This window comes from Cervus elaphus, chromosome 11, assembly GCF_910594005.1.
Source record: "Cervus elaphus chromosome 11, mCerEla1.1, whole genome shotgun sequence".
In the NCBI taxonomy this organism is placed as follows: domain Eukaryota; kingdom Metazoa; phylum Chordata; class Mammalia; order Artiodactyla; family Cervidae; genus Cervus; species Cervus elaphus.
In genome coordinates, this window is record NC_057825.1 from 95,378,749 (window position 1) to 95,522,927 (window position 144,179).

The 144,179-nt window shown below is 43.6% G+C and overlaps 3 protein-coding genes and 1 non-coding gene across 6 annotated transcripts; 1 reads left to right on the forward strand and 3 right to left on the reverse strand.

Moving 5' to 3' along the window:
* Positions 1–1,288: 1,288 nt before the first annotated feature.
* On the reverse strand, positions 1,289–55,513 carry SLC9A4 (solute carrier family 9 member A4). Its single transcript, XM_043918498.1, has 12 exons — positions 54,779–55,513; positions 48,540–49,003; positions 32,606–32,865; positions 30,054–30,271; positions 26,442–26,644; positions 25,786–25,872; positions 23,446–23,516; positions 20,449–20,610; positions 10,575–10,671; positions 6,951–7,082; positions 5,615–5,702; positions 1,289–2,013 (listed from the first exon to the last, which is right to left on the reverse strand). Exons 1-12 carry the CDS (start codon positions 55,032–55,034, stop codon positions 1,658–1,660), a joined length of 2,394 nt encoding a protein of 797 aa, XP_043774433.1. The 5' UTR covers positions 55,035–55,513; the 3' UTR covers positions 1,289–1,657.
* LOC122704124 lies at positions 32,926–33,030 on the forward strand. Its single transcript, XR_006343751.1, has one exon. It is a non-coding gene; the product is annotated as a U6 spliceosomal RNA (small nuclear RNA).
* Positions 55,514–62,553: 7,040 nt separating the features above from the next.
* On the reverse strand, positions 62,554–94,975 carry LOC122703930 (interleukin 18 receptor accessory protein). Of its 2 annotated transcripts, none has more exons than XM_043918500.1 (11): positions 94,676–94,975; positions 88,952–89,122; positions 87,836–88,157; positions 87,225–87,408; positions 78,786–78,936; positions 73,452–73,517; positions 71,068–71,191; positions 67,426–67,577; positions 66,214–66,351; positions 64,079–64,252; positions 62,554–63,343 (listed from the first exon to the last, which is right to left on the reverse strand). In XM_043918500.1, exons 2-11 carry the CDS (start codon positions 89,082–89,084, stop codon positions 62,937–62,939), a joined length of 1,851 nt encoding a protein of 616 aa, XP_043774435.1. In that variant the 5' UTR covers positions 89,085–89,122; positions 94,676–94,975; the 3' UTR covers positions 62,554–62,936. The 2 variants fall into 2 exon arrangements, with proteins under 2 accessions (XP_043774435.1, XP_043774436.1); XM_043918501.1 differs by having other exon boundaries at positions 63,179–63,343; positions 64,024–64,252; positions 94,676–94,917.
* Positions 94,976–105,216: 10,241 nt separating this feature from the next.
* Positions 105,217–139,822, reverse strand: IL18R1 (interleukin 18 receptor 1). Of its 2 annotated transcripts, XM_043918502.1 has the most exons (11): positions 139,255–139,822; positions 133,032–133,116; positions 130,957–131,200; positions 128,936–129,101; positions 127,430–127,577; positions 122,598–122,660; positions 121,266–121,386; positions 116,980–117,119; positions 113,534–113,695; positions 109,609–109,767; positions 105,217–105,889 (listed from the first exon to the last, which is right to left on the reverse strand). In XM_043918502.1, exons 2-11 carry the CDS (start codon positions 133,087–133,089, stop codon positions 105,534–105,536), a joined length of 1,617 nt encoding a protein of 538 aa, XP_043774437.1. In that variant the 5' UTR covers positions 133,090–133,116; positions 139,255–139,822; the 3' UTR covers positions 105,217–105,533. The 2 variants fall into 2 exon arrangements, with proteins under 2 accessions (XP_043774437.1, XP_043774438.1); XM_043918503.1 differs by lacking the exon at positions 127,430–127,577 and having other exon boundaries at positions 128,986–129,101.
* Between the last annotated feature and the right edge of the window lie 4,357 nt (positions 139,823–144,179).

Here is a 144,179-nt window from a genome sequence, read left to right on the forward strand (position 1 = left end):
CCCTTCATTCATTTTACAACATTTCCAGTCTCTCTGCTGAGTAAAATGTCTGGGAGTTGGGTAGGAATTGTGACTTCTTACCTGTCATACTTCCTCAGCATCCTTGGCTTGAAAGCTGGTTAGAGTCTCAGAAAGAAAAAGAATTTATTAAATCAAATCCTGTGGGCAGATGAAACAACATATCACTTGCTAATTAGAGGAGTGGCCCGCACTGAGGCGGTTGTCTCTTTTATTCCCAGTGGCTTATGGCCCAATTAACAATTAACACCGACTGATGTTCTAAGAAAGAGCTTTCTGTCTGTGTGGCTGGGTTTTCTCAGGAGGAGTTAGAAATAAGATACTTGACAGAGTTGAGTTTGGAAAAAACAATTAAAAACTCCAAGAAACAACCTGCATTATTTGTGGATAAAACATACTTGCAAAATCTTTAGACAACAACAACATATCTGCTGATTTTACTTATATTAAAAAATGACTTTTCCTAATTTAGAAAGTGGTCAAGCATACTAGGCTTCCCAGGCGGCGCAGTGGTAAAGAATCCGCCTGTCAATGCAGGAGACACAAGAGACATGAATTTGATCCCTGGGTCAGGAAGATCCCCTGGAGGAGAAAATGGAAACCCACTCCAGTATTCTTGCCTAGAAAATTCCATGGACAGACGAGCCTGGCAGGCTACAGTCCCTGGGGTCACAAAAGAATCAGACCTGACTGAGCTACACAGCGCAAACGTATTAGAAGCAGTCTTACAGCTCAGGTTGGGAAGAAGAGAGACAGAAGGCTGCTCTGATGTCACCTCCACCATGGCTGCAGAACCCTGAGCCGACACCATTTACAAAACGGAAATCCAGGACAGTAAGATAGCCCTTGTCCGCCCCTGGTGTCCATGTTTGTCCTAGAGAGAACCCAAGCCCTCCGAGGGAAGCAGACCCTGAAGAGGCACCAGCCAGCTTCTCAAGGCCTCACTTTTGTCCCCTGGAAGATAAGAATGTCTGATACCACCTCCTCTATAGTCCCTCCAGCTCTGAGATGTCTTATAGGCCATCAACGCTGTACAAGGGCCTTCCCTGGTGGCTCAGTGGTTAAGGACCCCTCTGCCAGTGCAGGAGACGTGAGTTCAATCCCTGGGTCAGGAAGATTCCCTGGAGAAGGAAATGACAACCCACTCCAGTATTCTTGCCTGGAGAATTCCATGGACAGAGGAGCCTGGCAGGCTATAGCCCAAAGGGTCGCAAAGAGTCAGACATGACTGAGAGTGTACGCACACACAGACATGAGTAGAGTCAAGGGGGATTACTGACCAGTCTTTATCTCAGTAAATGACATGAAGGGCACACTCAGTGAATAGTTCCTGGGGTGATGGATGTCTGTCCTTCACAGAGACTGCAGCTATGAAGCACAGCTGAGAACACGGCCGAACCAGCAAGTGTGTTCCTGGTCCTCTGAAAAATCTCCCTGATAGAGTCTTACAGAATCATGTCTAAGAGAGTCTTACAGAATCATGTCTTATAGAATACAGAGTCTTGGTGTCTAATAGCTTCCAAAGACCCAAACTCAATAACTCTCTCCAGACCTCTGAACATCCTGCTTTCAGCATAATCAGAAGGCGGTGGACTCTGGAAAAACCCAGAAACAATCCCATGGACGTGATACCACGATACTACTTCCTCTGGAGCAAAGGGCTGTGGGACAAGTTGCAGTCCCCGCCGGGTCTGAGCTCCGATGACAGTAAGGACCCAAATGCTGGGGCCTCTTCCTCACCCTCCTCCTCGGATTCGAACTCCTCATCCACAGCGTGAAAGAGCGGTTTGGGCCTCAAAATCGCCCTTCTGCCCCTGCCCAGGCGCTCTTCTCTGCTCGCGCTTCTTTGATAACCAAAGCACGGTGGCGTCCCTGCTCCGTCTAAGCTCTTCATCGGGATGACTTCAGCTGTCCATCGTCTTTCCTGTATCGACTCCGCTGGAGAGTGTGTGTTGAACGTGATGGGAGGGAGTTCTGAGTCACTGCCGTCGTGATCTGGGAAAGTATGATGAAAGGAAGAAAGAACAGGACTTAAGATCCGAGATGCAGGAGCTAAGAGGGTGGCATAGTCCTGCTGGTGTTTCAGCTCCTCCGCTCACCTGTGGCATCAGGTAAAGTCACATGGCTGGGCACCCGCTGCCATGGTCCAATCACAGAGCTTGCTCCCTCTGTCCCAGTCTTCCTGGGCTTTAGGAAGGGTGTCCAGGCAGGACCTCTCTATTTTTACCACCAAGTGAGCCCCAAAGGCAAAAGAGCTTTGAAAGTTATATGTAGGCCTCAATCCAGCAGGAAGTTCCCACACATCTAGGGAAGGGGTGTCCTAACCCAGGAGGACAAGGGCTGAGCAAGGAGGGACAGTGATCCCCACATCACAGCCCAGTGAGCTGTGGGGACTATCTGCTGAATGCCCTACCTCCCTCCACGCCCTACCCTAGAGCCCTGATGGGCATTTGCTGACCTTGTCTTGTGGGATAACGACTTCAGATTTGGGCAGAAGGTGGGTGCAAACAATTGTGCCCAGATACAGGTGGAGCATTATCTCAAATATCAATTATCTGACATTCGATTACAATTCTCTAAAAATTATGAAAAACTGATAAAATTAAGGCCCACTTCACTACTTTTCCTTCTCGGATTTCTGGGTTACCCACTCTTTTTGCTCACCTAACAAAATTTAGAGGCACTTCTCTGGTGGCTCAGACAGTAAAGAACGTGCCTGTCAGTGCAGGAGACCTGGTTCAATCCCTGGGTTGGGAAGATCCCCTGAAGGAGGGCATGGCAACCCACTCCAGTATTCTTGCCTGGAGAATACCACAGACAGAGAAGCCTGGCAGGTTACAGTTCATTGGGTCTCAAAGAGTCGGACATGACTCAGCAGAAGCATGGATATTTCTTGCACACTTACTTGGTTGCATGCATTGTTCTAAGAGTTTTATCTGTGCTAAATGGCTTCGCTCAGGGCAACACTTTTCTCTGTGGGGGGGGGTACCAACATTCTCCTTTTTACAAAGAAGTAATGAAGCATGGAAAAGTAGAGTTTTATGCTTCTTCATATAAGTCCTATATATATTTTCCTAGGACTTTGTCATTTTTATTGAAAGCATATGTGAGATGTCTTTTGGGGCATCTATTGAAAGGGCCGTTAGACCTCTTTACCTGGTGAATAATGCAAACGCATTTCCAAATGTTAAACAAACCCCACCTCTGGGATAAGTTCTATTTTGTAAGGTATGCTGCTGCTGCTGCTAAGTCACTTCAGTCGTGTCCGACTCTGTGTGACCCCATAGACGGCAGCCCACCAGGCTCCCCCGTCCCTGAAATTCTCCAGGCAAGAATACTGGAGTGGGTTAGTAAGCCTTCAATATTCTGCTGTTATTTTATTTATAAGATTATTTAAGATTTGTACGTTAGTAGTTGAAACTGCTACCATAGCTTGTGATATTGACATTCATCTCAAGAAATGACTGGAGACTGTCAGGCTGTCTATCACTCAAGCAACCTAACAGCACCAGCTGTTTGTACCTGGAAGAGTTTTAAAAAGTAAACTATTATACACCCTATAGCTGGTGTTGTTTTGTTTTGCTTGTTTGCTTTTGTGTGATAGCTCTTTTTATCATAAAATACTACTACTTACAAGAGTGTGACCTGGGAATAGATGACTAGATCAATGAACCAGAATTAAGAGTCCAAAACTCTCTTCAGGCATGCTCAGTTGCTTAGTCCTATCTGAGTATTTGTGAGCCTGTGAGCCTAGCCCACCAGGCTCCTCTGTCCATGGGATTTCCCAGGCAAGAATACTAGAGTGGGTTGCCATTTCCTCCTCCAAGGGATCTTCCTAATCCAGGGATCCCACTTGCATTGGCAGGTAGATTCCTTAGCACAGTGCCATCTGGGAAGCCCATGGGGCTCTCATATAATTGACTATCATTAAATCATTAAATGATTACTAGGTTCCTATCTATTGACATCAAAATGTTTCCACAATATAGCGGAGTGAACTGGACAATTTATAAAAGTTCCCAAACAATGACTATACTGTGACAATGTATCACGTAGTGCTCTGTGTGATTTTTTTAAAAAGCAGGTTCTGGTAGGATAAGGATCAGAGTGATGTAGAGAATTATAGCAGGATGCTTACCAAAGTACTCTACAGTGGATATCTCCGGGGGGTGGAGTTTCAAATGCTTTCAACTTTTTTTATGCTTTTCACTGCTGGTTGATTTTGATTTTATATCAAACACGCTTTTATATCAGAAAAAGTTTCATTGTAAGGAATAATTATATTCATTCTTCAAATGTTTAATTCTCAAATCCTGTGTGTTTAATTTATTTAAATTTCCAATGTGGTTTTTAGTCTTAAAAATTTTGTAATATTGAAACACAGAACATGGCATATCATATGTCACTTTATGCTAATAGAAAATATTTATATACATTTAAAAATAACTTAGCTTTTATGAGCACAATAGGCAGTTTCAATAATTCTAAAATTCTATATAAGTATTAGATATTAAGGGCTTCCTCAGTGGCTTGGTGGCTCGGTGGTAAAGAATCCGCCTGCAATGCAAGAGATGCATGAAACACTGGTTCGATCCCAGGGTTGGGAAGATCCCTTGGAGGTGGTCATGGCAACCCACTCCAGTATCCTTCCCTGGAGAATCCCATGGACAGAAGAGCCTGGCGGCTACAGCCCATAGCGTCACAAAGAGTCAGATACGACTGAGCATGCATTAGATATTAAATGGGAAACATTCAATTTAGTGAAAGTATTTCAGTAAAATTTGGCCAACTTTGGAGAATTCTTCTAATTTATAAACCATAGGTGACTCCCATAACTTCAAAAAAGTGCCCATTTTATGCTTCTCTAAGTCAGAGGTCGGCAATTGATGACTCCCAGGTATATCACCCTGCTATATTTTTTGGTACGGCTCCTGAGCTAAGATTGGTTGTTACATTTCTAAATGGCTGAAAAAAAATTTAAGAATATTTCTCGATAAGTAAAAATTACACAAATTTCACTGTTTATCACTAAAGTTATTAATTCAATTAATAAAGCTATGACTTTTCCAGTAGTCATGTATGGATATGAGAGTTGGAACATAAAGAAGGCTGAGTGCTGGAGAACTGATGCTTTCGAACTGTGGTACTAGAGAAAACTCTTGAGAGTCCCTTAGACTGAAAGGAGATAAACCAGTCAAACCTAAAGGAAATCAACTCTGAATATTCATTGGAAAGATTAATGCTGAAGCTGAAGCTTCAATACTTTCATCACCTGCTGCTAATAGCCAACTCATTGGAAAAGACCCTGATGCTGGGAAAGATTGAGGACAGGAGGAGAAGGGGACAACAAAGGATGCGATGGTTGGATAGCAGCACCGACTCGATGGACATGAGTTTGAGGAAACCCCTGGAGATGGTGAACACAGGAAGCCTGGAGTGCTGCAGGCCATGGGCAGAGTCATGACTTAGCTACTGAACAACAACAACAATTGCATTCTCTTCTGCTTGTCAAATGTGCACTTATGTAATATTCTTGATTTTGCCTTTTGACCTACAAGGCTGAAAATAATGAGAAGCAGCCATGGATGCAAGTTACCTGTGAATTCAGCCACCTTCATGTCTCTGCCTGCTGGCAGAGGGCTGCTATAGGGGAAGGAGAGGTAGCGGATGTTCTTGGTACCAGCCTGCAGGCAATAAGGAGAAATAAAAAGAAGAGTTAGCCCCTGTAACTGAGGGCGTCACATGGCAAACAAGGACAGAGTCACAATGGAGCATCCTGTTTGCATCACTGCCTTTCAGTTACTTTGGTTTAAGGAAAACAATGCTTCCACCTTCAATATTTTTCCCTTCCCTCTCCTGATGAAACAGACCATGATAAACCTCTCCAAGTTCCTCCTGTGGCCCCACTGGGATTAGGGTAGAGATTAGGGGCTACTCCAGACTCAACGTCCATCCATCCAGCATCTCCTTATAAGATTGCCTGGTGTGTGCTCAGTTGTGTCCAACTCTTTGTGACCCCATGGACTGTAGCCCACCAGGCTCCTCTGTCCATGGGATTTCTCAGGCAAGAATACTGGAGCGGGTTGCCCTGCCCTTCTCCAGGGTGTCTTCCTGATCCAGGGATCAAACCCGCATCTCCTGTGTCTCTTGCATTCCAGGCAAATTCTTTACCGATGAGCCACCTGGGAAGCCCAAGATGTGGCCTCAAAAGGAGCAGTTGAGACACACAGCTGGTGCCATGAAGAAAAGGTCCAAGAATCTTGGCAAGAACTAATTCCTCCCTGTATCTCCCTGGTAGAGAAGCAAGCTTCCCAGAGCAGCCAGGGACCCCGTCCATGGGGGTCCCCTGGAGTCCAGTCTCCGGCCACCATGGGAGTCTAGCCTCACAGTCCAGGGATTATGTCCCAGTCACTGGTCCATCCTGAGCAGGTGCAGTTTGCTGCCACGTACCCCATGGACTTCCAGGTGGCTCAGTGGTAAGGAAGCCACCTGTCAGTGCAGGAGACCTGGGTTTGATCTCTAGGTCGGGAAGATCCCCTGGAGAAGGAAATGGCAACCCACTCCAGTATTCTTCCCTAGGAAATCCATGGAGAGAGGAGCCTGGTGGGCTACAGTTCATAGGGTTGCAGAGTTGGACACAACTGACCGACCAAACAACAACCACCCTGGGGACAGTTCAGGCCCCAAAGGCCCCCTAGGAACCTGATTAAAAACAGACAATGGACAGTTAGCCTCACGTTAGTGTGAGTTGGAGCTTGGGCCCAAAAGCCCTGGGCTCAGAGAAGGGGGTTCTGCTGTCCCGTCCCCCCTTCGCTTTGTCTTACCCTGCCACCAAGGGAGTGGTTGTTTGTTTAAACAGTGAAAGGAGTCACCTGAGGAGGCCCCGGTCGGGGACTGGCCCAGCTCGGGGTGAGTTGGCATCTGCCCCTTACCGGCTTTCCCCAGGGCAGGCTGTGCCCCTTCTTCATGCTCTCCCTGAAGGTGTTCCGACGGCGGATCAGAATCTCCTTCGCCTGCTTCTCGCTTGTCTGGGGCTGGAGGTTGTATTTGTTGTAGGACAAGGTCTGCAGAAAGAAGGGGACATCAGGCATGTACTAACATCTCCGCATGTCTTCCAGCCTCTGGAGACCACGAGAAAGTCACAAACAAAAACTAGTAGAGGGACTCCACTGGTGGTGCAGAAGCTAAGGCTCCAGGCTGCCAATGCAGGGGACCCAGGTTCCATCCCTGGTCAGGGAACCAGATATCACATGAGGCAACTAAGAGTCCACTTGCTGCCACTAAAGATCCTGCAAGATGGAAGTGATGAAGACAGAAGATCCTGTGTGCCACAACTAAGATCTGGTGCACCCAAATAAATAAATATTTTAAAAAAATGATTAGTAGAAGGGGAAGGTGACACCCACGCCCTCTGAGCCTTTGTCTCCATTAAGAGATGCAATCTGCGACTCTGGAGGAAAGGTCTGCGATCTGAGCCAGCCCACCAGGACAGAGCTGTGGTTGGAGCCCATGCCTCTGGCTCACAGGGGCAGTGGCATCCGCTGTGCTGTCATCCTGCGACCCTCATAGTGGTCCTCCCGGAGGTACAGATGCCCAACTACAGATGCCACCTTTGTGACCATCCTCAGCACTGGGGAATGGTCAATGTTGCTAATGGTCTTCCACAAGCAATGAAGTAGACAGACAGTTGTCCTGAACTGCATCCTTGAATTTTCCTCCAAGAGAACAGGAGAACCATGGTGGAGGAAGGAGTCACATGACCTATGTCAAGACAGGATGATAACCAACCGGGACCTCCTGTATAGCTCTTGGAACTCTGCTCAGTATTCTGTCAAAAGCTAAAGGGGAAAAGAATCTGAAAAAGAATTGACACATATAGATGTATAACTGAATCACCGTGCTGTACACCTAAAACTAACACATCATTAATCACTGACACAAATAAAAAGCAAGATTTTTTTTAAAGTAAGAAAAAAATAAAAGAGACTTTAAGGAAAAAAATGTGGCTAATTCCAACTGCAATGTACTGTATTAGTGACATACTGATTCTGAAGACATTAATTTTTTTTAAAGAGTAGAAAATATCTTATTGGTAATTTTTATATTTATGACACATTGAAATATTTTTGATGTGTGCCCATGCGTGCATGCTAAGTCACTTTAGTCGTGTCTGACTCTGCAACCCCATGGACTATAGCCTTCCAGGTTCATGTGATTCTCCAGGCAAAAATACTGGAGTGGGTTGCCATGCCCTCCTCCAGGGGGTCTGTCCAACTCAGGGGTAGAACCCATGTCTCTTATATCTCCTGCATTGGCAGGCAGGTTCTTTTACCATTAGCTCATAAAGTGGGTTAAATAAAATATATTATGAAATTTAAAAAAAAAAAAAAAGATGGGATGAGAAAGGAAAGACAGAAAGTGCAGGACAGGTGAGTCTCATTCTCTCATGTAACAAAAGTGGAAGCAAAAGTCATCTCTGGTAGAGCCCCTGTTTACCACGTATGTTCTCCCCACAGGACTCTCTATCACCTATCCACTCATCTTGGGCAACAAGGAAGGGAGATCCTACAAAGCTTAGAAGGGAGAAACTTGGAGGCAGACTGAATAGGTGCTGATAAAAGAAGAAAGATGACTATCTAGGAACCTGATAAGAAAAGAGACAATGGACAGTTAGCCTCATTTTACAGTGGGTTGGAGTTCCAGTATCTCTCTTATTTCTGAGTGAGTGAGTGAAAGTCACTCAGTTGTGTCCGACTCTTTGCGACCCCATAGACTATACAGTCCATGGAATTCTCCAGACCGGAAAACTGGAATGGGTAGCCTTTCTCTTCCTCGGGGTATCTTCCCAACCCAAGGATCAAACCCAGGTCTCCTGCATTGCAGGCAGATTCTTTACCAGCTGAGCCACAAGAGAAGCCCAAGAATACTGGAGTGGGTAACCATTCCCTTCTCCAACGGATCTTCCCAACCCAGGAATTGAACTGGGGTCTCCTGCATTGCAGGCAGATTCTTTACCAACTGAGGGCTTTCCCTAACCTCGCTCTCCACCTCCATGGGGAAAGTCTCAGTACCAGGCACCCTTGGGCTGTGACCCTCCCTAAGCAGGATGGTGTTCTTTCAACCAGGAAGTTCTTACCTACTTATCTAAGGCAGAAAGTGATAGTCTTGCTGAAATGGTTTAACTTGGAAAGATTTGAAAGTTGCTGGGTTTACTAGACGTGTGTTATTTGCTGCTGACCCATGTTCCTCCAGCAGGTGCAGGGCCTTTTGTTGACACATTCCCTTTGATCACTGACCTTCTCAAAACAGCAGCCAGAAGACATTCACCTACCCTGGATCATATAATTCTGAAGTCATGGAAAGAGCCGTGGCTAGGCAGTTGGAAGACCTGGGTTCTTAACTCAAATTTGTTTTGTGACCTTAAACAAGTGAGATAACTCTCCTAGGGCTTCCTGGGTAGTTCAGTGGTAAAGAACCTGCCAGCCAATGCAGAAGATTTGGGTTTGAGCCCTGGGTTGGGAAGACCCCCTGGAGAGGAAAATGGTAACCCACTCCAGTAGTCTAGCCTGGAAAATCCCATGGACAGAGGAGCCTGGTAGGCTAGAGTCCATGGGGTCACAAAGAGTCAGACATGATGATAACAGAAAAAAAAAAATGCAACTCTTCTAACCTCAGTATCTTCTACTTGCAAATGAGTAACTGTGACTGAATGATTTTGGGGGATCCCATGACATAGTCACAAAAACCAAGGGCCTAGCAGTAAACACACTTATAACCCTACTCAATAATTGGGATGTTCCACTGAATACTCAACCTTAAATAGCTCTTAACTAGAAGACGTTAATATAAATGTCATTTGATTAAATCAAAATTTCAAAAGAACTCACCTGAATAGCCTCTATACCTTTTCCAAAACTGATAAATAGTATGCTTGATCGGTCTCTTTTTTTGTGGAGGAAAAAAAAAATACATATATATATATATTGGCCAAGTGGCATGTGGATCTTAGTTCCCAGACCAGGGATTGAACCCATGCCTTAGAAACTTGGTGTCTTAAAAAAAAAAAAGAAACTTGGTGTCTTAACCACTGCCAGGGAAGTCCCTGATATGTCTCCCTTTTTTTCCTCAGGCTTTCAGCACTGTGGTTTTGATATTCTAATCTAAACCATTCCAGTTTTCTAAGCTCTATTACAACCAATCATGCTGAGACAGCTCCGTCCCCACTGGCATCCTGGGGTCATATTTCTTCCCTGGTGGACAAGCTCCATCATTAGTCTGACTCTGAAGGGGGAGGGAGCCCTGCTGATTCTGGAAAGCCAGGTCTGCAGGGCTGGGGCAGCCTGACCCCTAGGGCCAGCAACGAGATCTGCATTTCTCTTTCCACCATGGGGGCCAATTTTGCTGCAGAAACACAACAGTTAACTTTCTGTTTTCCTAACTAAGCAGAGAGAAATTGCTCAGCAGGATGGCTGCTTGGGAAGGGTAACCTGAACAAGAACTGATGTCTGGAGGACCAGCTCCAAGAACAGCAGCAGGGACAAGTCTTATATACACACCCTTTGTCGAACTTGGTACATGTTGCGTGTCAGAATGTCCCTCATGGACTCCACGTCTTCAGGGGAAAGCCTTTTGGTTTCTTGTGTCTTCTGGGCCCTGGAAACATTATTGGAGGGAAGCCAAGCATTATTCTTTCATCTTGGCAAGACAACCACAAAACCAACAATTTACTTTTAGGAGTTCCAATACCCAGAACTCCTGTTTTTCCATAAGCTTTCCTACTGTTTTAGGAAATTCATAGAAAATATTGGCACGTGTGTCTTGTCTTGCATTTTGAACATATGGCTTCTTTGTCTATAACTTTTATATGAGAATTATATGAGAAAATTTTAATAGGCTTGTTTTTATTTCAATGTACATTAGGAAAAATTACTACCAGCATATCAAACCACTTATTTACATTAACAATATAAATTTCCTATTTTAAAGTCTTACGAAATATTTTTGCCCATAAAAAATATCTACTATATGTAAGGTGTAAAGAACAATATAATAATAAAGTATGCACACATCCATCATACAGCATAAAAACAGAACATTATGAATAATTAGTTTTTCCTCCTCTTTGTCTCTCCCTGAACATTTCAGAAGTAATCAAGTCTGAGAATTTTGTAGTTGTCCCTTCACTGTCTAATGCATTTTTAAAAAGTTGTGGTGAATCACCCTAATACCAAAACCAGACAAGGATGCCACAAAAAAAGAAAACTACAGGCCAATATCACTGATGAGCATAGATGCAAAAATCCTTAACAAAATTCTAGCAAATAGAATCCAACAACATATTAAAAAGATCATACATCATGACCAAGTGGGCTTTACCCCAGGAATACAAGGATTCTTTAATATCCACAAATCAATCAATGTAATACACCACATTAACAAATTGAAAGATAAAAACCATATGATTATCACAATAGATGCAGAAAAAGCCTTTGAAAAAATTCAACATCCATTTATGATTAAAATTCTCCAGAAAGCAGGAATAGAAGGAACATACCTCAACATAATAAAAGCTATATATGACAAACCCACAGCAAATATTATCCTCAATGGTGAAAAATTGAAAGCATTTCCCTTAAAGTCAGGAACAAGACAAGGGTGCCCACTCTCACCACTACTATTCAACATAGTTTTGGAAGTTTTGGCCACAGCAATCAGAGCAGAAAAAGAAATAAAAGGAATCCAGATAGAAAATGAAGAAGTAAAACTCTCACTGTTTGCAGACGACATGATCCTCTACATAGAAAACCCTAAAGACTCTACCAGAAAATTATTAAAGCTAATCAATGAATACAGTAATGTTGCAGGATATAAAATTAACACACAGAAATCCCTTGCATTCTTATACACTAACAATGAGAAAACAGAAAGAGAAATTAAGGAACCAATACCATTCACCATTGCAACAAAAAGAATAAAATACTTAGGAGTACATCTATCTAAAGAAATGAAAGACCTATATATAGAAAACTATAAAACACTGATGAAAGAAATCAAAGAGGACACAAATAGATGGAGAAATATACTGTTTATGGATTGGAAGAATCAACATTGTGAAAATGAGTATACTATCCAAAGCAATCTATAGATTAAATGCAATCCCTATCAAGCTACCAACAGTATTCTTCACAGAACTAGAACAAATAATTTCACAATTTGTATGGAAATACAAAAAAACTCAAATAGCCAAAGCAATCTTGAGAAAGAAGAATGGAACTGGAGGAATCAACCTGCCTGACTTCAGACTATACTACCAAGCCACAGTCATCAAGACAGTATGGTACTGGCACAAAGACAGAAATATGGATCAATGGAACAAAATAGAAAGCCCAGAGATAAATCCACGTACCTACAGACACCTTATCTTCGACAAAGAAGGCAAGAATATACAATGGAAAAAAGACAACCTCCTTAACAAGTGGTGCTGGGAAAACTAGTCAACCACTTGTAAAAGAATGAAACTAGAACACTTTCTAACACCATACACAAAAATAAACTCAAAATGGATTAAAGATCTAAATGTAAGACCAGAAACTATAAAACTCCTAGAGGAGAACATAGGCAAAACACTCTCTGACATTAACCACAGCAAGATCCTCTATGACCCACCTCTCAGAATATTGGAAATAAAAGCAAAACTAAACAAATGGGACCTAATGAAACTTAAAAGCTCTTGCACAACAAAGGAAACTATAAGCAAGGTGAAAAGACAGTCCTCAGAATGGGAGAAAATAATAGCAAATGAAGCAACAGACAAAGGATTAATCTCAAAAATATACAAGCAACTCCTGCAGCTCATTTCCAGAAAAATAAATGACCCAATCAAAAAATGGGTCAAAGAACTAAACAGACATTTCTCCAAAGAAGACATACAGATGGCTAACAAACACATGAAAAGATGCTCAACATCACTCATTATCAGAGAAATGCAAATCAAAACCACAACGAGGTACCATTACACACCAGTCAGGATGGCTGCTATCCAAAAGTTTATGAGCAATAAATGCTGGAGAGGGTGTGGAGAAAAGGGAACCCTCTTGCACTGTTGGTGGGAATGCAAACTAGTACAGCCACTATGGAGAACAGTGTGGAGATTCCTTAAAAAACTGGAAATAGAACTGCCATATGACCCAGCAATCCCACTCCTGGGCATACACACTGAGGAAACCAGATCTGAAAGAGACATGTGCACCAGATCTGAAAGAGACATGTGCACCCCAGTGTTCATCGCAGCACTGTTTATAATAGCCAGGACATGGAAGCAACCTAGATGCCCATCAGCAGACGAATGGATAAGGAAGCTGTGGTACATATACACCATGGAATGTTACTCAACCATTAAAAAGAATTCATTTGAATCAGTTCTAATGAGATGGATGAAACTGGAGCCCATTATACAGAGTGAAGTAAGCCAGAAAGATAAAGACCAATACAGTATACTAACACATATATATGGAATTTAAAAAGACAGTAACGATAACCTTATATGCAAAACAGAAAAAGAGACACAGATGTACAGAACAGACTTTTGGACTCTGTGGGAGAAGGTGAGGGTGGGATGTTCTGAGAGAATAGCATTGAAACAAGTAAACTATCAAGGGTGAAACAGATCACCGGCCCAGGTTGGATGCATGAGACAAGTGCTCAGGGCTGGTGCACTGGGAAGACCCAGAGGGATGGGATGGAGAGGAAGGTGGGAGGGGGGATCGGGATGGGGAACACATGTAAATCCATGGCTGATTCATGTCAATGTATGGCAAAAACCACTACAATACTGTAAAGCAATTAGCCTCCAACTAATAAAAAATAAATGAAAAAAAAAAAAATTTGGAACTGAAAAAAAATAAAAAGTAAAAAGTGGTGGTGACAAACCAGTAATTTTTTCCTCCATATCTATTATGAACAGACATGTTTATAAAAAAAAATAAAAATCAATGATTAGAAAATACATTCTTAGAAAGGATACCACAACATGTAAATCAAATAATTCACTGTTAGAGTCAACACAAATAAGCTTATTCCTTGAAGGCTCACAGATACCACCATGTAGTCACCACACTTGGAATAGCACTAGTTTATGCTTCCCAGGTAGTTCAGTGGTAGAGACTCTGCCTGCCAATGCAGAAGACACAGGTTCGAACCCGGGGTTGGAAAGATCCCCTAGAGAAGGGAATGGCAACCCACTCCAGTATTCTTGCCTGGGTAATTCCATGGACAAAGAAGCCTGAAAGGCCCCAAGTTGCAAAGAGTTGGACATGACTTAGCAACTAAGCAACAACAGCCTATCCAGTATTAAAACTTTGAGTACATTTATCTTGGAATTCTCTCTTTGGGGATTTTATCTCTGGTTGAAGAATAATGGGAAGAAACTAAAATCATATTTTACAAAGAGAGTTAAACTATCTCCACCTCCACCAGGAAAACCAGCCCAGCTTAGCGACACTGGACCCTCTGAGATTCTAGAAGCAGTTGACTTCTTCTGGCCTTCTTGACCATGAGCACCTCCACCCCCGACTCCCTCCTAAATGGGCTCAAAAGCCAAGTCAGGGCCAGGTTAGCCAACAATGCACAATTGTCCTCAGAGGTTCTCAGTCATGACATCGCTATGTGCAGAATTCTCATGTGACATACATATTCAATTTCAATCACTTGGGTCTAGTGGTTGTAATTCCTGAAAACTTACTGTATGAATAATATATGCTCACTGTAGAACATATGAATAAAAAAAGAGAGAACTAAGGAAAATTAAACCTATCTTTTAATATTGTCACCTCCCTTGACATCTTGGTATAAACCCTTAAGGAGTTGTGTTTTTTTTCTTTTCTAGCTGCAGTTTTTTGTAATGCACACGTGTGCTGATTGACTATTTTCCACGTGTGTCCAGTTGTGTCTGACTCTGAGGCCTCATGGACTGCAGCCCGCCAGGCTCCTCTGTCCATGGAATTTCCCAGGCAAGACTATTGGAGTGGGTTGTCATTTCCTTCTCCAGGGGATCTTCCCAACCCGGGGATCAAACCTGCATCCCTTGCATGGGCAGGTGGATTCTTTATTACCTGCTTCTAAAGGTTTTAGGATAATTGATTGTAAAGACGAGTAGTTACTGGTTTCAACACAGGCCACTTTTTAAGTCTTTTTCCCCCCAAACAGTAGCGTCATTGCCAATAAATAGCAAAGATATTTTGTAAGTAATGTACAACCGGTTAAAGAATTTCAAGCATTTGAATCCTGAAAAATCACAGGACTTACTTAGCAATACAATCTGCCATGGCTAATACCCTTTCTACAAAATCAGTGAAATCAGTTTCTATATCTCAGAGTTGAAAATGTAAACAGTATTGATATTCAGTTACCACCCTCAGTGATTTAAACAATATTATCAGGCTATTTCAACCTAACTATTTAAATGGCCTTCAAACAAAATTCATTCTGGTGTAGCTACGCCCACGAGTTCCCGCAATCCACATCTGCATGCATTCCTTTATTATGGTGGAAGGCCTCTATCGCTAAACAGAAACTACAGCTAATCAAACAGTTCCACTTTCTGTGTTCATAATAAACTGACCAAAGAGGGGAAAACCATGGGTAAAGGAAATGATAAAGTTAAACCCGAGACAGCAGATCTAATTCGGCATTCTCCCCAGTTTATAATTAACCGTTTGGGAAGGACCAGGTTGAGTTAAAGCCCATTTAGGTTGCTGGCTGGATATGTAATGCAGGGGTCCCAGAGGCACTGCCTCGTATTAATCCACACTGAGAAGCTGTAGCTATAAAATTATAAGGAAGAATTACTGACCCAAGCAAGGTGATGCAAACATTTTCCTACCTGCTACTTCATTAGCAAAATCACCCCTGAAATGATCATATTGTGAGTACTGAAGATAAAAACCATAGAAAAACTGAATGTTAGTAATCTCTAAGTCAAAAAAGTAAAATTATAAACTAAAAGACTCTTGTCACTGGAACAAGACGTAAAGGAAGTCTTGAACACCTTAAAGTAAAGGTCATTGGTAATTTCCTGGCCATTAAGATCAAATTGGGAACATTAGGATGTAAAAGTATTTAAATAAAAGATCCAGATTTCTCTTAATCTTTTTTAAAAAATCAGAGGCTCTAATAATGTAAAAAAGAATTTTCAGGACTTCCCTGGTGATTCAGTGTTTAAGAATCTGCCTGCTAATGCAGGGGACACGGGTTCAATCCCTGGTCCTGGAAGATCTCACATGCCACGGAGCAGCTAAGTCCGTGTGCCACAAGTTCTGAAGCCTGCATGCATGAGAGCCAGTGCTCCACAGCAAGAGAAGCCAGTGCAATGAGGAGCACCACAGCTGGGGAGTAGCCCCTGGGCTCCACAACTAGAGAGAAGCCCTCACAGCAAGGAAGACCCAGAGTGGTCAAAAGCAACAATAAATAAATAGTTATTTTTAAAAGGAGGTCTCAATTTTAAACACAGCAATATAGGTATGAAATCTAGTAGAAGTTATATTCCTGCCATAATCTGAAGTTGCAAAAGATCAAATATACCTGGAATTATCTGGAAGAATCCATGCTCCTTTAGTAGCTTTATACATGAAATCCTGGAACGTATGTTGACTAAAGGATGTGCCCACTGAGTGAACAATGGTACTAACAGCTCTGCTCTTTGTGTGGCTGCCTTGTTTCTTCTTAGAAAGGTCACCCAAGTGACCATCACTGAGGATGAGTGAAGACTGCAGAATTGTGGCCCCGGCCCCCCACAAGACAATATTCCAGCACAGAACGGAACACAGCATGAGAATCTTCATTCTAGAGTCTCTGGTGTCAGCATGCATGACTGTAAACCTATACCTGGCAATATGTGATCAATTGAAAAATTCTTTAGCTATAAGCAACCAATATGTGCGTTTTTATAAATGACCTTATAAGTATTGGGGAGTTTTTAAAGACAATATTCTGAAGTCATATAGCTATAGTGTGTTATGCCTATGCATATATTATAAATATTTTAATATCTCTTTGTGTGCTGAGTTGTTTCAGTCATGTCTGACTCTTTGTGACCCCATTGACTATAGCCCACCAGGCTCCTCTGTGTATGGGATTCTCCAGGCAAGAATACTGGAGTGGGTTGCCATGCCCTCCTCCAGGGGATCTTCCTGACCCCAAGATCGAACCAGTCTCTTATGTCTCCTGCACTGGCAAGAGGATTATTTACCACTAGCACTTTAATAGCAACCAAATATTTTTTAATCAGCTTGAACCTCCACCCACCGATGTTTCTGAAAGCTTACAGCTCATGGGTAAAGCAAGGTGCCTCATATTTAGAATAATAATCCAAATACATACTTTGTCTACTCCACAGAGTTGTTTTGAGAGTCAAAATAATGCATGTAAAAGTAACGGAATTCCCTAGAATCAGCGTCATCTATAGCGTGCCATAGACAACTTCTGGGGGTAGTGTTCTCCTGAAGGTCACCGAGTTTGGAAATCTTAACCTCTTGTAGAACAATTGCTTCAACTTCTAAAGAAAAAAAATATGTGCGCGTCTTGTTGTTATCCTCTCGTAGAGAATCACAAAAAGCGAGCTGAGTACACACTTCTTTTTCCTATTATTGTATGAAGGTTTGTTTTTTAAGAAATTAGCTGCTTTGATCTTAGAAGAGGAATTCCTCTTTGCTTGATGTCCTACAGATTTCTGATGAGATCAAATGAAGGCAATTTAAATACTAGACTTGTAGTAAATATCGATTTTAAAAAACCTCTCCCACCTCGGTTAACTAACTAGTTTGGGCTACAGGAGGGGTGTCTCTAAGCTATAAGGCTCTCTTACTAATCTCAAATGTCAGAAAAATAACTGACTCAATCCAAACACAGCCTCCAAATGAAACTGGATTAAAATTTGCCTTGAGGTTACCTGCTTGTGGGGAGTCCCAGGGATGGGGGAGCCTGGTGGGCTGCAGTCCATGGGGTTGCTAGGAGTTGGACACGACTGAGTGACTTCACTTTCACTTTTCACTTTCATGCATTGGAGAAGGCAATGGCAACCCACTCCAGTGTTCTTGCCTGGTGAATCCCAGGGATGGGGGAGCCTGGTGGGCTGCAGTCCATGGGGTTGCTAGGAGTCGGACACGACTGAGTGACTTCACTTTCACTTTTCACTTTCATGCATTGGAGAAGGCAATGGCAACCCACTCCAGTGTTCTTGCCTGGTGAATCCCAGGGACGGGGGAGCTTGGTGGGCTGCCGTCTATGGGGTCGCGCAGAGTTGGACACGACTGAAGCGACTTAGCAGCAGCAGCAGCAGGAGCAGCAGCACCTGCTTATGAGCCATACAAAATAATACAGAGATCCAAAATACGTTTTGGCACACAAGAGATTGGTCTCATTTGAGATAAGCACCCCTACATTCCCAGACAAGTCCTCACACCACTACTGAGTAGATGTTGAGGATGTTCCTGGTCTAAACTGTCTGCACCTCTCCTGCTGAGCATTAAAAGTGAAAAAAGTGAAAGTGTTAATTGCTCAGTTGTGTCCAACTCTTTGTGACCCCATGGACTATAGCCCACCAGACTCCTCTGTCCATGGGATTCTCCAGGCAAGAATACTGGAGTGAGTAGCCAGCCGTTCCCTTCTCCAAGGGATCCTCCCGATCCAGGGATCAAACTCAGGTCTCCTGCATTGCAGGTAGATTCTTTACTGTCTGAGCCACCAGGGAAACCTTGGGTAAGGGGATGCCCTAAAGTTCACGAATTAAGTGAAGTAGGATTTGAGTGCAATGCTGTAGAAAATAAAAGTAAATGCAAACTTATCAATGATGAATGAAATATTAATAGCAACATTTTAAACAAAGACAAGATCAATATCCCCCACGTTTCTTCCTGTCTCAGGCTCTCATATGGCTCATCACGGCACTGCCAATTAATACTTGTCAGCATCTTCTCATTTTAGGATCGGAACTTTCCTTAAAGCCATGTCAAACCAACCGACCGACCAACCACAAAAACAGTCTCACCAAGAAACAGGGCAGAAAGCTTTCTGTTTATACCAAGATGCCCTCAGGGATGCTCCTTTAGATCTTTTTCCCAGACTGGGATTTTTCCCACTTAAGAAAGGTGATGGTTTTTCTGATTCATTAGCAACTAAGGGTGAGAAATAACACTCCGGCATTGATGACAAATTGATTGCTGTCTATTCTTATCTCTTGTCTCAATCTGCTTTTCAAACGTGAGGAGGTTAGGAGAAGATGGATACTCATGATCTTCCAAAGATGCCAGGGTGGAGAGGCTGGAGTCACTTATGCTAAATACACATTGTGACTACTTCCCCCAATGTGTACACTGTTTCTGGGAAGAAAACTGGGTATCTTTGGTAGGGGGTGGAATAATTCTTATGACACTGAAGGGGTCCTTATTAAATTCAGATCAATGTCAGTGTGCTTAGTCATGCCCCACTTTTTTCGACCTGATGGACTGTAGCCTGCCAGGCTCCTCTGTCCATGAGATTTCCCAGGCAAGAATACTGCAGTGGGTTGCCATTTCCTTCTCTGGGGTATCTTCCCGACCCAGGGATTGAACCCATGTCTCTGGCATCAGCAGGCAAATTCTTTACCACTGCATCACTTGGGAAGCCTCCTTCAGAGGCTTAAAGCAGCTTTATAAAAATGTCTAGCCAACTCTTGGGACTATAGCTTTCCAGGTGCTCTGGCTGAAGCACCAGGCTTCAAGGGGGATCCTCTCATAATGATGGAGTATGTACCAGACTTACCCCTCCCTACACTGCCTCTTTACCAACTCCCCAAAGTCCCCTGGCTCCTCTATGCTCCTGCTCACAGCTGGTCTCACATAGATTCAAGCCATCTCCCAAATTCCCACAGATCGTTGCCTGAGACACAGTTACAAACACAGCCTTCTCTTTAAATATCCAACCAATTGCCACAGCTCTTGCTCCTACCCCCTCTTCCCCCAATCCCAGTTAGCATCCTAGGATGCAGACCTGGTCTTTCATAGAAGACAGGAAGAGACAACTCATGGGAGAAGACAACGTAAGACTAACAGAGGCACATCAGCAGGGCTTAAAGGGTGGACATGTCTAATCAGGAAGAGAAAGACTTCTAAAACACGCTAAAAATATTCTATAAACTCATTCACCCCTCCCTCTCAAAGAAAAATGTCAGAAAACTCTCTTTTTTTTGCTAGAAAGTACTTTTCAGAAATTAGGTGAAATAGATGGAACATGGACCAAGCTACAAGGTGCCAAGATGTAGATGTTATTCATCTCATTTTTCCTTTGTTATATCTCTGCCTCTTCACTCCTAGGGTTGGTTACCTTTAAATAGAACGGGAGCTACTGCTCTCTGTAATTCTGACACTGAAAGTCCATATCAAGGGCAATGTCACTTACTGATGGGGGATGGAAAAGGCTGTAGAACTTAGAACCCCCGACTCCACCATCTCAATCGCTTGCTTCATTTCCAGCTTCTTGTACAAAGAAACAAGGCTCGATTTTGGCAGATTCTTTCGGATGAGGATTTTCCGTAAATACTGATGATCAAACTTCTTAAACCTATAAACGAAAACCAATATTTTGGAAATCTTCAATCTCTGTACATGTTATGTAAGCATATATACTTTCCTTGAAATAAACTACCACTTAAGTCTATTCTCAAAAACACCAGGACAGTGCCTGAAACTCATGACTCTGAATGCATTTTTTTTAATCATAGAATTCATACAATTTTTTAAAATAAAGAAAGAATGTCCAGATGGCCTGAATACATTGAAAATCAACCTAACAAAAGGAAGGGACAAGCTATAATCAGCGCAAAAAGTAGGCATTAAATGGGAAGCGGGAGAGACCAGTTCAGTTCCAATTGTGGGAGAAGAAAGGAAGGGTTGATCGGGCCTTTGTTGGGCCATCCTAGTAACTGGTAACGGTGGCAGCTGCACTTACAGCGATGCTGGCCTATTCAACCAGAACCCATAAGTTTAAATAGCCTGGTAGTTACAGTAGTTTCACTCATTGTGCTGCAGATCATTTTGAATCCTGCCAATTAGGTGGGGGCTGGTGAGAGAGCCCACATATACCCTGAGTGATGGTGCGTCTGAATACGCCGGCTGCTGACGTCCGCCATCACTGTCTCAAAGCTCGGGCTGACCCATCAGACTGAGCCACACAGAGAAGGTGGTGACTTCAGTGTCAGCCAATCGTTTGGAGGGGGAATTTTCAACACCTCCAGTCATCTTCCATTCAAGGAGTAATGTGGCTGCTGCTTTATTTCCTGGGTTGCTGGAATGTCTTCTGGTGATTGGTCTCCTGATCTGTGGGGTGAATGGACTCTTAATCAGCCAAAGCTCCTCTGGGTTGAGCAGTCTCTGATTCATGGGCTCTGTGATCTGTGTTTGGTTCTTACCAGGCTCACTCTGGCTCCAACAGGGTCACCCCTCAGCCTTCTTCATGAGAAGCAATGGTTTCTGTTTATTCTTCAATCTATTGCCATTGGCCCCTCAACTACTAGGACTTGTCTGAGTTCCTCAACCTGGGCTCACCTTGACCTTGTACTGGTCAAGACCAGTGGTCGCCATTGCCCTTGTGCTATTTAGCCACTGGCTCCACCTGATGGACAACTTGGTGGCCACTTCCTATGAACCCTGCATGTCCTGTTTCCCTTCTAGCCTTTCTCATGACTTCTTCCCAGTCTCCTCTGTCCTTCCTCTCCCTTTTCTGCCTCAGAGGAAAGGAAAAAGGAAAACAAGGAAAGCTTCTCCGAGTCCTGTCCTCAGGGAGCTTCCCCTCTTCCCAGGATCCCAGTCATCTCAGCCACATCCACAGCTTTGGGTACCAAATACTGACAATTCACAATCTCTATCACCAGTCACGATTTCCTCCTGAACTTGAAACTCAGTTCCAAAAGGGGTTGAGTGAGTATGAGACACTTAAGCAGAATCTGCTATTAACTCTAAACATTCTTCTACAGTGTATAAACTTAACCATGACATTGTTACCTCCCTCTGCTCGCTATCTGCAGACCAGATGGCCATTCTCATTTTCCCTTGCTTCGTCTTCCTTTTCTGATGTCATAGCCAGCCTATGGACATAGGACATAGGACAGTCTCTCCTAGAAGTATTTCAATATCCCTTCTGCTAATTGCTGACCTTCACTAATCTGGAAGCTCTGTGGCTCATTGAAAACAAGAGACCTAAACGCACACCCAGGTTCCACTGTACGGCAGGTTAACTGACTTCTCAAAGTTGGTTTTCTCATCTTTAAAATGAGAATAACACAGGACAGTTAAGGAGATCATGTGAGAGATAACTGGTATGAGAGGTAATTCCTCTCTTTCTTTTTATTGGAGTATAGTTGCTTTAAAATATTGCGTTAATATACCCATGATTTATATAGTAAAATATGTTCCCTCTCTCTGGAGCCTCCCTCCCACCCCTGCATCCCACCCTCTAGGTCATCACAGAGCACCAAGCCAAGCTCTCTATTCTGTACAGCAGCTTCCCACTAGCTGTCTGTTTTACACAGGTAGTGTATATACGCCAGTGCTGTGTGTCTCCCCATTTAATGTTTCTCTTTCTAATCCAGCTTCCACATCGTTGTGTAGTTTGCTTTCCGAAGTCCAAGTATGGCTATGCTCCTATTTAATAGCCTTTTGATATGAGTTTTAACAGTCAAATTGAACTTTGTAGCATCAATGGCTGTACAGAGATGCTGGACTCTGCACTGTAAAAGTGCGTCCTTGTCTTTCCAATCTTTCACCTTGTCTCATCTCTCTGACCATATCCAAACCAGGACATGCTCTCCCTTGCCTTTGCAAATGGAAATACACTGCTATTACTGATGCTTGGCAAGCTTGCATTCTTCTCTGCGTTCTCTGCCTCATTTATTTTCCAAACCCACTCCCACATTATCATACAGTTTATGCATTTGCCTCTGTTATAACATGCCCCATGCAGGCTCAGTCACTCAGTCTTGTCCAACTCTTTGTACACCATGGACTGTAGCCCGCCAGGCTCCTCTGTCCATGGGATTCTCCAGGCAAGGATACTGGAGTGGGTTGACATTTCCTTCTCCAGGGGGATCTTCCTGAGCCAGGGATCGAACCTGCATCTCCTGCATTGGCAGGTGGATTCTTTACCGCTGAGCCCCCTGGGAAGCAAGCTGTACTAGTTATCTCTAAAGCACTCAGTTCCAAGTTCACTGCCTCCACGCCCTGGGAGTCCATTTCCCAGGACTTCTTCCTGCTTCCTATATGGCATGACTCCTGGGCCCTTTGTCTTCCTGCTTCCCTGTCTCGGGACTCTTTCAAGCTTCATGCTCAGCTTCCAGGGGGAACTTCCGAGGCTCCCCACGTCGCATCTACCCCTCCGCGGTGCTGAAAGCGCAGTCCTTACTTGTCTCTGACTTGGTAGTGGCTCCACTGCCCACACACATCTTCGATTCCAGCTTTCAGGTGGTCCATCAGCTGGCAACAGACACAGAAAAATGACTGCTAGTGACACATTAGCCCTACAGGACACCCAAGGAAAGCTACCACACCCTGAAAAACAAAGGAGGCTTTACTTTCCTAGCTCATATCCTCTTTTCTATCACTCTGTTGATAGAACTGAAGCTTACAATGCCTTTCCCAGTAATGCCACCAATGCCTTTCATAATTCAAAGGCTCTGTAGATAAGTTCTTCAATAAAGCACATAACTTCCAAGGAAAACAAGGTACTTGCTTTGCTATGAATACTACCTTTCTACAATGATCAAGAAAGTTTCTCATGACTGAAATGACATGGATATAAAGTCTAATAACTAACTATCACTCTAATTTCATTGCAAAAAGAAAAGAAAATGCCAGTCCCTTTTTATACAGTCCATTTTATACTATATTCTAAAAATATAGTTTTATGGATATTCTATTATAATATCTCCTGGAGAAGGAAATGGCAGCCTACTCCAGTATTCTTGCCTGGGAAATCCCATGGACAGAGGAGCCTGGTGGGCTACAGTCCGTGGGGTCACATGACTAAGCAACAAAATTATAAGGACAGAATTACATCTGTTTTTATCTGATCTTTTTGTCTCAGTATTTACATTTCACCATCCATGCCAGTTATACTACATTTGCTTCATCCCAACTATTTATAAGAATTTAGGGAAAAACACAATCTCTATATAATTTGTTAATTTACAAATAATCTAAGTTTGTAATCAGTGCAGTTTATCATGGCTTCTAAATTCTGGGGAGAAAGTAGATGAAAATAATTAATTCTGAAACAATTATGTACTCTCTACCAATAATTATATCTTTTGTGATAAAAAGAGATAAATAAGAAAGGGGTGAAACATCCAGGTTCTATTATTTTAGGTATACTATCTAATTTCTTAATATAATGAATAGAGGGGATAAAGATAGAGACAAAAATCTTCAATCAGGTTAAAGCACAATTTTTTTTAAAGTTCTATTTATTTATTATTTATTGTTGGCTATGCTGGGTTTTGGTTGCTACCTGGACTTTTCTCTAGCTGAGGCAATTGGGGGCCACTCTTTTTAGTAGCAGTGTGTGTTCTTCTCATTGTGGGGGCTTCTCTTGTTGCAGAGCACGGGCTCTAGGGCATGCAGGCTTTAGTAGTTGCGGCTCCCAGCTCTAGAGCACGGGCTTGGTTACTCTGAGGCAGGTGGGGTCTTCCAGGACCAGGGATGGAATCTGTGTCTCCCACACTAGCAGGCAGATTCTTTACCACTGAACCACCAGGGAAGCCCAAAGCACTCAGGCTGTATTCCACTGTGTTTAGAGGAATACTTCTTTTAAAACACTCACTCCTTTATCTCCAGCTGTTTAATACTTCCAAATGGGCTTGGAAAATTTTTCATTTGGATTTCCTGGAATTAAAATTATTTTATTTCCATAGGTGACTTTGGCCATGAAATTCTGCTCTGACTTTGACTTCATCAGTTTTTCCAGCACCAGAGTTAAGGACTCTCAGACATGAAAGAAAACTACACATTATATGGGTCAATGGTCTCGAAGCCTGTGACTGGAAGCCTGAATCTCCTGGACAGCACCTGTGCCGAGGGTCCCCAGTTACCCCTCGTACTTCACCTGTGACTGTGCCGTACAAGAAACCATTGTCCAGATGCTCTTCATTAGGAGCTGAAGCTTCTCACAGTACATTTTCCGTGCATTAGTTCCCATTTCTATTCCCCAGAGCCATTTGTTGTTCAGTCGCTCAGTTGTGTCTGACTCTTTGTGACCCCATGGACTGCAGCGTGTCAGGTTCCTCTGTCCATGGAATTCTCCAGACAAGAATACTGGAGTGGGTTGCCATTCCCTTCTCCAGGGGATCTTCCAGGCCCAGAGATCAAACCTGGGTATCCTGCATTGCAGGCAGATTCTTTACCATCTGAGCCACAAGGAAAGCCCATAATGACCTATATGGGGAAAAAAATCTAGGAAAAAAACAGACCCTTTCCTAGAACCTTCAGAAAGAAAGTCAGTCCTGCAAGATCTTGATTTCATCCCAGTGAGACTCACTGTGAGCTTCTGACTTCCAGAACTATAAGATAATAACTGTAAGATTCAAGCAACTGAGTTTGTGGCAATTTCCCACAGCAACACTGCTGTGGAGCTGGGGAGGAAAGAGACCATGTCTAGTGACATATCCACACTTCTAAATCAGCTCCCATAGGCGACCAAGAGGGGCCATCTCACTAACTTACTAATCATGACCGAGAGATGACTTACACGAGTATGGAGTTCTTCGTTGATGGATTCTTTTTTATTGGTCTTTCTAACATCCAGATACCTGACCAGAGGGCCAACTGTGATTCCCTAGGTTGTAAACAACAAAATAAAGGGTTTTGTTGTAGAGAAGATTGTCACTGTAGAGACCACAAATCTATTAGCAAAACTATGGGGACTCTAATTTTTTACATCTTTTTTGTACTAGTTTCTCCTGAATAAATGCTCCAGTGTTTACTTTAGTTCTTATTTAATGTTTTTAAATTTTGCAATAAAAACAGGTATTATATCTATATTTTAAACCAAGGACGTAGTTTCATTCTTTAAAATAAACTCCCATTAGTTTGCTAAGCACTAATTCCAGTTAAAATAAAAACTATTTAGTACTAACTGGAATCTTATTTTCAGTAATACACATTAGAGGTGCTATCATTCGCCTGTATGTTAGAACATTTTGATTTTATTATTCAAAATTCATCAAAATTTAGAGTTTATGGGATGACCCAAAACATGATATAGACATATTTGGGAATTTGGTTTCAGTATTGAACACATATCTGAAAATCAGATAACAGTATCCTTGTCTTGGTATTTTATTAACTTAACACACAATCCTGAGAAGAATAGACTTATTTCAAGTAGGAAGGAAATCTACCAACCTGAATAAACACGGTAAAATATATAACAACGAGAGTAGCAGTGACGAACAATTTCTTCCTAGGAAAAAGAGACAGAGGAAGCAAAAACGCAAGGGAAAAACTTCCAGCTCCTCGGACACCACTGTAGAAAATTACGCACTGGTCCTTGATGGAGAAGGGGAAAGTCCGAAACCGGTTACTGACATAGAAGAGAGCAAACACACCTAGAAGGGGGGAAATATGTATTAGAGGAGATGATCACGGGTGAGCCGAGACACAGCAGTGCCAGTGAGGACAGGTCGTGTCATGTGCCCCCAAACAAGGCAACTGAATTCCATCACACCCGTGACTGTCTGCGCCAAACAGGTCAGCTTGCAGAGCTTTTCACTTCTCGGCTAGTTTGTGGCACAGCAGTGCTTCAAGTCAGAAGTCTTGTTCCCAACAGGAATGTTCACAAGTATGTGTGTTTCAGTGTATGTGTGTATTTGGGATTTCCCAGGTGGCTCAGTGGTAAAGAATCAGCCTGCAATGCAGGAGACGAGGGTTTGATCCCCGGCTTGGGAAGATCTAGGAGAAGGGCATGGCAGACCACTCCAGTATTCTTACCAGGACAATACCATGGACAGAGGAGCCAGGCAGGCTATGGTCCGTGGGGTTGCATAGAGTCGGACACAACTTAATGACTGAGCACGTGTGTGTATTTAGAGGAATACATCTTGACACTTTTGCTATAAGAAATGGCATCTGTTTTCTAATCTATTTTCGTAAACTTTGCTCTGCCTTTCAAAATTAAGAAAAGCAAGGGTATTGCTTGGAGGGTACAAGCCTGTCTATCAACTCCTACTCTCACTGAGTCAGCAGAAGAGGTGTGTGACTTTGAAGGTGAGAGGGGCCCTCGCAGAGCCTGGGGGTTCTCTGCAGGTGAGCAGAGCTTGTGTGGGTGGTTTGGTTCTTCTTGAGACTCAAGGCAAACAAGAAAGGAAGTTGGCAAGGGGTCACCAGGGGGCTTCTTACTGTCAGTAAGTGTCAGAAATGGAGGGTGGGAAAACTTATTGGAAATAGGTGTTATCTATCACATCTTTCTCCATCTCCCAGTGGCCCACATGGCTGAGTTACAACCAATGCAGGATTGCCTGGTGAGAGAGGTCCCTTCATTTAAGCTCTGACTAATCAGAGAATAATAAAGCACTCAGTATCCTCATGTGACTTCTAATGACACAGACATCACAGCAAGCATCCTTGACACCAACTCTACTGCCCTATAGATCGCTGTAGTATTAGAACTGAAAGGGACCTAACGAATTGGTCCACACCCACTGTTGTGTGCTTGGGGTAGAAGTTTTTGAGTAATTAACTGTCTGCTCAAGGTCAAATAATATCACCAACTCAAGAGACAAGAATTTGAGCAAACTCTGGGAGATGGTGGAAGACAGAGGAGCCTGGAGTGCTACAATTCATGGGATTACAGAGTCGGACATGACTTAGCTACTCAACCACCACCACCACCAAGGTGAAATGGCTAGTTAGTGATATGACAAGACTTGATGTGACATTATAAACTTATATCAGAGTATTCTTAATTCTTTTCTCCCCTGAAGACCCAATAGGTACACATATTCAGAGTTAATTTTATGAATAATTTAAATATTTACACATTCTTGTTATTCTTTCCTAGCATCCTTTCATAGTAGGGACATTGAAAATGCAGGAGACAATACAATTTAATGTTTTTCACTTCGTTTGGTTTGTCCCGGCTCCTCCATGGGCTAGTCATGTGACCTTGGGCAAGTGTCTTAATCTTGTCAGATACTCAGGTCATCACCTGCTTTATGGAGATGCTGACAGTATTTATATCAGAAGATGGAGGTAAAGTTCAAAAAACTCAATATTTATAAATAACAGAAAACATGACCTTCTATGTTATAACCCTTCATGAGTGAGAACTATTCTTAGCTACGATGAGTCAGATAGTAGCCAGAGAGCTGGACTTTGACACCTGGCTCTGTCCCTCACCCTGATGTGGCCAAGTCATTTTCTTGGGAACTGTTCCATCATTTCCCTTGGATGGAAAATACAGGAGCTGGGTTGGATGGTCACCAAGGGTCAACCATGATGAGGTCTCCACAACATTAATCTCCTAGATGGTTTCTATTCTTGTTGGCTGGGCTGAAGCTCTGAGTCTGATGCTCCTCTTGATCTTAACTTGACTCTGTAGATCCCTGTAGTATTAGAACTTAAAAGGACCTAAGAAATTTGTCCACGTACACTGTTTTGTGGTTGGGGAAGAAGCTTTTCAGTAGTTAACCTTCTGTGCGTGTGCTCAGTCGCCTCCGACTCTTTTCGACCCTATGGATCCACCAGCCTCCTCTGTCTATGGGATAGTCCAGGCAAGAATACTGGAGTCGGTTGCCATTTCCTTCTCCAGGGGATCTTCCCAACCCGGGGACTGAACTCACATCTCCTGCATTGGCAGGTGGATTCTTACCACTGTGCCACCTAGGAAGCACAGTTAACTGTCTTCCCAAGGTCAAATAGCTAATTAGTGATAAGACTTGATGTGAGATTATAAATTTATATCAGAGTATTCTTAATTCTCTTCTCCTCTGAAGACCCAAGGCACACATATTCAGAGTTACTTTTATGAATGTTTTTAATATTTCTGCATTCCTGTTATTCTTTCCTACATCCTAAAAACCATTCTAAATTTAGAATGTATATATTCAAGATGAGTTCTCAGCCATTTCTCCTAATTTCTCTCTGAGTAATTGGCTTGAAACTACCCATCAAAGTCATGTAAAAAAATGTTTCAAATATTGGTCAAAATCACTTTAAAATATAACTGCTTCTAATCAAAAGAAATCTTGTAGTTCAGTAATGACTGTTCTTACTAATTCCAGAAACAAATATACAGTTAAATTAAAAGGCCTTCAACAAGACATCCCATGTTTTCAAATGACATATTTGATAGGGCTGATTGGACAGGGGAGCCCGGCATGCAGGAGTCCCTGGGATCGCAAGGATTTGGGCAGGACTTAGGGACTGAACAACAGACAGTCACACTGCAGAGTTGCCTTTACAAAGCATTTTTTTAAAAAAAGGATCCACTTCCTTTGTTTTCTATACATCATACTCAATCCTTGACTAAAACCACCTGTAATATTTAGGAGATTCTTTTCCAGCAGGATTTGCCTTCTATAGACTACAATTTGTGAGATTAACTTTTCTTATAACAAAAGTGTAAAGGAGAGCCTGCAGTTTATAATCTATATCTAATTTGAGGTGCAAAAAGGTACAAATTGGCAAAGACATGATGAGCAAAAGGTAAATGTACTGAGTTATATTTAAATATGACTTTGTGAAATTTCTCTCCTCAATTTAAAAAAATAAAAGTGCTCTGGCTCCAGCCTTGTGTTTAGTGCAGAAACTTATCAGCCAGAAATTATTTTGAACTGATTGAGGAAGCAACCAGAGAACGTTCCTGGTCACCATAACGTACCCAACCCCTCCACCCCCGCCCCAAACCAGTGAAACCAGTTGGCATCATCTTATTGCTTATGCCTTAACCTTGCAGGAAGGAACAAGAAAAATAAAAAGAGAAGCAGGTAGGACTCTATGGGCCCTGCCATGTCTTACTGATGGCCCTCCAGATCTGGCAGAAGACCAGGGTGAAGCAGATAAAGGCCCAGTTCCACTCGTGGTTCTTTCCAATGGTGGACACGCCCATGAAGATGAAGATCAGGGTCTCACTGACGCTGCTCAGCATCTTCATGAAGTACTTGATGGTCGTGTATGAGGTCTGGGACACGTTTTCTTCCACATACTTTTTCATTGTCACCGCACAGGCTGTGATTCTGCAGAAGGAACAGAAAGAAGCCCAGGACCTTGTCCCTCATTGGAAAATCCTCTCTTTTGGTGATGGCATATGTGGGTGCTCAGTCACTCAGTTGTGTCTGATGTCTTTGTGACCCCATGGATTGTAACCCCTCAGGCTCCATTGTGCATGGGCTTTACCCAGGCAACAATACTGGAGTGGTTTGCCATTTCCTCCTCCAGGGGATCTTCCCAACCCTGCATCTCCTGCATTGGTGGGCGGATTCTTTACCACTGAGCTACCTGGGAAGCCCAGGGATGGCACAGAGACACGAATCCTGTTTTTATCTAGACAGAACATCTTCTCCAACTGCAGATGGTCATTTTCTTTCTTCTTCTTCTTCTCACTACCCAGGGGGTCTGCAAAAGTTGACTGTGATGGGGGGAGGTGCAGTGGCATGGTCCCCAAAAACAAAATGGTGCATAATTCATGCAGGAGCCAGACGCAGGACTGTTTCTTTCTTGCTCTCCTCATCAAAGGCTATGTCAGCCCTACCTCTTACTCTCAGCTTCACTCGCCTTAAACCGAAATATGTGCAGTCGCCTAGGAAGAATAATTCAGCAAGACCCCTCATACTATAACGTTCCCTACAAAAATTTAATGGAACATTTTCACTTAAAATGCTTTGTTCTAGAGCCACTTCGCAAGTTTGGAAAGGAAAGAAAGGATTTGCTTTGTCTTAGTAGTTTGCTCAATTTTTTTCAGTACATAGTAGGTTTTTATTCTTCAAAATATATGTATACTTTTAGTACATTGTATCAAATAAATCAGGTGGGTTTCAAAAATGCAAGATAGGTTATATGAGCCAAATACATTAATTTGCATAAATTGGCAGAATCGCTACTTAATTTTAGACTTGCGACTTCCTGATGAGAACTAGAAATTTCCTTTCGCTGATGGTATTTAGTTATTTATACTTGGAATATAATTGCTTTACAGTGTTGCTTTCTGCTGTATAACAGTGTGAACCAGCCGTAAGTATACATATATCCCCTCCCTCTCGGTCTTTCCTCCCACCGCCCCCCACGCCCCATCCCACCCTCTAGGTCATCACAGAGCACCAGGCTGACCTCCTTGTGCAAAACAGCAGCTTCCCACCATATTTACACATGGTCGTGTACATATGCAGGGCCTCTCTCCCAATTCATCCCACCCTCTCCTTCCCCATCTGTGTACACAAGTCTGTTCTCTATGTCTGCAGCTCTATTACTGCCCTGCAAACAGATTTATCAGTACCATTGTTCTAGATTCCACACATATGCGCTAGTATATGATATTTGTTTTCCTCTTTTTGTCTTACTTCACTCTGTACAACAGAGTCTGGGTCCATCCACATTCACTTTTAAGGAGAGAGAATGATGAGTGCCTAGACTTTGTGAAAGTGAAAGTGAAAGTGCTAGTTGCTCAGTTGTCTCCGTCTCTGTGTGACCCCATGGACTGTAGCCCACCGGGCTCCCCTGTCCATGGGGTTCTCCAGGCAAGAATACTGGAGTGGGTAGCCATTCCCTTCTCTGGGGGATCTTCCCGACCCAGGGGATGAACTTGGGTCTTTTGCATTGCAACCAGTTTCTTTACCGTCTGAGCCACTAGGGAAGCTGCCTAGACTTTACACTACTGTATGTAATGAAAATAAATATTTCTATACAATAAAATTGTGCCCAAGGATCTGGGTATGAGGATAATGTCATTTAAAAAAAGGCAACATGATCAGATATAATAAATCAAGTTGAGAAGCCTTATTCCAAGATTTAAACAAGGATAAACATTTCAAAAACATTTTCATTAGGGAAAAAAAAATCTGAATTTCTAGTCTTATCGTGTCTCTTGAGTTTTACTCCACACTGACCAGTCCTGGAGCAATGACATAACTTAAGTGAAAGAGCAGAAAGCAGAGTCCAGGAACGAAGGTAGTTCCTGGCATGCTTCCCTTTAAAATAATGCATTTTTCGAGGAAAAAAGATAACAACTGAAGTGAGACCTTAACCTTGAACCTCTCCCAGCTCATCTCTGCACCAGCTTTTCTGAGCATTATAAATTGACCTTGTACTTGCTCAGCAAGCTCTCTTCAGGCAAATCACCAGGACAGAGCAAATGCAGGTGCTGGGGAGAACATTTGTTTGGCAAAGGACCTGAACCAGATTTGACAGAAGTTCAAGAAACCTGAATCCTGCATCGCTTTTGAGGACTAGCTTCAGAAGTCACGCCTAAAAAAAAAAAAAAAAAAAAGAAGTCACGCCTTTCCTAATTCCGGTCCACAAGATGTGGTCCTAAACTCTCCTTATTGGATGGGAGTTGGTCCTTCGTTTGTACTCACGCCAGGATGCCAGAGAGGTAGAGCGTCTCGGCCACTAGGTAGGACAAGTAGCTGAACATGAAGACGATGAGGGGTTCGATCGCAGAGATGTTCTGGGTGAAACGGGTGATAAACGCAGAAATGAATCCAAAAATGACACCAAAAAACACACCCCCGCACCCAACAATGATGAATCGGGCACATCCAGCCAAAATATCCACGGGTTCTATGTCTTCAAATTTGTGCATCTTCGTGAAGGCAATTAAGATGTTATACAAGACCTAAATGAAAAGAAAATGAGAAAAAGGAAAGCAGACTTAAATTAGAAAGGAGAAACAGTTGTGCTTGCTTTGGCAGCACATAGGCTAAAACTGGAATGATAGAGAAGACCAGCGCTGCCCCTGCTCGAGGATGACAGGCAAATTTGTGAGGACTTCCATATTTTTATTACCCCAATACAAAACAAAAAGTTTAAAGTTTGGGAAAAAAATAAAAATTAATTAAAAAAAATTTAAAGCGTCTTAAAAAAAAAAAGAAATAGAAATCAAGGTAGCCTTTACAAAGTCATCTATATAAATTTTCCAGCTAGTAATACCAACCAGTCCTTACCATGAATTCAGATGTTAATTTGTTTAAATTATTCATTAAAATTAACGTAACTAAATCTAAAAAACAAATGAAAAACAGTTTACACACAGTTTCTTCTTTTTTTTTAAATTGTTTTATTGTGGTAAAGTCACATAATATAAAACATACTATTTTGACCAGGTTTAACTGGACAGTTCAGTGGTACTAAGTACATTCACATTGTTCTGCAACTCTCACCATCATCCATTTCCCAATTTTCCACCTTCCTAAACTTAAACTCTGTCCCTGATAAACACTAAGTCCCCATCCACACAATCTAATATAGTTTCTGACTCTATGAATTAGTCACCTATTCTGGGTACCTCGTATGAGTGGAATTAAAACCTGTGTGTCTGCACTTACTGTATGTTGGAATGCATTTTTAAGCTTAGCTTAATACATGTTCTATAAACAGACTGCACCTTAATTTTTCCCCCACTGCGCTGTGCAGTAGGTTCCCATTAGTTATCTACTTTATACATGGTTGGTTTACACACAGATTCTTAACTTTGGGTCTAGTTGAATAATATACCACAATAAATTGCATAACAAGAAATATTGACACAGCTGCCTAAAATTATATGCATTGCAAATAATTTAAATCTATTCAGCTTCAGGGAGTAAGTACAATCTGTCCTGTGCTCAGTCATGTCTGTCTCTGTGTGACGCTATAGACTGTAGCCCACCAGGCTCCTCTGTCCATGAGATTCTCCAGGCAAGAATACTGGAGTGGGTTGCCATTCCCTCCTCCAGGGGATTTTCCCAACCCAGGGATCAAAACTGCGTCTCTTGTGTCGCCTGCATTGGCAGAGGTTTCTTTACCACTAAACTACCTGGGCAGCCCCACCCAAGAAGTATAATACAGATTTAAAGCACAGAGCACCTACTACGTGCCAGTCTCTTCGCTAAGTTTGGTGTCATCATCAACTGATTTCCTCTGGCTCTGAATGCACCCTTCAACACAGCCTCCATAATAAACAATAAAAGTCTTACTAATCTCTGGAGTCATAATGGAATCGATTCATACACTTTTTGCCATCCATTTGCACATGAAGATCCAGAATGTTATCCAGCCCAGCACAGGTTTTGTCTTAGGAATGTGAGTTGGCAGAGAGCAACATTCCTGAAAGTAGTTCAAGTGTTACCAGTCTTCATCTGGGTGGCTTCATCCAGTGAACTCTACTAACAGAGGAGAGGACCATGGAGGGGTGGGGCACGCAATGGCCCCTCTGCTCACAGGCCTTCAGGCCCCGCTCCAGGGCAGCTTGGCCACACTGCCTTCTATGTTTGCTCCCGAGGGCTGCTGTAACAAGGCTTCCCGGGGGCGCTAATGGTAAAGAACCCATCTGCAATGCAGGAGACACGAGGGTTCGTTCCCTGGGTTGGGAAGATCCCCTAGAGGAGGAAATGGCAACCCACTCCAGAATTCTTGCCTAGGAGATCCCCTGGGCTGAGGAGCCTGGCGGGTTACAGTCCATGGGGTCTCAAAGAGTCGGACACGGCTGAGTACACAAGCACGGATATTATTTAAGCAAAGCCAAGCAAACCCATGCTCTAAGAAAAACCTTGCCTGAGTTTTTGCAAGAAAATTGTGACTTACGGTTTCAAAATGAATCCAAAAGAAACTTAGTGGTTGTATCCCAACTCAGTGACTTTATTTAGTTCGATTTAACCTTTTGCCTGACCTTGGAGCAACCCATGTGCAGGTCTTAGAAGCCCTGGGTGTTGCACCTTTGGAGCTGTGTTCATGTTCCAAGGAGTGAAGCCAAGATGAAAAGCCAGAAGCTAGCATGAAACTCAAAAAGCAAGTTTGAATGAGTTTAATTGGGACTCTGGGAGTTTATTTGACTCTTAAGACCAAAGAAACTCACAGAGTATGATTGAGACTCAAAGATGTGCATGTTTAGGCCACAAACGAAAACTCTTTTGCATTGCTTTACAGATTATAAGAAGCAGCCTGATCTGTTCCTAGGACCTGGGAAAGTCAACAGGACTAGCCCTGGCCCCAGACACCGGTGTGCGCTGCCAGGAAGAGGCTATGGCATTTTCAGAAGCTAAAGTCATACGTATAATTAAGAAGACTACACTTACAGACATAATCCATACGACTACATGGAAAACAATTCTTATCTTTCAAATTATATGGCTCTGGATGTCATTACAGTTATGAAAGATTTTCTTTGGATTCCTTTCAAATCACAATCATGTGTGCATATTTTTAATATATTGGAAGGGGAAACTCAGCCAGTGCTAATGCTCAAACACATCCTTAGCACTAAGGGGAAACAAAATCAGATTTACCTTCTTCGCTCAGTGGGCAGGTGCCACATCGGGACAAAATAAAACATATATATTTTGGAGAACTTCCCTGGTGGTCTGGTGGCCAAGACTCCATGTCCCGAATGCAGGGGGCCCTGGTTCCATCCCCAGTCCGGGAAGTAGATCCCACATGCTACAACTAAAAGTTTGCATGTCACACTAAAGATCCCATATGCCACAACTAAAAGATGCTGGCGGGGTGGCGGTGGGGGGCGGGGGAGATCCCGTGTGCTGCAACTAAAACCCAGTGCAGCCAAATAAATAGATTTTTTTAAATAAAATATTAAAAAGAAAAAAATAAGTGTAGATGTTTGTCTTTGTCCCCAGTACCTAGCACGAAGTCCCTAAAGACCTAGTAATTCCCTGAGTCACATGTAATGAGTGCTTTTCAACCAGCCCTGAATTTATACTCATGAGGTGCCTCTTGCTGGGGTTCCCTCTTAACCTGCCCCCAAGGAGGGGGACTGGTGGCTGGAGGAAACCACCATGTGATGATAAGGTTGTATTTTCCATGCCCGCTCCCTGACCCTCCAGGAAGAGGAGAAAGGCTGGAGCTTGATTTCAATAATCAGTGGCCAACAACTTCATCAGTCAGGTCTAAGTAATGCAACTTCCAGAAAGAACCCCAGAAGAACAGTGTTCAGAAAGCTTACGGGTTGGTGCTAGGAGGGTGGTGCACCCGGAGAAGACACAGAAGCTCTGCACAGGCTCCCAGGGACCTGCCCCTACGCACCCCTTCCATCTGGCTTTTCCTGAGTTGCACCCTTTCCAGTAAACTGCTTGTTGCTCTTTAGTCCCTCAGTCATGTCCGATTCTTTGAGCCCCCATGGACTGTACGCCAGGCTTTCCTGTCCTCCACTATCTCCTGGAGTTTGCTTAAACTCACGTCCCTGAGTAGATGATGCCATCCAGCCATCTCATCCTCTGTCCTCCCCTTCTCTTTCTCCCTCAAACCCCAGCATCAGGGCCTTTTCCAACGAGTCAGCTCTTTACATCAGGTGGCCAAAGTATTGGAACTTCAGCGTCAATCCTTCCAATGACTATTCAGGGTTGATGTCCTTTAACACTGACAATAAACTGGAAATAAAAATTAAGCTGCTTCCCTGAGTTGTATAAGCTGTTCTGGCAAAACTGTCAAACCTAAAGAGCAAGTTGTGGGGACGCCCAGTTTTACAGCCAGTCAGTCAGAAGTGTGTTGTCTTGTGATCGGTGCCTGAGGTCGAGGAAGGAGTCTAATGGGACTGAGCCCTTAACCTGTGGGGTTTGTGCTAATTCTGAATACTTAGTGTCAGAGCTGAGTCAGATTGTAGGCCACTAAGTTGGTATCTGAAGATTTGGAGAACTGGTTGGAATTGGCAAAAACATGCACACATTCGCTGTCAGAAGTCATGCTGTTAAAAAAACAGTTTAGAGACGTTTCGGAAAGTGGTCCTTTTCTGTTACTTTTAACAAGCTCACCAACCTCCCAAGATCACAGTACTGGTAACCCTTTATGGACACCACTGTAAAAGTTCGCAAAGTTCTTTCAACACAGAAAATAATGATGAAAGACACCTGCCCACCACCCAAGGTTTAGCAGAAGTGGAGAGTCAATTTCAAATGTGCTGGTATTTGTTTCCTTACCAACTTTATTGAGCAATGATATACAAACGATAAACTGGAGATGCAGTTCAATCCCTGGGTCGGGAAGATCCCCTGGAGAAGGAAATGGCAATCCACTTGAGTATTCATGCTGGGTAATTCCAAGGACAGGGAAGCCTGGTGGGCTACAGTCTATGGGGTTACAAAGAGTCAGACATGACTTAACGACTAAAAATCAACAAATATGTGTGTGTGTGTATATATATATATCAATTCAGTATATTACTGAATCACCTTGCTATATATCTGAAACTAAAAATCAACAAATATGTGTGTGTGTATATATATATCAATTCAGTATATTACTGAATCACCTTGCTATATATCTGAAACTAACACAACACTGTAAATAAACTACACTTCAATTTAAATTAGGAAAAAAAGCTTTAAAAAATGACAGAAGGGAAGAAACTTTTACCCTACTTCTAAAGAAAGGTCAGAAAATTTAACAAACAGTGGCAGGATTTTATTCATTTAGGACCCAGCAAAGCAGTTTATTTAAGGAGCTTCTTTCAATCTAAAAAGCCTGACACTCCTTCTCAGCTTAAAACATGATAGGTTAAAGGACAGATCATACTCCATAGCTGCTGTTACCACCTACCGGCCAATGACTTTCAAATACGCATCTCCCTCCAATCTCTCTCCCAGGCTCTAGACTCCTATTTCTAAAACTAGGGAAAATTTCTTTTCAGTGGGCTGACGGTATCTCAGACTTAGCAGTTCAGAACTAAGAGTGATCTTGTCAAAGTGTTAGTCACTCAGTCATGTCCAACTCTTTGCGACCCCATGGACTGTAGCCCACCAGGCTTCTCTATCCATGGGATTCTCTAAGCAGGAATATGGAGTGAGTCTTCAAATGGAGAGTGCCATTCCCTTCTCCAAGGGATCTTCCCAAGCCAGGGATGGAACTTGGGTCTCCCTCACTGCACGCAGATTCTTTACCGTCTGAGTCACCAGGGAAGGCCCAATAGTGATCACTCACCGAAAACTGCTCCGCACCCCTGATCCCATCAAGGAACCAACCAGCCTGACATCTCTCATTACCTCCATGCCAACTTGAGGCAGATGCCCAGAGGGCTGATTTCACCATCTGGCATTAGTCCACCTACAGGACCAGATGGGGATCTGATCCCAGGTTAAGGGCTCAGCCCCGCAGGACAGCCCCTCCTCTGCTTCAGATGCCCAGCACAAGTAAGCCCAGGTTGTCATCTGGGTTTCTGACTCACCAGCCATGGATCCTCCTTGGGGTTGGTTAATTTGCTAGAATGGCTCACAGAACTCAGAGAAACATCTTGCTAACTTGATGACTGGCTTACTACAGAAGGAACAGCCAGATGGAAGAGATTCTTAGGACAGAGGATGGGGGCAGGGCTGTGGGGCTCCTGTGCCCTTCCCAGGACCACCACCCTCCCCAAATCTCCGCCAACCTGAAAGTTCTCCAAAGCCAATCCTCTAGGCTTTTTATGGAGGCTCCGTTACACAGGCTAGGTTGATTAAATCACTGGTCATGGGTGACTGACTTTAATCCAGTTCAGCTCCCTTTCCTGGAGGTGGGAGTGGGGAGGCTTAAGGAGGGAGACTGAGAAGTCCAACTCCTTAATCATAAGGCTGATTCCACTGGCAACCAGCCATCTTCCTAAGGTTATGTAGGGGCTTTCCAAAAGTCACCTCATTAGCATAACATACTCAGCTCTCTTCACTTAGGAAATTCCAAGGGTTTTAATGAGCTCAATGCCCTGAATGAGCATGAACTGGTTGGATGGCATCACTGACTCAATGGACATGAGTTTGAGCAAATTCTGGGAGATGGTGAAGGACAGGGAAACCTGGCGTGCTGCAGTATATGGAGATGGGTTGCAAAGAGTTGGACATAACTGAGCAACTGACAACAGTAGCAATGCCCTGAATGGAGACAAAGACCAAATATATATGTTTCTTCTTGTAAATCATAATATTACAAACACCAAAGGTCTGTACTTAACTCTGTGCCAGGAGTTGTTTTAAATGTTTACGTGTATCAACTCACTTGAACCCTCAGACATCCTGGTCTCCAGTTTGCAGAGAGGAAACTGAGGGTCAGAGGGGTTAAGTCATTCAACTGAAGTCACACAGTTTGCAGGTAAAGAAGCCAGGACTTGAACTAGGGCATATGGTCTCGCTGTCCATGCTCATGGGCACAGTTTACTGCCTCTTGAATGGGATGTTCCTGGAGCTAGGATTTCTTTGAGGCAGGAAAATATTAATATAAACCAGAGAGACTTATGGTGGAAAATTCACCCCCAAATGAAAATTTTTAAAAATCTTTTCCAAATTAGACAGTTTCCTCTGGCAAGCTGTTCCCTGCCATCCTAGCTTGCTTTGAATTTACCACGTCATCCATACCACCTGGGTCAGGACTATCCTCTGGAGAAGGAAATGATAATCCACTCCAGTATTCTTGTTCCCATGGATAGAGGAGCCTGGCGAGCTACAGTCCATGGGATCGCAAAGTCAGACACAACCGAGTGACTAAGCATGCAAGAAGCAAAAGTATGTAAAATACCTGCCAATGTGGCTCAGAAACTTTCAGGGGTTCCTTCTACCACTCTCTCATCCACTGTGTTCCCAAAGAATGGACTACAGTGGCAGCAAGATGCCAAATGAAGACATTATCAGAGGAAGGAGAAAAACTAGAGGAGAAGAAAGTAGGGAAACAGCGAGCAAGGGGTGAAGAGACAGCATGGAGTAGCAGTTAGAAGCAGAGATGCTCTGGAGCCAGGCTGCCCAGGTTCAAATCTCAGCCTTGGCCAAGTGGACTTGGGGTCCTCTCAGTGAGGTGGAGGAGGGGGGATGTAGGGACTTCTCAGTGAGTTGGGAGGGGCTGTAGGGACCCCTCAGATGAGGTGGAGGAGGGGATGCTGAGACCTCTCAGTGAGGTCGAGGAGGAGGGTATGGGGTGAGATGGGAGGCGATAGGAACCTTGGTGGCCTTCAGTTCAGTTCAGTTCAGTTCAGTCGCTCAGTCCTGTCTGTTTGCAATCCCATGAACCTTGCTGCTTATTCAGCAAACTGATGCAGAAAAACCAGGAAGGAATACAAATATAAGAACAAAGGGCCTACAGTACCTGAAGAAGTGCCATATTTAAAACCAAATGCCTACTAAGAGGGAGCTAACCAGCACAGGCATCCATGAGTTCAGTTCAGTTCAGTTCAGTTGCTCAGTCGGGTCTGACTCTTTGTGACCCCATGGACTACAGCACACCAGGCTTCCCTGTCCATCACCAACTCCTGGAGCTTACTCAGACTCATGTCCATTAAGTCAGTGATGCCATCCAACCAACTCATCCTCTGTTGTCCCCTTCTTTTCCCACCTTCAATCTTTCCCAACATCAGGGTCTTTTCCAATGAGTCAGCTCTTCACATCAGGTAGCTAAAGTATTAGAGTTTCAGCTTCAACATCAGTCCTTCCAATGAATATTCAGGACTGATTTCCTTTAGGATGGACTGGTCAGATCTCCTTGCAGTCCAAGGGACTCTCAAGAGTCTTCTCCAACACCACAGTTCAAAAGCATCAATTCTTCGGTGCTCAGCTTTCTTTAGAGTCCAACTCTCACATCCATCCATGACCCCTGGAAAAACCATAGCCTTTACTAGACAGATCTTTGTTGGCAAACTAATGTCTGCTTTTTAATATGCTGTCTAGGTTGGTCATAACTTTCCTTCCAAGCAGCAAGCGTCTTTTAATTTCATGGCTGCAATCACCATTCACAGTGATCTTGGAGCCCCCAAAAATAAAGTCTGACACTGTTTCCACTGTCTCCCCATCTATTTCCCATGAAGTGATGGGACCAAATGCCATGATCTTAGTTTTCTGAATGTTGAGCTTTAAGCCAACTTTTTCACTCTCTTCTTTCACTTTCATCAAGAGGCTCTTTAGTTCTTCTTCACTTTCTGCCATAAGGGTGGTGCCATCTGCATATCTGAGGTTATTGATATTTCTCCTAGCAATCTTGATTCCAGCTGTGCCTCATCCAGCCCAGCGTTTCTCATGATGTACTCTGCATATAAGTTAAATAAACAGAGTGACAATATTCCTTTTCCTATTTTCAACTGGTCTGTTGTTCCATGTTCAGTTCTGTTGCTTCCTGAACTGCCTACAGATTTCTCAAGAGGCAGGTCAGGTGGTCTGGTATTCCCATCTCTTGAAGAATTTTCCAGTTTATTGTGATCCACACAGTCAATGGCTTTGGCAAGAGTTGGTGTGATACAAAACAACAGCCAGCGTTCATGGGGTTCTCCCTGCATGCTGAGCACTCACTGGTCTAAAAGCTTAACAGGAATTTTCTAGTGGTCTTAAGAGCTAAGTAATACCATCATGATAATTTTATAGAACTCTGGCACAGAGATGACCAGAATCTTTCCTGGATCCACACGCTGGACTTGGCCAAACAAGCCAACTCTGTTTTGGAGAAAGACTGCTAGATTTCCTGCCCACTGGACATGAGCCCAGCCTCCTCATCGGGAACATGTGTGTTCTCTCCTGTCTTTCCAGCTCCATGAATTGAACATTCAAAGGGTAAGAATAAGAGAGAAGAGAAAGGGGGACTTCCCTGGCGGCTCAGTGGTAAAGAATCCACCTGCCAATGCAGGACACACAGGGTCGATCCCTGGGTCAGGAAGATCTCACATGCCGATGAACAACTAAGCCCCCTCACCACAACTTTTGAGCTTCAGATCCCATGCTCTGCAACGAGAGGAGCCAACACAATGAGAAACCCATGCACTGCAATGGAGAGTAGCCCCCTGCTCACTGCAACTGGAGAAAAGCCTACGCATCAGTGAAAAGCCAACACAGCCAAATACAAATAAAACGAAAAAGAAGAAAAGAGAATGGGAAGAGACCTTCTTGTGCACCCACGTCTGGTCCATCATGGCCAGGCTGGAGGCCCTTCTGCAACTTTACTCCCTCTGCTATAGTTTCTTCATCTGTGAAATATGGTTATTCATCCAGGCCTGACAGTAAAAATCTAGGGATTGGATCAAATAGTAAATGCACAAGTGACCCCATACGGAGCCTGGACATAGCAGCTGCTTCTCTCTTTCTGCTGTGAAGTTGGCCACGAGATTCAGCTGAGGATGGGTGGTGGTTTAGTTGCTAAGTCGTGTCTGACTCTTGCGACCCCATGGACTGTAACCTGCCAGGATCCTCCATCTATGGGATTTCCCAGGCAAGAATACTGAAGTGGCCAGTTCCTTCTCCAGGGGATCTCCCTGACCCAGGGATTGAACCCATGTCTCCTGCACTGGCAGGAGGGTTCTTTACCACTGAGCCACCTGGGAAGCATCTGCTGAGGATACTAGTTATTATTTAAAAAGGTATTTGGGTTTTGTCTCTGCTTCCTCTGCCCACCACTAAGGAAGTTCTCATGATTAGAGTCATAACCTAAAACATGCAGCAAGAGGGAGAAGTTAAGTGGACAAGAGGCCTGGAGGGTTAGGGTCATCACTCTTTTCCATGCTTCTGCAACATCTTCCCTTCAGTGCCAGGCAGCCCTTCCGTGGATGAGGATCTGCAAAGTTGTCTCAAGTCACCCGCAAATCACAGGCCTCTCTCTGCTGACTCAGACTTTCTGCTGGAAGAGCCCGCGTGTGATGGCTGCCCTCCTCAATGAAAGGGTGGGTCCAAGCCCAGCGCTCAAAATACAACTGCCCTGCATTAAATACCAGTTGCTCTCAAACTGCTTTCTAAATCCAGCCCCGAGCTTCTCCAATTTCACGCAGGGATGCAGAAGGGCCCCAGCACACACTTAATATCACTGTGCTGTGGGTGACCACAGAGTGACCCGGAGTGACATGTGAGCAAGCCCCCATCTCAACCCGGAGCCAACGCCACAGCAGCTTCGCCGCGTGGAGGTCATAGCAGGGCCCTTCGCAGATACTCTGGTCAGCTGAAAATTGCAATTTTATTTTGAAATGATCATTTAAAAAAAAAGTCCAAGTGGAAGCAATTAAACTTTGGGAAAGTCAAACAAATGTCATCAGCAAAGAATCCCAAAGCCGTGATGGGTCTAGATGTAAAATCTAGAGACAATTCAGGCTAAAGTGAGTCTCAAGTTCAGAGGTAGCCAGAGAGATAGCAGAGCCCCGTGTTTTCATGGCCACCTGATGCAAAGAGCTGACTCATTGGAAAAGAGCTTGATGCTGGGAAAGACTAAAGGCAAGAGAAGAGGGTGACCGAGGATGAGATGGTTGGAAGGCATCACCAATTCAATGGACATGGATTTTAGCAAACTCTGGGAGATAGTGAAGGAAAGGGTCCATGGGGGTCACAAAGAGTCAGACATGACTTAGCAACCGGACAACAATAAAGACTATGTCTCGGCAAGAAAGCTTACAGGTTGCATCAAGAAAGAGATTGTTCTATGAAAATTAAGTGAGGTGATACTGTCATTTCTAAGTTTCTCTAACTGTGGAGCCCTATACCAAGATCACAGGTGTAAAGGCTTTTACCAAGGCTACAGATGTGGAACCCTGTACCAAGGTCACCTTTGGAAGTGACCGAGCCCCATAGCAACCGTTGCCTTGAATTCCCCTGACCTGAATCAGACAGCTCCCGGGACCGCATATCAGGTAAAAATGCCCACCCTATAGGATCCTAACCAATCAACTAATGTCAGCCTTCCAGCAGGAGTTTCCTCTGTCTTGAGGCTATAATAATTGGCTACTAGCCCATGAAAGGTGTTGGCTCTCCCTTGCGATGGCCCACTGTTCTTAACAGCATCTCTCACTCTAAAAGACTCTATTCACCTCTCATTCTGTCTTGTGTCTGCAAATCCTTCTCCACCTGGTGCACAGACCATGACGCTAAAGATTTATGAAGAGGAAGTAGAATAATGACCTCATGATGGGTTGCCAAGAGGCCTTACATGGCATTACAGTCAGCAAGGGACCCCAAGGAACTTGGATATGAGTACAATGAGATGACCTCTGGAGGCATCATAGCTCAGAGAGGCTGCCTTAGGAGGGGGAACTGGTTCCCAGCTGACGTCCCTTATTCTACTGTAAGAAAATCCAAAGTAAGAGAGCATCTAAAGAAAGAAAGGGTGAGGGAAAGGGGATCTCCAAGATGAGCCTAGCCCAGCCCTTTCCCAAATGTAAACATTTTACATACAGATGGGTCAGTTTCTCGCCACTTAAAGGCCATGATCCAGGAGTTCTCAAACACTAGCCATTGTCTGAGGTGCTGGTTAAAAATACAGATTCCCAGGCTCCATTCCCAGAGGGTATGGATCGGTGGGTCTGGGGTGGGGTTTGGATGTCTGAGTGCCCATCAGACCCCCTTGGGGGATTCTGAGGCACACAGCTTGAGGGCCACATGCTGAGAAATGAGCTCTCTGAATGGGTTGGCAGGCTGGAGTCCAGGGTCCTATGGCGACTCGCTGACAACGTGGTCTTCTGAGATGTTCACCCAGCAGGAAAGCTTGTGCCAGTCTGATGAGCCTGGAGTTATGCTCACTTAGACATTGTCATTATGAATAAGTGAAGTGATTTCTAATTTCAAGTGTGGGTCTCTCCCACCTGGTGAATCCACCCCCATATCTTGGATTATTTTCAAAGCCTTCCCCTGCCCCCAGTGCTATCTATTTTGACAGCAAATTCTCACATAAAATATCGTGTGCCAGGATGAACAAGGTCCTACCGTAGAGCCCAGGGAGCTATAGTCAATATCTCGGGATAAACCACAATGGAAAAGAATTTTAAAAGGAAGGTATGTATGTATACACCTGAGTCTCTTTGCTGTACATCAGAAGTTAACACAGCATTGTAAATCGGCTACACTTCAACAAAACTCATACATGAAAATTCTAAAAAGAGAAAATAAAGAAAATTATGACTAACAATACTAAAAAAAACTGTGTGCTGGGTGACTTACACAATTAATTGTAAAAGGGGGAAAATTTTTTTAAAAGTTTGTATGATTTTTGGTTACATACAATGTCAGAAAGCAAAATATGAAACCCAGGGCCATAAAAAATATAATAGGTTTGACTACATACAAATTTAAAACTTTTACAGGATACCAAGATTTTAAAAAATTAAGGAACAGAATGGGAGAAAATATTTGCTTTTTATGTAGCATCCAAAAGTTTAAAATTTAGAAAGTTTAAAAAGTTCCTTTTTAAAGTTTTCTTTAAAAAACAAAGAAAAAAAAAAAAAGACCAGCAAATGGTCTCAAAGAAAAGTGGACAAAAATCAGCGTTTGCATACAATAATTGGGACACACTTATTAAATATGATTCATTGTTTATATGAAATCCAAGTTTAAGTGGGTGTCCTATATATTTATTTAAGTCTGACAATCCTGAGAGGACATGAACCTCCAATTTGCAGGATAAGAAACACTAATCATCTACAATTGTTGAAAAGATGCTTAATCATCATGCAAATTACAACAAACACGTGTCATCCTTTTTTTCTCATTAGATGGGAAAACATTAAGAAAACAAGGCCCTTTGTTGACAGTAACACAAGGAAATATGCATTTATTAATAACACATTTTCTATGGAAATATAAGCCCATAAAGATTTCCAGGAAATCTTGGCAGCTGTGTACATAAAAACTGAAGTTAAGGTTTAATATTTTATGTGGTAAAACGGGGCGGGGTCCTGAAAGACCCTACTGCAAGCTGCCCCGGCAACCTGACACCACAGTAAGGTCCTCCAGCCAATAAGCTCCTTATTCAGGGACCGGTGCTTGCATATCCACGTGAACTGGGGGCCAGTTCCCCGCCAGCTTGCAGAATTACTCAGAAGAATTTGATAAAAAATAGATACATGTATAACTGAATCACTTGGCTGTACACCTAAAACTGATACAACATTGTTAATCAATTACACTCCAATATAAAAAAAATTCTAAAAAAGAGCCAAGAACCTCCTCTCATTCTCATTATTGCCACCCAAGTGGCTAGCATAGTGCCTAGAACAAAACAGGTGCCAGATAAATGTTTAAGAAAAAAGTCAAGCACATCTTTCCCTAGGAACCAGGAGGTACCCCATCCTTCTAACAGTGTCTTCTGCAGACACTGAGAGCTCACGATGTTTCCAAGTGCAGCTCCCACGTGACCCTGTGGGACGTGTCCTGTCCTCCTCCCCTGAGCTGTGAGTATAAGTGACTAATACACTGTCACTAGTCTCAGTTGTTAACTGTTGGAGTCACTCCTTAACCCTCGGTGGGAATCCCTCCTTTATCAGCTGAATGAAGAAGAGGTGATTAGAACAGCATCTCTCAACTTTTTAGGTGTGCCTACCTTTAAAGACTTTATTTTTTTAGATTTTTTCCAGCATGGACCATTTTTAAAATCTTTATCAAATTTGTTACAATATTGCTTCTGTTTCATGTATTTTTTTTTTTTTTTTTTGCTGTGAGGCATGCAAGATCTTAGCTCCCCAACCAGAGGTCGCACCCTTACCCCCCTGCACTGGAAAGTGAAGTCTTAACCATTGGCCCACCAGGGGAGCCCCCAAGTACAACTACTTTTTAACCCAGAAACTTTACTTTCAAAAAACTATCCAATATAAAGGCACACAAGTACAAAAGAGAGATGCATGTAGAAACAAGAATACTTATTGCAGTATTGTTTTTGAAAGTGAAAAATTGGCAAGCATGGGAATATCCATCCATGGAGAAATGGCTAAATAAATCACTGCAAATGTCATCTATGAAATACTGCAACAGTGGAAAAGATCTAGAAAGAAGTCTAAGATTTGTTACGTCTAAGCATACATCTGATGTAATCCCATCCAGTTTATGTAGAATCATGCAAGGAGATCCAACCAGTCAATCCTAAAGGAAATCAACCCTGAATATTCACTGGAGGACTGATGCTGAAGCTGAAGCTCCAATACTTTGGCCACCTGATGTGAAGAAGTGACTCACTGGAAAAGACCCCGATGCTGGGAAAGACTGAAGGCAGGAGAAGTGGATGGCAGAGGATGAGATTGTTAGATGACATCACCGACTCAGTGGACGTGAGTTTGCGCAAATTCCAGGAGATAGGGAAGGACAAGGAAGCCTGGAGTTCTCCAATAAAACCTAGCGACTGAACAACAACAACACTTACATATGCATATGTATATGCCTGTGTTCCAGATAAAGGCTGGAAGGGATATGGAAACTGGATCCAGGGCGGCGAGGAGAGAGCCAGACAGAGGCTTTTGTTTTATGCGGTGTAATTCTGTACTGTTGGAGTCTTTTACACTGAAAGTGCATTCTAGTATTTGTTATGTGATGTGATATCAATGTAAAAATAAGAAAAGTGCATCACAGTTCATACAAAATCACGGAGACTAACCCCTGGTGAAGGTTTACAGTAACATAAGGAAACCGCAGTGCAACAGCCAGTCTAGAATATTCCAGCACCTCTAGCCAAAGACACCTCTGGGTTGATGCTCTGTGCTGATCTGGCCTGTAAACCCTTCTCCGCTTCTCTCCCGAAGGACTCCTAAGCAAAGGTGCCCCCTCACATTCTCTATGAGAGTCACACAGCTGAGACTGACAGACAAGCCAATGCATTCGTGCAAATCCACCATCATCTCTCTCCCGACCCCTATCTTTTATTTAACTTCATCATCTAAACCAGGACTTAAGAAAGAAATCTAAAAGGTGAGGTCTGATGCTGAGAGAACATTAAATTCGAAGTACTGCTTCTCCCAGGCTTCCCAGGTGTCAGTGGTAAAGAATCCGCCTGCCAAGGCAGGAGACACAAGAGACACAGGTTCAACCACTGGATTGGGACGATCCCCTGGAGAAGGGAATGACAACCCGCTCCAGTATTCCTGCCTGGAGAATCCCATGGACAGTGGAGCCTGCCAACTATAGTCCATGGGGTTGTAAAAGAGTTGGACACAACCTAGAAACTAAACAACAATAATGTTGCTCTTGCCAGTGTGAAAACCCAGAAGAGCCTTTAGCAAGGGTTTCTGCAAAGTGAAAACCAGACTTAGGCATCCTCTCCTCTGTCTCTCTCTTTAAAGAAGATAGTGGGGATTTCCCTGGCAGTCCAGTGGTTAGGACTTTGCCTTCCAATGCAGGGGGTTGCAGGTTTAATCTCTGGTGGAGGCACTAATATCCCACATCCTTCTTGGGCAAAAAACACAAAACTTAAAACAGAAGCAATATTGTAACAAAGTCAATAGAGAGTTTTAAAATGGTCCACATCAAAAACAAAAACCCCCCATAAATTAAAAAAAGAAGCTAGTGAAGGTGAGCAGTGTGGCAAGCCAGTGTGGGCACCCTGCAGATCCCAATGGCAGGGTGTGGCCAGGCCGCCCGGGGTCCACCTCTGTGCTGCCCGCTTCCCTCCCTGGGGTCCGTGGGGACATCTCACCACGCTGATGCCGTCATTGAGCAGGGCCTCCCCGAAGATCATCATGTATAGCTGCTCGTTCACATGCGCCTCCTCGAACACGGCCAGGACGGCCACCGGGTCCACGGCCGAGATGAGGCTCCCGAACAGCAGGTTCTGAAGCAGGTTGATGTCGCCCAGCCCAAAGGCCGGGACCTGGCAGATCAGGTAGAGTGAGAGGCCGATGCCGAAGGCGTTGAGCAGCGCGCCCAGGCCCGCCCACCACAGGATGGAGCCGAGGTTCTCGAAGAAGGGCCGCGTGGGCATGAAGTAGCCGCTCTCCAGGACGATGGGCGGGAGGAGGTACAAGAAATAGATGCTCGAGTCCATCACTGGCGGGGACTTGTGGTCAGTTCCGAAGATGACCGCGCCTACCAGGGCCCCCACGAGGATGAGCAGGCAACTCTCCGGCATGAGGCCGGGTAGCCTGCGGTGGAGGTGGAAGCCTGCGGAGCAGAGAACCACGATGAGAGGTGGGCAGGTAACCCGGCTCTGGCCGCTGGGACACCAGGGGAGGTGGGTGCCAGGGGCCTTTCAGAGTCATGCGGATGGGTATCCAGGCAAGCCAGTACGCATTCCCCAGCCTCAGCATCCTGTCTGGAGCTTGACAAGATCAAGTGCTTCCCACACCCTGTGCAGGTTCTAGAATCCTCTCAGTCCCTCTGTGCCCTCCTGCCTCCTCCTGCTTTCTGCCTCCTCCATCCTGAGGGCTATGAGAGGGAGAACTCTGCTCTCATGCAAAACCCGCCTTTGAAGCTCAAGCAAGAGTCTTGAGGGATCCACAGGACAAACTAGCGAATTTGACAAAAAATAAGCAACTTGACAGGTATAGAGAACAAACTAGTAGTTACCAGTGGTGAGGAGGACGGAGGAAGGGTAAGATATAGGTAGGGGAGTAAGAGGTGCAAACCATTAGGTGAAGTTTAAGCTACAAGGGTGTATTGTACAGCGTGGAGAATACAGCCAATATTTTATAATAACTATAAATAGAGCATTTCTTCCCAGGTGTTGCTAGTGGTACAGAACCCGCCTGCCAATGCAGGAGATGAGAAAGACACAGGTTCTGATCCCTGGGTCGGGAAGATCTCCTGGAGAAGGAAATGGCAACCCATTCCAGTATTCTTCTTTGGAGAATTCCGTGGACAAAGGAACCCGGCTGGCTACAGTCCATAGGGTTGAAAAGAGTCGGACACAACTGAAGACTTAGCACCCATGCATAAATGGAATATAACCTTTAAAAATTATGAATCACTATGTTGTATACCTGTAACTTATATATACACATGCACTTCAACTAAAATTAAAATAGAACAAGCATTTTTAACTTAAAAAAAAGGTCTATCATGGGGATTTAACACCAGCTCCTTCCAAACTTACACCTCCTTCTCAACCAAACTGATAAATAAAGATGAAAAATCTTTGTTTCCCTGATTTAACCAATGACAGGCATTTAACCAATGACAGGCTGGCTGGCTGCCACCCAGTCAGCCACTTAAGAGCAGGTCAAGTGGCATTCTTATGGGGACTCTATCACCTCTGCTCCTTCATGCAGCAGCAACCTATTTTATCACTTATGTCTTCCACTCGCTGCCCCTGACGCATATCTACTCTTCTCCACTCCCGTGGCTTTCACTGAGGGCAGGGCCTCTCCACTTCTCATCCATGCACTGCAGTGTCTTCCTGACCTCCTACTTCACCCCCCATCTCCCAGCCCATTCCACATCCTGCTGCTAGGTGTTCTACACCATGTATAACTGGGTGTCGAATCCCCAGTGAAGGGATACAGGTCCGTGGGATGATAAAAAGTCAGACACGACTGAGCAGCCGAACAACAACAAGGACTTACACAGTCAAATAACAGAAGGGAAGGCATTTTAGAAGGGGGGAGAACTCAGAGAGAAATAGGGAAGAGTCAGGAATAGCCCAGCTAGATAGTTTCAAAAATATCTTCGTTCATTGAGTAGATTCACCTTGTTACTGAGTCCAAACTTGCTCTGCTCACTGCGCTAGGCGATGAGGTATTGAGGCAAGGAATGGCAACTTTATTTGGAAAGTTGGCAGATGGAGAAGATGGCAAAAGAGTGTCTCAAAATAACTCTCTTTGGGGGTCTGGATGCCAGTTTCTTTTGTAAAACACAGAGACAGAGGAGGTGAGGAATTAAAGTAAAAAGCCCTATAATCTTGCAAATATCTCCTGGGGTGTCTAGCGTTGAGAGGGGATGTGTTAATTTCTTCCTTCCTGCAGCCATCCACAGGTGGACCCAGTCAGGGGGTTTCCCTGAACAAAGGCACTTTGGTTTAACCTTCAGGCCGAGGGGCTGGGTTCACCGAGGTAAGCCCTTGTGTACAGACAGTATCCCCTGAGTGAACAGACGCAACGAGAAGCAAAGGTTAAAGTAAAAGAAACAGATCCGACCTGTAGTCAGATTTTGTTCTTCCCTGCAACAGTCTGACTGGAGCACATTTTAATTGGGAAGATTATTAGGGGAAGAGTTGCAAGACGATTTTGAGCTAAACAATGGAGGGCGTGAAATTCAAGGCTAATTCAAGTGTTAGTCCCTCAGTCGTGTCTGAATCTATGCAACCCTACGGACTGCATGTAGCCCACCAGGCTCCTCCGTGCATGGGATTCTCCAGGCAAGAATGCTGGAGTGGGTTGCCATTTCCTTTCTCCCTCCCATTGGCCTTGGGGGCCATGGACCGTCTTCTTAGGAATTTTCAGATTCAGAGTTTGTGGGCTTCCCTGACCACAGTTGTGAATTTCTCCATCTACCATTAGCAGGCAGCTTAATACAATGGGCTTTAATTAGTATCCAGAGACACGCCAAACCACACCTCCCATCCACTGGCTTTAAGACCAGTTTAAGCTCTCCCTCTAGAGTGCTGCTTTCTCTGTTTCTTTTTTTTTTTTTCTTATTTATTTATTTTTGGCTGTGCAGCTTTGCTGCATGAGGGCTTTCTTCAGTTAAGGTGGGTGGAAGCTACTCAAGTTGCGGTGCTCAGGCTTCTCACTGTGGCGGCTTTTTTTGGTTACAGAGCACGGGCTGTAGTGTATAGGCTTCAGTAGTTGTGGCACACAGGCTCGGTTGCCCCGCAGCATGTGGAATCTTCCTGGACCAGGGATCGAACCCGTGTCCCCTGCACTGGCAGGCAGATTCTGAAGCACTGGACCCCCAGGGAAGCGCTCTCCATTTCTTACTAACAGTTTCCTTCTTCTCCTTCTCCCCTCTCTTGCTCCTTTTACTTCTTCAATGAGTGCTTATTTTAATCACTCTTAACTTTTATAATACATAAGGCAGGCAGAAGAGCCCCCGTGTGATTTTTTCCAGGCCCTGTGTCTCCCCTGGGCGGTCCTGCTTCCAGGAATTGAGTTTCCCGAAATGAGCCCGCGTCACCTGCCTGAACCTAAGAAGGTACATCTACACACAGGGCAGGAAGAGGGTTCGGCCTGTGAGTGGGCCCTTTCAGGGGAATCCTGGGTGAACTTCACATTTCACAGCTCTTCTCCTTTCCATAATGGACAAAACAGTCACTCACTTTAAGACTTTACAGTTTCAGGGCCTGAAATGTAAATGGCCACAGATAACTAAGTCCTGCCTGAAAGTCAAAGGTGGCCCTTGTTGGAGCACCTATGAGGCAGGACTAGACTCACTCACCCATCTTCTCCTTTGAAGCTGGGGACCGACATGATTCCCACACATTGCCTGGGTGCTCAATACATGTGTCTTGGTAGAAAGACCGAATAAAAGAATGAATGATAATACTAGCAATTATTAATCATATTTTGATTCAAGCTTTATAATATAGAATCTAAAAAATCTTTGTGGACTCCTTAAGTGTTTAAGTTTATGTCATTATTTTTTTTGCTATCATATATAAAGGATCCAGTCAATCCTAAAGGAAATCAACCCTGAATATTCATAGGTAGGACTGCTGCTAAGCTGAAGCTCCCATACTTTGGTCACCTGGTTCAAAGAGCTGACTCAATGGAAAAGACCCTGATGCTGGGAAAGACTGAGGGCAAGAGGAGAAGGGGCGACAGAGGATGAGATGGTTAGGTAGCATCACTGACTGAATGGACATGAGTTTGAGCAAACTCCGGGAGGTAGTGAAGGACAGGGAAGCCTGGTGTGCTGCAGTCCAAGGGGTTGTGAAGAAACCGGCATGACTTAGCGACTGAACAGCAACAACGATAAGCCCAGTACTTGGATCACGCTATGGATTGACTAAATTTGACCTTCATTTCAAGTCGCTCACTTGTGTCCAGCTCTTTGCAACCCCATGGACTATACAGTCCACGGAATTCTCCAGGCCAAAATACTGGAGTGGGTAGCCTTTCCCTTCTCCAGGGGAGCTTCCCAACCCAGGAATCGAACTGGGGCCTCCTGCATTGCAGACAGATTCTTTACCAACTGAGCTGTCAGGGAAGCCCTCTTTTCATGTACAATACAAAAATAATCTGAATTCTTAAAGGCCAGCAAATATGACATTGTTTTTCACTAGGCATGCTCCAACTGATAACCCACTTTGGTTGTCTTCTTTTTCTATAGCATGTTGAGTTGCATCCACATGAAAATCAAGATCATTTAGGCAGCAGGTCAATGAACAGCATCCTCACAGGCCTCTCAACTTGTAGACATAGTCTGGGCACATGCAACACCTCTAAAGGTCTGTCTGTGTTTTCTCGTGGTATAAAACATACACCGTGTGCATTGAGATGGTTAGTGGTATAGAATGGAAGCTTCTTTTCCATTAGAAAACCCTTATTTGCCCCAAGAAGAGATCTTAGGAATAATTTCACAGATGAACAAATGGAGATTAAAAAAGACAGCGTGACTAGCTAGTCAGTGGCGGATTTAGTTTCCTGGTTCCGGACCAACTTCATGCATTCCTGTGGAAAGGAAGGGAATGGGTGGGACCAGAATCACTGGCATTTTGACAAAGGACACCTCAAGGTCACAGAAGATCACTTGGACTGTTCTTAGCATCCGTGTGGCTGCAGGAAAGGTGGTAGACCCCTAGCTCTGAAGCGAGAATATCATCCCCTTGGGAAACCCCATGATTACTTGAGCACTTCTCAGGAATAATGTGAGACCCTCTGTGTCACTGGGTCATGTGACTGCACAAGAGTTCTTCAAACTGACAATTTATCTTCATACCTTATGAGCTCAAAATGAATGGCAGTTATGAAGGGCAGCTGATGAATATGCCAGTGCCCCCAACATCCACGAGGAGAGAGTTCACTGAAATGGCCAGCATCCCAAGTGAACTGTCTGATTTCTTGACTTAACTCACACTTCACAGCCATTCCAGACAAAACATATAAATCACCACCAACACACTTCGTTGTGTCTCCTTCAGTGAGACAATCTATCTACTCAAATAACAAAGTTTATCACTAAGGCAAAGGAGATGTTACGCTTGACCATTGAGAAAATTGTATCCGCTTTCTACTCTGGAATACCTGTTTTTAAGGAGACAGGGGGGTGAAGTTGGGGATTAAATGGTCTCAGAGTGGAATCCATCACTTTGGCTGGAGGCAGTAAGAACCCTGGCTAGAATTCCACCCATTAGTTTGAATCCACTTTATCTCGCAGAAGAAACAAGTGCTCCCTTGGCTCCTCTTGGCTCAGGTGTAAACCAAGATTTTACTGACAGATATCATCTCTAATTCCACCCTCTCTCATCACTGAGGGATATAAGTTGCCACTGGTTGCCTTGTTTCCTGGTTTCTGTCAGTTTTCAAGGATCACACACCACTTTTAAAATTGAACAAAGAGAGTCATTGATGAAGCCCATGGTTCCATAGCCAAGAATGAAAAAAGCACATTTTACAGAAGAATCATTATGTGGGTCCTAAAATTTCCAGTGGGCATCACCCCAAGGTCAGCATACTTTACTCCGCATTTCTTAATGCACAGAACTTGAGATTTTTACATACCAAATAATGTCACATGGCTATCACCCTGAAGGGAGATGAAATAGAAACAACCTGGAGCCCAGAAGTAGGTTCTTAAATTTCATAGCACAACCTGAAGCAATAAATGGCCAGACAAAAATCAGTTATGACTTCCCCTTGAGTCAAGAGAATAGATTTTTATGTAATAGCAGCAATAGTTAAAATCCACTTGACCCACCATCTACAAGGCATTTATTTTCATACACATTATCTCACATAGAAAACAACTTCCCAAACCAGGTAATACACTCGGGGCCCTTACCTATTTTTGCAAGTGATGCTAGGAGTATCCAGAGGGTGACCTCGTAGGGAATTTGCACGTAGTCATAATCCAATGTGAAGACAGATATTGTCTCAGCTGGCTGGGAGCTGGCAGCAGCAAACCGAACATTAAGCTCACGCTGGGCAGAGGAATCTGTGGATCTGTTCAACTTGGAAGATGCTCCACAACAGTGGAGGGTCGCTAGCAACAGGCACCAACTCCAAGGACCGAAAGGCACACGCGCCCGGACGCCCATGCTGCGGGCTCCTCTCGGGGCGTGCGCCCTGATCCGCCGCTCTTCTGAAGAGAGGAGGATTTTCAGAGCACGCCAGCCTCCACCTGAGTCACAGGTGGTGCACACACAGTCCGTCGGTCATTCCGGGAAGAGCCCCAGCGTGTCACTGAGTTCCGAGTATAGATGGTTTCAGGTCACCTTTCGAGCATTTGTGTTCAGGCAACACAGTCTCTGACTCAAATGCATCCTGTCACTCAACAGACTCGAGAAAGCCCGGGGAACTAACTACCTGTGTGACTTCCATCAGATCGTGATTCGAAGAGCAATTTGTGGAGCAGAAATACCTGTTCCTTTAAAGCTGTCTCTTCACGTCACTGCACACTGGTTTCATTTTGTGAGCGAAAATTAAAACGAACACCATGGTACGCAATCCAGGAGTCACTAGGGCCCTCCTAACCAGGAAGAGGGTCCTTCCCTCTCTCCCAGAAACCTGGGCTGCACTTGCTCCTTCTCTCCTCCCCCTGCTAGCTCCCTTGTTTGAATGGCCAAGGCTGCAGGTAGCTCTTGACCCACACTTAATTATTTGTTCAGATTGGACTTCTGTAATGAAATGCTTTCCCTGAGTTCTCTGGCAGTTACACTGCTGACACCTCGTGGGCAGCCTCAGTACTACACCTTGGAAGGTTCAATTAACAATTAAGTATTAGTCAAGGCTGTGGTTTTTCCAGGAGTCATGTATGGATGTGAGAGTTGGACTATAAAGAAAGCTGAGCACCGAAGAATTGATGCTTTTGACCTGTGGTGTTGGAGAAGACTCTTGAGAGTCCCATGGACTGAAAGGAGATCCAACCAGTCCCTCCTAAAGGAGATCAGTCCTGGGTGTTCATTGGAAGGACTGATGCTGAAGCTGAAACTCCAATACTTTGGCCACCTCATGCAAAGAGCTGACTCGTTTTTTCAAATGAGAGCCTGATACTGGGAAAAATTGAGGGCAGGAGGAGAAGGGGATGACAGAGGATGAGATGGTTGGATGTCATCACTGACTCAATGAACGTGAGTTTGAGTAAGCTCTGGGAGTTGGTGATGGACAGGGAGGCCTGGCGTGCTGCGGTTCACGGGGTCACAAAGAGTCGGACACGACTGAGCGACTGAACTGAACTGAACTGATTCGTCATTTCAGTGGTGTCCGACTTTCTGTGACCCCACGGACTGTATCCGCCCAGGCTCCTCAGTCCATGGAATTCTCCAGACAAGAATACTGGAGTGGGTTGCCATTCCCTTCTCCAGGGGATCTTCCCAACCCAGAGGTCATACCTGGGTGTCCTGCATTGAGGCAGATTCTTTACTATCTGAGCCACCGGGGAAGCCCAGGGATTAAGGTGACCATGTAATCATCATCTAAACCAGGTTCACAGACAAATAGATTTGAAATATGTTTGAGGGAAAACTCAGCTTGCAAAGTAGAGCACCAAAGGAATTTTTATGGAATTTTAGGTCAGCAAACTACTGACCCATCTGAAACTTTTGGTTTAATTGTCTGATGACTGTATTAACAGTAGAAACCTGGCTTCCTCTGACCGTTTTTGGTGCCAGATCCCAAGAATCCTTGTGATCCCTGTCATCTGCTCTTCTAAACCCATCTACTCATGGAGTCCAGTGGTGTGGAGGGAATGACATCCTCTTCCCAGTGGATCCCTTGTAATTTAAGTGACCAAATCCGGTCCACCCTCAAGAGACTAATTAAGGGGTGATGCACACAGCAGAGAAATCTCTCTTCACCTAGGACTTGAACTGTGCACAGTTGGAAACAAAGTTTGAGTTGGGGGGAGGAGGGTTTTCTTCCTTTTTACCCTCAGTTTCACAAAGCCACTTCTGTTCTGAAAGAGCAGAATTGACTTTTCTGTGCCTGCCCATGGTTAATTAGATAATCACCTTCCTCCAAGAATAGTTTTAAACAAAATGACCAGCACATCTTTTCTTCTTTCCCCTAGAGGCGGTATAAAACGCTTCTGGAATTGAAGTATCCCTCGCTTGCCCCAAAGCTCTTGTTACTTTGTTGGGGCTCAAATTTGATTCTTTTTTTAGGAAGAAAGGAGAAGAAAGCAGTGATAGAGAATTGGCCAGTGCTATGCAGAAACACCATTTGCTTTCCCAGCCCGCAACTAGCAATTAAGCTGGATGGCCTCAGATCAAGGGCTGGCATGTCACACCCTAAATTGAAAGCCTGCATCCCACGCTGGAGTGAAGTCAAGAGCTTTGACCCCGCTCTCAGGACAGAAGAGCCGAGCTCTGTCTCTGCTCCCCAAAGTCAAACTTCCACTCCTCAGGGGAACAGAGGACACTGTGGAAGGGTGCAGTATACTCTGGGAGCGTCCCCCATGTGAGGAGAGGAGAGGCACCATGGTGGTGCAGGTGGCTGGGTGGGTGTGAATATGAGCTCTGAAATGAAACATGTCTTCACACCAGAGTATGGCTCCTGGCTCGGTCTTACAGTTCTAATGTGATCGCTTCCCTGAGGGAATAGCGATTTTGTAGAGAGAAGAAAGTTGAAATTGTGTGATCCTGAGCATCTTCTAAACACCACAGGCCTTATTGATGATGGTGGTTATGATGGTGACTATCTTAAAGATGATGTGAAGATTAAGTGATACAACACATGTCTGAGAGGAATATGCTTAGTACATAATAGCCACCAGATGAATTTTAGATTCTTTTTTTAAAAAAAATTTATTGGCATGTAATTGCTTTACAATGTTGTGTTATTACAGTAAATTGAATCATTTATACACGTATATATATCCCAGGTGGCTCAGTGGTAAAGAATCTGCCTGCAAATGCAGGAGATGTGGGTTCAGTTCCTGGGTCAGGAAGATCTCCTGGAGAACGAAATGGCAGCCCACCCCAGTATTCTTGCCTGGAGAATCCCATGGACAGAGGCACCTGGCTGGCTACAGTCCATGGGGTCGCAGAGTTGGACACGCTTAGCAACTAAACAGCAACAGGCTTCTGAAGTGGCACTAGTGGTAAAGAAATCACCTGCCAATCCAGGAGACATAAGAGACTCAGGTTCAATCTCTGGGTCCAGAAGATCCCCTGGAGGAGCGCATGGCAACCCACTCCAGTATTCTTGCCTGGGAAACTCCATGGAGCGAGGAGCCTGGCAGGCTACGGTCCACAGGGTCACAAAGAGTCAGACATGACTGAAGTGACTTAGCATGCACACATGCACATCATGCCTTGAGCTTCAGCCAAGCTGTTGTGTGTCTCAGTGATACATTCTCTTCTATTGCTGAGAAGTACTTAATTTTTGCATGTACAGCTACTGACAGATTGGTGCATGCTATGCCAGGAATCACTTGATTACCTCTTGGCCCCAATTCATCATTCAGTATCTGCTCCACAGAATGCACTTGGTTTTTGAAGCATTTATTCCTTATGGGGAGCACCGTGCAGCTCCATCAGCAGAGGGAGTTGGAGGGATGGTGCCGGAAAGCCTTCCTGTTTCCTGCCTCTGTGTTCCATGTCTTTCTTCCTCTTGCTGCCCCATCTCTCAGCAGCGTGGGTGTGTGATGTCTGCTGGTGCCCCTCCTGGGCTGGACACACAGAGTCAACCGTCTCTCATGTGTCCTGGACACCATGCAGCTTAAGCCTCCAGCCCACGATGGACCCACCCCACCCCCGCCCCGCCCCATGCCCCTGTGCACGCCCACATTGCTCTGACTCAGCCGCACACTGGCTTCCCAGGTGGTGCTAGTGGTAAAGAACCCGCCTACCAGTACCAGAGACATGGGTTCGATCCCTGGGTGGGGAGGATCCCTCTGGAGGAGGGTATGGCAACCCACTGGTTTTCTTGCCTGAAAAAGTCCATGAACAGAGGAGTCTGGAGGGCTACAGTCCATGGGGTTGCAGAGAGTTGGACACGACTTGAGCACAGCCCAACACGAGGGATAAAAATATATTTACGCTTTCACTTTCTACTTGGAAATAATATTTTACTACTTCAAGCTGTGTGTGCCTTACCACCACACAAATTCCCCTACCTTATCCCTTTTATGTTGATATTGTGTCTACCTACATTGAAAATTCCATCAGTAAATGTCACTATGTTTTGCTCTCAATGGACTGTATCCTGGATATTTGAAATATTATGTCATGCAACTCTGGATCTTATGAAAGCCTATGTAGGATGCAACTTTGTTTAAGCAGGCAACTGACCTAGTTGGACTCAAGCCCAAAATTCTAACCAGCCTTGTGGTTTCAATGTCAGTCTTATTTCACTGTTCTTCAGCTCTGTTGGGACTTGTCCCTGGAACTCAGGGAGCAGTCTATCTTATAGTTCAGTTCTGAGAGTTTATGGTGTTCTATTTAGGGTCAGATTCACGCCTATGAAGCCTGGGGGTGAGCCCTGAAGTTTGAAAGCAGCTTTAAGGGTTTGCTTTCCTGAGTGCCTTCCTGTCTACACTCAGCAAGGTACTTTCAGGTTCTACAGATTCCTGTTCCCTCTGCGAGAGCGCTGCTGCTCTTAAGCCCCCCACCCTGCAGTGCATTTCCCTCCACGGCTTCCAGCGCTCCCACCAGGTGGTAAGAGGAAAGAAAGAAGGATCAAGAGACGTTGGCCACACCCTCTTGAGACCACAGCTCCATGAATCAAAATGGACAGTTCCCCCTGCCCCCCACCACAGAGATGTAGGCTCTTGAAACCAAGCAGGTACTCAGTGGTGTAAGTTATACATATATGTATACATATATACCTTTCACAGTATTCTTTTCCATGATGTTTTGTCATAGGATATTGAATGCAGTTCTGTGTGCTATGCAGGAGGACCTTGTTGTTTATCAGTCCTATGTATAGAAGCTTACGTCTGCTAATCCCAACTTCCCACTTCATCCTTCCTCCAACCCCTGCTCCCTTGGCAACCACCAGTTTTTTCTCTATGTCTGTGATTCTGTTTCTGTTTCATAGATAGGTTCGTTTGTGTCATATTTTAAAAACCAAACTGATTTCTATATGCATCTAATCCAAGCTTCATAGCTACAATGAGTGGGGAAAAGGTGGTTGAATGTTTACTCCATCTTATCTGGTACTACAGTCTGGAAAGGCAATAATATAGATAGTAAATGTGGGTTTTAAAACCCAGGTGAGACCAGGGACATTGTCAGATCTGCCTGAGGTATCACTCAGGGTCGGTAAAGACCATTCTACAACGTGCCCTAGAGGAAAGATGACCACCCTCTAAAGTGGGACACATTTTCAGAATCAGAAATTATATTCTCCCTATGAAAACCGTACTTGGACAACAGGTGTAAAGCAGAACCAGAACATATGGGCACCTTATTTAGAAGGTGTGGTGGGAAAAAACAATTATTCCTTCACATTGTATTTTACCGAGATCAGTTGTTTAATTACCGTCAGTCTCCTGTATATACACGTTTGTTTTGGCCGTCCACCTATTTGATTGAATTACCTGTAAGAACTATTAATAAAGCTTTATCCTAAATGTTAATTTGTCAGCCTCAGTTGCACCTATTCGCCTGAAAGAGTGTATTCTGTCAGTGGTAGACCTAGTTTCTTTATTGTGTGTGTGCAGAAATAAGCTTTGGTTAACCTGGGAACAAAACTCCAAGGACCTCCTGGTGGTCCAGTAGCTAAGACTCAGTATTCCCAATACAGCGGGCCTGGGTGTGATCCCTGGTCAGGGAAATAGATTCCACATGCCTCAACTAAAGGTCTCACATGCCAAATTGAAGGTTGAAGATCTCACATGCTGCAACTAAGATCCAGCGCAGCCAGATAAATAAATAAGTATTTTAAAAAGAACAAAACTCTGGACCTCCGGAAATATCAGTTATGGCCATGCTTATTCTAGAATAAAAGAAACCTGGATAAACTGGCCAAAAGAGATTTCTGAGGCTTAGGTCTCTGAGACTGACCGACCGGAAAACCAAGGACTCGGGTCATCCCCCTGACCCCATGGCACAACGGCTGTGTGCCTCCTTCGCTTCTGAGACCCTGCAATGAGGCTTCCCACAAGAAACTTCGTCCAGGAATAATTTGTACCCTGGAACTCGTCTTTAACTTTATCACTGAAATTCCCAACAAAGATGCTGCTGGACGCCAGGCCACCGTGGTTTTTGTGATGTGGGTGCCTCTGTGCAAAGATACGTCAGGGCGTTTCCCACAGACACTAAGCAGTGGCCAGATGACAAAGACTTTAGACCTGGATCACTCTCATACCAGTGAATGGGACACATAATGTGTGAATCAGCCCGGAAGCTGCTTTGCTTTACTGCACAAACGAATCGTTCCCTTCTATTGGGGAAGCTCCAGTACTTTGGCCACCTGATGTAAAAAGCTGACTTATTGGAAAAGACCCTGATGCTGGGAAAGACCGAGGGTAGGAGGAGAAGGGGAGACAGAGAATGAGATGGTTGGATGGCATCACTGACTCAACAGACATGAGCTTGAGCAAGCTCCAGGTGATAGTGAAGGACAGGGAAGCCTGGCGTGCTGCAGTCCATTGTTTGCAAAGAGCTGGACACGACTTAGCAACTGAACAACAACAATGAATGAGGAAGACAGAGCGTGACATTCGGACATCCGCCTGTGACTAGAACATTGTTTTAACTGCAGGTTGAACTCTCATCAGGAAATGCACTGGTGAGAATGAAATGAGCCTTGTGCAGGAGAAACAGGTACTTGGTCCCCCAGCGGATGGTCCATCACTTACGAGGAACACACGGAGACCAGAGGGGCAGGAAGCACATGGGGACCCCCAGTCTCAGTGGGCCAGTGGTTCAGACTTAAGCACTCTTCAAGCCCTAATACTGCTGTCTGTTAACCAGTGTAGACAATTATTTCCCAGACTGTTGTCTTGGCTGCTGCCTCTTGCCACTGTCTTTCTATTGGGTTGGTCAAAAAGCTCCGTAACATCTTACGGAAAAACCTGAACGAACTTTCAGGCCAACACAGTATTTTGCACATAAGATCCCTGGGTCAGGAAGATCTCCTGGAGAAGGAAATGGCAACCCATTCCAGTATTCTTGCCTGGAGAATCCCATCGACAGAGGAACTTGGCAGGCTACAGTCCACAGGGTTGCAAAGAGTCAGACAGGACTGAAGTGACTTAACACACACACACACACACACACACACACACACACACACACACACACACGCATGCACGCAATTCCTTGTCTCCTCATTGGCCAAATCACTTTGGCTTAATTGGTCCCCACTTCCTGTGATCCAGAGTAAAGCATGGACTTCAAGCCCTGTACAAAGACCAGGGGACAAGGAGGAGCTGAAATTAACCCCACTCTGCTCCCTAAGGCCTGTGTCCTGACTTAGGGCTGTGTCAGCCAAGAAGAAGGGGGTCTTCCTTCTAGTTCCCTCGAGGACACAGTAGAGATGAACCAAGGTCCTGTCTGGTCCTTGACCCCTGGTATCTCTTTTCCTCCTTGCATTCTGGGCTCCAGTGAATGGCGAACACAGAATAAGAATCATCTTCTTCACAGAGATGCTTCTGGCAGTTTCAATCACTTGTTTCTAATAAAGTAATATTTATTTGATTGCAAAGATATAAAAAGTGATGTGTATGATACATAACAGACACAACAGTCCATGGCCACAAAACCAAGTGGCTGTATCTGCCGATTCTGCTCAGACCACTAGGAAAATCTTCAGGACTTTGTGGGCTGAATATGTGCAGGAGTCTGGAGAATTCGCCCTCTCTCTGCCCTGTCCAGGGAATCAGAGCCTTGCACCACAGCTTCCATTCATTCCAGTGCCGACCAAGCTTGCTCAGGGCTGGCAGGACCCTTCCCGGTGACATCAGCCTGGTGTGTGCTGTGTGTTCCATCCATCAAGGTCTCTGCTCACCAGGGACAGGATGGGAGGCAAGGGGAGGCAGTTCAGCATCCATTTTACCATCCTCCAGGCTGGGAGCTCCTCCCAGTGGGTTCTGTCTTTTCCAGAGAAAAAATCCATGGGATAATTCTCAGATGGTTCCAAGTGACTCCCCTGGAGCTTTTCACAGGCATATGGTAGCGTATTTGGGTCCAGAATCTAGAGTTGGGAGGAACTGATTTTAAGCCTTTCCAGGTGATGGTAGGCAAAACCCTGAGAGCTTTTCTCACTAGATGAGGTAGGGACTCTGGCTCTTGGAAGGAAGAGAACTTAATTATAATCAGTTTGAGTGTTTGATCCTCCAAAGCCAGATTCACCGCTGCTTGTAGTTCAAAGATGCTGGGTCCACTGACATAGTTGGGGCTCAAGATGAAGATTCCCCTCCTGCTTTTCTTAATAATGCTGACAATGTCCTCTGTGTACACTGGAGAGAAGGAATTTAATTATTTGCAATTGTTATTGTTAAACCTTGAGTCACCATAACCCTGAACCTCCCAGATCCACCCAGCGGGATTCTTTGCGATGGCAAAGAAAAGGAGAAGCCTGGTTTTCTTGATCACTCCTACTGCATCAACCAACTCTACAGGCAGTTGGAGACACACTTCCAAGTCTAGTGACTGTCAGTGTCCGCTTCCTCCCCTGCGTTCTCTCCCCTCAACTTCTCAGTCCCTCCTGGATCAAAACTCATTGGAACAAGGTTGACTGGAATGAGGGAGGGGCATGTAATGTCCCTGGCCCCTGGGTGGGGGCCTCTGAGGCAGAGGAGGACAGTGAGATGCATGAGGTCTGCACATCTGAAGTGTGCCCGGCCTGGGAGCCTGCTGGGCCCAATGCTGAGTCTGTGGCTGGCAGTCCCAGGAAGGAGAGGGGCCACTCATTTGGGAGGACAGAACTAACTCCCGGTTGAGGAGCCAGAAAAGATATCTTTGTTCTGGATGTCTCTCTGGGCTCCAATATTTTTTTTTTTTTTTTGAAGATGGATTTTTTTTTTTTTTTCACAGTGGAGCATGTCTCTGCAACACATGGCTTTCTGTGTTGTTGCCCAGGATGTTCTAAGCTCATGAAACCTTCCCGTAGTCCAAGAGAAAGAATGGAGGACAATACCGAGAGTGCATGCCTGTAGCTCTCCTTCTGCGTTTTCTGCCGGCTGCAGACCTACCTCCCCCGGGGGTCATGTCCCTTTCTAGCAAGCACAGGGTGTATCCATATTTGTTTTCCAAAACATCAGGGAGAAGATTCAGGGCTAAGGTTTCCTCACTCAGAGACGAAGAGGCCTCGCTCTCAAAGCTGCTCCATTTCGCGTAGGATACAAAGGCGTCAAACTCCTTTTGGTCTGAGAAAGAGGAACAAGAAAGAATGTAAATACCTACCTAAGCTCAAGCCTTATGGTAAGCGGGGAGGAATTAAGACTTGGGATTCTTGTTTAGCTACTCTGACCCTTTGTGACCCCATGGACTGTAACCCACCAGGCTCCTCTGTCCATGGGATTCTCCAGGCAAGGATATTGGAGTGGGTTTCCATTTCCTCCTCCAGAGGGATCTTCCCAACCCAGGGGTCAAACCCACGTCTCCAGGATTAGCAGGCAGATTCTTTACCAGTGAGTCACTGGGGAAGCCCTGAACTGATTTCGAAAATAAAAAGCAGCATCTGTGTTCACTTTTTCAGAACCACACTGCTGAGGAGCATCGACTGTGCACCCAGAATCAGATTCTAATCACTAAGGCACTCCTGCGTCTTCCCTGAGGTCAGATCAAACAGCCGGGGCTTTTTCTCTGATTAAACCACACACACTCTGGAGTTCCTCTAAGCTTTCTCTGTAGCTGCAGCCCTGCTGGCTCATTAGTTGCACATCAAAGGACAGTCTGCTCCATCAAAGCATGATACTATCCAGCGAGCAAAGCACTCTGAGGGCCCAGCACGCTGGGAGCTGACAGCAACATACCTGCGTTTGAACCCCCGTGTGTAAAATGAGGGACTAACAACCCCTGGCAGGCTGCTGTCAGAATTGCCTGGGATAACGTAGATGAAGAGTTTAGTGTCTGACTTACAGCAGGCATGTTCTTTTCCCTTTCAGATGGAGAACTATATTTTGGAACTTGTTTTAGGATATTTTTAAGGTCTCATAAGATTCTGTTGGGGCCTCCCAGCAGCAGAGAATTTGCCTGCCAATTCAGGAGAGGCAGGTTCAATCCCTGGGTGGGGAAGATCCCCTGGAGAAGGAAATGGCAACCCACTCCAGTATTCTTGCCTGGAGAATCCCATGGACAGAGGAGCCTTGTGGGCTACAGTCCATGCAGACAGAATCAGACAGGACTCAGCGACCAAACAATAACAACAAATGCCGTTGTTGACTCAACTATTATAAATACACATATTATAAATACACATGTGTGTGTATTATAAATACACACATATATAAATACACATACATATAAATACACATAGATTCTAAGGTGTGCTGCAGAACCAAATGGAAACTAGAAAATCCCAAAAGTTAGCCTCTGGGCTCTGAAATTGGACATAACTGGCTCATTTTCCAGCCCTTTGCATAATGCCTCTCAAATAGTATTATCAGACGGAGGGGATATACATGTACACACAGCTGATTCACGTTGTTGTGCCGCAGAGATTAACACAACGTTGTAAAGCAGCTATGTGTGTGTGCTCGCTCACTCAGCCGTGTCTAACTCTTTGCCACCTTGTGGACTCTGGCCCACCAAGCTCCTCTGTCCATGGGATTCTCCAGGCGGGAATACTGGAGTGGGCTGCCATGCCCTTCTCCAGGGGATCTTCCCGACCCAGGGGATTGGATTCTGCCAATCGCCATTGGCAGGCAGATTCTTTACCAATAGTGCCGCCTGGGAAGCCCGGAACTGACATGTCCTGTGTGCTTACGATGTGCTATCTGCTGTTCTAAACCCTCAGGGTGTCCATTCAGCGAGCCTACATGGCATTCATAGTGGTTACAACCCTGCTTTACAGAAGAGAAAATGAAGGAGGCATGGAGATATTAAGTCATCTACCATCTTGCTTTAGGATGTCAACTGGACAGTCATTTTTAAGTCCAAGATGTCCTACAATAGCATTGTTGGCAAGATTCCTAGTAACTGGAATGAGAAGAGATCATTTCTCCCCTGGGGTCCCAACCCTCCCAGGTATAGAGACACCAGACCAGCAGAAGGATCTCAGAGGCTGGGGGCCATGACTTTGTCCCTCAGGGAATGTGCCTGTCCCACGCTCTCTCCGTCTAGGTCCATTCAGAGGGGAAACAGCAGAGGTGAGGTGGCCGCTTACCCCCGAGCGTCTCATCCTTGCTCTGGTAGGTTCGGTAGAGCAGCACTATTTCAATCCAGTACATGTAGAGCAGCGCACTTGCGGTCAGCAGGCCTGCCAGGGCCGAGACGGTGCCCAGGAGGACATACAGGAACACCGCTGGGGACAGAGACGCGCGACTGTGGGTGAGCAGTTACCGAGGCCGAGCACCCCCCGACACCCCCACACTCACACAGCACCCGAGCACCTCTGCCAGAGGAGATTTACCGGAATCACTGCCACTGAAAACATTTCTCTTGATTCTGGGCATGTCTTAAACCACATCTTGAAGGAACTGTCATAAAATGAACTCAAGAGAACCCAGGATGATGGCCAGTTCCTGACTGGGGGTGGCCGGGGAAACTGACAAAAACTACTTTTATTTACTTTTCCCTGATAAGCTTCCCTCTCATTGCCTACTATAATTTACTTTCATGTGTTGTCAAATCTACTAAAATCTAAAGTTTCTGAAGCCCAGAGCTACTTCCAACTTGCTTTCTCACCTCTAAAGTACCTAACACATAGCACTTTCAACCCACACCTCGACAGAGCATCCACCAGGCACTGGGCATGAAGTGTGTCCTAGTGAAGCCTCACAAGCATTCCAAAAGTGCTTGTTTTCTCATCTCGATTCATCGGTGAATGAATGATATCACCTTCAACTCTGAACTTCTTAAAGAAATTTAAAAGCCATTCCTTATCAGGAATTTCCTCTCCAGCCACAATCTGTGATGTATACATATAACTCCTAAATTGAGCATTTTTCTCCATTTCCCTTCTTTCTCTTCTCCACTCTCCAACTCCAGACCACCATATGCTCTGGATTTGGAAGCCAGGGGAGGAAAATAAGAAAGAGGGCTAGGTCCTAGCATGATGCCTGTCATGTAGGGCATGTTCTGTAGGTCTTTCTAGGAAGAATGAATGAGTGAATGAACAAATGATAGGTTTTTCCAACACAGGCCCTGTATGCAGAATATTAGTAAGAGGACTAGCTCTAGATCACCAATGTGAAACTTACTGTTGCGTGGCCTTGGTGAAGGTATTGAGTGAATCAACACAAGCAAAGTGCATACTTAGAACCTTGACATCTAGTGCATGTTTGTGGCTATCATTACCATGACTACTTTTTAGGAAAGTTCCTCTCCTCCCAGGTAAAAGCAGTTGCGTGCATTCTGCATCCACCTTCAGGCTCACCTCCTGTCTTCTTTTTTAGCTGGATGGACTGAGTAGTGTTCCCAATGGAGTTCTGGGCAAAGCAAATGAACTTCCTGTGAAGATCACTCTGAGTAACTTTTTCCAAGAAGACAACACGTTCTATGACTTCATCCTTTAAGGTGGATTTAACACTAGGAAAAGAGGGAAAATACCACACTACTTGGGTAACACAGATTGACATGCATTAAACAGTTTGTGGAACTTATGTAAGCAGACTAACTGTTCGGCTTTCAGAAGAGCTGTCAGATAGCACAAGGAGATGCTGAAAGGATGGAGGATACTCAGAGATGACCCACTTTTAAAAAATGATGGCATTGGCTAAGCATCATACTAAGCATTTATACTAGAATATAATTGGTTGTTGGAGAAGACTTTTGAGAGTCCCTTGGACTGCAAGGAGATCAAATCAGTCAATCATAAAGGAAATCAGTCCTGATTATTCATTGGAAGGACTGATGTTGAAGCTTCAGCTTCAACACTTTGGCCACCTGATGCGAAGAAGTGACTCATTGGAAAAGACCCTGATGCTGGGAAAGATTGAAGGCAGGAGGAGAAGGGGATGACTGAAGATGAGATGGTTGGATGGCATCACCGACTCGATGGACATGAGTTTGAACAAGCTCCAGGAGATGGTAATGGACAGGGAAGCCTGGCATGCTGCAGTCCGTGGAGCTGCAAACAGTCAGACACTACTGAGCAACTGAACTAAACTGATAATTGCTTGTGGGCCTCATCTGATCTTTCTTTCATGACAAACTCCCTTTGAAAACAGATACTACAATTTATAAATGTCTAACTTCTAGTGACGCTTACTCATTGGAAGGAAAGTTATGACCAACCTGGATAGCATATTAAAAAGCAGAGACATTACTTTGCCAACAAAGGTCCGTCTGGTCAAGGCTATGATTTTTCCAGTGGTCATGTATGGATGTGAGAGTTGGACTATAAAGAAAGCTGAGTGCCGAAGAATTGATGCTTTTGAACTGTGGTGTTGGGGAAGACTCTTGAGAGTCCCTTGAACTGCAAGGAGATCCAACCAGTCCATCCTAAAGGAGGTCAGTCCTGGGTGTTCATTGGAAGGACTGATGTTGAAGCTGAAACTCCAATACTTTGGCCACCTCATGCGAAGAGTTGACTCATTGGAAAAGACCCTGATGCTGGGAGGGATTGGAGGCAGGAGGAGAAGGGGACGACAGAGGATGAGATGGCTGGATGGCATCACGGACTCGATGGACATGAGTTTGAGTAAACTCTGGGAGTTGGTGATGGACAGGGAGGCCTGGCGTGCTGTGATTCACGGGGTCGCAAAGAGTCGGACATGACTGAGCGACTGAACTGAACTGAACTGAACTTCTACTAAAGGACTTCCTGGTGGCTCAGCGGTAAAGAATCTGCCAGCAGATGCAGGAGCCGCAAATTCTGTCCATGGGTTAGGAAGATCCTGTGGAGCAGGAAATGGCAACCCACTCCAGTATTCTTGTCTGGGAAATCCCATGGACAGAGGAGCCTGATGGGCTACTGTCCATGGGGTCACAAAGAGTCAAACACGACTGAGCAACTAAACAATAACAACAACAACATTGTAAATAAAGCTGCTGTGGACATGCATAAAAAAATAAGAAAAAAATAGCTATCCCATCTCTGGGTCTCATTTTCCAGGTCGGATTGCGTCAACTATTTCTCATGTCTCGTAATTTTGGTCAGACTGCATATTCCTGTGCCTTTTCCTCTGGATACACTCTGGACCCTTAAGGACTACAGAGTTCGGACCCTGACTGACCCCACTGTGGAAGGAGGACCGCGTGGGGGGATGGGAGTGTCTGGCAGGGGTGCAGAGTCTTCTCCAGTCTGTTGGACACACCTAGTCTATTCAAGCAGCCTGGGTCAGTGTCCCTGCTTGTTAGCTTGGTGAGCCAGGCAGCCACAGCAAACTGTTCTACAAACAGAACTTTGAAACAACTGATAACATTTTTTAAAAATAAAAAAATTTTAAGTAATTTTTTAAAAGGGACTTCAGGGACTTCCCTGGTAGTCCAGTGGTTAAGACTGCATTTCTTAACACAAGGAATGCAGGTTTGATCCCTGGTCAGGGAACTAAGATTCCACACGATGCACAGCGCAACCAAAAAAAAAAAGTACAGAAAAAAAAAAAAGGAGGTGGGGGAGAACTTCTTTGGTAGTCTAGTGGTTAAGATTCTGAGCTTTCATTGCCTGGGTCCTGGATTCAATCCCCGGTCAGGGAAGTAAGTTCCCACAAGTCATGAGGCCAAAAATAAAAAATAAATTATAAAGTAATAAAACAACTGAAAATTTAGTTCTGTGTACTGTACCCCACCAGGTTCCTCTGTCCATGGGATTTCCCAGGCAGCAATACTGAAGGAAGGCGCCATTTTCTACTCCTTCCCAACTCAGGGATGGAACCCACATCTTTGGTCTTGGCAGGCAGATTCTCTACTTCTGAGCCACCAGGGAAGCCCATACAAAACTGCCTTGGGCCCCCCAAGTTAAAATGAGCTCACAAACACATGAAAAGATGCTCAACATCACTCATTATCAGAGAAATGCAAATCAAAACCACAATGAGGTACCATTACACGCCAGTCAGGATGGCTGCTATCCAAAAGTCTACAAGCAATAAATGCTGGAGAGGGTGTGGAGAAAAGGGAACCCTCTTACACTGTTGGTGGGAATGCAAACTAGTACAGCCACTATGGAGAACAGTGTGGAGATTCCTTAAAAAACTGGAAATAGAACTGCCATATGACCCAGCAATCCCACTCCTGGGCATACACACTGAGGAAACCAGATCTGAAAGAGACATGTGCACCCCAATGTTCATCGCAGCACTGTTTATAATAGCCAGGACATGGAAGCAACCTAGATGCCCATCAGCAGATGAATGGATAAGGAAGCTGTGGTACATATACACCATGGAATGTTACTCAGCCATTAAAAAGAATTCATTTGAATCAGTTCTAATGAGATGGATGAAACTGGAGCCCATTATACAGAGTGAAGTAAGCCAGAAAGATAAAGACCAATACAGTATACTAACGCATATATATGGAATTTGAAAAGGTGGTAATGGTAACCCTATATGCAAAACAGAAAAAGAGACACAGATGTACAGAACAGACTTTTGGACTCTGTGGGAGAAGGTGAGGGTGGGATGTTCTGAGAGAATAGCATTGAAACAAATATACTATCAAGGGTGAAACAGAACACCGGCCCAGGTTGGATGCATGAGACAAGTGCTCAGGGCTGGTGCACTGGGAAGACCCAGAGGGATGGGATGGGGAGGGAAGTGGGAGGGGGGATCAGGATGGGGAACACATGTAAATCCATGGCTGATTCATGTCAGTGTATGGCAAAAACCACTACAATATTGTAAAGTAATTAGCCTCCAACTAATAAAAATAAATGAAAAAAAAATTAAAAAAATTAAATGAGCTCTCATTTTGCATGTTTACACTTTTGCTTGCTCCACTAGCTGGCGCTAGTGGCCACACCATCAGCTGTGGGTGTGTGCACGCAGCTCTGGGTGCATGATTGTGGGGTTTTCTAAAGGTGAAAGCCTTTCATGTGAGTTGCAGAGAACAAGTTGGCTCATTTCCTTCTTACCTTCTTCCCTTGGGTGTTTTGATTTCCCACTCCTGGTCAGAATCTCTGATGTACCATTTTAACACAGGATTAAAGTTTATTTCGAAGCCAAATCGTGCCGTGCAGTTAAGAGTTAAAGGCTTTCCTGAGAAGGAAGGGGCCGCAGAAAACAGGAAGGCAGCTGGTGAGAAGGATGTGCCCTGTGAAGGAGGAAGACACCGCCTGGAAACTGTCCCCTGAGGCGGTCATAACCAACCGTCTACCTGTCTCTCATTGAGAAACATGTAAAACCAGGAATGTTTGTCTCTACTGGGCAACACTTAGATCTCAAACCTATGACTATATTTACCCAGATGGAGACTGGCATGGTCATACACTAAGAGTTCTAATGTGGTTTCAGGATAAACACCAGGAAAATGAGCAGTTGCAATGACTAGCACCGTCTTCCAACGCTGCTGCTAAAGTAGTTACAAGCGTGTTGCTGAAGAATATTTTATAGGCAGTACTTGCATTTCTTGTTGTTGTTCAGTCACTCAGTCGTGCCCAACTCTGCGACCCCATGAACTGCAGCCTGCCAGGTTTCCCTGCCCTTCGCTATCTCCCAGAGTTTGCTCAAACTCATCTCCATTGAGTTGATGATGCCATCCAGCCATATCATCCTCTGTCACCCTCTTCTCCTCCTGCCCTCAATCTTTCCCAGCATCAGGGTCTTTTCCAATGAGTCAGCTCTTCGAATCAGGTGGCCAAAAGCATTTGCGTGTTAAACAAAAACCCTGAGGTTTTGGTGATTATCTGGATATTCAGCTCTATTTTGAATTGTGCTCTGCGGATTGGTGTGCATGTAACTACACTGCCCTCTTTCTACCCATTTTCTAGGCAAGGGTTATCCAGAAATTCAGTATTTTAACCATATAAAGTCTAGGGACTTCATTTGAAAACTCACCTTTACACCTTGATAATGCTTTTCTTACAGTGATAACAAACATTCACTGGTACCACACGTAATTAGGGCTTCCCAGGTGGCACTAGTGGTAAACAACCCGCTTGCCAATGCAAGAGACATAAGACACTCAGGTGCAAGCCCTGGGTCAGAGAGATCCCCTGGAGGAGGGCATGACAACCCACTCCAGTCTCCTTGTCTGGAGAACCCAAAGGACAGAGGAGCCTAGCGGGCTACAGTCCACAGGGTCGCAAAGAGTCGGACACAACTGAGGCTGCTTAGCACAGCACAGAGGTAACTTGGCTATTTTTATATTAATTAATGCTTTTCCTCCTTCTTTCCTCCTTCCTTTCATTCTTGTGACGTTGCCTGTACTATTGAGTTGGCAAAAAACTTCATTTGGGTCTTTCCATAAGGTCTTACAGGGAAAACCCAATGAACCTTTTAGCCAGCCCAATAGCCCTGTTTCATTATCAGGATATACCGCTCCCGCCACCTAGTGGTAATTTACCATATCTATTCTGACATTTCTTTTCATAATGAAATATATTATCTTCTTGTTTAGTCACTAAGTCTTGTCTGACTCTTCTGTGACCCCCTGGACTGTAGCCTACCAAGCTCCTCTGTGGGATTTCCCAGGCAAGAATACTGGAGTGAGTTGCCATGTCCCCCTTCAGGGGATCTTCCTGACCCAGGGATCAAACCAGTGTCTCCGGCTTTGGTTCCTGGGTTTCTTACCCCTGAGCCATCAGGAAAGCCCTAATTAGCATCTAAAAGAAACTGCTACTCGGTGGTCTTTTACAATAATATTACTTTTTCCTTTCTTTCTACAAGAATAAATACTTTATTAGCACTTAAAATAGCATTTATTTTACTGGAGCAATCCGCACTTGGCTTTGAAGACAGCATTCTTATTTGGCTATGTGGGAAGATGTAGATATTATTGAAGCTGACAAAACCAAAGGGAACCACTAGAAGTCGCTTCCCCCTCCACTCCAAAGAAGACACTACTTTGGAATACAACTCATTTAAACAGGGATTGTAGCATTCTCTTGTGATTATCTTAAAGGCCAAACCAAACACTGTATTCATAAATACTTGGTGCTGCCTAAGTTGGTAAATTGGTTAAATCTATAACCAATGGACCTAACCAATCTGTGTTCCAATTTATGTGGAGTAAGGAAGAAGCTTTTACAAAAATCTATTAACCATGGTTGACATTCAAGCCACCCTTATTTCTCAATGTAATTTTGTGAGGTCACTTTGGCTTTGTCCACTTACAGTTTTACAAACCCTGACTTCAGGAGATTTAGCAACTGTATAAGGTCACAGAACTAGTCAGTGGCCCCGTCTAGATTCACCCCCGGTTCTGTTTGACTTGAAATCCTGATGCTCTTCCTTGAATCACACTTAGACCTGCTCTCAGGACAAGGTCATTCAAGGGTAATGACCCCACCCATCTTACCAAGTTCTACTTCCAAGGTGTCCTTGATGGGATCCAGAATATCTGGTTTGAGATTAGTGTTCTTCACTAAAAGATAAAATTAGAAATCATTATTTGCATTGGAAATCCGAAGGCCTGGTCTGCACAGTCACGTTTTGATCTAATTTGGGGGAACATTTTCAAATTTTATCCATAATCCATAAGACTAGAAATTGAAGTTTGCATGTGAAAATCATGCTTCCAGAAATGACTGTGACATCAGATTGCAGGTTTTAGCAAAACATGAATCCTTGATAAGTCCATATCTGCCTGGGTACATTTTCTTCCAGGCCAGACTGCTTGCCAACCACAGACTTGAACCCTCATCTTTTCCCTCCAAGGTTGGTTTGTGGTCCGTCTGGAGAAACGGAACAGGAAGGAGAACCCACCTGAGAAAATGCACAGGTCAGCCAGATAGGAGTCTACCTCTCCCTCCATCCTCAAGTTTACAATTTATTTCAAAGTAAAGGTGAGTTCAGCCCTTCATGGATCATTATCCCTCAACTTCCTGTCATAAACTTTCAAATGTGCCACCACTGTCAAAGTCCCTCCTGAAGATGCCTCATCTCCTAAGATAGGAAAATTCATCTCTTCTACTCTGGGCACCTCCTACTCCTCTCCTACTTCTCAGAGACCTCCTTCCTTCAATTACACCAACTTCTTCTTGTATCTTTGACTTTCTCTCTCCTCTCTCTCTTCCCATCAGCATTTATCCTTGCTCAGTCTTTCCATCTTTTTTTTTTTTTTTGCTGCTCCCTGTGGTGTCTTGTAGGAATCTTAGTTCCCTGACCAGGGATTGAACCTACAACCTCAGCAGTGAGAGCTTGGAGCCCTAACCACTGGACCTCCAGGGAATTCCCCAGTCTCTCCATCTTGAAACAGAGGAAAAACGCTCTTCAACTCACATCCCCACCCCTTCTCCTTCCTTCCCAGCTGAGTTCTGGAAAGAGCACTATGTGTTCATGTCCTCCCTCCCCTCCCCTCCCATGTGTCTGATTTCTGCTCCCATCTCTCCACTGAAACCCCTTTGGCCAAAGTTGCCAGTGACCTCCGTGACCTCCTTGCACAAAAATCCACTGGGCACGGCTGAGTTTTTAACCTGCTTTCCCTCTTAGTAGCTAGGCCAGGAAGATGCCCCAGAGAAGCAAATGGCAGCCCGCTCTAGTGTTCTTGCCTGGGAAAGCCCATGGACAGAGGAGCCTGGTGGGACCCTCCGCGGGGGTCACAAGAGTCAGACACGACTGAGCGACTAAACAGCAGCAGGCAGCCTTGGCTGCGCCGGGCATGCTCTCTGCTCCTCCTTGGGTTGCACATCTCTGCCCCGACGCTGGCCTGTCCTCCCAGCCTCTGCTCACTCCACGAAGGGCTGGGGGCTCCTCCTCGCACGGCTCTGCCTCTTGTGAACCTCACTCCTCAGTTCTCTCCCTGCGGTCTGCACTCACCTGCTCTCCACGGGGGCAGCTCAAGTGCTGCAGGCACCTTTCCTATGAGCCATCTCTGCCCTTGAAAGGTTCTCTCCTGCGTCATCGGTTTCACTTCCTCTACTGCTCCCTCCCTGCCCTTCCACTGATACCCACTTGCTGATGTAAATAATGACCCTTCTCTTCCCAGAGCCAGTGATCTATTCCTGGGTCTCACCACACGAGGCCGAGCCTCACTCCCTCCTTGCAACGTGTTATTTCCGCGTTCCGGGGCAGTTTTCCTCCGTCCTTGCACCCCTGCTTCAGCTCCGGTGAGATGCTCCCTCACCCCCAGCACTGGATGCTCTGGGCTCTCTCCTCTCTGTCCTCACAGCCAGCCTGACCCCGTCTCCCTCGACCGTATGCCAACCATTCTCACATTCACAGCTCCAGCTCTTAGATCCCAGTCTGGTGTATCCAAATACCCACTTGTCACGGTGACTTGACGACTGAAAGTCCTTCCAAGGCTAACACTGAATTTCTTCCTCATACTCACTTCTTTTACAGTGTTCTTCTGTCTCATGGCATGATGCCCCTGTTTACCAACTCATCGTGCCAGAAAAGTAAACCGTCTTTGATTTCCCTCTTTCATCTTGCACTTAAACTCCATCTCTAATCACCTTTGCTAGGTCTGCTCAAACAGGGACCACAGAGGACTTCCCTGGTGGTCCAGTGGTAAAGAATCCACCTTCCAATACAGGGGACAAGGTTCCAACCCTAGCTGGGGAATGAAGATCCCACATGCCATGGGGCAACTAAGCCCAAGCCACATCTAGAGAAGTCCACGCACTGAAACTAGAGGAGCCCCACACGGAAATGAAGACCCAGCACAGCCCCACCCCCTGAAAAGTGACGAGAGACATCTCTTAAGAGCATAATTCAAACCTGTTGCTTCTCACCTGTTTCCTCTACCAGCCCCGTATACCACATCCTGTCCTTCCCATTCTGTTCCATCCCATCCCAGCTCATCCCATTCCTCCCCATTCCATCTCACCTTCCCTCAGTGTACAGAAAATCCACCTCCTCGCCCAACTTAAAACCTGGCTCTCATCCTGGACTCCTCCTTTCCCCTCTTCCTCACTCCTGATTCCCAAACCCCTTTACAAATAACTTCCTAAATATTTCTGGAGTTCATTCACTTCTCTCTATCCCTCTATCCCTCCTAGTTCAGGCCACCATCAGCAATTGCCTGCTTGACTCATAGCAGCCTCCTAATTCTTCTTCCTGCCTCCACTGTTGCTCCCCCAAACCCATTTTCTGCACAATAAGCAGAGAGATCTATGTCAAAACCAGATCTATTCATGACACTCTCCTTCATAGAACCCTCAATGGCTCCCGGTTGTTCCTTGGACAAAGTCCAGACTTACTAGAACAGTGTGGAGTCAGTTCTGCTTCCAGATACCCTAACTCACTTTCTTCTTCTCCCCGGAATGCACCATGCTCTCTCTCATCTCTCGCACATTAGCTGTGCTGCTCACTCTGGCTGGAACAGCATCTTACCCATCTTCAGTGGACTGATTTGTCTTTGCCCCTCACTACTCAGCTTGGGTACCCAGGTGTGGGTTTGATGGGCCTCCCACATGCTGCACTGCTTCCCTTTGTCTCTATTCATCCTACTGAACTGTAGCAGCCTGAATCCTCCTGGTTTGTCCCACAAGATAGAAAGTTCTGGGAGGTCAGAGAAATGTCCAGATGCCCACTCTTACATCTTTAGCATCAAGCCCAGGGCCTGAAATGTATTAGATGTTCTACAAATACTTGTGTGAGAATGAATACATGAGAGGATGAATGAGTAAGTGAGGAAGACAGGAATGATGACAGAGAAGGCATGAAAAGTTGCAATGGATATTTCAAGGTATCCTGTGGGAGAGAGAAAAGCAAATCCTGCCACTGAAAGTTTGATGGGGTGAGTTACCATGCCTGAGTGAAACAGCAACTGAACTTGGAGGAGAAGCTAGTGCTCCAAGTGGGCTATTTGCCTTCTAACCCCTCACCCAAGGAACAATCTCATATAAATGTGAGTCGCTGACATCGAAAGTGGTGGTGAGCGCAAGGGCCAGGAAGTAGACAGGTCTCAGGGTGACCCATGTGGTTTGTATCTTGTAATGAAAGAAGAGGAAGTAAAAGTAATTAGTGGATTTACTAAGATCTAAGTCAACGGTTCTGTATGGTTATGTTTTGAGATCAACCATACTTAAATTAATTATATCATATAGTTTATCCATACATACTTGTAAATCTAATGAGAAAGACCCAAGGGAAACCTGGGGATGAAAGAAGAATAAGCTCAATGGGCCAAGAAACGAATGACAGAATATTCAACTTTGATAGCCGTCAGAGAAACGTAAATTGGAATGGGAAAAGAGAGTCCGGTTGATTCATATCAGAAAGTCTGAAAGCTCTTCTAACTTTATTGAGGCTTTCAATGGCTGAGTCAAAGATCTCTCTTGCTAAATGTCACATTGCACTTGAAACTACGTGGGTTATTTTCAAGTACCTTTTGGTATTGATTTCTAACATAATTCCACAGTGATAAGAGAACACACTCTGTATGATTTCGGTACCTTTAGATCATGAAAGTTTTACACCTTGTTTTATGTCCTTGGATATGTCCCAGTGTCTCCTGGCTTATAGTCTATGGAAACTTGAGTAGAATGTATATTCTGCTGTTGTGTGAAAACTGTATAAATCTTAATTGTGTTGAATTGGTTCACAGTGGTTTTCAGGCCTATTATATCCTTCTACTTCTCTGTATATTCATTCTATTAATTTTTGAGAGTTTGATATTCAAATTCTAACTAAAATTCTCAATCTATCTACTTAAAAAAGTAATTGTAATATATAGAACTATATGTAACTTTGTTCTGTATTTTCTAACTTTCTTATAAATGTATTATCATACTTTCATAATTCAAAAAATAAATAAATAGAAAGCCTGAAACCACCAAATATTATTAATATTTGGGATAAATAGGAATCTGTGCATTGCTCATGGGAGTATAATTTAGCAAAATATTGCCTAAGAACAATCCCATGTGTTTGTAGCACAAATTTCATTTTATAACATAAAATGATATCCTACTTTATTAATGGAAATATACATATGTAGCAAAAGCATAAACACATAAATGGAAAGAGTGGGCTATATCTGCAAAGAGAGGAAGTGGGAAGGGCTGGGGACCCAGACCTCAAGCTCTATCTATAACATTTTGTTTCAGTAAAGAAACAGTGAGATGGAAAAACCATTATTAAAGCTGGTGATAGGTACGTGAGTGTCACTTATCTCTGGGTGTGAGATATTTAGTATTATTTTTAAATGTATTATCTCTCATGTGTGAAATATTTAATCTTTTATTTCTGTGCATGAATCTTTCATTTTTTTATTAGGATTTTTTTTGAGGTAGATCATTTTCAAAGTCTTTACTGAACTTGTTACAATACTGCCTCTGTTTTATGTTTTGGTTTTTGGGCCAGCAGGCATGTGGGATCTTGACTCTCTGCCCAAGGACTGAACTCACATCTCCTGCATTGGAAGGCAAAGTCTTAACCAGTGAACCACCAGGAAAGTCCCTCATATTGTTTTTTGGTTTTTGTATCACAAAACAAAGAATCAGTGCATAGAAAACCCAACTTGTGACCTGAATATGATTCATAACAAGGCCTTCCTCAGAGGATGGAAGCTGGGTTAATGGAAAAATTGATATTTGCCAATATTTCAGGCTTTTCATGACTACAGTCTATGACTATCTCCTTCCCCCAGCCCCCAAAAGGAAAAAATCACTAAGCCAAAGAAGGTAACTTTAATTGGGTAATTGGACTTGAAATAGCAAATATTGAAACCAAAAATCTCACTTACCAATGGTTTTCACTTGAATAACAGCTCTTACTGTCCATGAACTTGAATTATCTGTCTGAGTGTAATCACACACATACGTGCCCTGGTGATAGTCATAAACTTCATCCAGTTCAATTAGGTTTCTCCTCTTTTCAGAGAGAAGTTTTCCATTCTAATTCAAGAGAAAAGAAAATTAAATAACTTAACCAGAGAATTACTATTCGTATTAAGCTCACCTATAGCCAAACTTCACAAATTTGAACCAGAGAAGAAGGTCAGTCTGATATAAGGATATTTCAGAAAGTCATACCCTCAAATTGTGAAAACATTCTGTATTTGTATCTTTAGGGGCACTGTGATATTTACTGAATGATGGGTGATCAGTATATCACTAGTCCTGTAATCATTAATTCTCTAACCTTCACGTAGCACCTGGCCTTCCAACTTCTCACTAAAAGTGTACCAACAAGTATTCCAATGGTATATTTCTCACCACTGCAGTCAAAATTAAAGAGATTAAAAAAAAGTAACAAAATAATAATAACCTATTACCCATGTAGAGACTTCCCTGGTAGCTCAGTGATAAAGAATCAACCTACTAATGCAGGAGATGAGGGTTCAATCTCTGGGTCAGGAAGGTCCCCTGGAGAAGGCAATGGCAACCCACTCCAGTGTTCTTGCCTGGGAAATCCCATGGACAGAGGAGCCTGGCGGGCTGCAGTCCATGGGGTCATACCAGAGTTAGACACGACTGAGCCACTAAACAACAATGCACGTAGACTGCAAAGCTTTTTCTCATGTGTGTTTCATATGATCATTCCAAGGATTCTCTGGCTGGGTTTGCAGACTCTATGCTTCCATTTTACAGACGAGAAACTGAGGTTCTGAGGTCTGTGTTTTGCTCTATATCGTATAGCTCATGAGAGACCTGAGAATCCAGCTTCATTTTTCTGACTCTGAGTTTCATGTTCTGATTAAGGAATTTCCCTTCCACTTTGCCTGCTGACTTGCAGAAGCAGGAATTCCCCTCCTCCAGTCTCCGGTGTGTTTCCTGTGGCCTCAGAAAGAATTTCTAGTAGGTTGGCCAGGGGCTGAGAAGAAGGTCAGAGCTGGTCAGAGCTGGGCAACTGCAGGTAGGAAGTCAAACAAGACCAAGAAGGGGGGCAGATGAGGTTAGACAGTGTTTAGTGGATCTCAAGAATCAAGACAGTTTTAAAAGGAAGCTTCAGAGCATGGGGTAAAACTGAGATGAAACTTCTAGAGAAGATGGTAATATACCTGCAGAACAGAAATTGGTGAAGGTGGGTTTTAAATTATATGAGAAAGTAGCACAGAGAAGAGGATGCAGAGTTGGAACCAGACTGCAGCTGGGCCATGGGGAAGATGAGTAATTACTAAGATTAGTAATTACTAAGTAATTACTAAGTAATTACTAATGAGCTTGATTTTTCTTTTTAATGAAAAGTAAGTATGGCTGAGTATGTATCATTAAGATTTTATGAGATGGAGGCTTCCCTCGTGGCTCAGTGGTAAAGATTCTGCCTGCCCACACAAGAGTCAAGGGTTCAATCCCTGATCAGGGATGATTCTACATGCTAAGGAGCAGCTAGGCCGTGCAGCAGCTATTGAGCCTATGCTCCGTAACGAGAGACGCCGCAGCAGTGAGAAGCCTGCGCACCTAAGCGAGAGAGTAGCCCCCGACTGCCTCAATTAGAGAGAAACCTGCATAGCACCGGAGACCCAGCATAGCCGAAAATAAACAAAAAACTTAAAAACCAGCATTTATGAGATAGAACTCAAGCGAAACATCAAAGAAAAGAGATAAACCATTTGTCTCAAGAGGGATGGGAAGCCCTTCTAATAAGACAATTGTAAATGATCCAGGTAGGAAAGAGGTGCCGCTGGGGCCTCATGAGAAATTCTTTGTTTCGCTCAGATATGAACCAGTCATGAGCAAAACAGGGAAGGAGGAGAGTGGAGAGTGTATAAACAGCATCAGTGAGTCCTACAGAGAACTGACATCTCTGACACCCTGTGGATTGTAGTGTTGCACAGAGCGTAGGAAGTTGCCCAGGATTCAGAAGTTTCACAGTGAGAACAATTGAATGGGCCAGTGTATGGACCTTGGGAATAATTTCCAAAACCCCTTCCCTCCCTGGCATCACATCAGCCTTTGGTCTGGCGAGTCTTACCTGCTCACCAGCTCTCCATGACCCTGGGTTCACAGGGTGCCACTGGGCACCAGGAACAAGAAGAATGAGGCCAGAGGAAATGAAAAGAAGTGGCGGTCTATGTGTGAAACTTCCATGGAACTCAGGGTTCAGAGAGGACGCGGCAGCCACGTCAGCGCTGTGGCATGCGAGTGAGGCCGTCTTAAACCACCAATGGAAAAGTCACTCAGGCACAGTCCTCCTGGCAGGACGTCATGGCCGTGTCGTGGGCACCTGGGTTCAGTGCCCCGAGCCCTTCCAGAAGAGCCTCTCCCACTGCTCTAACTCTGCCTTGGGTCAAAGACTCACTAAAGATTGAACGAAAAAAAAAAAAAAAAGATTGAACGAAAAACACACTCCACTTAGGATTAGAAAGAATGAATCTCTCAGTCTTGTCGGACTCTTTGTGACCCCGTGGCCTGTGGCCTCTGTCCATGGGATTCTCCAGGCAAGAATACTAGAGTGCGTTACCATCCCCTTCTCCAGGGAATCTTCCCGACCTAGGGATTAAAGCCAGGTATCCCATATTGCAGGCAGATTCTTTACCGTCTGCACCATCAGGGAAGCTCTCCCAGTGATACTGACTTGGTAAAAAACTTCATTTGGGTTTTTCCACAACATCTCAAAGAAAGACCCAAAGGAAATTTTGGACCAACTCAATATAACATCATCTCTAGATGAAGTCTGTTTATGCCAGTTATTTGTCCTTATATTTTTATTTAGGACTTCCTTAGTGGCTCAGATGGTAAAGAATCTGCCTGCAATGCAGGAGACCTGGGTTTGATCCCTGGGTCAGGAAGATTCCCTGGAGAAAGGTATGGCAACCCACTCCAGGATTCTTGCCTGGAGAATCCAATGGACAGAGAAGCTTGCTGGGCTACAGTCCAGTCCATTTGAGTTCATTGATTAATTTATTATTAATTTTAAATTTATGATTAATTAATTAATAATTTATTTATTCAGTTCAGTTCAGTTGCTCAGTCGTGTCCGACTCTCTGCGACCCCATGAATTACAGCACGCCAGGCCTCCCTGTCCATCACCAACTCCCAGAGTTTACTCAAACTCATGTCCATCGAGTCAGTGATGCCATCCAGCCATCTCATCCTCTGTCGTCCCCTTCTCCTCCTGCCTTCAATCTTTCCCAGAATCAGGGTCTTTTCCAATGAGTCAACTCTTCGCATCAGGTGGCCAAAGTACTGGAGTTTCAGCTTCAACATCAGTCCTTCCAGTGAGTACCCAGGACTGACCTCCTTTAGGATGGACTGGTTGGATCTCTTTGCAGTCCAAGGGACTCTCAAGAGTCTTCTCCAACACCACAGTTCAAAAGCATCAATTTTTCGGCGCTCAGCTTTCTTCACAGTCCAACTCTCACATCCATACATAACTACTGGAAAAACCATAGCCTTGACTAGACGGACCTTTGCTGGCAAAGCAATGTCTCTGCTTTTTAATATGCTATCCAGGTTGGTCATAACTTTCCTTCCAAGGAGTAAGCGTCTTTTAATTTCATGGGTGCAATCACCATCTGCAGTGGTTTTGGATCCCAATAAAATAAAGTCTGACACTGTTTCCACTCTTTCCCCATCTATTTCCCATGAAGTGATGGGACCAGATGCCATGATCTTAGTTTTCTGAATGTTTAGCTTTAAGCCAACTTTTTCACTCTCCTCTTTCACTTTCATCAAGAGGCCCTTTAGTTCTTCTTCACTTTCTGCCATAAGGCTGGTGTCATCTGCATTTCTGAGGTTATTGATATTTCTCCCGGCAATCTTGATTCCAGGTTGTGCTTCTTCCAGCCCAGCGTTTCTCATGATTTATTTATTTATTATTAAATTATTAACCTACATCTCTGATGTCTCTTGCACTGGCAGGCTGTTTCTTTACCACTAGCCCCTGGGAAGCCCCATTGGTCTAATGTCATCACTTTTAGTGAAATGCCACTTCCAAGAGGTTTGTGACTTTCCATGATACTGTATGTGTGTGTGTGCATGTGTGTGTAAGCACGGGTCCACACACACACATGCAATGCATGCATTTCATGCAATTCATGAAACATAACCTAAATGATGACCTCTCCAAATCTTAATCAGAATGGATGCATGTATATGTACAACTGAGTCCCTTTGCTGTCCACCTGAAACTAACACACTTCAATATAAAATAAAAACTTTTTAAAAAGATACAATTTTAACAACAGTCATTGTTTGCCTGCTTTTAAGACAGATGGTTCCTCACCATTAGACACGTCGTGACCTTTGCAACCAAACCAGAGAAGAAATAAAACTTCCTTTTGTGCATGTCACACAGTGTTAGGGTTTAGTTCATAAGAGTGGTTTATACAGAAAGCTGTCAACTACCCTATAGATTGTGCTTACCAGAAAGCAACAATAGCTTTCATTTCAGGGACATGAACATTAAAACTTCAAATGCATTTTCAACTTAAATAACCTGGGACAGGCTTACTTTCTGGGACTTGGAACAGCCACCTTGACATAGTAAGATGTTGATCACCCCAGATTACAGATTCATTTGAACCGTGGGAAGCTTTGTTCTTAAGAGAGAACTGAAAATAATGAACAGAACCACTGACTTTTCTTAATACAATTTAGAGGTTATGAAATTAATGTGTTTTTTTTAAATTGAAGGATGTTCACTATAATATTGTGTTAGTTTCTTGTGTACAGAAAACAGTTTCACACACACACACTATATGTATCAGTTCAGTTCAGTTGCTCAGTTGTCTCTGACTCTTTGTGACCCCATAGACTGCAGCACGCCGGGCCTCCCTGTCCATCACCAACTCCCAGAGTTTACTCAGACTCAAGTCCATAGAGTCAGTGATGCCATCTGACCATCTCATCCTCTGTCATTCCCTTCTCCTCCCACCTTCAATCTTTCCCAGCATCAGGGTCTTTTCAAATGAGTCAGTTCTTTGCGTCAGGTGGCCAAAGTATTGGAGTTTCAGCTTCAGCATCAGTCCTTCCAATGAACACCCAAGACTGATCACCTTTAGGATGGACTGGTTGGATCTCCTTGCAGTCCAAGGGACTCTCAAGGGTCTTCTCCAACACCACAGTTCAACAGCATCAATTCTTTGGCACTCAGCTTCCTTTAGAATCCAACTCTTACATCCATACATGAGTACTGGAAAAACCACAGCCTTGACTAGATGGACTTTTGTTGGCAAAGTAATGTCTCTGCTTTTTAATATGCTATCTAGGTTGGTCATAACTTTCCTTCCAAGGAGTAAGTGTCTTTTAATTTCATGGCTGCAGTCACTATCTGCAGTGAGTTTGGAGCCCCCCAAAATAAAATCTCTCACTGTTTCCATTGTTTCCCCATCTATTTGCCCTGAAATGATGGGACCAGATGCCATGATCTTAGTTTTCTGAAGGTTGAGCTTTAAGCCAACTTTTTCATTCTCTTCTTTCACTTTCATCAAGAGGCTCTTTAGTTCTTCTTTGCTTTCTGCCATGAGTGTGGCATCATCTGCATATCTGAGGTTACTGATATTTCTCCCAGCAGTCTTGATTCCAGCTTATCCTTCATCCAGCCCAGCGTTTCTCATGATATAGAAGTTAAATAAGCAGGGTGACAATATACAGCCTTGACGTACTCCTTTTCCTAATTGAACCAGTCTGTTGTTCCATGTCCAGTTCTAACTGTTGCTTCCTGACCTGCATACAGGTTTCTCAAGAGGCAGGTCTGGTGGTCTGATATTCCCATCTCTTTCAGAATTTTCCGCAGTTTATTGTGATCCACACAGTCAAAGGCTTTGATAGTCAATAAAGCAGAAATAGATGTTTTTCTGGCACTCTCTTGCTTTTTCAATGATCCAACGGATGTTGGCAATTTGATCTCTGGTTCCTCTGCCTTTTCTAAAACCAGCTTGAACATCTGGAAGTTCACGATTCATGTATTGTTGAAGCCTGGCTTGGAGAATTTTGAGCATTACTTTGCTAGTGTGTGAGATGAGTGCAATCGTGTGGTAATTTCAGGGTTCTTTGGCATTCCCTTTGTTTGGGATTGGAATGAAAACATTACATATATACATGTATATGTATATACATATGCATACTCTTTTTCATATTCTTTTCCATTACAGTTTTCCACAGGATATTGACTGTAGGACCCTGTGCTATATAGTAGAAGCTTGTTGTTTATTTATTTTATGTACAGTCATTTGTATCTGCTAATCCCAAACTCCTAACTTATCCCTCCCCCTCCTTTCTACTTTGGTAGTCATAAGTTTGTTTTCTATGTCTGTGAGTCTATTTCCTTTTCATCAATAAGTTCGTTTTTGTCTTATTTTAGATTCCACATATAAATGATATCATATGATATTTGTCTTTCTCTATCTGACTTACTTCACTTAGTATACCAGTCTCTGGGTCCATCCATGTTCCTGCAAATGGCAATGTTTCGTTGTTTTTTATGGCTGAGTAATATTGTATTGTGTGTATGTGTGTGTGTAGACCACATCTTCTTTATCCGTTCACTGGATGGACACTTAGGTTCCTTCCATATCTGGGCTATAGTAAATAGTGGTTCAATGAACAGTGGGGTGCACGTGTCTTTCCAAATTAGAGTTCTGTCTGCATACGTGCTCAGGAGTGCAGTCGTTAGAGTGCATGGCGACTCTGTTTTTCCTTTCTGAGGATCCTCCACACGCTTCTCCATAGTGCTGCACCAATTTCACAGTCCCATCCACAGTGTCGGAGGGTTTCCTTTCCTCCACATTCTCTTTAGCAGTTTTTATTTGTAGACTTTTTGATGAAGGCCATTCTGACCAGTGTGAAATGATTCCTCATTGTAGTAAGGTGTTTCTTAAATTAGGATTTCAGTGGGGCAGTATATTTTCAGCGTCACTTTAAAATATAAAATTGAGACCTTAAGCACACACTCACCCTCCCTGTTCACTTACTTCTGCAATGACCATAACACCAGTTGTCATTGAATCTCAAGAGAATCAAGTGAGGAAATAACATCTCACCCCACAATAATTTTACCTCCAGGAGCATCTGATGCTGAGTCTAGGAATACAAAAAGTCAATAGATAGAGACTTTCCTGGTGGTTCAATGGCTAAAACTCTGTGCTCCCAATGCAGGGGGCCCAGGTTTGATCGCTGGTCAGGGAACTAGATCCCATAGGCAACTAAGCCCTAGTACAGTAAAAAAAAAAAAAAGGGGGGGAGGGTTAAACAAATCATAAAAATTATTTGATCAGTGGCAATTTAAAATGATAATTTTACATTAATAAACAGATATATTTGGAAGTCAAATTTAAAGTTTTGCATGATTTCTTAAAGCAAAGTATTGAACTTCAAACAAGCATTACAAGTGTAGGAGGCAATTTAAATTCTCTTCCCAGATTCTGCCACCCAGGGGTCAACTGACATCAAATGACTTTAGAAGAGATGCTCAGGCAGCGTCTGTGTATCTGACAGGACTTAGTAAAACCATAAAACTTGTTTTTGTCATGAGGTTTACTCACATGTCGTTCCTAACTCAGAACCATTTGGGAACTTGTCTTTCCCTAGAACCCCCCACACACAACTCACCTGTGCGAGACACCTGTCACCTGGGAGTCCCGGTGTTGGCTGTGTGGTCTTCCCAGATGTGCCCTGTTCAGAAAGTATTATCGCCTCCTGCTTCTTTTAGAAACCCTTTAAGACACACTTGTTGGGTGTACCTTTCACCTTAACCATACCCTTTGCTTTCCAAAGGCAGTAAAGTTGAACAAATCAGGTTTTCTGCATGAGTGAGTGGCCATAAGTTTATGTCTTAACCTCCCATGTCATGTACTTGAATTTTAGAAATTTTTCTGGCACGGATCAGGAGGGTGATTCTAATGACTGGAACATCAGACTCTGTGGCTACTAGGGGATAGACTGCTTTAGGAAGTCAGGTCTTCTCCGTAGGCATGAGGCCATGCTTTGGGAAGTTCTGGAGCAGTGGTTCCACAACATTTTCAGCACCAGAGACAGGTTGCATGGAAGACAGTTTCTCCATGGACCCGGGTGGGGGGAGGGGGTGGTTTTGAGATGACTCAAGCACATTACAATTATTGTGCACGTTATCTCTATCATTGTTACATCAGCTCCTCCTCAGACCATCAGGCGTTAGATTCTGGAGGTTGGGGACTCCTGCTCTAGACCTCAGATTCAAACCCATGCTTCTATAGTGTACTTAAAGAGCTATTACCATAAAGACAAACTCTGGCATCAGATTCAGAGAACTCATTCTTACCTGGTACCAGGTCACCTCTGGACTTTGTGCATCACTTTGGTGGCTGAGACCTGGGCAGTAAATGGAGCTCATGCTACCAAGAAGAAGGTGTTGCTCATGTGAGACAGAACTCTCACAGGACATATTTGTTTGGGGCTTAACTTCTAAGATCATCCAGACACAGCAGGCATTCTCTTGGGGGCTCCTAGGGAAGTTAATAAGGTCCCGTGAACACAGATCAATCCAGTCAGTCCTAAGGGAAATCAACCCTGAATATTCATTGGGAGGACTGATGCTGAAAATGAAGTTTCAATACTATGACCACCTGATGCAAAGAGCTGACTCATTGGAAAAGACCTTGATGCTGGGAAAGATTGAGGGCAGGAGGAGAAGGGGACGACAGAGAATGAGATGGTTGGATGGCATCATTAACTCAATGGACATGCTTTTGAGGAAACTTTGGGAGATGGTGAAGGACAGGGAAGCCTGGCATGCTGCAGTCCATGGGGCTACAAAGAGTCGGACCGACTTAGCAACCAAACAACACCACCAACAACATGAACACAGATGCTATGGTCAGATAGTAAAGGACTTGGAGATGTTTGCAGAGAGAAATGCATTTGAGACATTACCTCATCCTAGGTCTACACATGTATAACCCGGCATGGTTTATCCCTGTGGTCAGAAAATGAAGGGTGCTCTTCTCCTGGATGACGTGAGGAGCATTCTGAGTGATTTCTACTGCTGGGTCTCCATTCTGAGGCTGCAGGTACCACTGGACATCAGAGAGGTTCTTATTACCACTACAAGGCAGGTGTTCAGAACCTCGGGTGGGTGAGAGCTGACTTCCGTGGTAGAAATGGGATTTCTGTGGCTCTGGCAAATCACAAAACAAGACAAACTCCTCCCCACACCTTGCAGAGTATGTTCTAAGCGGCTTTTCAGTGAAGCAACCTGAAAACCACAATAAGCAAAACAACACAGAAACACATTAGAAGATGAAACTCTATAGCGCTGGTGCATAAACACTATCAAGAATAAAGCAGATATCTAGTGGGAAACAGTTGTACAGCCCAGGGAGCTCGGCTCAGGGCTCTGTGATGACCTCGAGGGGTGGGGTGGGAGGGAGGAGGGAGGTCCAAGAGGGAGGGGATACGTGTATACATACGGCTGAGTCATGGTGTTGCACAGCAGAAACTCACACAATATTATAAAGCAATTACATTCCAATGAAAAATAAAAGTAACTCTTTATCTTCAAACAGTGACTGGAAATTGCCTATTTTCTATTAAATAAATATTGAAAGTTGTAATTTTGAAAAAAGAAGACACTCTAACTTATATTTCCAAAGAGTATTTGGTTTCACAAAGAATTAAGCTCCCATGGGTGTCTTTCTTCTTATTATTTTCCATTTTGTGAGGGAAAGAAGTTCAGATCTAATTCCCTTCCATTGGTCTTCAGCATCACTAATAGTAATGGAAGTTTCCTGTTAGAGATGGCCAACCCACCTGTAAATCCTCTTCAGTTGCATCCACTGAATACTCAGCAAGGGTAACTGGGCTCTCCATCAATGCTTGGAATCAACTCAAATCTGTTCAGCCCAATCATGTCTCCTACCCCCATTTTAACAGCAGAAAGGAAGTGCTCTGGATAATTATATCATTTCCTCATGTATCACAGAATATCTGTCACTTTCACCTTGGAACATAAGACTCACAGGGTCAGCAGGAAAAGTGAAAAACCCCTACCTGGAATATTCAGTCCTTTGATGCTCCCTCCTGCGATAAGCCAAAGAAATATCCAGCCCAAATAAAGCATCATTCTCCCTGGGTCCCTGTCATCACTGCAGGACATTGGTTCTGTGGTCAGAGTAGAGGACATTTCCCCTCAGAGCTCCACCCTGAGGATCCTCTTCATTTCTGTAAATCAAGAAATGGGAAATGAAGAAATTGGAACCAGCGATCAAAACGCAAGTCACACAGGAAGCTTTGAAAGGGCAGGTCCTACCCAAAAGCCCTCATATGCCCGCACTTAAGTGGTATTTTCAGTGGTGTGTGGAAGTCCCTGCATACCTCACTTCTTACTCAACTGAAGGAGGAAGGGCATCTCCGACTCAGGGTCCTGCTTGAATTTACCCTCCGTACAGTGTGTTCTTTTGATGTTATTTCTTCCTGGAATACTTTTTTTTTTTTCCTTAAGTTTCTGACCAAGTATGTATATTTTTGGGCTTCCCTGGTGGCTCAGACAGAAAAGAATCTGCCTGCAATGCAGGACACCCAGGTATCTTCTGGGTCGGGAAGATCCCCTGGAGAAGGGAATGGCAACCCATTCCAGTATTCTTGCCTGGAGAATCCCATGGACAGAGGAGCCTGGCAGGCTACAGTCCATGGAGTTGCAGAGTCAGACAAGACTGAACGACTTTCACTTCACTTCTAATCATGTATATTTTCATGAGCAGTTTAGAAAGAGTTAGGAGAAAGTTTTCCTGAAAAGATGATCCAAGTTGTGTGAAAATGTCAGATTCTCGTTAGGGAAGCTAGTCCTGTAGCTCACGTGTATAAATGAGAATGTCTGTCATTTGCTGGCTTGTAACAGATGTTAGAGAATAGAGGATGCTTGACTTACTGTGCCCCAAGTAAGACAGGGAGCTCTGTTGCTGGGTGGCATTTCTAAGGATTCTCTGAAGTCTGAAAGGAAAGAAGGTCACCCCCAGGTAGAATGTCAGACCCTGGACTGTGTTCATGGTGGTTTTGTCCATCTTTTTGATAGAGTGGCTGTTGGAACTTTCAAACCATTTGAAAGAGAGGAGGGATGAGGTTGCTGGGTGCGTACCTGGGTCCATCCAGGTTGTTGTTATCGTTTAGTCGCTCAGTCGTGTCCAACTCTTTGTGACCCCATGGTTTGTGCAGCAGTTTGAACATTCTTTGAAGACATTGCCTTTCTTTGGGATTGGAATGGAAACTGACCTTTTCCAGTCCTGTGGCCACTGCTGAGTTTTCCAAATTTGCTGGCATGTTAAGTGCAGCACTTTAACAGCATCATCTTTTAGGATTTGAAATAGCTCAGCTGAAATTCCATCATTCCGCTAGCTTTGTTTGTAGTGATCATTCCTAAGGACCCCTTGACTTCACACTTCAGGATGTCTGGTTCTAGGTGAGTGATCACACCATCGTGGTTATCCTGGTCATTAAGACCTATTTGGTACAGGTCTTCTGTGCATTCTTGCCATTCAGATTGCCATAACAGAAAACCAAAGACTGGGTGAATTATACCCAAGAGAAACATCTTTCTCAAAATTCTGGGGTCTGGAAAGTCCAAAATCAAGGCACCAGCAGGGTTACCTTCTGTGAGGCCTCTTTTCTTGGTTCATAAGTGACACCTTCTCACTGTCCTCATATGGTGGAAGGGGCTACCCATGTGAGGGAGATAGAACACGGAGACCACCCTGACATGAAGCGCAGAGGAAGTTTGGAGGAAAGACTCAATATTGACAGTCAAAGCTACAGAAAATTTGGGTGCAAGCAAGACTGGGCAGCTTCTGTTAGGCTTGGCCATGGCAAGCGTGGAGTGTTTAGGGTGATGGGGATGAGGGAGTTGGAGAGGAGCGTGGAGAGTGGGGACAAGCCACGCCCTCCCCAGGCTCCCCTGCGCACAGAAGACAGGACAAGGAAATGTTTCTGCCGGTGCTGGCTTCATTCCACCTTGGAGGAGAAGGAGCTGGAGGGGTAGCAGGCTCAGTGCAAGTGAGAGTGAGGAGAGACAGCATGTACCGACTTCTCTGAGGAGGCAGGAAGAGACAGACCCAGAAAACCACAGAGACATTATCCTGGATGGAGGCAAACAGAGTCATATACACTGGGAGTTCCCTCCAGATCCGTTTGCCCAGGGTGGACCCAAAGTCAGGATGTTTCCACCTGGCGGCTGATCTGCTGAGAGGAGGGCACGCTCAGTGAAGAAAGGGCTTCACAGGATGGTGGAAAGACCTAGGGTGCCAGGGATGGGGACCAGAGTCACTGCATCAGTTATTCCCAGTGGTGACAATGGCAGGGGGCGGGGGCTGTGTGGGCGGCGCTCTTATCTTCTTACCAAGATTGTAAGCAAGGAACAGGGCAGGGTAAGTAACTGCCTTTCAAGATGAGGTCTGCTTCCCACCTCTGCTTGCCTTTCCTTTGCCTACAAAGCCCCTGAAGGGACAATATCTCCATCTCCAGTCACTGCCTGGAAACAAGGTCTACAAGCACCTGCCTAGAAAACAAACCTGAGAATGTCATTTCTGTGCTGATAACCTCACCAGCCCTCCACCTATGAGATAAAGACTCCATTCCAAAGCATCAGATGCCAAACCCTCTATGACCTGATATGGCTCCCTCCTGACTTATCTTGTGCTTCATCCCCAGAGAGACCTCCATTGACCACTTGCGGCACGATCAAGTGGTCTACCTCCCTCCTTATTCCCCACTGCACCAGCCAGCAGCCATTTCTCTTATTAACTCATGTGTTGGATTACTTTGTCTTAGCACTCATTATTGTCTTGTTTTAGAGACTTTTCCCCTAACTAGAATCAAAGCTCCATGCCGGCAGGAACTGAGCCTGTCTCGCGGGATGCACAGTCTCCAAGTGTGTGGCTCACACAGAGCTCAGTGAGTCCTCATTCAGAATTAATCCACACCACAGTGTGGTCATTTGATATACCGTGTTCTCCCACCAGGTTTGGAGCTCCTTAAAGGCAGAGATCCTGTTTCAGAAATCTTATCTCCAAAGCCTAGGACAAATCTTCGTGCATAAATCATAATCAATTCTATTGTCCAAATAAATGCAGAAGAATTCAAGAGGAGTCAAAACAAATCAATATCGACAATTAACTTGCTGTGTGACTCTAGCTAAGACACTTAGCCTCCCTCTGCAATTCAGGATTTTTAATTAGCAAAATAAATTATTTGGACTGTAATAGTTGTTTTTCCACCTTAGAGCTTGGGGGCTCAAACTTCTGGGGATTTGGCTCTGAAATCTGCTTTTTTTTTTTTAAAGTTCCCTGACTGGGGAAATCATGAGACTCTATGATTTCTAAGATTATCTCACCTCTAACATTCCACAGTTCCATGATTGAATGACCAATGACCAATCATAGAAAATCGGCTACCACGACACCTATAAGTCTCCAGCCCTCAGAAATTCCCATCCAAATATTGAGGGGACAGATGTTCTGTCCATGACAAGTTCACTTGCTGGGTTAGGACCTCAGGCTGCCTGGGACTGTCTCTAGGCAAGGCCTTTGTCTCTGGGATTGCATTTCTCAGATGACCTCCATTACAAGAATCACCCAGAACACTTATTACAAATTCACCTGTCTGAGCTCTCCAAACCATATTAAATCAGATTCTCAAAGAGAAGAACTTTGGGCTCTATATTATAAAGAAGTGTCAGGGGACTTCCCTGGTGGTGAAGTGGACAGGAATCCACCTGTCAATGCAGGGGACAGGGGTTCTATCCCTGGTCCAGGAAGATCCTACATGCTGTGGAGCAACTAAGCATGTGTGCTACAATCACTGAGCCCATGAGCCTAGAGCCTGTCCTGGTAACAAGAGAAGACACCACGATGAGAAACCTGCACACCGCGATGAAGAGGAGCCGCTGCTCATCGCAACTACAGAAAGGCCTGCGTGAAACAATGAAGACCCAGTGCAACCAGAAATAAATAAATAAATGAAAAAAAAAACAAGTGTCAGGGAAGTCACTGTGACCCAGGGAGCACCCCTGGGCAGTCCTGCTCAAGGACAAGAACAGAGCTTTGGGAGGTAGGTCCGTGCCAGGTTACGGCAGTTATTGCCAGCACTGCTATCAACTGAACGTGGGAGCTAGTCCGTTCTGGAAACCCCATCCGTGTGGGATAACTCAATGGGTATTGTTTGTCAACATCTACCTCTTCGAGATCTTTTAGTATCTATGAGATGCCTTCCATTCCACCATCACCAAAACACTTCCAAGAATCATAAGGAATTACCCAAGGTGCATTTACCAAACATTTATCATGTACTGAGCAACTTAAAGAAACCAGGCTGCAAGTCTTTCATGGGAGTAAAACAATAGCCAGGAAGCTCTGAATCTAACGGGGTCCTGCCCTTTTACATACTTTATGCTCACACTTGGGAAGGCAGATGTTGTCTTTCTGGTTTTACGGATGGACAACCAAGGCTCACATTGCTGAAAGAGTGGTCACCACTATTAATGATAATTGCACATCTTAGAAATATTAGAAGAGGAATTTCTGTCCATATGAAGAGGGTCTCAGAGACTAATTTTCCTATCACCGTATGTCATCACCTCGGAGGAGGAGATGAGAGGGGGCTTCCCTGGTGGTCCAGTGGCTAAGACTCTGTGCTCCCAATGCAGAGGGCCTGGGTTCCATCCCTGATCAGGGAACAGATCCCACATACCTCAACTAAGAGTTTGTATGCCACAACTAGGAATCCTGCGAGCTGCAACTAAGACCCAGCACAGCCAAATAAATAAAGTTTTTAAAAGGAAATGAGAATCACAGGGTGACTTCAAGTATCTGACGGGTCTCTTCTCCAAACCAGCTTCCATACCTGCTTTCCATATTTCCTTTGTCAGAGGTTGAAGATCCCCAAGCCCCCCGCCCAATCAGTTGGTCAAGACTACGCTTTCAATATCTTTGGTTGATGATGAATTATTATTTTTGCTGATCCAGACTTTTGATGTGAGAATAAGAAGAGGAAAGGCAGGTGGAGTAGGCAGGTATCAACAAAGAATCTGAGACTCAAGTAGGGGAATCCCACCATCAAAGACAATTTCCCATGGGATCATCGGTGACTGTACACAGAGAACACACGTATGTGTAGACATCTGATCTGGTGAAATAGCAACCATTTAATTCAACTAATATTATTATGGTTCTCACATAATCCATGGTAGCTTTATCTACCATTGTCTAGGAACTACAGAAGATCAAGAGTATAGCTTGATCCAGTGGCTAAGACTCTGAGCTCCCAAAGCAGGTGGCCTGGGGTTCAATCCTTGGCTAGGGAACTAGATCCCACATGCTGCAACTAAAGATCTCATTCATGTGCCACAACTAGAACCTGGTGCAGCCAAACAAATTTTTTTTTTTTTTTTAAAGAGTGTAGCTCACACTCTTAGCGATCTTACGGCGGTCAAGTCAAGACAAACGTTGAAATTCAGCAAGCATCTTAAATCCCTCTACTCTCCAGCTTTCCCACAATATACTCGAAGCATTATAGAAAGGCTTATTTGGTAACCACAAGGTTTTTAATAATGTAAGGCCTCCATATAAATGGAGATATAACTAGTTCAATACCACACCTAATAGTATAAAATAGTTAATGAAAAGGAACTGAATTAGCAATCCATTCTGAAAATGTTTCAAGTTCTTTTCTCAACTTAAATTTGCTGGTTAGGAAATCTAGTGAAAAAAAAATGTACTCATGTCTTACCTGTACTTCCTGTCCTTAAGACACTGAAAAAGAGGAAGGAACTTCAAGGCTTTATTTCAGTGACTGCCGGCTTTTCTATCTGATGAAGAAATGTGAGCATATCCATTTTGAAAGAGGAATACAGTATGTCATCCTGCCCAGAGAGATACATTTAACTCACACATGTTTAGAAATAATAAGCTAAAACTGGAGAGAAAAAAAAAAGGAAAATCTTTTACTAAAGGAAAATGACCATTGACATTGTCAAATTCATGATCATAAAGAGAAAAATCAAATTAACTGCTTCTGTCAGTAGAAGGAAATGACCGAAAGATGAAGCGTCTAAGATTCTCTCCAGGCCAACCTCCTTGACTAGATAAGGTTTGCGGTCAGGTTTAGTTGAAAGAGTGAGTAAGCCGACTTCCTTTACAGGAATTTCCTCTGCAGATTATTAGCACTCAACTCAACTTCTCAACTGTGGGTTTGGGGTTTTTCTGTTTTGTTTTGTAAAACTAACTCCCAAAAATGTAACCTTTATGATATAGCCTAAAGCTTTTCTTGTGATTCACTTTTTTAATTCTGCAAAAGGAAAAAAAAAAAAAAACTCTATCGACATTTTTTTGAAACAATGATTTATTTATACAGACATGGAAATGAATTTAAAGTCTAAAATCACCAAGGTTTTTTGGCACCTATTTATGATTAAAAGAAAGATTCAAAATATAACATCTAATTAAGAACACCCTGCGTGGTGTGTGCTCAGCTGTGTCTGACTCTTTGTGATCCCATGGACTGTGGCCCACCAGTCTCTTCTGTCCATGGGGTTTCCCAGGCAAGGATACTGGAGTGGTTTCCTACTCCAGGGGATCTTCCCAACCAGGGATAAAATATGTGTCTCCTTCATCTCTTACGTTGGTAGGTGGATTATTTAACCACTGAGCCACGTGGGAAATCCCAATTAATGTTCCTTTCAGAGAACAAATAAAATCGCTTAATAGGAACCTGAGGACTCTCTGAGAGCTTCCTGGTCAGAAAGAGTCTTGATTAAGCTTCTTGGTTAACCCTAGAAACCATCCTTCCTCAAGATAAGGCTATTCATCGAGCATCTGAGTGCTCCAGGGCTGTTTCTACATTTATCTAGAGGGTGATGTAAAATGCAAAAGAAGACTACGTTCACTTTGGGATGAAAGCAAAATGAGTGTTTGCCTGAGATGGAGGAGAAAAAAGGGAGTGAGTTGTTACAACTAGGAATGAACCCCAAAACATATCCGTCCCAGGTCACAAATCTACCTAGAATTCCAAGAGAAAATGAGGTTTCTTCCAGGCCTGTTTCCAGACAGGTCATAGGGAGCAGATGAACGATATTCCAGGCACATGAAGCTCCAGGCTCACAGCGTCATGAGGGAGCAACACGGCAATAAACATGTGGTGCTGGGAAAACTGGTCAACCGCTTGTAAAAGAATGAAACTAGAGCACCTTCTAACACCACACACAAAAATAAACTCAAAATGGATTAAAGATCTAAATGTAAGACCAGAAACTATAAAACTCCTAGAGGAGAACATAGGCAAAACATTCTCCTACATAAATCACAGCAGGATCCTCTGTGACCCACCTCCCAGAATATTGGAAATAAAAGCAAAAATACACAAATGGGACCTAATGAAACTTAAAAGCTTTTGCACAACAAAGGAAACTATAAGCAAGGTGAAAAGACAGCCCTCAGAATGGGAGAAAATAATAGCAAATGAAGCAACAGACAAAGGATTAATCTCAAAAGTATACAAGCAGCTCCTGCAGCTCAATTCCAGAAAAATAAATGACCCAATCAAAAAATGGGCCAAAGAACTAAACAGACATTTCTCCAAAGAAGACATACAGATGGCTAACAAACACATGAAAAGATGCTCAACATCACTCATTATCAGAGAAATGCAAATCAAAACCACAACGAGGTACCATTACACGCCAGTCAGAATGGCTGCTATCCAAAAGTCTACAAGCAATAAATGCTGGAGAGGGTGTGGAGAAAAGGGAACCTTCTTATACTGTTGGTGGGAATGCAAACTAGTACAGCCGCTATGGAGAACAGTGTGGAGATTCCTTAAAAAACTGGAAATAGAACTGCCATATGACCCAGCAATCCCACTCCTGGGCATACACACTGAGGAAACCAGATCTGAAAGAGACACGTGCACCCCAATGTTCATCGCAGCACTGTTTATAATAGCCAGGACATGGAAGCAACCTAGATGCCCATCAGCAGATGAATGGATAAGGAAGGTGTGGTACATATACACCATGGAATATTACTCAGCCATTAAAAAGAATTCATTTGATTCAGTTCTAATGAGATGGATGAAACTGGAGCCCATTATCCAGAGTGAAGTAAGCCAGAAAGATAAAGACCAATACAGTATACTAATGCATATATATGGAATTTAAAAAGATGGTAATGATAACCTTATATGCAAAACAGAAAAAGAGATACAGATGTACAGAAGAGACTTTTGGACTCTGTGGGAGAAGGCGAGGGTGGGATGTTCTGAGAGAATAGCATTGAAACAAGTATACTATCAAGGGTGAAACAGATCACTGGCCCAGGTTGGATGCATGAGACAAGTGCTCAGGGCTGGTGCACTGGGAAGACCCAGAGGGATGGGATGGAGAGGGAGGTGGGAGGGGGGATCGGGATGGGAAATACATGTAAATCCATGGCTGATTCAGGTCAATGTATGGCAAAAACCACTACAATATTGTAAAGTAATTAGCCTCCAACTAATAAAAATAAATGAGAAAAAAAAAATGACCTGGGAAGAGATATGTCTAGATTGGAAGGGAAAGGCCAAATGTAAGGGTTGTCTGTGGCCTGTATTCAATGCCTGTTGAACTGAACTAGATTCAAGTGAGTTGGGATGTGGGAGCTGTCTTTGTGAAGCTTCAGAGATCCTGACGCAGACCTTGGAGTTGAGTCTAAAGTGATTCAGGTAGGCGATTCCTAAAGTGAGTTTGACAGCTCAAACTGAGTTTGAAGAGGGCTTGACAGGAGAAGAAATCTTATCTACAGCCCTTGAGGAGGAACTAAAGGTCCTTGACTTAGATTTATGGCTAAACTGTTAGTGCTTCATCTTGCTTTATTGCTTTCCTTTGTTTTTACATTTTCTCACTTGGATTAAATTTGCTCTTTGGAACTGAAGGAAAGCCTAGGCAGCTAAATCTCTCCTATAGACAAGAGGTGGGGGACATGGGGTTCTGTCCCTGGGAATGCTCCCCAGGGGTCCTCTCAGTTTCACATTCCCTGAAGAGTTTAGCCCCCCACTTATTGTTATACTCACCAGAACATTCCCTGTTTTGATTCTTGGTCATTTTCATATTCACTTAGATGATCCAAGAAACACCCTGATCTCTCAGTTCTTCAACTGCCTTTCTTCTAAATGTCTTGTCCTCCACACTTACCTCAGGCATTTATTCCTACACCTGCTGTTACTAGTAATTGACGTGCCTCTGTGATTTCCATCTCAAGCACCCTCCACCCTGAAAGTCTCCTCCTATCAGCTTATTCCCTGAAACACTCCAATTTGGATTCATTTGTGACATTATGTGGTCACACATGAATCTTTGTTGGTCTTACCAATATGATACCTGCCATTTCTGCATTTTCCAATTTAAGTTTTACCATCATTCAGCATTATCAGTCACTTGCCTATACCCTTGGTTCACTTAACACTCTATTTGATTGCATTAGCTTGAAAAATACTAACTCTATCCCCTAGTTAAACATATACCACTGAATATGGCTGGAAAAAAGACACAGGCATGCTGACTGGTCTCAGTAAGATGAGGGAGACTATAATCACCATTGCAGGAGATTCAGAAGACACGGGTTCAATTCCTGGGTAGGAAAGATCCTCTGGAGGAGGAAATGGCAACCCAGTATTCTTGCCTGGGAAATCCTATGGACAGAGGAACCTGGCAGGCTACAGTCCATGGAGTCACAAAGGGTTGGACATGACTGAGGGACTGAGCGTGCACATGTTCACACATTAAAACAAGGAGGGAATCTCACAAAACCAAGTGAAGTTTCAGAGGAAAAGAGAGGTGGCTACTGTGGGCTATAGCAGAGAAGTCAAGCGGGATTGAAGAGTTTCCATTAGAATTGGGGATCCAGAGCCTGCAAACACCGCAGCAAATGGATCAGGGATTAATGAGTAAGCCAAGCATAGCCTGCCTTTCTAAGAACTTTGACTTTGAACAAAGCAGTATATATAATCTGTTGGCTTCCTAACAATGAAAGTTGTGCTTTAACCCCCAAACCCACCACTACCACAAACACATTTTCCCTCCCTTTCCACCTCCAAATAATATACCATAATTTTAGTTAAATGTTGAATATTGACAACATTGTGACCAGGTAAATACTATGTGTGGCTGAGCCATATAATGCTATATGTTTTTCATTGAAAAAGACCCTGATTCTGGGAAAGACTGAAGACATAAGAAGGGGGCAGCAGAGGAAGAGATGGTTAGATAACACCACTGACTCAATGGACATGAATTTGAGCAAACTCTGGGAGATAGTGAAGGATAGGAGAGGCTGTTGTGCTGCAGTCTTTGGGGTCAAAGAGTCAGACACAACTTAGTGACTAGCACTTAACACTTTGGAAGATATCCTTGGAAGATTAGCCTAGAGTCTATTTCTTTCCCTTTCTACACAATTCTATAATCATTTCTGTTTAGCTAGAAAGGGTTGATTGCATTCATTACATCTAAAACATGGCCTCTTCAGACATGTTTAATTTTGCCAAATAAAATTGTCACATGAAATCTCAACATAAAGATGCGTAAAAGCAGTGCTGGTCTGGTTGACATGTTGGAGGGAGTAGGAGGTGGGGAGAGGTGCGGAGTCCAACACACCTGTGTGCCCTCCTCACGCCATCCCATTGCCTGGATATTCACTCAGACACCTCTCATGAACCCTGGGATTCCTGAAACCCAATTTGAAAGTTGATTTTAATATGTTAACCACTAAGTATTATTATTATTTACTGGAGTATAGTTACTGTACAATGCCATTACTTTCTACTGTACAACAAAATGATTCAGTATTACATACAGGTATATCCCATCTTTTGGGATTTCCTCCCTGGTTAGGTCACCACAGAGCATTGAATAGGGTTCCCTGTGCTATACAGTAATCAGTTATCTATTTTACACGTAGTATCAGTAATGTATACCTGTCAATCCCAGTCTCCCAGCCCATCCCATCTCTTCCTCTTGGAATCGTACACTTGTTCTCTGTTGCTGCTTTGCATATAGGTTCGTCTGTACCATCTTTCCAGATCCACATATGTGTGTAAATATACAATACTTGTTTTTCTCTTTCTGACTTACTTCACTCTATATGAAAGCCTCTCCAGGTTCTCACCATTAATTATTAAACTTGCACACCAAGTTGTGGCTATTGTGTAATTGGGGTATCATGTGTCCCCTGGACGGTATGGGCAACCACAAAGTAGGCTGCAAAGAGACAAAAGCTTGTTTTCACAAGTCTCTCTCAGATACACAGTGTTGGTCTCGGCACTCCCAGCCCAGCTTGTGATCACTATCACTGTGGTCTGGAGGTGGGGCTGGAGGGACCCTGCGTCCTGCCTATAGCACACACAGCCTGTTTCCTGTCAGAGCTGTGGTTTGGCCACTCTCTGAAGAGCCCTGCGAGGCTCCCATTTCTCAGAGTAGCTTCTGCTCAGGAAGCTGGTCCCCCCCAAAGCCCAGGTCTCCTCCCTCAGAGCTGCACTCATACCGGGGTGATGCGATGAGCTGCCTCCCCTGAGCATTTAGAGCTGTGATCCAACTCGATTGTGCCGGTGTCTCGTTCAGACGAGCAGGCTGATGATGGCTGCAGGGAGCTCACCCTCTCTACGCCTGGCTGACAGTCCTCTGGAGCCAGCTGGTCAACCGCTAGCATCCGTATTGGATGCGCTCCTGGTACCTGTCAGGGGTCTGACTCCCTGTATCTTAGCAGGTACCATGGTCGAGTGTACATTCCCATCCTGTGGAGAACATGGGTGTTATTGCCCTCCATCCTTACCATAGTAGCCTAGAAGAACCCTTGTACTCTTTTGCCTCCTCTGAGCCATAACTTGGGAAGACCCCCTGGAGAGGAAAATGGCAACCCACTCCAGTACTCTTGCGTGGAGAATCCTATGGACGTAGAAGCCTGGCAGGCTGCAGTCCCCGTGGTCACAGAGTCAGACACAACTGAAGTGACTTAGCAGGCATAGCATGAGCCAGTCCTAAGCAGCCTTGCTTCCTCTCTGCAAGACTGTCTAGACCCTCTGGTACAATGTATCTCCCCAAGAAGTGCCCACACGTTCCCTCAAGTCTCACTGTGCAACAGGTGATTCCAAAGAGAGGGGACGGTACCCTCTCTGCTCCAGCCTGTCACACTAGCTACCTATATGCTCAGGGTTGGTCCCTGGATTGGTCATGTCTCAGGTTCCAGGCTTTAGAATATTGGGTAATAAGGTCTCTCTCTGCTCTAAGAGTGGAGAAGGAAATGGCAAAGTGGAGAAAGAAATGGCAACCCACTCCAGTATTCTTGCCTGAAGAATCCCATGGGCAGAGGAGCCTGGTGGGCCACAGTCCATGGGATCGCAATGAGTTGGACACGACTTAGTGACTAAACCACTACCTGCTCTAAGAAAGTGTCAGAATAATTTAGTAAATGCTTCCAGCACATAATGGACACACATGGAGTGCTTCTTTGTACATCTTAGATGGCTGACTCGTCTCTGATTTTCCGAGATGGACTCCACATGTAAGGACATATGAAGTCATAAAAGAGAGTGACATTATTTTATCAGCCAGTTACTTACTGGTCCTGGTTGGAAATGTTTGCACTTACATTTTAAAATATGCACATGAGTTAACTGGCATGTGAATAACCTGATATTTCTGCTGGGCATTGTGTGGCCTTGTGACAGTAAGTTCATTTTTGGCTCCTGGATGGAAGGTGAAACTAAGAAGGTAGGTACAAAGTAATTTGACATAAAAAAAGATAGATGTAAGCATTCATTGTGAATGACCCATATCTTATCAAAGAGGTGGGAATCCACATTGAGAATGAGGGGTTGACATGTTTTTAAAGTCTTTATTGACTTTGTTACAATATTGTTTCTGTTTTATGTTTGACTTTTTGGCTGAGAGATACATGGGATCTTAACTCCCTGATCAGGAATGAAATTCAAACTCCTTGCGTTGCAAGGCAAAGTCCTAACCACTGGACCACCAGAGAAGTCCCTGAAATTTTAAAATAAGTGAAAAAGATGCTGAGATTTTTCAAAAATAAAAGCACAACATCAATGATTAGTTAATGTATTTTAAAGCACATATTTAATGTATACATTTAACACATTTACTACAAAATCCATTTAATGTATTTAAAGAAACATAATAAAAAAGCAAATCATTCTATGTGTTAGAGACAATGATGACAGGAATAAAATTTCTCATGACCATATATTTTCACATATAAATCTTCTTAGTAATTAAATCCTCTTACTTTTTTGACCATACAACTGGCATGCAAAGTTGTAAGTGCTACAAAAGTTAGATCACTTTCTTATACTGAAAATCTTATTTTTGATTTTCAGTAGTATCTGCCACAGCTGTTCTATTATTTAAGTTGCTTTTTATTTTGTAAATTTTTTGTTTTATGTTGGAGCATCGTTGATTTACGATGTTGTGTTAGTTTCAGATGTACAGCAAAGTGATTCATGTATCCATATCCATATATCCATTCTTTTCCGGATTCTTCTCCCACATAGGTCATTACAGGATATCGAATAGTTTCCCGGACTGTACTGTAGGTCCTAGTTGATTATCTATTTTATATACAGTGGTACCACAGCTGTTTCAAACAGTATCTGCTTTAAATTTTTTTGGAACAGTCATACTGCACCCATATATCCTAACTAGGCTTCCAGGCTTACCCAGCTCTTTCCTTTCTCTGTAAGGCTGGTAGCTCTTACTCTCTCACCGATTTTCAGGTCCAGCCATTACCACTAAGGCCATCAGGAAGGCCCAGAGTACTCGGTTTGCTTTAAGGAGACAGATATATGTCTTTAGACATTGAAAGTTGCACATGTCCAGTGAAGCAATATCCTCTGCCCTAAGGATATGCTTCTCCTCTATGCTTCTCTGAATAAACGAATATCCTCAAGTCACTGACTCAATGGACCTGAATTTGAGCAAACTCGGGGAGACAGTGAAGGACAGGGAAGCCTGGCAAGCTGCAGTCCATGGGGTCCCAGAGAGTCAAGCATGATGTAGCAACTGAAAAGCAACAACTAGTAATAACAAAAGTGGCAGCGCCAACACTTACAGAGTGTTCATTCTGTGCCAGTAACTGATGGAAGTGCTTCGTTTATACTGATTCATTTAGTCCCCCTGTACAACTCTTATAAATTCTAATTTTACTGATGAGGAAAACTCATCACAGGTGAGTTAGAGGAGATGCCAGAGGTCACGGTCATGGTAAACCCAGGATCCAGTTCAAGGGTCTTGGCTGCACACTCCCGTGCATGTCCCTTCATCCGATGTCTCTGCGTGTGTGCTCAGTCTGGTCTCTTTGAGACCCCATGGAATGCAGCCCACTGGACTCCTCTGTTCGTGGGATTTCCCAGCAAGAATTCTGGAGTGGGTTGCCATTTCTTTCTCCGGGGTATCTTCTCAACCCAGGGACAGAACCTGTGTCTCCCTGGCAGGTTCGATCCTGCCAGGGATCAAGTAAATTGGCAGGCTGATTTATTTTACTGCTGAGCTGAGGGGCATTTTAGATTTGTAACCTTTTAAAAATTGAGCAAGTATATTTAAAATGCATAACCAACAAGGTCCTACTGGATAGCACAGTAAACTCTGCTCAATGTTATGTAACATTATGTGTTATGTTAGCCTGGATGGGAGGTGAGTTTCGGGGAGAATGGATACGTGTGTATGTATAGCTGAGTCCTTTTGCTGTCCACCTGAATCTATCACAACATTGTTAACCAGCTATATCCCAATATAAAATAAAAGGTTAAAAAAAAATCGAGCAAGTAACCATCAATTTTTTGGCTGCTGAATAACTAATTTGATCTGGCCCCTATCCCATGTCTAAACATTTAAAATCATTAAATGTCTGAGACTGTTTTTTAAAAAACCCAGAAAATGATTTGTGTCTGGCATAAAAGGTTGTTCTCATTTCCTTTTAAGAAGTTTCCACTAATAGGTCTAATTAAGCAAGCCCTCTGTAGCATCTTAGTGGAATTTCAAGAACTGTAGACTTGCAAGGGTAGCAAGGACAATTAAGGATGCCCTGAGGTTGAAACACTGTTTCAATAGCTCATACCTCACACCCTGCCCTGCACATAGCCCTGCAGCCCCACCCCCATCAAATCCCAGGCACTGAGGTGTTTAGAGGTAAGGCTGTGGTTTTTCCAGTGGTCATGTATGGATGTGAGAGCTGGACTGTGAAGAAAGCTGAGCACCGAAGAATTTATGCTTTTGAACTGTGGTGTTGGAGAAGACTCTTGAGAGTCCCTTGGACTGCAGGGAGATCCAACCAGTGCATCCTGAAGGAGATCAGTCCTGGGTGTTCATTGGAAGGACTGACGCTGGAGCTGAAACTCCAGTACTTTGGCCACCTCATGTGAAGAGTTGACTCATTGGCAAAGACCCTGATGCTGGGAGGGATTGGGGGCAGGAGGAGAAGGGGATGCCAGAGGATGAGATGGCTGGATGGCATCACCGACTCGATGGACATGTGTTTGAGTAAACTCCAGGAGTTGGTGATGGACAGGGAGGCCTAGCGTGCTGCGATTCATGGGGTCGCAAAGAATCGGACACGACTGAGCGACTGGACTGAACTGAACTGAGCTGAGCTCTTGCAAGAACTTGGAGACACCATTCCGGTTCCTGTGTCACCCACTGGCTCATAGACAATACCACAGGGTAAACTTAAAATCCTTTAGCTCAACTTTTAGCATTAAAAAGCTCTTAAAACATGCCCTTATTTTAAGGCATAAGTTATTTGCACCGTGTCCAGCCTCACATCAGAAGATGAGATGGTTGGACAGCATCATTGATTCAATGGACATGAGTTTGAGCAAACTCCAGGAGATAGTGAAACACAGGGAGGCCTAGTGGCTACAGTCCATGGGGTTGCAAAGCACTGGACACGAATGAGCAACTGAACAACAACTGACCTCACAGTTGCTGAATATGTGACTGAGCAGACTGCCTGCATCCAGTTACAGAAGGAGAAGCAGGAGACACATTTCTGTTGAGTTCCCCAGTCTTCTGGGAGCCCAGGGACTTCCCTGGTGTCTCAGTTGGTAAAGAATCCGCCTGCAATAGAGGAGAACCTGCTTTGATTCCTGGGTTGGGAAGTTGCCCTGGAGAAGGGATAGGATACCCACTCCAGTATTCTTGGGCTTCCCTGGTGGTAAAGACAGTAAACAATATGCAAGCAATGTGGGAGACCTGGGTTCGATCCCTGGGTTGGGAAGATCCCCTGGAGGAGGGCATGGCACCCTACTCCATATCCTTGCCTAGAGAATCCCCATGGACAGAGGAGCCTGGTGGGCTATAGTCCATGGGGTCGCAAAGAGCCAGACAAGACTAAGCAACTAAGTACACACACAGTGGAAGTCCACGGCCATAGAGGAATGTTTAGGCTTATCCCCGGCAACCTAAATGCCAAGTTCATCTTCAGTCTGTGAGTAAGACATTCCCAGAGTAGAGTTAAATATTTGAATAATGCCCTCTGTTATCCACAGGCTCAGACACTCAGTCCTCAGACTGCCAAGAGCTCTTTCTTCCGCTCAGCTTTTCTGAAGATTAGGACTTCAAAAGAACAGGCAAGACTTCTGACTCATCTCTGCAGGGTTTGACTGCTTTTGCAGGCATCAGATAAAGAAGATTCTTCCAGAACCTTGAGTTATAAGACAGAGACTTATCTGCCTTCCACTTCAGAACTCTGTGGGATTTCAAAAGCTTCAGTGATTGAGGCAAAAATCTGAAGTCTCCGATAGGTGTAAATTCAATTAAGATGATTTTAATTTTCCTTTCCACCAGTGCTTCATGGAGTCCACTTTCAAGTTCATACCTGACTTCACTAGACATATAACTTTTACTGAGAACGATGATCAGCCTTCGGCTTTTCTCTATCAATGAATGGATTTCATCAACAACAGCTGAAAATACAAGAGGTGGCAGGTTAATTTAAGAAAACCAAAAGGGTGGACATGAGATAAAAATCATGTTGCACAGTCCTATTTTGCATTATTGAACTCAACTTCACTAATAAATTTTAAGGCAAGTCATTCTCAGTTTTATATGCCTATTTTTTTAACTAATTTTTTTTTTTTTTGGCTGTGTGGCATGTGGTATCTTAGTTCCCTGCCCAGGGATGGAAATCACACCCCCTGCATTGGAAGCTAGGAATCTTAACCACTGGACTGCCAGGGAAGTCCATATGCCTATTAAAAGAAGCAATCAACTGCACAAAGGTAATAATGAATACCCACTTAGCCTTACTCTGTGCCTGGTATGTGTGTGTGCTCAGCAACATCCGACTCTGAGACCCCATGGAATGTAGCCCACCAGGCTCCTCTGTCCATGGGATTTCCCAGGCAAGAACAATGCAGTGGGTTGTTATTTCTTTTTCCAAGTCTGTGCCATACCTTCTTCTAAGCATGTTACGTATATGAACTCCTTTAATCAGCACAATGATCCATTGAAGAAAGTACTATACTCACCCTCATTTTACAGATGAGGAAACCAAAGCACAGAGTGGTTAAGTAACTTGCCCAGAGTCACACAGCTGGTAAATGGCAGAACTGGAATCTGAACCCAAGTGGTCTGGTTCCAGAGTGTCTATTCCTAACCATGACACCATCTTGCCTCTTTATACGCATGGAAGAACGTGCTAAAATTCTAATTGACATATTTAAACACACACACACACACAACACTGCCATTATTCTAGACCACAGGTTGAAAGACCTTTTCTGTAAAGGGCCAAATGGTAAATATTTTAGCCTTACAGATTATATTGCCGTCGTCACAGCTACTCAGCTCTGCTGATGTAGCTCAAAAGCAGCCATAGACAGCACTGGAGCACAAGCGTGTGGCTGTTTCAAAGACTGGACCTGCCCTGTGGTTGACAGACTGCCAACCCCTGCTCCAGATCTAGCCCTTCTCAGACTGAGTTTCCAATCCAAACTAATTAAGAATTGATGCTTTCACACCGTGGTGCTGGGGAAGACTCTTGGGAGTCCCCTGGACAGCAAGGAGATCAAACCAGTCAGTTCTGAAGGAAATCAACCCTGAATGTTCACTGGAAGAACTGATGCTGAAGCTGAAGCTCCAAATACTTTGGCCACTCAGTCGACTCATTGGAAAAGACCCTGATGCTGGGAAAGATTGAGGGCAAGAGGAGAAGGGGGCAACAGAGGATGAGATGGTTGGATGGCATGAATTTGGACATGAGTTTGAGCAAACTCTGGGAGATAGTGAAGGACAGGGAAGCCTGGCATGCTGCAGTTCATGGGGTCCCAAAGAGATGGACATGAAGTAACTGAACAACAATACAAACACTCCTATTTTTATTTAAGAATGAAGAAGAAACCTGTTCTTTAAATGATTCCAAAAAAATAATGGAAATATATTAATAATAAAATGGATGCAAAGTCAAGAAGAAATACTTTGCGACAGCATGTCTTCTTGGATACAAAGAAGTGACACACAAAAGTATCATAGTGCCCAATTCATCTGACAATTTGGTATATTATTCCTTAGAGAGGTTATTTGTTATTTAAAAATATTTTCTCTTTCTAATTTGTAACATTTTCCCTTCTTAATTTGCAACCTAGGAGGGAAAAAACACTTTTTTTTTTAAGACTTTTTTTTTTATGTGGACCATTTTTAAAGTCTTTATTGAACTTCTTGTAATATTGTTCTGTTTTATGCTTTGCATTTTGGCTGCATGGGATCTTAGCTCCCAAACCAGGGATGGAATCTGCACTCCCTGCATTGGAAGGTAAAGTCTTAACCACTGGATCACCAGGGAAGTTCCCACAACTGTTTCTTATTTACTGCCCTATCCTAAATGCCCAAACTTAGAGTTGAGCACAAGGATGGTACTCAGTGAATGCTGAATGAATGAATGAGTGATGGTAATTATCCAGACATTTGTGTTGCATCATTTGTGAGGCACTAGCATCTAGAATAATTTGACACCAGATTCCAAATCTCTGAAAGACTTTCAGAGAAAATGTGGAAGTGTTACTAAATCTCTTTGAGTTTAGCTGTAATATACTTCAGTATCATGTTATAGCCATTTGTATTCATATATTAATTTAAAAATTGAATTTCACAATCAAAATATAGTATGAACCATCAATCTCATTTTATTTAACCTTTACCATTACTCCTAACTTCTACTTCAATTTTCTCACAATGTCAACACGATAAAGAAGAAACATTTTTTGGTAAGAATTAACCTGTGTTTATAGTCCAAAGAATCATGTATTAAATTAGGGACTGGTTTTGCTACACACAAAATACCATCAAAAGAGGGATTCATCCTGTGCTCAGTCATGTTCAAAGATTTGTGACTCCATGGACTGTAACCCACCAGGCTCCTCTGTCCATGGGATTCTCCAGGCAAGAATATTGGAGTGGGTTGCCATTTTCTCCTAAAGGGGATCTTCCCCACCCAGAGATAGAACCCGCATCTTCTGACTGGCAGGCGGCAGATTCTTTACCACTGAGCCACCAGGGAAGTCCTTAGTCTGGTCTATTAAATGCTTTGTGATAGTAATTCTGGCCCTGGTTCTGAAAACAGAGCACTTGCTCCCTTTCTCCAGAGTCAGAGAACTGTGAAGTAAGATGAAGAGTTCAAGTCCTGGACCAGGCCCCCGTGAGGCCACACTTGGAAGGAGTGCAGGTTGCTCATAATTTCTGGTTTACAGGGGAACGGCTACCCACTCCAGTATTCTGGCCTGGAGAATTCCATGGACTGGACTGTCCATGGAGTCGCAAAGAGTTGGACATGACTAAGTGACTTTCACTTTCACTTTTCTTTCATTTCTAAGCAAACAGGAGAGCATTTCATAAGGTAAGCTATTCATCTTTTTTTTTTTTTTAGTGACTGAACAACAATGATTTATGTTATTATAAATACCAGTAGGTTTAAACATTTTCCATGTTTGTGAACCATGTTGTTTTTTCCTGTGTAAATTACCTCATCACATCTTCTGTATATTTACCTACTTGGATATTAATATTTTTCTTTTAATGCATTTTTTTCCATTTATTTTTATTAGTTGGAGGCTCATTACTTTACAATATTGTAGTGGTTTTTGCCATACATTGATATGAATCAGCCATGGATTTACATGTGTTCCCCATCCCGATCCCCCCTCCTGCCTCCCTCTCTATCCCATCCCTCTGGGTCTTCCCAGTGCACCAGCCCTGAGCATTTGTCTCATGCATCTTTTAAAAACCATTTCTACTAATTTTCCTTGTTTTTTTAAAATGTCTTCTTTTAAAATTGGATGTACTGTGTTTATTTATTATTAATAAATTATAAAGTTATAATTAATAACATTAATATTTATATTTTAATTAATATACATAATTAATTATATAATATTTATATATTTATATATAATTATTATATATAATTATATCAGTATATAATATATTATAATTAATATATATAATTAATAAATTATAAAAAATAAATAAGTATTTCCTTATCTGGCCACACCTCACAGCATGTGGGATCTTAGCTCCGCAACCAGGGATTGAACCCACACCTCCTGTATTGGAAGCTAGGAGTTTTAACCACTGGACGGCCAGGAAAGTCCCCTTCCACCAGTTTTCTATCTGGTATTCCCTTTCTTACCTCCTCCAGGAACCACATCTCTTTCAAATATGCATAACTTATACCCAAAATGTTTCTCCAGCACCCTGGGCAAAGTCTCCACAGCAAACGCGTGCTCCTCCCCGTGTTCAGGCTGACATTCTTTCAGGTAGGACACAAAGGCGTCATATGTTTTTCCATCTAGGAGATAAGGTTGACCCTTTGCATTAGTGAGAAAACAAGGCTTTATGTAACTAAAGATGGAGTGAAAGTCCTGGAAGGTGGGGATGGAATCACTGAAAAAGAAAAGTTAAGTATAGCATCCGCACATTCAAACACATCAACCCAACGCAGTGCATACATTAAACTACATACTCTACTATGTGTGAGACAGAGAGCTAGTGGGAGGCTGTGTATAGCACGGGGAGCTCAGCTTGGTGCTCTGTGGTGACCTAGGGGTGGGATGTGGGGGGGTGGGGGGCGCATTGGTGGAGGGCGGTCCGAGAGGGACGGGACATACGTACACATATAGCTGATTCACTTCGTGGTACAGCAGAAACTAACACACTGTTAGGCAATTATACTTCAATAAAAAAAAAAAATCTGTGCAGTTCTTCATATATTGATTATACCTCGATGAAGCTATGAAATAAAAGAATAAAATATTTTTGATAGAAAACAAATTAAAAAATAGAACAAGAATGTTTAAACTAGGTAATGCCTAAGGTCCCTTAAGTATCCTTCGGTTCCATGTTTTTCATGCATCACTCTTTATCTCTGACTTTTGAAGCTGTCAACAAACAAGGAATACACTCAATTATTATTATAGGCCAACAAAAAAATAACATACTCAGACTTTGTATGGGAATCAAGTAGTCAACCGGCAAATGTTTCCTAAGCATGTACATTAAGAGTCCCACTGCTTGACACCAAAAAGGTCTCTTGCCACAGAGACCTGTGAAGACAGATGAAGAGTTCAAGTCCTAGACCAGGCCCCCAAAGGCCATAACTGGAAGGAGTGCAAACTATAGGTTAGGGCACTAAGGGAATTTAAAGAAAATAGAAGGTCAAGGAGCCCAAAGATGCCCTCTTTCCAGGAAGCAAATCTTACCTTGGCTTATTCTACTGCTCTTAATATCATTTAATTCTACTGCCATCTGAAAATCTACCCTCAAAACAACCCCCTGAAGGTGAGAATAAAAAGAAAGCTGAGTATTTACCCTGGAGAATGGAAAGAAGTGATGGGAGATGATTGAAATCATATGCTATAGGAACACATGCTACATGGTCTATGATGCTTTAGATGGCAATAGAAAAGCTTCTGGTCTGTTAAAGGTTTTCATTGATGACATCTGCTCCTATTTAATTCTGGATAGGAAAGTAGTGTTCAAGGGGACTGTGTTAGCAAACAATAAAGACCATTCTACTAACTGCGTGACTGAAAAATAATACACATTCCTCTATTCTGCTTTAATCCAATCTATTTGAGAAGACAGAGTGGACACATGCAACAACTTGAAAAAGCTGATAAATAACACATTAGCAGCTATGAGTCAGTGTAAACAAAACAACAAGCAAACAAATAAAGTAACTTGGTCAAAGAGTAAGCAGAGATCTCCGTGGATATGATGTTAGTTGGGGTCAGTTGAGGAAGAAGGCAGAGTAGTTGTAAAATAGTCTACCTTATCCCATGACATTTGGTTAGATGCTAGAGGAATTGGATTTATGCTTGGGTACATTATTGGGGTGAATGAATTTGCTACTGGGTTGAAGGCTAAATATTATCAGCTTCTCTATTTCAGAAGAGTAGGGTGAAAGCATTCTTGGTCCATGTTCTTTATGTTGAGTATCACTCATGCTCAATGACCCAACCCAATATCTTCAGCAGTGTCCAGGCTCACAAAACAACCCCTTCTGTCTCTGGGAAAAGATTCTCCTGTTCTGCCTCTTGCTTCCTGGGTCAGCAGTTCAAATCAGAACTTATCGATGGGTTTAGAGCAACTGCTTTACAGAATAGAGCATGTATGAAAGACTGAACATTTAGTAAAGATTGCAGAATTCACATGCATATCAAAGGTAAGAAAAGTTGGCAGAAATAGAGCTACTTCTGAATTTAATCAGTAAGTGGGTCCCTTGAATAACTCTTAGGTTGTTGTGAAATACAGCTATCTATCAGTATAAATAAGAGCCAGTGATTCCATTGGGCTTCCCGGGTGACTTGGTGGTAAATGAATCTACCTGCCGATGCAGGAGACGCAAGAGACATAGGTTTGACTCCTGGCCTGGGAAGATCCCCTGGAGTAGGAAATGACAGCTGGCTCCAGTATTCTTGCCTGGAAAATTCCATGGACAGAGGAGCCTGGCGGGCTACAGTCCATGGGGCTAGAGAGTTGGACACGATTGAGTGACTAAGCGCACACATGTAATCAAAACAACTGTATCCACATCTACAGTTCTAGTCCTTCTACTTTAGGGAGTTTTCCTTCAGTTACACTGCATACAAACGGAATGACAACTATACAAATTTCACCACTACATCACTTCTGCAATAACGGAAGGTTGTAAGAAACCCAAATGTCCATCAAGTGGTGACTCAATAAACAAAGGCAAATCCACAGAAATAAAACATTGTGCCACCCGAAAAAATGAGAGGCTTTATAAACTAAGATGGAAGGGTATCCAAGATACAGTAAAACAAAGTTCAGAATAGGGTGTAGAGCATGGCAAGATCTGTCTTTCAAATAGGAGTGAAATATGATTCTATATGATTAATATTCATTTGAATATACTACCAATAGGAGTGAGGTGGGAAACAGGCATCGGATGAACATGTACGCATCATCGCTAAGAGTTTTGGTGTTTTGAGCTATGTATGTGCTACACACACACACAGATACAAAAGCAAGTGCAATAGATTATACACATATCTTTCTAATTTGGTAACTATTTTGGATTAAAAAAATTATTTATCTCTTTATTTGGCTGCCCTGGCCTTATTTACAGCACTTGGAATCTTTACTGTGGCATGTGGAATTTTTTTTTTTAGTAGTGACATTCAGAATCTCCTTTTTTAGCTGCAGCATGTGGAATCCAGTTCCCAGACCCGGGATCAAACCTAGGGCCCCTGCATTGGGAACGTGGAGTCTTAGCCACTGGATCACCAGGGAAGCCCCTCTATTTTGAATCTTGAGGACTTCTATTAGTGTGTTAGTCACTCAGTCATGCCCGACTCTCCGCGATCCCATGGACTACAGTCCACCAGGCTCCTCTGTCCATGAGGTTTTCCAGGCAAGGATACTGGAGTGGGTTGCCATCTCCTTCTCCAGGGGAGAGCAAGCATGAGGAGCTGGGCGTGCCGGGAGCGGGGGTGGGGTGGTGGGTGGCCCGGGATGCAACGCGCTGCAGCGGGTGAGCCAGAAGACTCTGAGGACTTCTAATCACCTCCAAAATTACGAAAACTGAGAAACCACAGTCCCCAGATAGGAGGAGCAGATAAAAAAATAGCAGATCTAGGGGACTGGAACTCAGGTCGTGTGGTATGGAGTTCAAGGTTCTTGCAAGTCCATCATGCAGCCTCCTTTGCCAGGTTTAAATAATGAACCATGATACAACTCAACTCAGTTTAAATGACTTTAATTGAGTGTGCACTTTGTGTAAGGCACCAGATGGTGTGTGAGCAATGACGTTCAGACACACAGTCCTTGGGCAAGAACACCTCACAGGACACAGCATACGTGCATGAAACGATTAGAGGATAATTTTTGGCAACAGGCAAGTAAGCACAAGAAAAAGTGGCACAGACAACATCCACAGCAGATGATTCATCAGATCAATTTTTCTTATGAAAAACCTCTACTGCCATTAACTCAACAATATAATCAACATAAGGTGAAGATTAATATGTATTTACATAGCTTCTTAATGAAACTGTAATTATAAAAGATCCCAGCATTAAGAAATTCGTTACCTGTTAAGGTTTCGTCTCTTCCCATGAAATGTCTATAAAATAGAACCAAGTCAACTCTATAAATGACACCCACGGTCACAAGGCAAACAGCCACCACTGAGATCACGACAGCTACGATCATTCCTCTAGTGAAGACGTGGCCGGGGATGTCAACCATGTCTTCTAGAAAGAAAAAGAAAATGGGAAAAATAAGTCAGGGAGATTTCATTAGAGTCTTTCACTGTCACATTGCCGTGGTCAGTTTTTTTAACCTTTAACACAAGTCAACTTGTCTATCCAGTTACTCTGAACTCCTGTCTTTAGTCTCCTGTGGTGATCCTTCTGCTCCACAGAAATGTGTACAAGGGTATTATTCAGAGATGTGAACTGAAAGTCTGTTCCTACCCGAGGAAGTCAGATTTCTAGGGGGCTGAGACACCAGGGTGAAATGCAGAAGGACCCACATGCAAACCTCAGTTTGTGGGCTGGGAACATATTGCCAGGGTGTGGGATCTTTGAAGATTAATTTTTATTTTATTTTTTAATTAATTTTTGCTGATTTATAATGTGGTGCTAGTTTCTACCATACAGCAAAATGAATCGGCCACACATATACACACACCCCCTCCCGTATGGACTTCCTTCTCGTTCAGCTCACCGCAAAGCATTCAGCAGAGTCCTCTGTGCTACGCAATATGTTCTCATTGGTGATCTACCTTATGAGTCTACATGTGTCAACCCCACCGCCCCATTTCCCCCTTGGCACCCACACGCGTGTTCTCTACGTTTGCGTCTCTATTTCCGCTCTGCAGGCAGGATCATCCATACCATTTTTCTACATTGCACACACATATGAATGTGCGGTGTTCGTTTTCCTCTTTCTGACTTCACTGTGTATGACTGTCTAAGCCCACCCGTGTCTCTGCAAAGGGCGCTCACTATATTTTAACTGAAGCACAGGTGACTGACACTGTTATGCTAGGCTAAGGTGCACAGCAAAGTGAATCTGCTCTGTGTACACATAAATGCACACTTCTTCAGATCTTTTCTCACATAGACCATCACAGAATGCTGAGCAGTGCGCCCTGTGGTATACAGCAGATCCTTATTTGTTATCTATGTGATACACAGCGGTATGTATACGTCAATCCCAATCTTCCAATTCACCCCTCCCCCACCCCTTACTCCCCGGTCACCTTGACAGACGGAGTGCCCTGGTGAGAGCACGTGGGCTCCAGCCTGGACCCATCACCTATTCTGTGTCCCGGAGAAAGTCACTGATGCCCTAAACTCTTAGCGTTTTATCTGTACACACAGGACAGCAAGGAGGCTAGGAACACTTTCTCCTTCACTTACAGGGCTACTGTTTTGAAGGTGGGTTAAATATTACAAATAAATAGTGAGCACATTACCTGGCACTCAGATCTGAGAATTTTTGCATATTTTTATATGAAAATGTCCTTTGAGAAAAAAAGTTACCTTTCCTAGATTTATGCTCATTACGGACAACATGACAGAATAATTTTTTAAATAAATCTGTTCAAAACTTTTAAAGTTGCACACTTTATTTTTTTTTTTTTTAATTTTTTGGCCACACAGCATGAGGAATCTTAGTTCTCCAACCAGGGACCGAACCCACACCCCTGCATTGGAAGTTTGGAGTCCCAGTCACTAGACCAGCAGGGAAATCCCAATAGAATAATTTTTAATAACCATTCCACAGTGTGACCATGGCCACTGCCAACACACTAGTACATTTCCTTCTAGATTTTCTTTTTTCCCTGAAAACATTTATTTAATTGGAACCACATGGTGATCACTCTTTATTGCTTGACATTATATTATGAGCATTTCTCTACATCTTACAATTATAATTCATGCCATCCCAATATTTAGATCAACTCCAATTTTTCATAAATATACATAATGTTGCAATGAATATATGTATAAACCCTTACCTATGTTTCTGATTATTTTCCTCGAGTACATTCTAATGGTGGTGGGATTGATTTCTGGGTCAAAGACTATGAACATACACAAAGCTCTTGTCATCTTGACACAATTTTAGGGATTATCTTTCCAGTAAAAGTAACTATTAGGATGTAAGTAAGCAAACACCGGGCTTCCCTGGTGGCTCAGTGGTAAAGAACCCATCTGCCAGTGCAGAAGACGTGAATTTGATCCCTGGGTCAGGAAGATTCCCCTGGAGGAGGAAATGGCAACCCTCTCCAGTATTCCTGCTTGGTGAATCCCACGGACAGAGGAGCCTGACGGGCTACAGTCCATGGGGTCACAGTCGGACACGACTAAGCGACTAAACAACAAAAGCAAATGATGTTGCTTAATAAGTTAACTCTGGATAAACATAGGCCCTGAGGTTCCTGCATCTCTGAAAGGAAGAATGTAACTGTATCACACAATGCACATACTTTCATGCTGGCCCAAGCACTCCTCCAGGGAAAATGATGGCGTCAAAGACCAAATTCCCTAGGTAATATCTGTGAGCCCAGGAGAAGAAGATAAGGTCAGGGTAGAAACTTTTATGGCAGAGATAGCACAGCCTTGTGCTGACCTAGGACAGTGCACCGCTGTCTGAGCAGCCACTTCTGAGCATCTCCTGAGTTCATGTCCTGGGGCTGGACTGTTTTGGTGGAGGTTGGAGTTGGTGTTGGTGGTTGTTTAGTTGCTAACTCGTGTCTCACTCTTTATGACTCCATGGACTGTAGCTTGCCAGCTACTCTGTCCATGGATTTACTAGGCAAGAATATTGGAGTACATTGCCATTTCCTTCTTCAGGGGATCTTCCTAACCTAGGGATCGAATGCAGGTCTCCTGCATTGCAGGTGGATTCCTTACCGACTGAGCTACCAGGGATACCCAACATGAAGGTGGGTGATTCTGGAATACTCCATCAGATAGGTACTGAAACACCTGAAGAGTCCAGTGATCAGTCATCAAATAACTGTCCACTTGCCAAGACCAGGGACTGGCCCAAAGGAGGGAAACCTAAGTTCGCCTTTGTTGAATGAAGGACTAGCCCAGGGCTCCTGTGCCCACGGCCCCGCTGAGTTAGGGTGGAGGCAGGACCACTGGCCGCATTCTCCGCCCAGCCGCAAACTTCCCTCTGGTTATCCAGAGTGTGGCGGAGCTGTTCAGACTACCTCCCCCATGATCCTTGCCCACCAGCATCTGAGCTCCACCTACCTCCCTGCTCCGGGCTCCTGGCTGCTGCATAAGATTGGAACATGACAGAGCAAAGATAGACCTGAGGCTTTCATTGCTCACAAAGGACAGCAGCGAAGGCTGAGCACCCGCTCTGCCACTGAACACCTGTGATAAGTCAGACCCTTCCCTTCTCAGGAGCTCGGTTCCTGGTTTGTAAGGTGAGAAAGTGATGAGCTATGACGGGCCTCTCGTTTGCAGCATTCTAGGTTTGCACCGACTTCCAAAAATAAAATTTCTCACACCTTCTACCAGCAAGAGGAAGCTTTTGGTGTCGATGCCTCCCTGGTTGACTGCAGTGCAATTGTATGCAAAGTTTAGATTTCTTGTATTTATGTTCTCAATCCTCAGTATTGTGGAAGCAAGCCATTTGCCTTCTGAAGTCCTGTAAGAGAGGGACAGGGTTTAGCAAAAGGCTGTGTGCCGTTACCAGCGACATGACCCATGAGAGAGGAATGTGTATGCGCAAATACGTCTGTAAAAAGCAATGCTCTGTGGACTTCAGAGATCTTCGCTTTCTGCTGAGCTCTGTTCAAGTGTGAGCTGCCTGCTCCCTGGGGATGTCAGTCCTCCTGAGACCATCTGGGGCAGATGCTGCCTAGAACTAAAATGCCTGGAAGATGATGATGGTCAGCTGAAAATACAAGAAAATATTCTCTCAAATGCAGGCATACTTCACTTTACTGAACTTTGCTTTATTGCACTTTGCAGATATTGCACTTTTTAAAAAATCAAGGAAGTCTCTGGCTGCCATTTTCCCAACAGCATTTGCTCGCTTTATGTCTCTGTGTCGCATTTTGGTAATTCTCAGAAATTCACATTTTTTCATTATCATTATATTTGTTAGGGGATCTATGATCAGGGATCTTTGATGGTACTATGGTAATGGTTTGGGCATCTATTTTAGCCATCACGTATTTTAAAACAAGCTATGGACATTGTTTTTTACATTTAATGTCACTGCACACTTAATGGAATACAGTACATGCCCCGTCGCTCAGTTGTGTCTGACTCTTTTGCGACCCCATGGACTGTAGCCCGCCAGGCTCCTCTGTCCATGCGATTTCCCAGGTAAGAATACTGGAGTGAGTTGCCATTTCCTTCTCCAGGGGATCTTCCCAATCTAGGGATCAAACCTGTATCTCCTGCATCTCCTAGATTCTTTACCACTGAATCATTGGGGAAGCCCACAGTATAGTGTAAATAATTTCATGTGCATTGGGAAACCAAAAAATTCATGGGACTCACTTTATTGGGGTATTTGCTTTATGGTGGTGGTCTGGAACCAAACCCGCAATAGCTCCAAGGTGTGCCTGTGTTTCATCTATTCCTCCTGTCCCGACTATCCAGTGTCCCGACTATCCCACCGTGAAGTCTCTGTCAGCAGTGACAAGGCTGCGAATCATTAGTACAGATGCAGATGAATATCAAGCTTGTCCTCACAATCCTAATGATAACTCTTATTTTGTTCAGCATTTAAATTAAAACACAACACTATTTTCAGACATCCTCCAAGCACATGAGAAATACCAGTTAAGCTGCTCAGAGAGTGTCAGAAAATGACCAGAGACCACCAGTGCAGGCAGCTGTCTTTCTCTTCTGAAAGGTCTCAAGATGTCCTGTCTTTGATACAAGGCAAATGCTCTTGCTATCTGCCTCTTGCCAGTGGCAGGCTCTATAGGCTTAGGGTCAACCAGCACTCCCAAGTATAGTCATTCATCTGCCAGGCCTCCAGCAGCTGGACGTGGGACCCACTGCAGGCTCCAACTCTCTCAGTTTCATTTTAGAACCAATTCTCTACAGAAGTCACCAAACCAGAAATAGCTTCCCTGGTGGCTCATATGGTAAAGAATTTGCCTGCAATGCAGGAGGACCTTGGTTTGATCCCTGGGTTGCTAAGATCCCCTGGAGAAGGAAATGGCAACCCACTTCAGTATTCTTGCCTGGAGAATTCCATGGACAGAGGAGCCTGGGATAAAGAGTCCATGGGGTCACAAAGAGTCAAACACAACTGAGCGACTAACACTTTCATCTTTCTTTCAACATCAATGTAAAATCCACAAACAAGACACAAAAAAACTACTGAGAAACCAAAATAGAAGACATAAGTTCATGTACCCACTATAAAGAAAGATTCAGCTTTACTTAGGCTCTTAGCTAAGTTTAAGTTCCATTTCTGTAAGTTTGGTGAGTTGGTTTTCTGTGCCTCCAGAGATGAGCGATAGACCATGGGAAGGGGGAAATGCAGGAATTCAGTGGGGGAATAGATGCTGAGGACAAGATAGATACAGCAGCCGGGGGGCCACACAGTCCAGCTGAGCCAACATTTCATGAACACCAATCTCACACCTGATTCTGGGTGAGGGCATAGACCTTGCACTCTAAGAAGCTTATAGACATGTGTCAGCAAGAATTGAGGGCTGCCAGCAAAATGTCAGAGAATATATATATATAACATATATATATGGTGTGTATAAAAAAGCAGAACAATCTCAAAAACACAGCTAAGGTGACAGACACCTCAGGACCACAACTCACTAAAACCTGAGTGTACAATTTCCTTAATAATGACAGTAATGACTCCAAACCATTCAGAACCGTTTAAATGGCCATAGAGGGACTTCCCAGGTGGTTCAGTGGTTAAGATTTAGCACTTCCACTTTAGGAGGTGCTGGTTCAATTCCAGTTCAGAGAACTACAATCCCACAAAGGCAGGTGCAGGCAAAAATGAATAAATGGCCATCGGTTCAGGGCATTTTGTTTTAATAAAGTATATTTGTTTGTTGCTGTTGATCAGTCACTCAGTCATGTTCGACTCTTCGGCAACCCCATGGACAGCAGGACAGCAGCACACCAGGCTGCCCTGTCCTCCACAATCTCCCAGCGTTTACTCAAACTTGTGTTCTTTAATATAGGATACTTAAGTATTAAACTATATGCCATTTGGAACTTTTTGCACTAACTCTGCCTCCTGGATATTTATACGTAACCACCGCCCTGCTGGGTGTTTCTACCTGCTCCTATTGTGTTTCTAATTTCCACTGATGGACACTGACAGGAAAAGGCTGCCATAATTACTAGGAACAATGTCAAGTGACCAACAACAAAGGTCGTGGGGTAGGTGACTGGTCATTTAAATCAGTGTTTTCTTGAGTCATCCTCTACACCTGACAATCTTTGGAGATCCTCCTGGACTTGAGGAAATTCCTTGATTCTCACCTTTAAGAAAGATAATCATATATATATATGTCGTATAGCTGATTCAGCTTGCTCTACAGTAGAAACTAAGACGACACTATAAAGCAACCACACTCCAAAAAAAAATTTTAAAAAGCAAATATAATTGATTAGTTGGACTACCCTAAAAAAAAAAAAAAATAGATAATCACTATAAGGAACGTTATACAAAGAAGCTCTGAACTATCCCTAAAAAGCAGGAGGCAGTGTCTATGTCAGCATAGGTCATGCCCAGTGAAGGTATCCCCAAACACACACAAAACTGTCTTCAAAGGGCTCTCTCCATCTTTGCGATTTTCAGTTCTCCTCGTTTCCATAATTTCCAGCAACAGAACAAAGAAAAATGTGTACGGGGGAAGTCCAGGGGGCAGATCTGGAGAGGAAGTGGTATTAATAGATGGCCTGCCTGTGGCCCGGGGCGTTCCAGGACTCTCAGAGAGGTGCTGGTGATGCGCTGCGTCACTGTGGACACCCAGCTGGCCCCACGGTGACACATAGGCAACACAGCCAGGCATGCAATAAGGGTCCGGAGTGCACTCAAGGGGCCCAGACTGACTTGTACACGTCCCAGTCTCCTGACCCGGTCTTTTCTCTGGCACATTTGTAAAATCAAAGCATTTACAACAATGTTCAAAGTTCATATGACAGTGGTCTAGTTAATCACTCTTCCATAAGATGCTTAAGGTAAAGTCTTCACCCCCATCAGATCCTGACTCACCAAAAGCTACTTCTGTAAGGTGGTGCTAATAAGCCTCACTGACATTCTTTTTCTTTATTGACTACAAAACATGGCATGCAGGATCTTAGCTCCCTGACCAGGGAACGAACCCGCACCCCCTGCATTGGAAGCATGCAGACTTGACCACCGGACTGCCAGGGAAGTCCCAACCTTCTCTTTCTAATTTAGATCTCAGCAATAAATTTCTGCATCATTCATCAGCTTAGATATGAGAATTGTAATTATGAAATATGTAAGTTATAATTATAAGTTAAATTCACCTCAAGCATCCTATCAGTCTTTCAGGAGTCTGGTGTTTTGATCTCATATATATATATGATACAGGGGCTTCCCTGGTGGCTCAGTGGTAAAGATCCCACCTGCCAAGGCAGGAGATGTGGGTTTGATTCTTGGTCTGGGAAGATCTCCTAAATTAGGAAATGGCATCCCACTCCAATATTCTTGCCTGGGAAATCCCATGGACAGAGGAGTCTGGCGGGCTACAGCCCATGGGGTTGCAAAACACTCAGACATGACTTAGTAACTGAACAACAACAACATATCACATATCCATACCTAATTCTCGTCACTTCCCCTTCATGTACATTAGGATCCTTTCCATTTTTTCTCCAGGTGTTCCAGTAAATCACATCCTTTTCATTCAGCAAAGCAGAGCAGTTGAGCTCTATATCTTTTCCTAGGTAAAAATTGACAACCAACGTTCTGATTTTAGAAACTCAAGTTTCCCAAAGGCTAAAATTAATAAAGCCAATGTATATTAATGTCACATATAATGCTAATATAGTGCTGCATCTAAGAAAAATATGCCTTGTTTTCATTAAAAAAAAACTTATAAAGCAGAGAAATTCGGTTGTGATTACAAGTCATCACCAAGCTATGAATTGGCCTCTATTCAAATATCTATGTTGAAATCAATTATTAAAACTTAGGAAGGCCAGTGGACTTTCTTTTCAACCAACAGTCTAATAAGTAGTGTCAGGCCAAAACACCCACTGTAACTTCTAGAAAAACAAAATGAATAAAAAACAAAAAATTAAATGAGCTAAAAATTAAAGATGTCAAAGTGCAGGGCAAACCAAGAGCAACAGTTGGACAGAAAGCACAGTGAGGAATAAAGTTCTTCCAGGGTGAACTGGGGCTTCTCTGGTGGCTTAGGGGTAAAGAATCCATCTGCCAATGCAGGAGATACAAGTTCAATCCCTGAGTCAGAAGATCCCCTGGTGAGGGAATGGCTACCCACTCTAGTCTTCTTGCCTGGAGAAGTACATGGACAGAGGCCCCTGGCAGGCTACAGTCCATAGGGTCACAAAAGAATTCAATACAACTCAGCAATTTTTGAATAGCAAAAACAACAGTCAAGTCAGTCCACTGATTCAAAGTGAATCCCTTAATCAAATATTCAAACCATACAGTAAGTTTGAATAATTTCTCCAGAGAATTCTCATTGAGTTTTCATATTTAAAAGTGACCACAGTTACTATTTGGAGAAGGAAATGGCAACCCACTCTAGTATTCTGGCCTGGAAAATCCCATGGACAGAGGAGCCTAGATGTCTACAGTCCAGGGGGTCGCAAAGAGCTGGACATGACTTAGTGACTAAACAACAGCTACTGTTAGAGAAAAGCCACATAGAAAGTGACTAAAACCACGGGTCTGCAAACCATAGGCACTTTCATAATTGTCTGAACACATTGCTAATTTTAACTATCACTAAAAAGGGCAACATTCAAACAATGACAAGGTTTTCCTGCTTTTGTAATATTCTTCAGTAAACACGGTATGTGTTAACGAACACAATGTTGATCAATAAAAAACCAGATTTGGCCTTCAAAGACTCAATTATGCCCCCCGTTCATAAATCCAAAATATACGTATGTCAAAATATACCTAATTTCACTTTAACTTTATCGATCTTTGGTCCAAGAAGAGCTGGAATTATATTACTGTGGTCTGAAAGTGAATAAAGAAGAGAAAAATGCATTAGTGTTGCATGGAGCTTTGCTAAGACAGACGTATTACAACATCTGTTGTAATATACTTATCATTCCAGGTAACAAACATTCTAACAATCATCACTTAACATTTATTATTTTATTGTATTTTCATTAGATAAGGGAGACAGGGAACACTGGTTGTCCTTTCACTTTCCATCAACTCAAATCTCACCTAACTGGAGAGAGCTTACTGAACTTGGTCTCCCCTCAGTTCCACCTATGACTTCTGCCCAGCACAGCTAAAAACCAGAAGATGCAAGAAGACAATGACACCTCCAGACCTAGAAGATGCAGACTCACTGGGAACTGTCTTTGCGTTCTCCCTTCTCTCTGCCCTCAATGCCTCAAAATAGACTTCCTGGATGCAAGGCACTGACTAAGTGGCATGTGCCAAGGATGCAGGCGCCTCTAGAAGCTGGAGAAGGCAAGGTATTGATTCTCCTGCAGAGCCTCTAGAATGAACACAATCCTACCAAAACCTGGAATTTAGCCCAGGGAAACCATTTTAGACTGTTGACCTCCAAAACTGGACAGTAAATTTATGTTGTTTGAAGACAGGAAGTTTGTGGTAATTTGTACACTCACAATGCATGCGTGGAGCACAGCTATGTAAGTGGACAGTTGGAGAGAAGAGGGAAGATGCTGCCAAAGTAAATGAGCTCTAGAAACTGTGAGCCCATGACCTTGTTGGATGGGTCACCCTAGGAGTTTACAGCTTCCTGGGAAAGAAGAAGAAGGGTGGATAAGCCACCTGTCTTCAGACACTTGAAGGAGCTGTCATTTGCAGAAGGGACCAGATTTAATTTGTGGAGTTATTGAAGGCAACCACAGCCACAAGTGGAAACTACAGGAAGGCGTCAGTTCAGTTCAGTCGCTCAGTCGTGTCCAACTCTTTGTGACCCCATGGACTGCAGCACACCAGGCCTCCCTGTCCATCACCAACTCCTGGAATTTACTCAAACTCATGTCCATTGAGTCGGTGATGCCATCCAGCCGTCTCATCCTCTGTCGTCCCCTTCTCCTCCCACCTTCAATCTTTCCCAGCATCAGGGTCTTTTTAAATGAGTCAGTTCTTCACATCAGGTGGCCAAAGTATTGCAGTTTCAGCTTCAACATCAGTCCTTCCAACAAATATTCAGGACTGATCACCTTTAGGATGGACTGGTTGGATCTCCTAGCTGTCCAAGCGACTCTCAAGAGTCTTCTCCAACACCACAGTTCAAAAGCATCAATTCTCCTGTGCTCAGCTTTCTTTATAGTCCAACTCTCACATCCATACATGACCCCTGGAAAAACCATAGCCTTGACTAGATGGACCTTTCTGGCAAAGTAATGTCTCTGCTTTTTAATATGCTATCTAGGTTGGTCATAACTTTCCTTCCAAGGAGTAAGTGTCTTTTAATTTCATGGCTGTAGTCACCATCTGCAGTGATTTTGGAACCCCCCAAAATAAAGTCTCTCACTGTTTCTGCTGTTTCCCCATCTATTTGGGATGAAGTGATGGGACCAGATGCCATGATCTTAGTTTTCTGAATGTTGAGCTTTAACCCAACTTTTTCACTCTCCTCTTTCACTTTCATCAAGAGGCTCTTTAATTCTTCTTCAGTTTCTGCCATAAGGGTGATGTCAGCTGCATATCTGAGGTTACTGATATTTCTCCCGGCAATCTTGATTCCAGCTTGTGTTTCATCTAGCCCAGCATTTCTCATGATATATAAGTTAAATAAGCAGGGTGACAATATACAGCCTTGACGTACTCCTTTCCTGATTTGGAACCAGTCCACGTCCAGTTCTAATTGTTGTTTCTTGACCTGCATACAGATTTCTCAAGAGGCAGGTCAGGTGGTCTGGTATTTCAATCTCTTTAAGAATTTCCCACAGTTCATTGTGAAGGCATAACTGGACTCAATGGGAAAAAAAAGACTCATTGACAATCAAGCATTAAAATCTCAACCCAGCTGCTGAGTGATTTGGTCATTTCCATGGCAGTTCCCAAGAAGAGACTGAATGATCTATTACTGGCTGAGCCATGCGAAGGATTTCTTCACTGGGTGGGATTTAATTAAATAATTACTTCTAAGGTCTCCAGCTCTGGTGCTCTGGTGGCTTAGATGGTAAAGAATTTGCCTGCAATGCAGGAGACCTGGGTTAGATCCCTGGGTTGGGAAAATCCCTTGGAGAAGGAAATGGCTCCCCACTCCAGTATTCTTGCCTGGAGAGTCCCCATGGACAGAGGAGCCTGGAAGGCTACAGTCCATGTGACTGCAAAGAGTTAGACATGACTGAAGAGACTTTCCAAGCAAGCAAGCAAGGTCTCCAATACCCTACAAGTCCAGGCTTCAGTGTTTCCATTACATAGGGTCTGGGTTCATGGTAAACCAGAATAAAAGCCATCATCCCAAAATGTAAAGCTTCTTCCGCAGCCACACCTGTGCTTCTTACATGTTCTCACCTGAGTGGACAGTCCCTAGCATGTCCTCCTATTTGTCCTTCATGCTCTCCCTCTAGGAGCCAGCTTAAATAGCCTCCAGCCTCTCTTCTACCTCTGAACTCTTTCTGAGCCCTTAGAAACTCACAGATGACTCCAATTTCATATTCCGTGGTGCTTCTATGTGGCTTATCATCTTGATACAGAGCAGGATCCAGTGGGGCTCCTGGGCACAAAAGCCTTTCTATGTCCTCCATTTATTGAATACAGGAAATTGGCTTCATTCAGCCTCCAGGACCTTCCTTGAGTTTCCAGGATGCAGGACAAGGGAGGAACAGACAAGAAACAACAGTGCAGCCTTGGGGCAGAGTCCTGGTTCCCCCTCAAGGGATACATAGAACAGTATCTTTGAGCTGTTTTGCAAATACTGAAACCCCCACCAGGTGGGAGAAGTTAGCAGTGATAAACGGAATACTTTCTGCCACATCAGTTAACAAAGGATGTCACAGTCATCAGAGACTTCTGCTGTTGTTGTTCCATTGCTCAGCCATGTTCAACTCTTTGCAACCCCATGGGTCGCAGCACATCAGGCTTCCCTGCCCTTCACTATCTCCTGGAGTTTGCTCAAACTCATGACCATTGAGTCTGTCATGCTATCCAACCATCTTATCCTCATCAGAGATTGCAGCCCTCCAATGTGAGCTAGGGCTTCCCAGACGGTGTTAGCAGTAAAGAATCCACCTGCTAATGCAGGAGCCACAAAAGACACAGATTCAATCCCTGGGTCAAGAAGATCTCCTGGAGGAGTAAATGGCAACCCACTCCAGATTCAATCCCTGGGTTGAGAAGAACCCCTGAATTAGGAAACAGCAACCCACTCCTGTATTCTTGCCTGGGAGATCCCATGGACTGAAGAGCCTGACAGGCTACAGCCCATGGGGTTGCAGAGTCAGACACAACTAGGCAAGTGAGCAGAGCACTAACGTAAGCTTGTGAGCCCTGAGGGAACTCAGGCAGTAGCATACCTGCCATCTGTCATCAGGCTACAGCCACTCCCTAGGGTGAGCCCTTAGGAACCTCCAGATGTGCAAACACAGGATACTGGCCCCAGAGAGCTGAAGTGAAGTGAAGCGAAAGTTGCTCAGCTGTGTCCCACTCTTTGCAACCCCATGGACTATACAATCCATGGAATTCTCCAGGCCAGAGTACTGGAGTGGGTAGCCTTTCCCTTCTCCAGGGGATCTTCCCAACCCAGGGATCAAACCCAGGTCTCCCGCATTGCAGATTCTTTACCAGCTGAGCCATCACGGAAGCAAAGGTGCACAGCAAAGGAATGACTTCAGGGAGCCCAGATTCTTGTATCTTCCCATACACAGAAAAGCGCTATATTCCTTACCTTGTGATATCTAGTTTTCTTTAATTAACAATACTCTTGAGGTTCAGATTACCTGCCCTTTGTTGCAAAACTTCTAACGTGGCTCCCCATTCACCTCCTTGGAGCAGTTCTCTCAGGGTTACTTAAGATGCTGCCTTCTGGGCTTCAACACTGTCAACTTTTAGGTTGTGAATATTTTTTAAGTTGACAATGGTATGCTGCCCACAAGAATGTAGACCTCAGACTGGTTACAACTGGGTTGATCATGCTGATGCTCACTCACCACCAACCAATCAGAAGAATGTCCTCAGGTTGACCACGCCCTCTTTGAACCATGACTCTGACTCCTCACTACCCCCTCCAGGTGGAGACACACAATCTGGAGGGTATTAGCCCACGATGGCTCCCTTTGTCTGGCAAAGTAATAAAGCTATTTCTTTCTACTTCACCTAGAAATCTGTCTCCAAGATTTAATTCAGTGTCAGGGTCCAGAGTTCAGATTTGGTTTTAATCTGACTATATATAATCAAATTCCTGAAAACAGTGCATTATTCACTTAATTTTCTATTTCCCTGCTTTTCTCACCTCCAAATACTGTTTATTGAATATAGATGCTAAATAAGTAATATTGAGTGAAAGCAGATGCTTAATAAAAGATTTCACAACGTACTGAAATACCAAATGAGGGAACATCAGAGGTTCACTTATATCAACTTTCATTACCCACCCTCACTCCATCAGTGCAAAATTATTCAGAGTGGAAGATGATGCCAAAATGATTTTGACCCTTATATGTGAACTAGTGATGTGGTCACAAGTCCAACTAAGTTGCCTCCGCCTTCCTGTATGACTTTAGAAGAAAGAAAACAGTCCGTTTTACTAAGACACATTTGTTTCTTCCTGATTCTAAAATTTATCTTACCTCCAACTATTGTAATATTGAAGGTTTTGGTGACGTTGAATAGTTTTCCATTATGATGTAGGAAAAACACACAGGTATAATATCCCTGATCTTTAAACTCTGCATTCTTTAAAAATGGGTTTTGATTGTTCTCCATCTTTGTACAGTTCTGTTTTAGAAAAAGCAAGTTAAAATACCTTGAGTAAAAATGGTATCCTATGATAAGAATTCAAAATGCTAAGTTAAAGATCTTTAGAAAAAGAGGGAAAGAGAATGAAAACTAGCAATTTCTGAACAAATGTCTCAGTGATTTGGTACTGCCTCTACTGGAACAATGAAATATAGTCCCATCAGTGAATTGGACCCTGAAACAAAAAAGATAAACTAGTAGAATTAGAATGAGGTCTGTAGTTTAGTTAATAATGTTTAGTTCAGTTCAGTTGCTCAGTCGTGTCTGATTCTTTGCAACCCCATGAACCGCAGCACGCCAGGCCTCCCTGTCCATCACCAACTTCCGGAGTCCATCCAAACCCATGTCCATCGAGTTGGTGATGACATCCAACCATCTCATCCTCTGTCATCCCCTTCTCCTCCTGCCCCAATCCCTCCCAGCATCAGGGTCTTTTCCAATGAGTCACCTCTTCGCATGAGATGGCCAAAGAACTGGAGTTTCAGCTTCAGCATCAGTCCTTCCAATGAACAACCAGGACTGACCTCCTTTAGGATGGACTGGTTGGATCTCCTTGCAGTCCAAGGGACTCTCAAGAGTCTTCTCCAATACCACAGTTCAAAAGCATATTGTATCAGTGCTAATTTCCTGGTTATGACTGTTGTATTATATGGTTATGTATGTATATTGTTAATAAGGATAAGATGAATAAAGGGTATATGTGAACAATAAAAAAAGAAAAAAAAAAGAAATACAATCCTATTTCTGGTATTATCATTAGCATTATTAATATTCTCTGGGAAATAGCATATGGGGATATTGTAAATGCTTTCATCATTTCCTTTTAATCTCTCTCTTATACACACAAAGAGAGGGAGGAAGGGGAGAGAGAGAGAAGGAAAAAAACCACTACCACAAAAATAACCCTGTTTGGGTCAAAACTTTCCACACAACTATTTCTTAATGCTTTTAGCCTAATTCCACTCAGGACTACCCATCCTAGGGGTGGGTAGTGGAGGGGGGAGCAGAATTACTCAGAGAATTGTGTTCCTAGCAGACCACCCAGCCCCGCTGAAGTCCCTCACCGGAAGACAGTGAGCTGATCAGAAAGGCATAAAGAGGGTCTTCACTGGTGACCCAGTGGTTAAGAATCTGACTGCCAATGCAGATTCAACGTGGGTACCGAATGCCTAACCTGGAGCATCCTCCATGGATGTAGGAGCTCAGCCAAGTCAGCCGAGCTGTGGAGACTTTTATGTTACATGTTATGAGACCAGAATGCTGCGCAGCCATCAGACCCTCCTTCTGGGATTTTGCCTTTTCTATTGTCTTCAGTTAAAATATCTTAAAAGCACTACCTTATACAATACCGTTCTATTGACCAGTTGTTGATAGTAATTGTGCTCACAGGCTATCTGCAAAGATTTCTTAACTTCCACAGCTTTACTCGTTACCACTTTCTCAGTAAAACAGCTGTGTTTACTTCTTGGGATGACATTTAATTTCCAGCCATGAGTATCATTTCTAGAAAATAAAGGTTTAGAGATATTTTATCATTAGGACAGAGACTTTTCAAATACCACTTTTCAGTAACCAATCCAGTGAAAAAATGTTCCCTTATTTTTGTAAAAAGAGACTCGTTCATGGATGCCCAAATCCTGTTCTTCTACCCCAACTGTGAGTTATATAGTCTACCTTAGTGTGGAAAGACCCAACTGTAACCCACTTCTGTAATCACCCCTGCTAACAGGTCACATAACATTCACAGGTTAATAAGAGATTCTGAATTTCTTTCTGACTCCTGAGAGTTCCTATATGTAAAAACAAACCCAAATGACCCCACTCTGTGCAAAACCACAGGAGTGCAATTAAGGTTTCACTGCGGTGTCTCACTCAGCTCTCAAGAGCTCTGATGATAAATCAAGACTCACTCCAGAGATGCTCATGAAAGAAATCTGCTATGTCTAGCAGTGCTGCATCACCATGTACCTGGCCCTGAGCTATTTTCTACAGGTCAGTCTCAAATCTCTATAAAAATCCACACATGGAACTTCTCTGATGGCCAAGTGGTTACAAATTCGCATTGCAATGCAGGGGACATGGGTTCAATCCCTAGTCTGGGAAGATTCCACATGCCATGGGGCACCTATGCCCCACATGCCACAACTACTGAAGCCCGCACGCCCTAGAACCCGTTCTCTGCGACAAGAGAAGCCAATGCAATGAGAAGCCTGCTCCCTGCAACTAGAGAGTAGCCCCTGCTCACTGCAACTAGAGGAAGTGAAGACCCAGTTCAACCAAAAACAAAAATAAATTAATTTAAAAGAAAACCACACATATATCATGTATACATAAGTACGTAACACAACATCACAAACGTACCAGATTAACACTACCGTCACCCATGTTCTCACTAACGGTTCATCACATAGAATATTTCCTGTCCCAGTTACTCCTTCCCCATCTCACCAAATAAAGTATAAAGAGATTTAAGTTCAGTAATAATCACTGACACATTCAGTGAGTGGCCGTCATTTCATAGAATTCAGGATTCTTGACTACAGGTATCCTGGAAGACTCTGTCTAGGCTTAGTCCTGAGAAGGCTGTGCAAAGTCCATTGGATCTCCCCTCTCACTGTCCTGGGAGAGAGGTTTGTGACTGTCTGACCCACACATCTTTCACCAGCACTGCCATCTGGCTCCCAATCAACCCTGAAACTGGACTAGGGTGTGTATGTTCATCACTTAGCCGTGTCTGACTCTTTGCAACCCCAGGGACCCACCATGCTCTTCTGTCCATGGTGTTTCCCAGGCAAGAATACTAGAGTGGGTTGCCATACCCTTCTCCAGGGGATCTTCCCAACCCAGGGATCAAATCCGTGTCTCTTGTGTCTCCTGCACTGGCAAATGGGTACTTTACCACCAAAGAATCATGGCCACCAGGATTAGAGTGTCTACCCAATGCCAGCCCATCTCCCCAGTCTGAGGTCATTACCCAGGAATCTGTTCTGCTTCACTTCATGCTTAGAAACACCATGAAGCCTGTACCACTTAATTCTTTTGACTGGTGACTTTGGGCAACAGGAACAGCTGAATTAAAAAATGAATTTCACTGAAGCCTCACTTCTCTTTGGCAAGGATCACCTAAAAGTAAGTCACACTGAGGCAATCCCCTTTCATTAACATTACTAAGAAAATAAATATAGAGCAGTATTTAATTCAATTTTTCAACAATGACGTATTACTTCATGTTGTAGGAAGAACAGGAAGAAGAAAACGTGTGGATAATCAGACTTCTCCTATTATTGTTTATTTGATTTGTCAAACCAAGTCCAAGAGTTCTGTGAAATATACTACCACAAAGAGAAGGTGTACTCACCCCATTTGGAAGGAGTAAGATCCGCTGTCAGTCAACTCCACTGGCCAAAACTCCAAAACATAACCACGCAAAAGAATTCTGGGTGAACTGCTCAAGTTCAGGTCAACAGGTCCATGTGATTCATTTTTGTACCATTTTATGGTGGTTGATTTTTTCTCATGCTCCGGTGAAGACGAGCAATATTTCAGATAGAAAGGTTCCCCTTCGACTGCGGTAATATGAAGACGTGAGGTACAAGTTTCTTCTAAAGATTAGCAAAGTAAAAGAAAAAAAAAAAAAAACAGAATGACAACATAAGTTTGCTTCAGATGAAGAAGCTGGGTTGGGAAGAACATCCTGAGAAAACTCGATGCCTCATTTCTGTGGGTTCTTATTTTAGGGTCAACCTTTCCAACATTAAGAAACAGGAGGTCAATCTCTCTAACAGCAAGGCACTTGCAGAAGGTAAATGAGGACAAAATTTCCAACACCGTCTCCCAAACAGGAAGATACTGGAACTTAACCTACAGAAGCTGGAAGGCAAATAAATGCATGTAGTCTCTTGAAAGAAAAGGTTACACATGACAGTCAGCAAGGTCACAATGTTGCCACAGTTACCCTGAAACATCCAAGTTGAGGCATCACCATGGGGAGAAAAAGAAACCTAGAAACCTCAGTTTCCCACCTAAACCATGAGAAGTCTCACGGGTCTTGTTCTCAACCAGTCTACCTAACCATTCCCCGGGCAAGGGTGAGGATGGTTAAAAGTATGCCTATGTATGTGTAAATCCATTACTTCTCTAGGTTATCATGTGGATAATCAATAATTGACTCATATAATTCATACTGATGATTAATTCTTATTGACTTACTCAAATCTGGGTCACTTCTCCTTTCAGAGATCTCTCTCTCCTTCCCTCTTTCTCAACTAACCCAGACACTATGGCTTTAGAGATTTATTGAATCCTTTGGGTCATCCTGAGTCACCTCTCCCCTCCTTCTTCACTTCCAATAGTTCAAAGTAGGCAGGAATGGACTTTTTCCCTATCCTGTCTTCTGGAAGTTCCCTCTGGCTGCATTTTGAACATGAGAACCCTTATGTTGAACCAAGCAGTTCTCTGGGGGGATACAAAGTATGTGCCTTCTCTATAGTCAGGATTTATTTTTCAAAGCAACTGTCTGGTTTTAATTCAGTGTTGTTAACCACAAGGTAGAGAAGAAGTGGCCCCAACGGCAGAAGCATTCTTTGAAAACATGGCTGTCAAAACGACCTCAAAGCACAGCCCTTAATGAACATCAACCTTGTTTCTGGTGGTGGTTACAAAATCTGTAACTTACAGCTCAGGACTTCAACTTAGAAGGTGTGATACATGTGTTAATGAGGGTGTTAGTTTTAACTGACACCTGAAAGGATGGTAGGTCAGTAAAAGCTTGATATATTTTCCAGTTTGAGAGATATAACCTACATACACGTGCACGCTAAGTAGCTTCAGCCGTGTCCCACTCTTTGCAACCCTGTGAAATGTAGCCTGTCAGACTCCGGTGTCCATGGGATTTCCTAGGCAAGAACACTGGCGTGGGCAGCCATACCCTCCTCCAGGGGATCTTCCTCACCCAGGGATCAAACCCAGGGCTTCTGCTTGGAAGGCAGATTCTTTACTGTTGAGCCACCAGGGAAACCCCAGGGAGCCATGAGAAAACCTCCCTCTGGGATGGAAATCACATGTGAAAAACTCTAAAAATCAGTGACAAGGATGGTTGTGATCTCTTTGGTTTCAAATAACATGAAGCCAATTTTAATCTCAGACAAATGTATTTTAGAGTTAAAGTTTTCACTTCCTGCTCTCTACATAAACTCAGGGTTCAATCTTTATCAGTAACCTCACATGAGTTTTTACTTGATTCCATTCCTATGAAACTCTCATTTTCTATGCCAGGGATACCAAAGGGTTGGTAATTTTCTAAAGTAAAATTTTAAACCACAAATTTTAATAAGTTCAACATCTTTAGTAACCAGCTCCACATGAATAAGTAATCGTTGATATTCTCTCTAGAACACCAATGAAGCAAGCTTGTGATTGATTATAACTACTCACCTGAGGCGCTTATAAACATAAGTACCCAAACTGTCAGGGGTATTTCTCTACAATGCATGTTAGGATTCTGCTTCAAATGGTTTCTCTGGAAAACAGAATAAAACAGATTCAGCCAAGACTTTCAAACAAAAGCATACCTGTTTCATGAAAGAGGTTTTAAAAGTCTTCTGGCATACAGGCTAAAAAATTAGCTCAACAAATTTTCATATCCCTTCGTACAGTCAGCAGTGTTCCTTAGAACTTTCAGCCAGGTAGAATTAATAAAATTTCAAGGCAATTCAGGGGGAATACCTAAAAATGCAAATTGCTAAGACAGCCTGCTGTTTTTTAGGTCTGGTCCACTAAATCTGACCTCGAAGGTCAAAGGTGAGGACAACAGTATTTCTAGAAAATCCACCATCCTGCAAATGAACAGTCTGCCCGTGTGGAAGTGTGTGTGTATGTGCACTGAAGCTTCTTTTTTTCCCTCCCACTACACCAAAATATTCATCACAGTCTTCATATGGGTTGAATTTTTAAATATTGACCTTTCTCTTTTTAGAACTAAGTTTTTCACAAGTTAGGAGTTACGTTTATCTTGCTCATCACTATATCACTAAAGTCAATGCCTCCCACATAGTAAGTACTCATTAATACTTGTTAAAAAGGAAGAAGTGTGTCTATACTCACATGACCATAGAAAAACTCCCAAATTTCAGAGTTTTATACAATCCAGATGCCTAAGCTAAATGGACTCAGTGAACTCAAATCTGTGTTGAATTTTGATGCTAATCCAACCCATCTTTTGTTTGACTAATTATAATACAAATTGAGAGAGAATACAAAAATGGGTTCATTGGGGTTCACAGATCAAGACTGAATACCTCATAAAGGATACCCATGTTCCTTATGTAACACACACCTGTAAAGGAAGTGAAACATGGTGAAAAGAGCTTGGGATTTGGGACATACAAAACTGGGCTGGCATTCCTGCCTGAGCCCTCACAGGCTGTGCAACCTTGAACAAGTTACTTAGAAGTCGCAAGGCTTGTTTGCTCATTACCAAAATAGTGTTGATAACAAGGCCTATCTCCAAAAAGTACTGAGCGATTAAATGAGCAAATCTTTATGAAGGATTCCTAGAGGTGTGATAGTCTCTCTGCCCCAAATAATGCTTTCACTAATTGCCACTCAGTTCAGTTCAGTTCAGTCACTCAGTCGTGTCCCACTCTTTGCGACCCCATGGACTGCAGCACACCAGGCCTCCCTGTCCATCACCAACTCCCAGAGTTTACTCAAACTCATGTCCATCGAGTCGGTGATGCCATCCAACCATCTCATTCTCTGTAGTCCCCTTCTCCTCCCACCTTCAATCTTTCCCAGCATCAGGGTCTTTTCAAATGAGTCAGTTCTTCACATCAGGTGGCCAAAGTATTGCAGTTTCGGCTTCCAGCATCAGTACTTCCAATGAATATTCAGGACTGATTTCCTTTAGGATGGACTGGTTGGATCTCCTAGCTGTCCAAGCGACTCTCAAGAGTCTTCTCCAACACCACAGTTCAAAAGCATCAATTCTCCTGTGCTCAGCTTTCTTTATAGTCCAACTCTCACATCCATACATGACTACTGGAAAAACCATAGCCTTGACTAGATGGACCTTTGTTGGCAAAGTAATGTCTTTGCTTTTTAATATGCTGTCTAGGTTGGTCATAACTTTTCTTCTAAGAAGTAAGCATCTTTTAATTTCATGGCTACAGTCACCATCTGCAGTGATTTTGGAGCCCCCAAAAATAAAATCTGTCACTGTTTCCCCATCTATTTGCCATGAAATGATGGGACCAGATGCCATGATTTTAGTTTTCTGAATGTTGAGTTTTAAGCCAACTTTTTCAGTCTTCTCTTTCACTTTCATCACGAGGCTCTTAGAATATTGTTAATGCCTGAATCCTCAATGAAGTTTAATGGCTAACCTGCCAAACCATTCACATTAAGCCTTAGGAATAACATCACCAAGGCTTTGATGTAATTTCTGAGAGAGAATACTCAATAATGTAAAGACAAAGGAATATAGTATGAGTGGAAAGTACCAACTGATCATAACCAAATTAGAATACATCTATGGTTTGAAATCAATCCCTTGACCACACACACACACAATTTTATTATTAACGCTATCTTCTTATCTCAGGTAGAATGAAAAGCTTCATTTCCTCTGGTTGAGGTCAATACAGCCTTACAAAGGACACTGCTGGGGTTTTTTTTGTTTGTTTTATTTTTAAAATTTTCAAGGTCTGCTAAGAGATGAAGTTATTATGAGATTATTCAGCATTCTGATGATTTAACTCTGAGTTTCAATATGCAACATGTGAAGACCCTAGTATACAGATTAGCTGGTATTTGCACTGCTTTCTGTATATGTATATATAAAATTTTTAATGTACTTATTATGGATTTAAAACATTAAGATATTAAATTATGAAAGTAATTTCCAAAATAAAAGCTATTTTGATAAATGTCATAGACACCCTGGTACCTATCAATCCTTATATATCCTTTAGGAGGATATAAGTATTACATTTCTTACATGCAAGAAGTTTGGTGGGTATTTTTACTGTTATGTTTGATGTTGATACCATTTTTTTTTGCCTTTTCATAGTTTAAAATTTTTTCTTTTTATTTCTTTCTTTGAAAAAATTTTTCTGATTTCTAAAGTAATGTATTCCTATTATGGAACATTTATAAAATAAAGATTGAAAAGAAGAAAATAATTTCAATGTGCATCATACTTTAGCATTGGTTCATACTTCTTTCTGTATATTTTCAAATAATTAAGATTTAAAATCATCTTATACCCTGCAGTTACTACTTAATAAAATATCCTTTTCCTGTGTCAAAAAATACTCTTTGTTATGAATTTAACTACCACATGATATTCCTTCTTATGGATATTTTATAATTTACAAGATATATTTTATTATAAAATGATTCTGTGGCCATCTTCCTGTGTACGGCAGCATAGATCAGTTTTTGGGGTACAGCCTCTGGTACCAGACTGGCTGGATTTGAGTCCTCATTCTACCCTTTTTAAACAAATAATTTTTATTGGAGTATAGTTGCTTCCCCTGGAGTAAGAAACGGCAACCCACTCCAGTATCCTAGCCTGGAAAACTCCCCGGACTGAAGAGCCTGGCGGGCTACAGTCCACAGGGTCACAAAGAGCTGGACGCGCCTGAAGCGACCGCATACACACATAGTTGTTTCCAGCATGTCAGCTTCCACTGAACCGCAAAGGGAATCGGCTGTACGCACGCATATATCCCCTGCTTGGTGTTTTTTTAAATTTCCTTCCCATTTAGGTCATGCCAGAGCACGGAGTGGAGTTCCCTGTGGGCTACAGTAGGTTGTCATTAGCTATCTATTTTTATACAGACAGCCGTACAGAGTGAGGTAAGTCAGAAAGAGAAAAACAAACGTCATGTATGAATCCACATTTGTGGAATCTGAAAAAAACTGGTACAGGCGATCTTATTTGCAGAGCAGAAAGGGACAGACGTGGAGAACAAACATATGGACACCAACGGGAAAAGGGGGCATGTGGATGAGTCAGGAGGTTGGAATTGACTCATATACACTATTGATAGTATGTATAAAATAGATAACTCATTCTACTCTTTAGCAGCTGAATAACATTGGGTTGGTCACTTATCATCTCTGTTCCTCAATCAATTTATCCATAAAAGGGAATAACAATACTACCTCCCAGAAATGTGAAGGTTACATGAGTTACTGCTGCAAAGTGCCTGGTGAGTGATAAATATCACTGAGCTATTATTACGGGTTGGCCAAAAAGTTCATTTAGGTTTTCCTGTAACATTGTGTGGAAAACTAGAAGGAACTTTTTGGCCAACCAAATATTTTTCTGTATTTCTTATTTTTTCCTTGGCGCTACTATATGGCAATATAGCTATGAGTCAAAGAATATATTCTAAACATGATAAATGCATACCACCAAACTGTACCCAGAACTGTAATAATTCATATCCCTCACCAGCGCAAGACCTGCACCCTCCCTCGTGGCTCAGTTGGTAAAGAATCTGCCTGCAATGCAAGAGACCTAGATTCGAGCCCTTGGTCAGGAAGATTCCCTGGAGAAGGGAATAGCAACCCACTCCAGTATTCTTGCCTGGAAAAACAGACGAGCCTGGTGGGCTACAGTCCATGGGGTCACAAATGAGTCTCACATGACTGAGTGGCTAACACACCAGCACAAAACAATATTCCTCTACTACACCCACATTAGCATTGAGTTCTCCCCTTCTTTAAATCTGATTGGGTATTTAAATTGGTAAAATAGTATCTCATGGCTTATTAACCTGCATTTCTATTGATATAAATGAGGCAAAATACCAATCATGTATTTTCAGCTATTTTATATTCATGTCTTCATGCTTTTTTTATCCAGTTCTTAAATTTTTAAGAAATTTGTTGCAAAATTTCAATTTGTTGCATAGCTTTCCTTTTTAATCCCTGTTTTGATGTCTTAACGTATGGACAATTTTATATTTATGCATTCAAATCTATCATTCTTTTGCTTTGTAATTTTTTTTTTTATGGTTGAGCTATGCAGCACATGGGATCTTATCAATAGTTCCCTGGCCAGGGATCGAACCTATGCTCCCTCCCAGCCCATCTAAGGCCCTTGCATTGGGAAGTGGGGTTCCAGATCCCAGGACAACAGCACCAAATGGGTGTGGTGTGTCAGTAATACACTGAGCTCAGGTACCTGCCTCTGAAGGCACAGCCCAGGCATCTATTTGATAACTGCGTACAGGCGCTGGGGTTCTGAAACCCTTGGAGGCACCTCAGAGAAAGGCAAAGTTTTTGAAATTAGGAAAATTTAGGAGTGAACCTGGGAATCTGTTACTTAGTAGCTGGATCCCCTTGGGTAAACTACTGAACCTCCCTGTGCTCAGGTCCCCCTCCTTTTCAGAAGCAAACTTCACCACTATTTACAATAGCCAGGACATGGAAACAACCTAAATCTGTCCAGTGACAGATGAATGGATAAAGAAGATGTGGTACTACATGGAATAGCGAAGTGAAGTGAAGTCACTCAGTCATGTCCAACTATTTGCGACCCCATGGACTGTAGCCTACCAGGCTCCTCCGTCCATGGAATTTTTCAGGCAAGAGTACTGGAGTGGGTTACATGGAATAGTACTCAGGCACTAAAAGGAACAAAATAGAGTCATTTGTAGAGACGTGGATGAACCTAGAGTCTGTCATATAGAGTGAAGTAAGTCAGGAAGAGAAAAACAAGTATGATATATTAATGTATATCTGTGGGAAAATGGTACTGATGAACCTGTTTCCAAGGCAGGAACACAGACATAGATAGAGAACTGGCGTGTGGACAGACGGAGGGTAAGGGGGGGTGGGACGAGTTGAGATTAGGACTGACATATATATTATCATGTATTAAATAGGTAACCAGCGGGAACCTGCCCGACAGCGGATGGAGCTCAGCTCAGAGCTCTGTGATGACCTGGGGGGACGGGGCAGAGAGGCTCACGAGGGAGGGGATATATGTACACAGGCAGCCGATTCACTTTACTGTACAGCAGAACCAACACGTAATTATAAAGCAATTACACCCACCCCGCCAAGAAAAGAGAATGGGAAACATACTTCATTTGGCCTGTAGGAGGCTACATCGAAAACGAAGCACCTAAAAGTCAGTGTCAGACACAAGTAACTGGTAAATGAAAACTCCCACTTCCTTTTCCTGTTCTCACCTTTCTAGAAAAAAAAAAAAAAATGGGACGGTTTTAGCCTCTAAAATTACACTATCAGGGAAAGTTGATGATGCTGAATCACCAATTATTCATGTAAGTATGCACATATACTTAATATTTAAAATTATATGCATAACATATATAATGGGGTTCCCTGGTGGCTCAGCGGTAAAGAATCCACCTGCAATGCAGGAGACACATACAGGAGACTCCGTTAGATCTATTCTTGCCTGGGGAATTCCATGGACAGAGGAGCCTGGCCGTCTACAGTCTATGTGGTTGCAAAGCGTCAGCCACGACTGGGCGACTAACACTTTCATACATCCTCACATGTATATGCACACATATTTAACTGATCTTTCAGAAATGCTGCCCCAGAGGCTGGCCGCCTCCTTGGCAGCAGAGGGCAGTGGAAGAATGTGAAGGTGAAAAAGACAGGTCTTTCTCACCTTCAGAAGGGGTCCCGAGGCTGGAGCGGGGGCTTCCGCCACACGGTTCAGACGACGGAGGCAGGCGAGAAACAATACCTGCTGCCTTTCTTCCACCGTGAAACAAGAAAGGAGGAGCCGCCAAGTGTAATGAAACAGGAAAGGCTGAAAAAGAAAAGAAAAAAGAAAACGAACGCGAAGACAGAGAAAGAGTCTGGCAGAACTCAGCTGCGAGTGGGTTGCTCTCTGCTCCAGTTCCGCGGCCGGGGGACGTGTCCTGGGTCTGGGATGCTCAGCGTCCGGGTTTGCTCCGGTCAAGATTCTTCTGAGTCTGGCTTCTCCTCCGGGTCCGGGGTTCTCCCAGTTTGGCGATGCTCCTAGGACGGGGGCGCTTAGAGTCCCCGGTGTCCCAGGTTCGGCCCGTTCTGGGTCCTGGGTGTCCCGGCCCGCGGCGCACCGGGAGCGGAGTGCGCGCTCCTCGCCGCGCTCGGGGTACAGGCTCCTGTCTCTGGGCGCCCCGCCCTTGGGTTCCGGGGAGCGGCTCGCTGGAGCCGGGGACCTAGGGGGCCGTGGAGGCTGCGGCGAGGGGCGGCGCGCCTAGGTCCCCGAAGCTGGCGAGGGGCCCCCGGGGCCAGGAGGGGGCGCGCCTGGGCAGCTCCTACGCACCCTGGGCGCAGCGGGCAGCTTGCACCAGAGCCCCGGAGTCAGTCTTTGGACTGAGAGCATTTGCGCTTTAGGGGAAGGGGCTGGGCCAGCAGGCGACCCCAAGGAGGCAGAAGAGGAGTCTTAATCCTGGGGGCCCGGCTTCGCGAGGCTAACCAAAGGTGCGGAGGACTCGGTGTTTTAAGCCCTGGGGTCCTGGCTGGGTCCTAAGGCTTTCTGCTAAGCCTGATGGATGGGCGTTCCGTCTTGGGAAGTAAAAGAAGCACAGAGGTGTTAAATTGAAATTTTAATAGGGTTAGAAGAAAAGGAGGCCAAAGGAGAAGGTGTGTTTGTAAGTTTTTATAGTGTGCTGTGAGAAATGGAACATTTCCTGCCATATCAGTAAATAAGGATGTCACAGACATCCACGATTTCAGCCCTCCAATGTGAGCCTTAAGGACACTCTGGAAGGAAAGAATACCTGCCATCTAGCTGTCATCAGAATGTAGCCGTTCCCTAAGGTGAACATTGAGGCACTTCAGGACGTGCAAACACAGGATATGACCCCCAGACAGCTGAGATGCACATCAAAGGAATAATTACAATGAGCCCAGACTCTTCCATCTTCCCACACATAAAAAAGAGCTAAATTCCTTAACCTGAAGCATCTGGTTTCTTTCATTAACAGTAATCATTTGATCTTCCCAACTGCCTGCCCTTGGTTGCAAAGCTCCTAAATATCCTAGCTCATCCCCTCACTTCCTCACAGCAGTTTCTCAGAACTATCTGAAACACTATCTCAGGGGTGCAGACCTTATTTTGCCCCAAATACAACTTTAACTCTCAACTCCCACATTGTGCATTTTTTAAAAAAATCAGCAGATGGAACTCAGGATGTATTTTTAGACTGGGCTGTGATTGTATCTTTCAAACAAAAATGAGAAATGAAACCCATGGCAGACAGGTAAAGGGTTTAAAGAGAGTGATTTTCATTCTTTTCATCCAATCAAAGTCATTCAACTAATAAAAGAGAAAAACCATAGGATTTCTCAATAAATGCAATTAAAAAGCAACTGGCAATATTCAATACAGTTTCTTGATTAATAACACTAGGGAAATTAGGAACAGAAGGGACCATTCTTACTCTGATGAAGAACACCTATAAGAAAGCTACATGTAACTACATAATTAAGAGTGAAACCCTTCGGATTTTCCTAAGATGGGGAATAATATAAAGATGTCAGCTCTCACCTAGGACAATCATTTTGTAATTAGTAAAGAAATAAAAATAAAAGGCATAAAGATTGGAAAGGAAGAAATAAAACTACTGGTTTTGGCAGAGGGTATAATTTTATGTTGACCTCCCTTTGAAATCTACAAAAAAAGCCTGTTGGAAAAAATTAATGAATTTATCAAGATCACAAAATACAAGGTGAATATATAGAAATCAATTGTGTAGTGGGAATTCCTAATAATGTACTTTCACAGCTTTGAGAAATTTCACAGAAATAGCACCTGGAAAAATAGCATATATTAAGAAACTATGTTAATGATTATCTTTCATGTTTTCCTTAAGAATAATCTCCCTATTACAAACCCCAAGTCCAAACCCAGAAGGGAGTATAACTGGGATCATAAAAGCATGGACCTTGCAATGCTGGTCAGTGTCAGGCACTAACACTGTCTACGCACTTGCTAATCGTTCCCAAGACTAGCCCAAAAGGGAAAGGCCTGGGGTAAACACAAGGAGATCTGGACTTTGTCAGCGTAGTCCATGACATTTAGGAGTATGTGTCTTGAGAAAGATAAGACCTGAGAAAGTCTTGTAGTCTGCAATTAGGAATAAAAGCTGGACTCAGAATGGACTCTGCACCTCAGTCCATAGAGGCTGCAGATCCGCTGACCCATTGCACCAGATTTCGTGTTGTCTTCATTTTCCTCGCTTGCTACCAGACCGTTAGTGCAACAGATTGTAATTCTATATACTAATAATAGATATTTGGAAAATGAACTTTGTTAGAAAGATACCACTTACAAAAACATAAAAAAATCAAATACTAAAGGATAATTTTTTTCAAAGATATGCAAGATATCTACTATGAAATCTACAAAATACCACTAGGAGACAGGAAAGACCTCAGTGAATGGGGGGCTAGACCATGTCTATGAATGGGAGACTCATTGTTAAGGTATCTACTCTCCACAAACTACAGAATTTATAGAGTCTGTATATTCAGTCACAGGCGGAGTTTTCAAAAAAACTGAAACACTTTCTAAAAATCATATGAAAATGCAAACCATCTAGAATAGTCAGAACAATCTTAAAGAACAAAGAGGAATCAAACCAACTTGAAGGTTTACAACAAGGCAATGGTAATCTTGGTAGTGTGATATTAGCATAAGCATATACGTGGAAAATAAAAGAACAGATCCATACTTATGTAGTCTGGGCTTCCCTTGTGGTTCAGCTGGTAAAGAATCTGCCTGCAATGTGGGAGACCTGGGTTTGATCCCTGGGTTGGGAAGATCCCCTGGAGAAGGGAAAGGCTCCAGTATTCTGGCCTGGAGAGTTTGATGGATTTGTATAGTTCATGGGGTCACAAAGAGTCAGACATGACTGAGCAATTTTCACTTTCACATATATAGTCTATAGCTATTTAACCAAAATACCATGTCAGTTCAGTAGGGAATGAAAAGTATTTTACAAATGTTGCTGAAGTAATTGGGTATCCCTATGGCAAGAATACACAGAACTGTACAAAAAAGATCTTCATGACCCAGATAATCACGATGGTGTGATCACTCACCTAGAGCCAGACATCCTGGAATGTGAAGTCAAGTGGGCCTTAGAAAGCATCACTACAAACAAAGCTAGTAGAGGTGATGGAATTCCAGTTGAGCTATTTCAAATCCTAAAGGATGATGCTGTGAAAGTGCTGCATGCAATGTGCCAGCAAATTTGGAAAACTCAACAGTGACCACAGGACTGCAAAAGGTCAGTTTTCATTCCAATCCCAAAGAAAGGCAATCCCAAAGAATGCTCAAACACAATTGCACTCATCTCACATGCTAGTAAAGTAATGCTCAAAATTCTCCAAGACAGGCTTCAGCAATATGTGAATTGTGAACTTCCAGGTGTTCAAGCTGGTTTTAGAAAAGGCAGAGGAACCAGAGATCAAATTGCCAACATCCGCTGGATCATCGAAAAAGCAAGAGAGTTCCAGAAAAACATCTATTTCTGCTTTGTTGACTATGCCAAAGCCTTTGACTGTGTGGATCACAATAAACTGTGGAAAATTCTGAAAGAGATGGGCATACCAGACCATCTGACCTCCCTCTTGAGAAACGTATATGCAGGTCAGGAAGCAACAGTTAGAACTGGACTTGGAACAACAGACTGATTCCAAATAGGAAAAGGAGTATGTCAAGGCTATATATTGTCACCCTGCTTATTTAACTTATATGCAGAGTACATCATGAGAAACGCTGGGCTAGATGAAGCACAAGCTGGAATCAAGATTACCGGGAGAAATATAATCTCAGATATGCAGATGACACCACTCTTATGGCAGAAAGTGAAGAGGAACTAAAAAGTCTCTTGATGAAGGTGAAAGAGGAGAGTGAAAAAATTGGCTTAAAGCTCAACATTCAGAAAACTAAGATCATGGCATCTGGTCCCATCACTTCATGGGAAATAGATGGGGAAACAGTGGAAACAGTGTCAGACTTTATTTTTGGGGGGCTCCAAAATCACTGCAGATGGTGATTGCAGTCATGAAATTAAAAGATGCTAACTCCTTGGAAGGAAAGTTATGACCAACCTAGATAGCATATTAAAAAGCAGAGACATTACTTTGCCAACAAAAGTCTGTCTGGTCAAGGCTATGGTTCTTCCATTGGTCATGTATGGATGTGAGATTTGAACTATGAAGAAAGCTGAGTGCCGAAAAATTTATGCTTTTGAAGTGTGGTGTTGGAGAAGACTCTTGAGAGTCCCTTGGACTGCAAGGAGATCCAACCAGTCCATCCTAAAGGAGATCGGTCCTGAGTGTTCATTGGAAGGACTGATGTTGAAGCTGAAAATCCCATACTTTGGCCACCTTATGTGAAGAGTTGACTCATTGGAAAAGACCCTGATGCTGGGAGGGATTGGGGGCAGGAGGAGAAGGGGACGACAGAGGATGAGATGGTTGGATGGCATCACCGACTCGATGGACATGTGTTTGAGTAAACTCCGGGAGTTGGTGATAGACAGGGAGGCCTGGCGTGCTGTGATTCATGGGGTCGCAAAGAGTCGGACACAA

Bases quoted from the DNA above. Each gene is read 5' to 3' on its own strand.
- LOC122703930 (XM_043918500.1), bottom strand. From the start codon at position 89,084: ATGTCCTCTACTCTGACCACAGAACCAATGTCCTGCAGTGATGACAGG. The intron at 67,578-71,067 runs GTAAGAAGGAAA...CTCTTTTCCTAG, and splicing joins AAAACACCCAAGGGAAGAAG to TGTTAAATCCACCTTAAAGG. The intron at 66,352-67,425 runs GTGAGCCTGAAG...CTCTGTCCCCAG, and splicing joins GCTAAAAAAGAAGACAGGAG to CGGTGTTCCTGTATGTCCTC.
- IL18R1 (XM_043918502.1), bottom strand. From the start codon at position 133,089: ATGCATTGTAGAGAAATACCCCTGACAGTTTGGGTACTTATGTTTATA. The intron at 131,201-133,031 runs GTGAGTAGTTAT...GCTAATCTTTAG, and splicing joins TATGTTTATAAGCGCCTCAG to AAGAAACTTGTACCTCACGT. The intron at 121,387-122,597 runs GTATATTTTGAC...ATTTTTACCTAG, and splicing joins TAAAGTTAAAGTGAAATTAG to GAAAAGATATAGAGCTCAAC.
- SLC9A4 (XM_043918498.1), bottom strand. From the start codon at position 55,034: ATGGGCGTCCGGGCGCGTGTGCCTTTCGGTCCTTGGAGTTGGTGCCTG. The intron at 26,645-30,053 runs GTAAGACATGGC...CCCCCCTTCTAG, and splicing joins CCAGATCTGGAGGGCCATCA to GTGTGTTTGCTCTCTTCTAT. The intron at 10,672-20,448 runs GTAAGTGACATT...TAATGTTTCCAG, and splicing joins GCCTTTTCCATCCCCCATCA to GGCCCAGAAGACACAAGAAA.